General features: G+C 45.6%; 1 protein-coding gene across 2 annotated transcripts in view; it reads right to left on the bottom strand.

Annotated features, from left to right (window-relative positions):
• Positions 1–139,452: 139,452 nt before the first annotated feature.
• The window catches only part of PARN (poly(A)-specific ribonuclease), a 338,956-nt gene continuing 334,229 nt past the window's right edge, over positions 139,453–144,179 (bottom strand). For both annotated transcript variants that reach the window (XM_063934320.1, XM_063934319.1), the window contains 2 exons: positions 142,679–142,857; positions 139,453–141,309 (listed from right to left, as the gene is read on the bottom strand). In XM_063934320.1, the coding sequence (XP_063790390.1) occupies positions 141,257–141,309; positions 142,679–142,857 (232 nt within the window). In that variant the 3' untranslated portion in view covers positions 139,453–141,256. The remainder of the gene's footprint in view (positions 141,310–142,678; positions 142,858–144,179) is intronic.

Here is a 144,179-nt window from a genome sequence, read left to right as displayed (position 1 = left end):
AGGTGATGGCGGAAATGATGGTGCTCCTTCGGAAGCAAGGGGTTACAATTATCCCATACTTGGACGATCTCCTCATAAAGGCGAGGTCCAGGGAGCGGTTGCTAATCAGCGTAGCACTCTCTCAGGAAGTGTTGCTACAGCACGGCTGGATTCTGAATATTCCAAAGTCGCAGCTGATTCCTACGACGCGTCTGCCCTTCCTGTGCATGATTCTGGACACAAACCAGAAAAAGGTGTTTCTCCCGGAGGAGAAGGCTCAGGAGCTCGTGACTCTGGTCAGAGGCCTCCTAAAACCAAAACAGGTATCGGTGCATCACTGCACGCGAGTCCTGGGAAAGATGGTGGCGTCATACGAAGCCATTCCCTTCGGCAGGTTCCATGCGAGGATCTTTCAGTGGGATCTGTTGGACAAGTGGTCCGGATTGCATCTTCAGATGCATCGGCTGATCACCCTGTCCCCCAGGGCCAGGGTGTCTCTTCTGTGGTGGCTGCAAAGTGCTCACCTCCTCGAGGGCCGCAGGTTCGGCATACAGGACTGGGTCCTGGTGACCACGGATGCAAGTCTCAGAGGATGGGGGGCAGTCACTCAAGGAAGAAACTTCCAGGGGCAGTGGTCAAGTCAGGAGACTTGTCTGCACATCAATATCCTGGAACTAAGGGCCATATACAACGCCCTGAGTCAAGCGGAGCCTCTGTTTCGAAATCAACCAGTGCTGATTCAGTCAGACAACATCACTGCAGTGGCCCATGTAAACTGCCAGGGCGGCACAAGAAGCAGGGTGGCAATGGCAGAAGCCACCAGGATTCTTCGTTGGGCGGAGAATCACGTACTAGCACTGTCAGCAGTGTTCATTCCGGGAGTGGACAACTGGGAAGCAGACTTCCTCAGCAGGCACGACCTCCACCCGGGAGAGTGGGGACTTCATCAAGAAGTCTTCACGCAGATTGCAAATCGATGGGAACTGCCACAGGTGGACATGATGGCGTCCCGTCTCAACAAAAAGCTAAAAAGGTATTGCGCCAGGTCAAGGGACCCTCAGGCGATAGCTGTGGACGCACTAGTAACACCGTGGGTGTTCCAGTCGGTCTATGTGTTTCCTCCTCTTCCTCTCATACCAAAGGTGCTGAAAATTGTAAGAAAAAGAGGAGTGAGAACAATACTCATTGTTCCGGATTGGCCAAGAAGGACTTGGTACCCGGAATTGCAAGAAATGCTCACAGAGGACCCATGGCCTCTGCCTCTCAGACAGGACCTGTTATTACAACAAGGGCCCTGTCTGTTCCAAGACTTACCGCGGCTGCGTTTAACGGCATGGCGGTTGAACGCCGGATCCTAGCGGAAAAAGGCATTCCGGATGAAGTTATTCCTACGCTGATAAAGGCTAGGAAGGACGTGACAGCAAAGCATTATCACCGTATATGGCGAAAATATGTTGCTTGGTGTGAGGCCAGGAAGGCCCCTACAGAGGAATTCCAGCTGGGTCAATTCCTGCACTTCCTAGAGTCAGGAGTGACTATGGGCCTAAAATTAGGGTCCATAAAGGTCCAGATTTCGGCCCTATCTATTTTCTTCCAAAAAGAACTGGCTTCACTGCCTGAGGTTCAGACGTTTGTTAAGGGAGTGCTACATATTCAGCCCCCTTTTGTGCCACCAGTGGCACCTTGGGATCTTAACGTGGTGTTGAGTTTCCTGAAATCCCACTGGTGTGAGCCACTTAAGACCGTGGAGCTAAAGTATCTCACGTGGAAAGTGGTCATGCGGTTGGCCTTAGCTTCGGCTAGGCGTGTGTCAGAATTGGCGGCTTTGTCATGTAAAAGCCCCTATCTGGTTTTCCATATGGATAGGGCAGAATTGCGGACTCGTCCGCAATTTCTGCCAAAGGTGGTGTCATCCTTTCATTTGAACCAACCTATTGTGGTGCCTGCGGCTACTTGTGACTTGGAGGATTCCAAGTTGCTTGACGTAGTCCGGGCTTTGAAGATTTATGTGACCAGAACGACTGGAGTCAGGAAGACTGACTCGCTGTTTGTCCTGTATGCATCCAACAAGCTGGGTGCTCCTGCTTCAAAGCAAACTATTGCTCGCTGGATCTATGGCACGATTCAGCAGGCTCATTCTGCGGCTGGATTGCTGCATCCAAAATCAGTGAAAGCCCATTCCACAAGAAAGGTGGGCTCTTCTTGGGAGGCTGCCCGAGGGGTCTCGGCATTACAGCTTTGCCGAGCTGCTACTTGGTCGGGTTCAAACACATTTGCAAAGTTCTACAAGTTTGATACCCTGGCTGAAGAGGACCTTGAGTTTGCCCATTCGGTGCTGCAGAGTCATCCGCACTCTCCCGCCCGTTTGGGAGCTTTGGTATAATCCCCATGGTCCTTACGGAGTCCCCAGCATCCACTAGGACGTTAGAGAAAATAAGATTTTACTCACCGGTAAATCTATTTCTCGTAGTCCGTAGTGGATGCTGGGCGCCCGTCCCAAGTGCGGACTTTCTGCAATACGTGTATATAGTTATAGGGTTATGTTATGTGGCATCAGTTGAGTGATGCTTGTTTGTTGTTCATACTGTTAACTGGGTAAGTTTATCACGAGTTATACGGTGTGATTGGTGTGGCTGGTATGAGTCTTACCCTGGATTCCAAAATCCTTTCCTTGTAATGTCAGCTCTTCCGGACACAGTTTCCTTAACTGAGGTCTGGCGGAGGGGCATAGAGGGAGGAGCCAGTGCACACCAGGTAGTACTAAATCTTTCTTTAGAGTGCCCAGTCTCCTGCGGAGCCCGTCTATTCCCCATGGTCCTTACGGAGTCCCCAGCATCCACTACGGACTACGAGAAATAGATTCACCGGTGAGTAAAATCTTATTTTTTTTCCGCTAGGAATTTATCTAATCCATTTTTAAACTTATTAATTGAGTCCACAATTACTACCTTATCTGGCAGAGAATTCCAAATCCTTACTGCTCTTACTGTGAAGAATCCTTTTCTCTATTGAGTATAGAATTTTTTCTCTTCTAACCTCAGGGGATGTCCTCGTGTCCTATGTAGTGTGTTTTTGGTAAACAAATCGTTTGATAAATCCTTGTGTTGTCCCTTAATGTATTTATAAATATTAATGATGTCCCCTCTCAGTCGCCTCTTTTCCAGTGTGAACATATCAAGCCTTTTAAGTCTTTCCTCATAGTCCAGTGCCTCTAACCCCTTAACCAGTTTGGTGGCTCGCCTCTGAACCCTTTTGAGTTCCAAGATATCTTTTTTATAGAATAGTGCCCAAAACTGTACACAATATTCCAGGTGTGGCCGCACCAATGATTTATACAGAGGCAGGATTACACTCTCATCCCTTGTCTCCATACCCTGTTTTATGCATGATAACACCTTATTAGCCTTTGCTGCTGCATTTTGACATTGCGTACTGCTACCAAGTTTATTATCGATGAGCACTCCCAAATCTTTTTCAACTACCATTATTCCTACATTTTCCCCATTAAGTTTATAGGCTGCCTGATTGTTCTTAGTCCCAAAGTGCATAACTTTACATTTGTCTATATTGAACCTCATTCTCCATTCATCCACCCAGTCAAGTCTAGATAAGTCATTCTGTAGAGACTCAACATCCTTGTCTGAATTAATTATTCTACATAGTTTAGTATCATCTGCGAAAATTGACTCTGTGCTTTCCAGTCCCTCTCCTAGGTCATTAATGAATATATTAAACAGCAATGGCCTGAGTACTGAGCCCTGCGGTATTCCACTGAGTACTGAAGCCCAGTCAGAGTATATCCCATTAACTCCCACTCGCTGTTCCCTATTAAACAGCCAATTACTCACCCAAGTACAAATAATGTTTCCTACCCCAAGCTCTCTTAGTTTGAGAATTAGTCTCCTGTGTGGAATTTTGTCAAAGGCCTTAGCGAAGTCTAAAAAGATCACATCCACTGCTTGACCCTGATCAATATTATCGCTCACTTTTTCGTAGAAGCTTATTAAGTTAGACATGACCTGTCCTTCACAAATCCATGCTGATTCCTAGTTATAACCTTGGAGGTATCCAAGTACTCTAGTATGCTATCCCTTAATATACCTTCTAGTTTATTCCCCACTATAGATGTCAAGCTAACCGGTCTATAGTTCCCGGGGAGCGTTTTAATACCCTTTTTAAATATTGGGACTACCTCTGCTATACGCCAGTCCTTTGGTATCATTCCTTATCTAATGGACTCGCTGAAGATCAAATATAGAGGTTTCGATATCTCTACGTTGAGTTCCATAAGAACCCTGGGGTGGAGTCCATCCGGCCCAGGGGATTTATTTATCTTAATTTTACTTAGTCTCTCCTGGACTACTCCCTCGTTTAACCAAGTTCCAAGCAATGGGTCGTAATTATTTTTTATGTTATGCTCTGCTCTCGTCAACCTGTCCTCTTTTGTGAATACTGATGAAAAGAATTTATTAAATAAATCTGCTTTTTCCCTATCATCATTATTCAAGACATCCAACTTGCCCTTTAAGGGCCCAATATTCTCCCTTTTCAACCTTTTACCGTTTATATACTTAGAGAACTTTTTTGGGTTTGTTTTACTCTCCTTTGCAATTTTTTTTGTTTTCTATTTTAGCTGCTCTGATCGCTTTTTTGCATTTTTTGTTACATTCTTTGTAGAACTGGAATGATTTGACCTTTCCGTCAGACTTAAATGCTTTGAAAGCATGCCTCTTTTTATCCATTTGTTCCTTGACCTTCTTATTAAGCCACATCGGTTTGAATTTCCTACTTTTGTTTTTGTTGACTTTGGGAATATATAAATTAGTGTACTTATTGAGTGCAGTTGTAAAAACGTCCCACATTTCAGCAGTATTCTTACCATGAAATACAATTTCCCAATTGATCTCCTTCATTTCTTGTTTCAGCAATGTGAAATTTGCTTTCCTAAAGTTAAAAATCTTGGTTAAACCCTTAGTAATGATCTTTTAGCATGTTTAAGAACCTGTTTCCCCTAGCTGTATTTACTGTTTCGGTGTTCCAGTTTATGTCCGGGTAATTAAAGTCCCCAACAATAATGACGTCCCCCATACCTGCAGCTTTTTCGATTTGCTGCAAGAGTTGCAATTCGTCAGCCACACTAATATCTGGCAGTTTATAGCATGTCTCTATTAAAAGTTAGAGATGAGCGGGTTCGGTTTCTCTGAATCTGAACCCGCCCGAACTTAATGGTTTTTTTCACGGGTCCGAGCAGACTCGGATCCTCCCGCCTTGCTCGGTTAACCCGAGCGCGCCCGAACGTCATCATGACGCTGTCGGATTCTCGCGAGACTCGGATTCTATATAAGGAGCCGCGCGTCGCCGCCATTTTCACACGTGCATTGAGATTGATAGGGAGAGGACGTGGCTGGCGTCCTCTCCATTTAGATTAGAAGAGAGAGAGAGAGATTGACCTGATTTACTGGAGCTTAGGAGTACTGTAGAAGTGTAGAGAGTGCAGAGTTTACTAGTGACTGACCACAGTGACCACCAGACAGTGCAGTTTTATTTAATATATCCGTTCTCTGCCTGAAAAAAACGATACACACAGTGACTCAGTCACATACCATATCTGTGTGCACTGCTCAGCCCAGTGTGCTGCATCATCTATGTATATATATCTGACTGTGCTCAGCTCACACAGCTTATAATTGTGGGGGAGACAGGGGAGCACTGCAGTGCCAGTTATAGGTTATAGCAGGAGCCAGGAGTACATATTATATTAAAATTAAACAGTGCACACTTTTGCTGCAGGAGTGCCACTGCCAGTGTGACTGACCAGTGACCTGACCACACTGACCACCAGTATAGTTAGTAGTATACTATATTGTGATTGCCTGAAAAAGTTAAACACTCGTCGTGTGACTTCACTTGTGTGGTGTTTTTTTTTTTATTCTATAAAAAACTCATTCTGCTGACAGACAGTGTCCAGCAGGTCCGTCATTATATAATATATACCTGTCCGGCTGCAGTAGTGATATATATATATTTTTTATATCATTATTTATCATCCAGTCGCAGCAGACACAGTACGGTAGTTCACGGCTGTAGCTACCTCTGTGTCGGCACTCGGCAGTCCATCCATAATTGTATACCACCTACCCGTGGTTTTTTTTTCTTTCTTCTTTATACATACATACTACTACATCTCTTTATCAACCAGTCTATATTAGCAGCAGACACAGTACAGTACGGTAGTCCACGGCTGTAGCTACCTCTGTGTCGGCACTCGGCAGTCCGTCCATAATTGTATACCACCTACCCGTGGTTTTTTTTTCTTTCTTCTTTATACATACATACTACTACATCTCTTTATCAACCAGTCTATATTAGCAGCAGACACAGTACAGTACGGTAGTTCACGGCTGTAGCTACCTCTGTGTCGGCACTCGGCAGTCCGTCCATAATTGTATACCACCTACCCGTGTTTTTTTTTTCTTTCTTCTTTATACATACATACTACTACATCTCTTTATCAACCAGTCTATATTAGCAGCAGACACAGTACAGTACGGTAGTCCACGGCTGTAGCTACCTCTGTGTCGGCACTCGGCAGTCCATCCATAATTGTATACCACCTACCCGTGGTTTTTTTTTCTTTCTTCTTTATACATACATACTACTACATCTCTTTATCAACCAGTCTATATTAGCAGCAGACACAGTACAGTACGGTAGTTCACGGCTGTAGCTACCTCTGTGTCGGCACTCTGCAGTCCGTCCATAATTGTATACCACCTACCCGAGGTTTTTTTTTCTTTCTTCTTTATACATACATACTACTACATCTCTTTATCAACCAGTCTATATTAGCAGCAGACACAGTACAGTACGGTAGTTCACGGCTGTAGCTACCTCTGTGTCGGCACTCGGCAGTCCGTCCATAATTGTATACCACCTACCCGAGGTTTTTTTTTCTTTCTTCTTTATACATACATACTACTACATCTCTTTATCAACCAGTCTATATTAGCAGCAGACACAGTACAGTACGGTAGTCCACGGCTGTAGCTACCTCTGTGTCGGCACTCGGCAGTCCGTCCATAATTGTATACCACCTACCCGTGGTTTTTTTTTCTTTCTTCTTTATACATACATACTACTACATCTCTTTATCAACCAGTCTATATTAGCAGCAGACACAGTACAGTACGGTAGTTCACGGCTGTAGCTACCTCTGTGTCGGCACTCGGCAGTCCGTCCATAATTGTATACCACCTACCCGAGGTTTTTTTTTCTTTCTTCTTTATACATACATACTACTACATCTCTTTATCAACCAGTCTATATTAGCAGCAGACACAGTACAGTACGGTAGTTCACGGCTGTAGCTACCTCTGTGTCGGCACTCGGCAGTCCGTCCATAATTGTATACCACCTACCCGAGGTTTTTTTTTCTTTCTTCTTTATACATACATACTACTACATCTCTTTATCAACCAGTCTATATTAGCAGCAGACACAGTACAGTACGGTAGTCCACGGCTGTAGCTACCTCTGTGTCGGCACTCGGCAGTCCGTCCATAATTGTATACTAGTATCCATCCATCTCCATTGTTTACCTGAGGTGCCTTTTAGTTGTGCCTATTAAAATATGGAGAACAAAAATGTTGAGGTTCCAAAATTAGGGAAAGATCAAGATCCACTTCCACCTCGTGCTGAAGCTGCTGCCACTAGTCATGGCCGAGACGATGAAATGCCAGCAACGTCGTCTGCCAAGGCCGATGCCCAATGTCATAGTACAGAGCATGTCAAATCCAAAACACCAAATATCAGTAAAAAAAGGACTCCAAAACCTAAAATAAAATTGTCGGAGGAGAAGCGTAAACTTGCCAATATGCCATTTACCACACGGAGTGGCAAGGAACGGCTGAGGCCCTGGCCTATGTTCATGGCTAGTGGTTCAGCTTCACATGAGGATGGAGGCACTCAGCCTCTCGCTAGAAAAATGAAAAGACTCAAGCTGGCAAAAGCAGTAGCACCGCAAAGAACTGTGCGTTCTTCGAAATCCCAAATCCACAAGGAGAGTCCAATTGTGTCGGTTGCGATGCCTGACCTTCCCAACACTGGACGTGAAGAGCATGCGCCTTCCACCATTTGCACGCCCCCTGCAAGTGCTGGAAGGAGCACCCGCAGTCCAGTTCCTGATAGTCAGATTGAAGATGTCAGTGTTGAAGTACACCAGGATGAGGAGGATATGGGTGTTGCTGGCGCTGGGGAGGAAATTGACCAGGAGGATTCTGATGGTGAGGTGGTTTGTTTAAGTCAGGCACCCGGGGAGACACCTGTTGTCCGTGGGAGGAATATGGCCGTTGACATGCCTGGTGAAAATACCAAAAAAATCAGCTCTTCGGTGTGGAAGTATTTCAACAGAAATGCCGACAACAGGTGTCAAGCCGTGTGTTCCCTTTGTCAAGCTGTAATAAGTAGGGGTAAGGACGTTAACCACCTCGGAACATCCTCCCTTATACGTCACCTGCAGCGCATTCATAATAAGTCAGTGACAAGTTCAAAAACTTTGGGTGACAGCGGAAGCAGTCCACTGACCAGTAAATCCCTTCCTCTTGTAACCAAGCTCACGCAAACCACCCCACCAACTCCCTCAGTGTCAATTTCCTCCTTCCCCAGGAATGCCAATAGTCCTGCAGGCCATGTCACTGGCAATTCTGATGATTCCTCTCCTGCCTGGGATTCCTCCGATGCATCCTTGCGTGTAACGCCTACTGCTGCTGGCGCTGCTGTTGTTGCTGCTGGGAGTCGATGGTCATCCCAGAGGGGAAGTCGTAAGACCACTTTTACTACTTCCACCAAGCAATTGACTGTCCAACAGTCCTTTGCGAGGAAGATGAAATATCACAGCAGTCATCCTACTGCAAAGCGGATAACTGAGGCCTTGGCATCCTGGGTGGTGAGAAACGTGGTTCCGGTATCCATCATTATTGCAGAGCCAACTAGAGACTTGTTGGAGGTACTGTGTCCCCGGTACCAAATACCATCTAGGTTCCATTTCTCTAGGCAGGCGATACCGAAAATGTACACAGACCTCAGAAAAAGAGTCACCAGTGTCCTAAAAAATGCAGCTGTACCCAATGTCCACTTAACCACGGACATGTGGACAAGTGGAGCAGGGCAGGGTCAGGACTATATGACTGTGACAGCCCACTGGGTAGATGTATGGACTCCCGCCGCAAGAACAGCAGCGGCGGCACCAGTAGCAGCATCTCGCAAACGCCAACTCTTTCCTAGGCAGGCTACGCTTTGTATCACCGCTTTCCAGAATACGCACACAGCTGAAAACCTCTTACGGCAACTGAGGAAGATCATCGCGGAATGGCTTACCCCAATTGGACTCTCCTGTGGATTTGTGGCATCGGACAACGCCAGCAATATTGTGTGTGCATTAAATATGGGCAAATTCCAGCACGTCCCATGTTTTGCACATACCTTGAATTTGGTGGTGCAGAATTATTTAAAAAACGACAGGGGCGTGCAAGAGATGCTGTCGGTGGCCAGAAGAATTGCGGGACACTTTCGGCGTACAGGCACCACGTACAGAAGACTGGAGCACCACCAAAAACTACTGAACCTGCCCTGCCATCATCTGAAGCAAGAAGTGGTAACGAGGTGGAATTCAACCCTCTATATGCTTCAGAGGTTGGAGGAGCAGCAAAAGGCCATTCAAGCCTATACAATTGAGCACGATATAGGAGGTGGCATGCACCTGTCTCAAGCGCAGTGGAGAATGATTTCAACGTTGTGCAAGGTTCTGCTGCCCTTTGAACTTGCCACACGTGAAGTCAGTTCAGACACTGCCAGCCTGAGTCAGGTCATTCCCCTCATCAGGCTTTTGCAGAAGAAGCTGGAGACATTGAAGGAGGAGCTAACACGGAGCGATTCCGCTAGGCATGTGGGACTTGTGGATGGAGCCCTTAATTCGCTTAACAAGGATTCACGGGTGGTCAATCTGTTGAAATCAGAGCACTACATTTTGGCCACCATGCTCGATCCTAGATTTAAAGCCTACCTTGGATCTCTCTTTCCGGCAGACACAAGTCTGCTGGGGTTGAAAGACCTGCTGGTGAGAAAATTGTCAAGTCAAGCGGAACGCGACCTGTCAACATCTCCTCCTTCACATTCTCCCGCAACTGGGGGTGCGAGGAAAAGGCTCAGAATTCCGAGCCCACCCGCTGGCGGTGATGCAGGGCAGTCTGGAGCGACTGCTGATGCTGACATCTGGTCCGGACTGAAGGACCTGACAACGATTACGGACATGTCGTCTACTGTCACTGCATATGATTCTCTCACCATTGAAAGAATGGTGGAGGATTATATGAGTGACCGCATCCAAGTAGGCACGTCACACAGTCCATACTTATACTGGCAGGAAAAAGAGGCAATTTGGAGGCCCTTGCACAAACTGGCTTTATTCTACCTAAGTTGCCCTCCCACAAGTGTGTACTCCGAAAGAGTGTTTAGTGCCGCCGCTCACCTTGTCAGCAATCGGCGTACGAGGTTACATCCAGAAAATGTGGAGAAGATGATGTTCATTAAAATGAATTATAATCAATTCCTCCGCGGAGACATTGACCAGCAGCAATTGCCTCCACAAAGTACACAGGGAGCTGAGATGGTGGATTCCAGTGGGGACGAATTGATAATCTGTGAGGAGGGGGATGTACACGGTGATATATCGGAGGATGATGATGAGGTGGACATCTTGCCTCTGTAGAGCCAGTTTGTGCAAGGAGAGATTAATTGCTTCTTTTTTGGGGGGGGTCCAAACCAACCCGTCATATCAGTCACAGTCGTGTGGCAGACCCTGTCACTGAAATGATGGGTTGGTTAAAGTGTGCATGTCCTGTTTTGTTTATACAACATAAGGGTGGGTGGGAGGGCCCAAGGACAATTCCATCTTGCACCTCTTTTTTCTTTTATTTTTCTTTGCGTCATGTGCTGTTTGGGGAGGGTTTTTTGGAAGGGACATCCTGCGTGACACTGCAGTGCCACTCCTAAATGGGCCCGGTGTTTGTGTCGGCCACTAGGGTCGCTTATCTTACTCACACAGTCAGCTACCTCATTGCGCCTCTTTTTTTCTTTGCGTCATGTGCTGTTTGGGGAGGGTTTTTTGGAAGGGCCATCCTGCGTGACACTGCAGTGCCACTCCTAGATGGGCCCGGTGTTTGTGTCGGCCACTAGGGTCGCTAATCTTACTCACACAGCTACCTCATTGCGCCTCTTTTTTTCTTTGCGTCATGTGCTGTTTGGGGAGGGTTTTTTGGAAGGGACATCCTGCGTGACACTGCAGTGCCACTCCTAAATGGGCCCGGTGTTTGTGTCGGCCACTACGGTCGCTAATCTTACTCACACAGCTACCTCATTGCGCCTCTTTTTTTCTTTGCGTCATGTGCTGTTTGGGGAGGGTTTTTTGGAAGGGACATCCTACGTGACACTGCAGTGCCACTCCTAGATGGGCCCGGTGTTTGTGTCGGCCACTAGGGTCGCTAATCTTACTCACACAGCTACCTCATTGCGCCTCTTTTTTTCTTTGCGTCATGTGCTGTTTGGGGAGGGTTTTTTGGAAGGGACATCCTGCGTGACACTGCAGTGCCACTCCTAAATGGGCCCGGTGTTTGTGTCGGCCACTAGGGTCGCTTATCTTACTCACACAGTCAGCTACCTCATTGCGCCTCTTTTTTTCTTTGCGTCATGTGCTGTTTGGGGAGTGTTTTTTGGAAGGGCCATCCTGCGTGACACTGCAGTGCCACTCCTAGATGGGCCCGGTGTTTGTGTCGGCCACTAGGGTCGCTAATCTTACTCACACAGCTACCTCATTGCGCCTCTTTTTTTCTTTGCGTCATGTGCTGTTTGGGGAGGGTTTTTTGGAAGGGACATCCTGCGTGACACTGCAGTGACACTCCTAAATGGGCCCGGTGTTTGTGTCGGCCACTAGGGTCGCTAATCTTACTCACACAGCTACCTCATTGCGCCTCTTTTTTTCTTTGCGTCATGTGCTGTTTGGGGAGGGTTTTTTGGAAGGGACATCCTGCGTGACACTGCAGTGCCACTCCTAGATGGGCCAGGTGTTTGTGTCGGCCACTAGGGTCGCTTAGCTTAGTCATCCAGCGACCTCGGTGCAAATTTTAGGACTAAAAATAATATTGTGAGGTGTGAGGTATTCAGAATAGACTGAAAATGAGTGGAAATTATGGTTTTTGAGGTTAATAATAATATGGGATCAAAATGACCCCCAAATTCTATGATTTAAGCTGTTTTTTAGGGTTTTTTGAAAAAAACACCCGAATCCAAAACACACCCGAATCCGACAAAAAAAATTCGGTGAGGTTTTGCCAAAACGCGGTCGAACCCAAAACACGGCCGCGGAACCGAACCCAAAACCAAAACACAAAACCCGAAAAATTTCAGGCGCTCATCACTATTAAAAGTTTTTTTGTATCTTTACTCCCACTCGAAATCTCAACCCATAATGACTACGTTATCTCCAGTCTCCTCGTAAATTACCTCCTTTAAATATGGTTTTAAGAATGATTTAACATAGAGACAAACACCCCCTTCCTTTTTATTAGTCCTATCTCTCCTGAAGAGAGTGTATTCCTTGATGTTTGCCGTCCAGTCGTGAGAATCGAACCACCATGTATGAAGTATGAAGTAAAGGAAAGTATAATGAACTCTCAGAGTCAGGCTAGATTGATAAAACATTTTTTTCTGGAATCTCCATATTTTGATTGACAAAGGATCAAAATTTAAAAGTGATACGTGGATTAGGCACTGAGATGTGAATTTTTTTCCAGATACACCTCAGAAAAAATGGGGCATCAAGAGTGGCATTTCCCAGCAATTTTTCGAAACTTTGACCCCCTCTTTCTCAACAACTGTGAGGCCTAGAGAAGAAATATTTGACATGGGTTAGTGGCTACATGGTAGTATCAAGTGTACAAGGTATCATGAAAATCTGAGTCAGTGGGTGTCATGCCTGGGTAAACTGACATGGAATGACCCCTCTGTCTCCCCTCTGGTAGTGTAGGCATGGGCATATTAATAAACATAGGCCAAACATAACAGGATATATTTATTTATTTCTTTTACACAATTTATAGATCCAAAATCTATGTTTAAATATTATAATACTATTTCTCTTATGTCCTAGAGGATGCTGGGGTTCACATTAGTGCCATGGGGTATAGACGAGTCCACTAGGAGCCACTGGCACTTTAAGAGTTTAACAGTGTGGGCTGGCTCCTCCCTCTATGCCCCTCCTACCAGACTCAGTTTAGAAAATGTGCCCGGAGGAGCAGGTCACAGCTAGGGGAGCTCCATAGGAGTTTTTCTAGTTTTATTTGTTTCATTACAGTTTAGGCACAGGGAGGCTGCTGGCAACAGCCTCCCTGCTTCATGGGACTTAGGGGGGGAATAATGTCCAACCCTGAGAGGTTAATGGCCACTATCTCCGTTGACAGGACACTGAGCTCCTGAGGGTGATGATCGTTAGCTTCCTGAGGCGACGGCTCACTCCCGCAGCATGCCGCCACCCCTTAACAGAGCCAGAAGATTCCAGTGGCATGTAAGTCACCGGCGCCCCTGACAAGAGGGGAGCCGGTGTGAATGGTGGCAACACGGTAGGAGCGCAGTACTAACTGCGCTTCGGAGAGCTCAGCGGTACACAGTGCGGTGCGGTGAGGTGGCCCCCTGACCCAGCACAGATACCCTACACTGGTCACTCAAGGCTACCAGGGACCTCGGTGACGCTGTTAGCAAAATCCTCAGGTCAGTATAATCTTTTAAAGTGTGGGAAGAGGCACCATTTCCAGGGGGCGGAGCTTCTCCTCAGAGCAGACCCAGCAGCGTTCAGCACCATTTTCTCCCTGCAGAGACAGATCCAGAGACACTGACAGGGAGTGCTGTCCCTCCACACGACTCCAGCTATCCTGTGTGGTACCAGGGGGTTGTAGAAGGGGAGGGGAGGCTGTACATTTCTGTGTAGTCTATTAAGGGTACACAGTCAGCGCCAGGTATTTGTTATATCTAAATAATTAAGCGCTGTGTGTGTGCTGGCTCCAAGCTCTGTGTTTCTCTGAAAATTCTTGGGGAAAAAACTGTGTCTGACATTTCCTGTGTGTGGGTGTATGCTCTCTCACATAGCCATGTCCAGGGACTCTGTGTCTTATGCTGCAGAGGATATTTCTTCCCCAGAGGAATCCATTCCATGTACCCAGGAATGTAATGTATTGTCTCAGATTCCTATTAAAGAGCCAGAATGGCTGACTTCTATTTAGGGAATGATCTCTCAGATCTCTACTAGGGTAGCTCATACTGAGACGGAAACTCAGGTTTTAAAGAATTCTATGGCTGTTTGGACAGGTTCTGTTCCTATACCTTCTCAATCCCCTAGCATATTCCCAAAGAAACGTGCACTTGCCCAGATTATGCAAGATGACACGGATGCCGACTCTGATACAGTAGACGGTGATGGGGATGTGCTGAGGGGGGCGGCATCCCTGGCTAAGGGGGTGCAGCTCATGATTGAGACCATTGGAGATGTGTTAAACATTACCGACACACCACCTGAGCAGGTTGAGGAGGCTTACTTCACAGACAATAAGAAAGCCTCGCTAACCTTTCCTGCGTCTAAAGAATTAAATGCTTTATTTGAAAAATCCTGGGAAACCCAGAGAAAAATTCCAGATCCCCAAGAGGGTTCTGGTTGCTTTTACCTTCCGTGAGGAGGATAGAAAAAGATGGGAAAACACACCCATAGTTGACGCATCTGTCTCCAGACTGTCAAAAAAGATGGTTTTACCTGTCCCTGGATCTACCGCATTAAAAGAACCGGCTGATCGTAAGATTGACACTACGCTCAAATCCATATACACTGCTTCAGGGGTGGTGTTAAGGCCTACTATTGCCTGTGCATGGATCTCAAAACCTATAGTAAAGTGGTCAGGCACGTTACTAGAAGATTTAGATACAATGGATAGACGTGACATTGAACTGTTTTTACGTAACATACAGGATTCTGCGGGGTTCATGGTGGAATCCATGAAGGACCTGGGTATGCTGAATGCACGGATATCTTCCATGTCTGTCTCAGCTCGCAGGGGACTTTGGCTACGCCAATGGTCGGCAGATGCGGAATACAGGAGAAGTGTGGAGAACCTACCCTACACAGGTCAGGCTCTATTTGGGGAAGCGTTGGATGCGTGGATTTCCACGGCAACCACGGGTAAGTCACCTTTTCTTCCCTCAGCTACACCTTCTGCGAAGAAACCCTTTTCTTCATCTGCATTGCAGTACTTTCGGACCGCTAAGACAAAAAAGTCCAAGCCTCCTACCACCTTCTTTAGAGGTGGGCGTGCAAAATCCAAAAGGCCTGCACCTGCAGACTCCCAGGACCAGAAGCCTGCTTCTGGTTCCTCAAAAGCCTCAGCATGACGGTGGACCGCACAGCCTGGAGGACAGACTGGTGGGTGCGAAGCTCAGACGTTTCAGCCACGTCTGGGTGTCGTCCGGCCTGGATCCCTGGGTACAGGATGTTGTGTCCAAGGGTATAGACTGGAATTTCAAGAACTCCCGCCTCACCGGTTCTTCAAATCAGGCTTGCCAGCTCTACTGACACCCTGGCTTTCCTACAGGAAGCCATCCAAAAATTGGAAAAGTCAGAGGTCATTGTTCCAGTTCCACCTCATATGCATCACATGGGTTACTATTCAAACCTTTTCGTGGTAAGTAAACCGGATGGTTCGGTCAGACCGATTTGAACTTGAAATCACTAAACCCTTATCTGAGGGAGTTCAAGTTCAAAATGGAGTCTCTGAGAGCGGTGATCTCAGGTCTGGAGGAGGAAGAATTTCTGGTATCCCTGGATATCAAGGATGCGTATTTCCACATTCTGATTTGGCCGCCGCACCAGGCTTATCTCAGGTTTGCACTGTTAGAAATTCACTATCAGTTTCAGGCATTGCCATTCAGACTCTCCACGGCACCGAGGGTGTTCACCAAGGTGATGGCAGAGATGATGGTTCTCCTCCGCAGATAGGGAGTGAACATAATTCCATATCTGGATGATCTGCTGATAAAGGCATCAACCAGGGAGACCTTGTTGCAGTCCATTGCTCTCACGACTCGTCTGCTCAGGGAACATGGTTGGATCCTGAACCTTCCGAAGTCACATTTGGAGCCAACAAGGAGATTGTCTTTCCTGGGGATGATCCTCGACACGGAAGTGCAGAGGGTGTTTCTATCAGAGGAAAAAGCGTTGGTGATTCAAACAATGGTCTGGGATGGCCTGAAGCCAGCTCGGGTATCGGTTCATCAGTGCATTCGACTTCTGGGGAAGATGGTTGCCTCCTACGAAGCTCTACAGTATGGAAGATTTCATGCTCAATCCTTCCAACTGGCTCTCCTAGACAAGTGATCGGAGTCTCATCTACATATGCACCTGAGGATACGTCTGTCGCTGAAAGCAAGTATTTCACTCCTCTGATGGCTGCAAATGTCTCACCTTCTGGAGGGCTGCAGGTTCGGGGTTCAGGACTGGATCCTTCTGACCACGGACGCAAGTCTCGGGGGGTTGGGGCGCAGTCACTCAAGGGGAAACCTTCCAAAGAAGGTGGTCAAGTCTGGAGTCCAGTCTTCCAATAAACATTCTGGAACTAAGAGGCATGTACAATGGTCTTCTCCAAGCAGCACATCTTCTGCGAGATCGTGCCATTCAAGTGCAGTTGGACAATGTAACGACGGTGGCCTACATCAACCGACAGGGCGGAACGAAGAGCAGAGCTGCAATGTCAAAGGTAACAAGAATCATCCTCTGGGCAGGAAAACACGCATTGGCGCTGTCAGCAATCTTCATTCCGGGAGTGGACAACTGGGAAGCGGACTTCCTCAGCAGACACTATCTCCATCCAGGAGAGTGGGGCCTCCATTCAAAGGTGTTCACGGAAGTGACGCATCTTTGGGGGGTTCCTCAGATAGACATGATGGCCTCCCGCCTCAACAAGAAGCTTCGGAGGTATTGTTCCTGGTCGAGAGACCCGCAAGCAGTGGCGGTGGACGCTCTGGTGTCTCTGTGGGTGTTCCAGTCGGTGTACGTGTTTCCCCCATCTTCCACTCATTCCAAGGATTCTAAAGCTCATACAGAGAACAAGATTTCAGGCAGTCCTCATTGCTCCAGACTGCCAGACTGGCCAGGAAGGGCTTGGTATGCAGATCATCTGGGGCTACTGCTGGAAGATCCGAGGCCTCTTCCTCTTCGAGAGGATCTGTTACAACAGGGGCCGTTCCCTTATCAAGACTTACAGCGGCTACGTTTGACGGCATGGAGGTTGAACACCAGATATTAGCTCGGAAAGGCATTCCAAACAAGGTTATTCCTACCCTGATACAGGCTAGGAAAGGAGTAACGTCTAAACATTACCATCGCATTTGGAAAATGTATGTATCTTGGTGTGAATCCAAGAAGTTTCCTACGGTGGAGTTTCAACTGGGATGGTTTCTCCTCTTCCTGCAAGTAGGTGTGGATATGGGCCTGAGGTTGGGATCCGTAAAGGTCCAGATTTCGGCCTTATCCATTTTCTTCCAGAAACAGCTGGCTTCCCTCCCTGAGGTTCAGACTTTTTTGAAAGGGGTTCTGCACATCCAGCCTCCCTTTGTGCCGCCTACGGCACCCTGGGATCTTAACATGGTGTTTCAGTTCCTCCAATCGAAATGGTTCGAAACTCTACAGGAGGTTGAGGTCAAGTTTCTCCCGTGGAAGGCTGTCCCTTTTTTGGCCTTAGCTTCTGCTCGACATGTGTCAGAGTTGGGGGCTTTGTCTTGTAAAAGCCCCTATTTGATCTTCCATGAAGATAGAGCTAAGCTCCAGACACGTCAGCAGTTCCTTCCAAAGGTTGTGTCGGCTTTTCATATCAACCAACCTATTGTGGTGCCAGTTGCTACTGACTCCTCAACGCCGTCAAAGTCCTTGGATGTTGTAAGTAGAGATGAGATGGGTTTGGTTCTCTGAGAACCGAACCCTACCGAACTTCACGTGTCCGAGCCAGGCTCGGTTGTTCCCGCCTGACTCGGAAAACCCGAACGAGGCAAAACGTCATCATCCCGCTGTCTGATTCTCGCGAGATTCGGATTTCATATAAAGAGACGCGCGTCGCTGCCATTTTCACTCGTGCATTGTAGAGGGTACAGAGAGGACGTGGCTATGTTCTCTCAGTGTCAAATCTCAGTATCAGTGCTCAGTATCAGTGCTTATTGCTGCTCAGTAATACTAGTACAGTGTCTCTCTTGTGCTGCATCTTGCTGCTGTAGGCTGCTCTGGTAGTAGTGTCCTGTGACTGCATCGGTCATCATCATTCCAGTCACAGTGGTATCTGGGGGGTGACAATTCCAGAGTGCTTTTGTGCTGCTCAGTAATACTAGTACAGTGTCTTGTGCTGCATCTTGCTGCTGTAGGGTGCTGTGGTAGTAGTATCCTGTGACTGTGTATCGTTCATCATCATTCCAGTCACAGTGGTATCTGGGGGGTGACAATTCCGGAGTGCTTTTGTGCTGCTCAGTAATACTAGTACAGTGTCTTGTGCTGCATCTTGCTGCTGTAGGGTGCTGTGGTAGTAATGTCCTGTGACTGTGTATCGTTCATCATCATTCCAGTCACAGTGCTATCTGGGGGGTGACAATTCCAGAGTGCTTTTGTGCTGCTCACTAATACTAGTACAGTGTTTTGTGCTGCATCGTGCTGCTCAGTGTCAGTTCTCCGTAGTATCATCAGTGCTCAGTATCATCAGTGCTCAGTATCATCAGTGCTTAGTATCACTGCTCATTGTTTTGTGGTGTTCAGTAATACTACATTAGTAATACTAGTACAGTGTCTTGTGCTAATCGTGCTGCTCAGTGTCAGTTCTCCATAGTATCATCAGTGCTCAGTATCACTGCTCATTGTCTTGTGGTGCTCAGTAATGCTACATTAGTAATACTAGTACAGTGTCTTGTGCTAATCGTGCTGCTCAGTGTTAGTTCTCCGTAGTATCATCAGTGCTCAGTATCAGCAGTGCTCAGTATCATCAGTGCTCATTATCACTGCTCATTGTCTTGTGGTGCTCAGTAATACTACATTAGTAATACTAGTAGTGTCTTGTGCTAATCGTGCTGCTCAGTGTCAGTTCTCCGTAGTATCATCAATGCTCAGTATCATCAGTGCTCAGTATCACTAGAGATGAGCGCCGGAAATTTTTCGGGTTTTGTGTTTTGGTTTTGGGTTCGGTTCCGCGGCCGTGTTTTGGGTTCGACCGCGTTTTGGCAAAACCTCACCGAATTTTTTTTGTCGGATTCGGGTGTGTTTTGGATTCGGGTGTTTTTTTCCAAAAAACCTAAAAAACAGCTTAAATCATAGAATTTGGCGGTCATTTTGATCCCAAAGTATTATTAACCTCAAAAACCATAATTTCCACTCATTTTCAGTCTATTCTGAATACCTCACACCTCACAATATTATTTTTAGTCCTAAAATTTGCACCGAGGTCGCTGTGTGAGTAAGATAAGCGACCCTAGTGGCCGACACAAACACCGGGCCCATCTAGGAGTGGCACTGCAGTGTCACGCAGGATGGCCCTTCCAAAAAACCCTCCCCAAACAGCACATGACGCAAAGAAAAAAAGAGGCGCAATGAGGTAGCTGTGTGAGTAAGATTAGCGACCCTAGTGGCCGACACAAACACCGGGCCCATCTAGGAGTGGCACTGCAGTGTCACGCAGGATGTCCCTTCCAAAAAACCCTCCCCAAACAGCACATGACGCAAAGAAAAAAAGAGGCGCAATGAGGTAGCTGTGTGAGTAAGATAAGCGACCCTAGTGGCCGACACAAACACCGGGCCCATCTAGGAGTGGCACTGCAGTGTCACGCAGGATGTCCCTTCCAAAAAACCCTCCCCAAACAGCACATGACGCAAAGAAAAAAAGAGGCGCAATGAGGTAGCTGACTGTGTGAGTAAGATAAGCGACCCTAGTGGCCGACACAAACACCGGGCCCATCTAGGAGTGGCACTGCAGTGTCACGCAGGATGTCCCTTCCAAAAAACCCTCCCCAAACAGCACATGACGCAAAGAAAAAAAGAGGCGCAATGAGGTAGCTGACTGTGTGACTAAGATAAGCGACCCTAGTGGCCGACACAAACACCGGGCCCATCTAGGAGTGGCACTGCAGTGTCACGCAGGATGTCCCTTCCAAAAAACCCTCCCCAAACAGCACATGACGCAAAGAAAAAGAAAAGAAAAAAGAGGTGCAAGATGGAATTGTCCTTGGGCCCTCCCACCCACCCTTATGTTGTATAAACAGGACATGCACACTTTAACCAACCCATCATTTCAGTGACAGGGTCTGCCACACGACTGTGACTGATATGACGGGTTGGTTTGGACCCCCACCAAAAAAGAAGCAATTAATCTCTCCTTGCACAAACTGGCTCTACAGAGGCAAGATGTCCACCTCATCATCTTCCTCCGATATATCACCGTGTACATCCCCCTCCTCACAGATTATCAATTCGTCCCCACTGGAATCCACCATCTCAGCTCCCTGTGTACTTTGTGGAGGCAATTGCTGCTGGTCAATGTCTCCGCGGAGGAATTGATTATAATTCATTTTAATGAACATCATCTTCTCCACATTTTCTGGATGTAACCTCGTACGCCGATTGCTGACAAGGTGAGCGGCGGCACTAAACACTCTTTCGGAGTACACACTTGTGGGAGGGCAACTTAGGTAGAATAAAGCCAGTTTGTGCAAGGGCCTCCAAATTGCCTCTTTTTCCTGCCAGTATAAGTACGGACTGTGTGACGTGCCTACTTGGATGCGGTCACTCATATAATCCTCCACCATTCTTTCAATGGTGAGAGAATCATATGCAGTGACAGTAGACGACATGTCCGTAATCGTTGTCAGGTCCTTCAGTCCGGACCAGATGTCAGCATCAGCAGTCGCTCCAGACTGCCCTGCATCACCGCCAGCGGGTGGGCTCGGAATTCTGAGCCTTTTCCTCGCACCCCCAGTTGCGGGAGAATGTGAAGGAGGAGATGTTGTTGACAGGTCGCATTCCGCTTGACTTGACAATTTACTCACCAGCAGGTGTTTGAACCCCAGCAGACTTGTGTCTGCCGGAAAGAGAGATCCAAGGTAGGCTTTAAATCTAGGATCGAGCACGGTGGCCAAAATGTAGTGCTCTGATTTCAACAGATTGACCACCCGTGAATCCTTGTTAAGCGAATTAAGGGCTCCATCCACAAGTCCCACATGCCTAGCGGAATCGCTCCGTGTTAGCTCCTCCTTCAATGTCTCCAGCTTCTTCTGCAAAAGCCTGATGAGGGGAATGACCTGACTCAGGCTGGCAGTGTCTGAACTGACTTCACGTGTGGCAAGTTCAAAGGGCATCAGAACCTTGCACAACGTTGAAATCATTCTCCACTGCGCTTGAGACAGGTGCATCCCACCTCCTATATCGTGCTCAATTGTATAGGCTTGAATGGCCTTTTGCTGCTCCTCCAACCTCTGAAGCATATACAGGGTTGAATTCCACCTCGTTACCACTTCTTGCTTCAGATGATGGCAGGGCAGGTTCAGTAGTTTTTGGTGGTGCTCCAGTTTTCTGTACTTGGTGCCTGTACGCCGAAAGTGTCCCGCAATTCTTCTGGCCACCAACAGCATCTCTTGCACGCCCCTGTCGTTTTTTAAAAAATTCTGCACCACCAAATTCAAGGTATGTGCAAAACATGGGACGTGCTGGAATTGGCCCAGATTTAATGCACACACAATATTGCTGGCGTTGTCCGATGCCACAAATCCACAGGAGAGTCCAATTGGGGTAAGCCATTCCGCGATGATCTTCCTCAGTTGCCGTAAGAGGTTTTCAGCTGTGTGCGTATTCTGGAAACCGGTGATACAAAGCGTAGCCTGCCTAGGAAAGAGTTGGCGTTTGCGAGATGCTGCTACTGGTGCCGCCGCTGCTGTTCTTGCGGCGGGAGTCCATACATCTACCCAGTGGGCTGTCACAGTCATATAGTCCTGACCCTGCCCTGCTCCACTTGTCCACATGTCCGTGGTTAAGTGGACATTGGGTATAGCTGCATTTTTTAGGACACTGGTGACTCTTTTTCTGAGGTCTGTGTACATTTTCGGTATCGCCTGCCTAGAGAAATGGAACCTAGATGGTATTTGGTACCGGGGACACAGTACCTCCAACAAGTCTCTAGTTGGCTCTGCAGTAATGATGGATACCGGAACCACGTTTCTCACCACCCAGGATGTCAAGGCCTCAGTTATCCGCTTTGCAGTAGGATGACTGCTGTGATATTTCATCTTCCTCGCAAAGGACTGTTGGACAGTCAATTGCTTGGTGGAAGTAGTAAAAGTGGTCTTACGACTTCCCCTCTGGGATGACCATCGACTCCCAGCAGCAACAACAGCAGCGCCAGCAGCAGTAGGCGTTACACGCAAGGATGCATCGGAGGAATCCCAGGCAGGAGAGGACTCGTCAGAATTGCCAGTGACATGGCCTGCAGGACTATTGGCATTCCTGGGGAAGGAGGAAATTGACACTGAGGGAGTTGGTGGGGTGGTTTGCGTGAGCTTGGTTACAAGAGGAAGGGATTTACTGGTCAGTGGACTGCTTCCGCTGTCGGCCCAAGTTTTTGAACTTGTCACTGACTTATTATGAATGCGCTGCAGGTGACGTATAAGGGAGGATGTTCCGAGGTGGTTAACGTCCTTACCCCTACTTATTACAGCTTGACAAAGGGAACACACGGCTTGACACCTGTTGTCCGCATTTCTGGTGAAATACTTCCACACCGAAGAGCTGATTTTTTTGGTATTTTCACCAGGCATGTCAACGGCCATATTCCTACCACGGACAACAGGTGTCTCCCCGGGTGCCTGACTTAAACAAACCACCTCACCATCAGAATCCTCCTGGTCAATTTCCTCCCCAGCGCCAGCAACACCCATATCCTCCTCATCCTGGTGTACTTCAACACTGACATCTTCAATCTGACTATCAGGAACTGGACTGCGGGTGCTCCTTCCATCACTTGCAGGGGGCGTGCAAATGGTGGAAGGCGCATGCTCTTCACGTCCAGTGTTGGGAAGGTCAGGCATCGCAACCGACACAATTGGAGTCGGACTCTCCTTGTGGATTTGGGATTTCGAAGAACGCACAGTTCTTTGCGGTGCTACTGCTTTTGCCAGCTTTAGTCTTTTCATTTTTCTAGCGAGAGGCTGAGTGCTTCCATCCTCATGTGAAGCTGAACCACTAGCCATGAACATAGGCCAGGGCCTCAGCCGTTCCTTGCCACTCCGTGTGGTAAATGGCATATTGGCAAGTTTACGCTTCTCCTCCGACAATTTTATTTTAGGTTTTGGAGTCCTTTTTTTACTGATATTTGGTGTTTTGGATTTGACATGCTCTGTACTATGACATTGGGCATCGGCCTTGGCAGACGACGTTGCTGGCATTTCATCGTCTCGGCCATGACTAGTGGCAGCAGCTTCAGCACGAGGTGGAAGTGGATCTTGATCTTTCCCTAATTTTGGAACCTCAACATTTTTGTTCTCCATATTTTAATAGGCACAACTAAAAGGCACCTCAGGTAAACAATGGAGATGGATGGATTGGATACTAGTATACAATTATGGACGGACTGCCGAGTGCCGACACAGAGGTAGCCACAGCCGTGAACTACCGCACTGTACTGTGTCTGCTGCTAATATAGACTGGTTGATAAAGAGATAGTATACTCGTAACTAGTATGTATGTATAAAGAATGAAAAAAAAACCACGGTTAGGTGGTATATACAATTATGGACGGGCTGCCGAGTGCCGACACAGAGGTAGCCACAGCCGTGAACTACCGCACTGTACTGTGTCTGCTGCTAATATATAGACTGGTTGATAAAGAGATAGTATACTCGTAACTAGTATGTATGTATAAAGAAAGAAAAAAAAACCACGGTTAGGTGGTATATACAATTATGGACGGGCTGCCGAGTGCCGACACAGAGGTAGCCACAGCCGTGAACTACCGCACTGTACTGTGTCTGCTGCTAATATAGACTGGTTGATAAAGAGATAGTATACTCGTAACTAGTATGTATGTATAAAGAAAGAAAAAAAAACCACGGTTAGGTGGTATATACAATTATGGACGGGCTGCCGAGTGCCGACACAGAGGTAGCCACAGCCGTGAACTACCGCACTGTACTGTGTCTGCTGCTAATATATAGACTGGTTGATAAAGAGATAGTATACTCGTAACTAGTATGTATGTATAAAGAAAGAAAAAAAAAAACACGGTTAGGTGGTATATACAATTATGGACGGGCTGCCGAGTGCCGACACAGAGGTAGCCACAGCCGTGAACTACCGCACTGTACTGTGTCTGCTGCTAATATAGACTGGTTGATAAAGAGATAGTATACTCGTAACTAGTATGTATGTATAAAGAAAGAAAAAAAAACCACGGTTAGGTGGTATATACAATTATGGACGGGCTGCCGAGTGCCGACACAGAGGTAGCCACAGCCGTGAACTACCGCACTGTACTGTGTCTGCTGCTAATATAGACTGGTTGATAAAGAGATAGTATACTCGTAACTAGTATGACTATAAAGAAAGAAAAAAAAACCACGGTTAGGTGGTATATACAATTATGGACGGGCTGCCGAGTGCCGACACAGAGGTAGCCACAGCCGTGAACTACCGCACTGTACTGTGTCTGCTGCTAATATAGACTGGTTGATAAAGAGATAGTATACTACTAATATTATATATACTGGTGGTCAGGTCACTGGTCACTAGTCACACTGGCAGTGGCACTCCTGCAGCAAAAGTGTGCACTGTTTAATTTTAATATAATATTATGTACTCCTGGCTCCTGCTATAACCTATAACTGGCACTGCAGTGCTCCCCAGTCTCCCCCACAATTATAAGCTGTGTGAGCTGAGCACAGTCAGATATATATATACATTGATGCAGCACACTGGGCTGAGCAGTGCACACAGATATGGTATGTGACTGAGTCACTGTGTGTATCGTTTTTTTCAGGCAGAGAACGGATATATTAAATAAAACAAACAACTGCACTGTCTGGTGGTCACTGTGGTCGTCAGTCACTAAACTCTGCACTCTCTTCTACAGTATCACAGCCTCAGGTCAATCTCTCTCTCTCTCTCTCAACCCTAATCTAAATGGAGAGGACGCCAGCCACGTCCTCTCCCTATCAATCTCAATGCACGTGTGAAAATGGCGGCGACGCGCGGCTCCTTATATAGAATCCGAGTCTCGCGAGAATCCGACAGTGTCATGATGACGTTCGGGCGCGCTCGGGTTAACCGAGCAGGGCGGGAGGATCCGAGTCTGCTCGGACCCGTGAAAAAAACATGAAGTTCGTGCGGGTTCGGATTCAGAGAAACCGAACCCGCTCATCTCTAAGTATCACTGCTCATTGTCTTGTGGTGCTCAGTAATACTACATTAGTAATACTAGTACAGTGTCTTGTGCTAATCGTGCTGCTCAGTGTCAGTTCTCCATAGTGTCATCAGTGCTCAGTATCACTGCTCATTGTCTTGTGGTGCTCAGTAATACTACATTACTAATACTAGTACAGTGTCTTGTGCTCCATCTTGCTGCTGTAGGGTGCTGTGGTAGTGTCCTGTCACTGTGCATAGGTCATCATCATTACAGTCACAGTGGTATCTGGTATCTAGCTAGTGGTATCTAATTCCAGACATTACTGCCGTCTAATTCCAGATATATTACTGGCATATAATTCCACACATTAAAAAATGGAGAACAAAAATTTGGAGGGTAAAATAGGGAAAGATTAAGATCCACTTCCACCTAGTGCTGAAGCTGCTGCCACTAGTCATGGCAGAGACAATGAAATGCCATCAACGTCGTCTGCCAAGGCCGATGCCCAATGTCATAGTAGAGAGCATGTAAAATCCAAAAAGCAAAAGTTCAGTAAAATGACCCAAAAATCTAAATTAAAATCGTCTGAGGAGAAGCGTAAACTTGTCACGGAATGGCAAGGAACCGCTAAGGCCCTCTCCTATGTTCCTCATGACTAGTGGTTCAGCTTAACATGACGATGGAAGCACTCATCCTCCCGCTAGAAAAATGAAAAGAGTTAAGCTGGCAAAAGCACAGCAAAGAACTGTGCATTCTTCTAAATCACAAATCCCCAAGGAGAGTCCAATTGTGTCGGTTGCGATGCCTGACCTTCCCAACACTGGACGCGAAGAGGTGGCTCCTTCCACCATTTGCACGCCCCCTGCAAGTGCTGGAAGGAGCACCCACAGTCCAGTTCCTGATATTCAAATTGAAGATGTCACTGTTGAAGTACACCAGGATGAGGATATGGGTGTTGCTGGCGCTGAGGAGGAAATTGACGAGGAGGATTCTGATGGTGAGGTGGTTTGTTTAAGTCAAGCAACCTGGGAGACACCTGTTGTCCGTGGGATGAACAAGGCCATTGACATGCCTGGTCAAAATACAAAAAAAATCACCTCTTCGGTGTGGAATTATTTCAACAGAAATGCAGACAACAGTTGTCAAGCCGTGTGTTGCCTTTGTCAAGCTGTAATAAGTAGGGGTAAGGACGTTAACCACCTAGGAACATCCTCTCTTATACATCACCTGAGCGCATTCATCAGAAGTCATTGACAAGTTCAAAAACTTTGGGTGACAGAGGAAGCAGTCCACTGACCACTAAATCCCTTCTTCCTCTTGTACCCAAGCTCCTGCAAACCACACCACCAACTCCCTCAATGTCATTTTCCTCCTTAGACAGGAATGCCAATAGTCCTGCAGGCCATGTCACTGGCAAGTCTGACGAGTCCTCTCCTAACTGGGATTCCTCCGATGGATCCTTGAGTGGAATGCCTACTGCTGCTGTTGCTGCTGGCGCTGCTGTTGTTGCTGCTGGGAGTCGATCGTCATCCCAGAAGTAAGCAAATGACTGTCCAACAGTCCTTTGCGAGGAAGATGAAATATCACAGCAGTCATCCTGTTGCAAAGTGGATAACCCAGGCCTTGACAACAATGTTGGTGTTAGGCGTGCGTCCGGTATCCCCAGTTAGTTCACAAGGACTTGGAGAATTGCTTGAGGTAGTGTGTCCACGGTACCAAATCCCTATATGACTGTGACAGCCCACTGGGTAGATGTATTGCCTCCCGCAGCAAGAACAGCAGCAGCGGCACCAGTAGCAGCATCTCGCAAATGCCAACTCTTCCTAGGCAGGCTACGCTTTGTATCACCATTTTCCATAAGAGGCACACAGCTGACAACCTCTTACGGAAACTGAGGAACATCATCGCAGATTGGCTTACCCCAATTGGACTCTCCTGGGGATTTGTGATATCGGACAACGCCACCAATATTGTGCGTGCATTACATGTGGGCAAATTCCAGCATGTCCCATGTTTTGCACATACAATTAATTTGGTGGTGCATAATTTTTTGAAAAATGACAGGGGCGTGCAGGAGGATGCTGTCGGTGGCCCGAAAAATTGCGGGCCACTTTCGGCATTCAGCCACCGTGTGCCGAAGACTGGAGCGCCAGCAAACGCTCCTGAACATGCCCTGCCATCAGCTGAAGCAAGAGGTGGTAACGAGGTGGAATTCCACCCTCTATATGCTTCAGGGATGGAGGAGCAGCAAAAGCCTATTCAAGCCTATACATCTGCCTACGATATAGGCAAAGGAGGGGGAATGCACCTGACTCAAGCGCAGTGGAGAATGATTTCCATGTTGTGCAAGGTTCTCCAACCCTTTGAACTTGCCACACGTGAAGTCAGTTCAGACACTGCCAGCCTAAGTCAGGTCATTCCCCTCATCAGGCTTTTGCAGAAGCAGCTGGAGAGATTGAAGGAGGAGCTAAAACGGAGTGATTCCGCTAGGCATGTGGGACTTGTGGATGGAGCCCTTCATTCGCTTAACCAGGATTCACGGGTGGTCAACCTGTTGAAATCAGAGCACTACATTTTGGCCACCGTGCTCGATCCTAGGTTTAAAGCCTACATTGTATCTCTCTTGCAGATGTTCAAAGACCTGCTGGCGAGACATTTGTCAAGTCAAGCGGAACGTGACCCGCCAACAGCTCCTCCTTCATTTTGTACCGCCACTGGAGCTGCCAGGAAAAGGATAAAATTTCCAAAACCACCCGCTGGAGGTGATGCAGGGCAGTCAGGAGCAAGTGCTGACATCTGGTCCGGACTGAAGGACCTGCCAACGATTACTGACATGTCATCTACTGTCACTGCATATGATTCTGTCACCATTGAAAGAATGGTGGAGGATTATATGAGTGACAGCATCCAAGTACGTATACTGGCAGGAAAAAGAGGCAATTTGGAGGCCCTTGCACAAACTGGCTTTATTTTACCTAAGTTGCCCCCCCTCCAGTGTGTACTATGAAAGAGTGATTAGTGCAGCCGGTCACCTTGTCAGCGATCGGCGTAGGAGGTTACTTCCAGAAATTGTGGAGAAGATGATGTTCATCAAAATTAATTATAAATTCCTCCATGGAGACATTTACCAGCAATTGTCTCCAGAAAGTACACAGGGACCTGAGATGGTGGATTCCAGTGGGGACGAATTAATACTCTGTGAGGAGGAGGATGTACACAGTGAAAGGGGTGAGGAATTGGAGGATGTGGATGAGGTGGACATCTTGCCTCTGCAGAGCCAGTTTGTGCAAGTAGAGATTGATTGCTTCTTTTTTGGTGGAGGCCTTAACCAACCAGTCATTTCAGCCACAGTCGTGTGGCAGACCCTGTCGCTGAAATTATTGGTTTGTTAAAGTGTGCATGTCCTGTTTATACAACATAAGGGTGGGTGGAAAGGCCCAAGGACAATTCCATCTTGCACCTCTTTTTTTATTTATCTTTGCATCATGTACTGTTTGGGGACTATTTTTTTAAGTGCCATCCTGTCTGACACTGCAGTGCCACTCCTAGATGGGCCAGGTGTTTGTGCCCCCCACTTGGGTCGCTTAGCTTAGTCATCCAGTGACCTCTGTGCAAATTTTAGGACTAAAAATAATATTGTGAGGTGTTCAGAATAGACTGGAAATGAGTGGAAATTATGGTTATTGAGGTTACTAATACTATTACTATAGGATCAAAATTACCCCCAAATTCTATGATTTAAGCTGTTTTTGAGGTTTTATTGAAAAAAACACCCGAATCCAAAACGCATCCGAATCCAACAAAAATTCGATAGGGTGATTTTTCCAAAACGCGTCCGAATCCAAAACACGACCGAGGAACCGAATCCAAAACCAAAACACGAAAAATGCCCGCTGCATATCTCTAGTTGTAAGGGCTCTGAAAATCTATGTGAGGAGGACTGCTCGTCACAGAAAAACGGACTCTCTGTTTGTCCTGTATTATCACAAGAAGCTTGGGTGTCCTGCTTCTAAGCAGACGATCTCTCGCTGGATCAGGTTCACTATCCAGCATGCTTAGTCTACGGCAGGATTGCCGTGTCCAAAATCTGTTAAGGCCCACTCTACTCGTAAGGTGGGTTCATCCTGGGCGGCTGCCTGGGGTGTCTCGGCTTTACAGCATTGCCGAGTGGCTATTTGGTCTGGGTCGAATATGTTTGCAAAATTCTACAGGTTCGATACTTTGGCCTCTGAGGACCTTAAGTTTGGTCAATCAGTTCTGCAGGAGCCTCCGCGCTCTCACTCCCGTTCTGGGAGCTTTGGTACATCCCCATGGTACTAATGTGGACCCAGCATCCTCTAGGACGTAAGAGAAAGTAGGATATTAATTACCAACCGGTAAATCCTTTTCTCGTAGTCCGTAGAGGATGCTGGGCGCCTGCCCAGCGCTTCGTTATCCTGCAGTGGTTACTTGATTCAGTACTGCTTTGTTCTTAGTTAAGTACTGTGTTGTTACTTAGTTAAGTAATGTTCTTCAGCTGTTGCTGAGTTTTGAAGCTAGTTTAGATTGGTTTGCCTTGTTTGTGTGAGCTGGTGTTAATCTCACCACTATCTGTGTAAAATCCTTCTCTCAAAGTGTCCGTCTCTTCAGGCACAGTTTCTAGACTGAGTCTGGTAGGAGGGGCATAGAGGGAGGAGCCATCCCACACTATTAAACTCTTAAAGTGCCAGTGGCTCCTAGTGGACCTGTCTATACCGCATGGTACTAATGTGGACCCCAGCATCCTCTACGGACTACGAGAAAAGGATTTACCGGTAGGTAATTAAAATCCTATTATTATTATTATTATTATTATTATTATTAAACATACATCACAAATTGTGAACAAACTGCTAAGAAACTTGTTTGTCTTTGTTATTACATTTGTGGCATGCGACAAGACATACTGTAACAATCCATTTTTCAGATGCAGAGATGGGCAGAGACAGTGGCGGAACTAGCGAGCGGTGGGCCCAGGTGCGACAAAATGCTTTGCCCCCCCCCCCCCCCCCCCCCATCCAAGTCCACCCCCTCACCCCTGGAGAGGATCTGGTGAGGGGGACCTGCTCAGGGCCAGAGAAATGGATGCCTAGCAACAGTGCCGTAACTAGACATTTTGGCACTGTGCGCAAGAAACGGCATCAGAGCCCCACCCCTGCATGCAAAACAGGGGCAGTGCGCGCCGTAGGCGCGCGCAAAAATACATAGTGGCGTGGCTTCGTGGGGAAGGGGTGTGGCCACAAAATAATACCAATTCATAAAACGGTGCACAGTAGTCTCCATTATTCAAATTACGCCGCACAGTAGCACCACTAAACCAGGTAGAGACCCTTTTACACCTTACGGTGGACAGATTCCTCTTTTTACACATTACGGCAGACAGCGTCCCCTTTTTACACATTACGGCAGACAGCGTCCCCGTTTTTACACATTACGGCAGACAACGTGCACTTTTTACACATAACGGCAGATAGCGTCCCCTTTTTACACATAACGGCAGACAGCGTGCCCTTGTTACACATAGCGGCAGACAGCGTACACTTTTTACACATAACGGCAGACAGCGTGCCCTTGTTAAACATAGCGGCAGACAGCGTACACTTTTTACACATAACGGCAGGCAGCGTCCCCCTTTTTACACATTACGGCAGACAGCGTCCCCTTTTTACACATTACGGCAGACAGCGTACACTTTTTACACATAACGACAGACAGCGTCCCCTTTTTACACATTACGGCAGACAGCGTGCCCTTGTTACACATTACGGCAGACAGCGTCCCCCTTTTTACACATTACGGCAGGCAGATTCCCCCTTTTTACACATTGCGGCAGGCAGATTCCCCCTTTTTACATATTGCGGCATGCAGTTTCCCCATTTTTACACATAGCGGCAGGCAGATTCCCCATTTTTACACATAGCGGCAGGCAGATTCCCCATGCAGGCAGATTCCCCATTTTTACAAATTGCGGCAGGCAGATTCCCCATTCAAACACATTGCGGCAGGCAGATTCCCCATTTTTACACATTGCGGCAGGCAGTCCCAAGAAAGAAAGAAAGAAAGAAAGAAAGAAAGAAAGAAAGAAAGAAAGAAGAATTATACTTACCCTCTCCGCTGGCTCAGGCTCCTCGGTGCAGCTTCTGCCGATTTCCAGGCAGTAGAGAAGGAGGAGGAGGGAGGTGGAGGAGGGAGCCGCAGCAGCGCTGTGTTATTTGTGGAGGCGCTGCTGCCCCTCTGCTTCACTATAGGCTGTTCTCGGAAGCAGCGCCTCAACCAGTAACAAAGCGCTGCTGCGGCTTCCTCCTCCACCTCCCTCCTCCTCCTTCCCCCGTACCGCTGCTCCTCTCCTCTCCGGGCTGCTATGCGCTGCGGGCAGCGGTTGCCCGCAGCGCACAGCGGCATGTAATGAGTCAGTTTGACTCATTACATGCTTTGGGCCCCTGGACAGAGGCGGGCCCCAGTGCAACGCACTGGTTGCACTGGCGGTAGTTCCGCCTCTGGGCAGAGATGCAGCTGCATTTTAATGCTAATGCTGCGTCTTTGAGATGCCCACTTGCAGTGTCTTAGGGCCTAATTCAGACCTGATCGTAGCAGCAAATTTATGTAGCAGATGGGCAAAACCATGGGCACTGCAGGGGGGACAGATATAACACGCGCAGAGAGAGAGAGATTTGGGTGGGGTGTGTTCAAACTGAAATAAGAACAGTGTCAAAATAAAGCAGCCAGTATTTACCCTGCACAGAAACAATATAACCCACCCAAATCTAACTCTCTCTGCACATGACACAGTATATCTGCACCCCCTCTCCCCCTGCAGTGCACATGGGCCCTCATTCCGAGTTGATCGCACCAAGCAACTTTTTGCAGCTGTTGCGATCAACTAATCTCCGCCTATGGGGGAGTGTATTTTAGCTTAGCAGGGCTGCGTTTGCTTGTGCAGCCCTTCTTAGCTAAAAAAGTTAAGAGTAAGGCTGGAGCTACTTACCCTATGCGACGGATCCAGCGACGAAGGTACCGGCTTTGACGTCAGACATCCGCCCTCCGTTCGCCAGGACACGCCTGCGATCGACGATCACTCCCCAAAAACGGCATCCAACAGTGAGTATCCGCTCCAGAACGCCTCTCCGCTGTCAATCTTCTTGCGGTCGCCGCTGCGACGCTTTCTTCGTAGTCAGCGTCGTTGCCTGGCAATGGGCGTGGCTGGGTAACAACACGCATGCGCATTACATCCCCCGTGCGTGCGCAGTAGTGACCCGGTCGCAGCTGTGCGAACGAAAGCACGCTGCGATCGGAACGGAATGAACCCCATGGTTTTGCCCATCTGCTAACAAATTTGCTGCTGCGATCAGGTGTGAATTAGGCCCTTAAGCCACAGCATTTCCGTTACAGAGTGTATCTAGACCAGAGCTGTAAATTGACATTTTGGAACCCTGTGCCATAAGGAGTATTACTTCCCCTAGTGATGTGCACCGGACATTTTTCGGGTTTTGTGTTTTGGTTTTGGATTCGGTTCCGCGGCCGTGTTTTGGATTCGGACGCGTTTTGGCAAAACCTCACCGAAAATTTTTTGTCGGATTCGGGTGTGTTTTGGATTCGGGTGTTTTTTTCAAAAAACCCTAAAAAACAGCTTAAATCATAGAATTTGGGGGTCATTTTGATCCCATAGTATTATTAACCTCAATAACCATAATTTCCACTCATTTCCAGTCTATTCTGAACACCTCACACCTCACAATATTATTTTTAGTCCTAAAATTTGCACCGAGGTCACTGGATGGATAAGCTAAGCGACACAAGTGGCCGACACAAACACCTGGCCCATCTAGGAGTGGCACTGCAGTGGCAGACAGGATGGCACTTCAAAAAAATTGTCCCCAAACAACACATGATGCAAAGAAAAATGAAAGAAAAAAGAGGTGCAAGATGGAATTGTCCTTGGGCCCTCCCACCCACCCTTATGTTGTATAAACAGGACATGCACACTTTAACGAACCCATCATTTCAGCGACAGGGTCTGCCACACGACTGTGACTGAAATAACTGGTTGGTTTGGGCCCCCACCAAAAAAAGAAGCAATCAATCTCTCCTTGCACAAACTGGCTCTACAGAGGCAAGATGTCCACCTCATCATCATCCTCCGATTCCTCACCCCTTTCACTGTGTACATCCCCCTCCTCACAGATTTTTAATTCGTCCCCACTGGAATCCACCATCTCAGATCCCTGTGTACTTTCTGGAGGCAATTGCTGCTGGTAAATGTCTCCACGGAGGAATTGATTATAATTCATTTTGATGAACATCATCTTCTCCACATTTTCTGGAAGTAACCTCGTACGACGATTGCTGACAAGGTGAACGGCTGCACTAAACACTCTTTCGGAGTACACACTGGAGGGAGGGCAACTTAGGTAGAATAAAGCCAGTTTGTGCAAGGGCCTCCAAATTGCCTCTTTTTCCTGCCAGTATACGTACGGACTGTCTGACGTGCCTACTTGGATGCGGTCACTCATATAATCCTCCACCATTCTTTCAATGGTGAGAGAATCATATGCAGTGACAGTAGACGACATGTCAGTAATCGTTGGCAGGTCCTTCAGTCCAGACCAGATGTCAGCACTCGCTCCAGACTGCCCTGCATCACCGCCAGCGGGTGGGCTCGGAATTCATAGCCTTTTCCTCGCACCCCCAGTTGCGGGAGAATGTGAAGGAGGAGATGTTGACGGGTCACGTTCCGCTTGACTTGACAATTTTCTCACCAGCAGGTCTTTGAACCTCTGCAGACTTGTGTCTGCCGGAAAGAGAGATACAACGTAGGTTTTAAATCTAGGATCGAGCACGGTGGCCAAAATGTAGTGCTCTGATTTCAACAGATTGACCACCCGTTAATCCTGGTTAAGCGAATTAAGGGCTCCATCCATAAGTCCCACATGCCTAGCGGAATCGCTCTGTTTTAGCTCCTCCTTCAATGTCTCCAGCTTCTTCTGCAAAAGCCTGATGAGGGGAATGACCTGACTCAGGCTGGCAGTGTCTGAACTGACTTCACGTGTGGCAAGTTCAAAGGGTTGCAGAACCTTGCACAACGTTGAAATCATTCTCCACTGCGCTTGAGTCAGGTGCATTCCCCCTCCTTTGCCTATATCATGGGCAGATGTATAGGCTTGAATGGCCTTTTGCTGCTCCTCCATCCTCTGAAGCATATAGAGGGTTGAATTCCACCTCGTTACCACCTCTTGCTTCAGATGATGGCAGGGCAGGTTCAGGAATGTTTGGTGGTGCTCCAGTCTTCGGCACGCGGTGGCTGAATGCCGAAAGTGGCCCGCAATTCTTCGGGCCACCGACAGCATCTCTTGCGCGCCCCTGTCGTTTTTTAAATAATTCTGCACCACCAAATTAATTGTATGTGCAAAACATGGGATGTGCTGGAATTTGCCCAGATGTAATGCACGCACAATATTGGTGGCGTTGTCCGATGTCACAAATCCCCAGGAGAGTCCAATTGGGGTAAGCCATTCTGCGATGATGTTCCTCAGTTTCCGTAAGAGGTTGTCAGCTGTGTGCCTCTTCTGGAAAGCGGTGATACAAAGCGTAGCCTGCCTAGGAACAAGTTGGCATTTGCGAGATGCTGCTACTGGTGCCGCCGCTGCTGTTCTTGCTGCGGGAGGCAATACATCTACCCAGTGGGCTGTCACAGTCATATAGTCCTGAGTCTGCCCTGCTCCACTTGTCCACATGTCCGTGGTTAAGTGGACATTGGGTACAACTGCATTTTTTAGGACACTGGTGACTCTTTTTCTGAGGTCTGTGTACATTTTCGGTATCGCCTGCCTAGAGAAATGGAACCTAGATGGTATTTGGTACCGGGGACACAGTACCTCAATCAAGTCTCTAGTTGCCTCTGAATTAACGGTGGATACCGGAACCACGTTTCTCATCGCCCAGGCTGCTAAGGCCTGAGTTATCCGCTTTGCAGCAGGATGACTGCTGTGATATTTCATCTTCCTCGCAAAGGACTGTTGAACAGTCAATTGCTTACTGGAAGTAGTACAAGTGGTCTTCCGACTTCCCCTCTGGGATGATGATCGACTCCCAGCAGCAACAACAGCAGCGCCAGCAGCGGTAGGCGTTATACTCAAGGATGCATCGGAGGAATCCCAGGCAGGAGAGGACTCGTCATCCTTGCCAGTGACATGGCCTGCAGGACTATTGGCTTTCCTGTGTAAGGAGGAATTTGACACTGAGGGAGTTGGTGGTGTGGTTTGCAGGAGCTTGGTAACAAGAGGAAGGGATTTAGTGGTCAGTGGACTCCTTCCGCTGTCACCCAAAGTTTTTGAACTTGTCACTGACTTCTAATGAATGCGGTCCAGGTGACGTATAAGGGAGGATGTTCCTAGGTGATTAACATCCTTACCCCTACTTATTACAGCTTGATAAAGGCAACACACGGCTTGACACCTGTTGTCCGCATTTGTGTTAAAATAATTCCACACCGAAGAGGTGATTTTTTTTGTAATTTAACCAGGCATGTCAATGGCCATATTCGTCCCACGGACAACAGGTGTCTCCCCGGGTGCCTGACTTAAACAAACCACCTCACCATCAGAATCCTCCTTGTCAATTTCCTCCTCAGCGCCAGCAACACCCATATCCTCATCCTGGTGTACTTCAACAGTGACATCTTCAATTTGACTATCAGGAACTGGACTGCGGGTGCTCCTTCCAGCACTTGCAGGGAGCGTGCAAATGGTGGAAGGCGCAAGCTCTTCCCGTCCAGTGTTGGGAAGGTCAGGCATCGCAACCGACACAATTGGACTCTCCTTGGGGATTTGTGATTTAGAAGAACGCACAGTTCTTTGCTGTGCTTTTGCCAGCTTAAGTCTTTTCATTTTTCTAGCGAGAGGATGAGTGCTTCCATCCTCATGTGAATCTGAACCACTAGCCATGAACATAGGCCTGGGCCTCAGCCGTTCCTTGCCACTCCGTGTCGTATATGGCATATTGGCAAGTTTACGCTTCTCCTCAGACGCTTTTAATTTTGATTTTTGGGTCATTTTACTGAACTTTTGTTTTTTGGATTTTACATGCTCTCTACTATGACATTGGGCATCGGCCTTGGCAGACGACGTTGATGGCATTTCATTGTCTCGGCCATGACTAGTGGCAGCAGCTTCAGCACGAGGTGGAAGTGGATCTTGATATTTCCCTATTTTACCCTCCACATTTTTGTTCTCCATTTTTTAATGTGTGGAATTATATGCCAGTATCAATAGCAATGGCCTACTACTATATATACTGCGCACAACTGAAATGCACCACAGGTATAGAATGTAGATGGATAGTGTACTTGACGACACAGAGGTAGGTACAGCAGTGGCCTTCCGTACCGTACTACTATATATACTGGTGGTCACTGTGTAAGCAAACTGCAAAACTAAAATGCACCACAGGTATAGAATGTAGATGGATAGTATACTTAATGACGACACAGAGGTAGGTACAGCAGTGGCCTTCCGTACCGTACTGCTATATATACTGGTGGTCACTGTGTCAGCAAACTGCACAACTGAAATGCACCACAGGTATAGAATGTAGATGGATAGTATACTTGACGACACAGAGGTAGGTACAGCAGTGGCCTTCCGTACCGTACTGCTATATATACTGGTGGTCACTGTGTCAGCAAACTGCAAAACTAAAATGCACCACAGGTATAGAATGTAGATGGATAGTATACTTGACGACACAGAGGTAGGTACAGCAGTGGCCTTCCGTACCGTACTGCTATATATACTGGTGGTCACTGTGTCAGCAAACTGCACAACTGAAATGCACCACAGGTATAGAATGTAGATGGAAAGTATACTTGACGACACAGAGGTAGGTACAGCAGTGGCCTTCCGTACCGTACTGATATATATACTGGTGGTCACTGTGTCAGCAAACTGCAAAACTAAAATGCACCACAGGTATAGAATGTAGATGGATAGTATACTTGACGACACAGAGGTAGGTACAGCAGTGGCCTTCCATACCGTACTGCTATATATACTGGTGGTCACTGTCAGCAAACTGCACAACTAAAATGTACCACAGGTATAGAATGTAGATGGATAGTATACTTGACGACACAGAGGTAGGTACAGCAGTGGCCTTCCGTACCGTACCGTACTGCTATATATACTGGTGGTCACTGTGTCAGCAAACTGCAAAACTAAAATGCACCACAGGTATAGAATGTAGATGGATAGTATACTTGACGACACAGAGGTAGGTACAGCAGTGGCCTTCCGTACCGTACTGCTATATATACTGGTGGTCACTGTGTCAGCAAACTGCACAACTGAAATGCACCACAGGTATAGAATCTAGATGGATAGTATACTTGACGACACAGAGGTAGGTACAGCAGTGGCCTACTGTACCGTAATGCTATATATTATATACTGGTGGTCAGCAAACTGTGCAAAACTGAAATGCACCACAGGTATGGATAGATAGTATACTTGACGACACAGAGGTAGGTACAGCAGTGGCCTACTGTACCGTAATGCTATATATTATATACTGGTGGTCAGTAAACTGTGCAAAACTGAAATCCACCACAGGTATGGATGGATAGTATACTTGACGACACAGAGGTAGGTACAGCAGTGGCCTTCTGTACTGTACTCCTATATATTATATACTGGTGGTCAGCAAAATTATGCACTGTACTACTATATACTACACAATGCAGCACAGATATGGAGTGTTTTTCAGGCAGACAACGTATACTGGTGGTCACTGGTCAGCAAAACTCTGCACTGTACTCCTCCTATATAATATTATACTGGTGGTCCCAAGTCCCCACAATAAAGCAGTGTGAGCACAGATATATGCAGCACACTGAGCACATATATGGAGTGTTTTTCAGGCAGACAACGTATACTGGTGGTCACTGTCAGCAAAACTCTGCACTGTACTCCTCCTATATAATACAGCTGCTCCCCAGTCCCCACAATTAAGCAGTGTGAGCACAGATATATGCAGCACACTGAGCACAGATAAGGAGCGTTTTTTTCAGGCAGAGAACGGATAAAACTGGTGGTCACTGATCAGCAAAACTCTGCACTGTACTCCTCCTATATTAATATAAAGCTGCTCCCCAGTCCCCACAATGATATAAGCAAGCACAAATATTTGCATCAACTCAACAATGAATAAACGGAGAGGACGCCAGCCACGTCCTCTCCCTAACATTTCCAATGCACAAGTGAAAATGGCGGCGACGCGCGGCTGCTTATATAGAATCCGAATCTCGCGAGAATCCGACAGCGGGATGATGACGTTCGGGCGCGCTCAGGTTAACCGAGCCATACGGGAGAATCCGAGTCTGCCTCGGACCCGTGTAAAATGGGTGAAGTTCGGGGGGGTTCGATTTCCGAGGAACCGAACCCGCTCATCACTACTTCCCCCTATACACATTACGCCACATAACAATAGTGAATTGGTAGGGCGAGAGAGAGAGAGATGTAGGAGGTGGGCACAGGGCACAGTATAAGGAGAGACAGTAGTAAAGGAAACAGCAGGGAAAGTGGTAGCAATAGTGAAGAGTACAGCAGGGGATGAAGGGGGCAGTAGTGATGGGAACAGCATATGATATCCCGGCGGTCAGGAGACCGACACCAGAATCCCGACAGCTGGCACTCGCCACGCATCTAGCCCGGTGGCGACCAAACACTAATCTATTCCCCCTCGTGTGGTGGCGTGGACCACCACCAAAGTGGGGATTCCAGGCGACGGTCGGGATTTCAACCACCAGCATTTCACCGAGTGTCCAACATCGGTATCCTGATCGCCGGGATCCCGATAGCCGGCATATTGACCACATACCCTTCTAGTCTTAAATGTTGCACTGTTTGTGTACTTTTCAAGAATTAATCAAAGCTGCACTACCACATGTAAAAATAATTTATTAATGTGCCCCTTCCCAGGGCCGTCTTTTCATGTGGGCTCAATGTGCAGTTGCCCAAGGGCTCCAAGAATATAATGTCCTAGGCTGAAATCTGTGGGTCCCCTTTTTTCCGGGGTACCAGATTTTTGAAAATTGTACCTGGGAAACCGGAGATATCCGACTTCAAAGCAGTGTTCCCCATCCGTGCCTATTAATTGCTCTTCCCAGCCACTGTCAGTGCGCAAGATCTTGCTTCCTATTTCAAGGACAAGATTGACAAGATCCGAAATGAAATGGTATGCTCTTCCACAGCAAGTGACCTGCTCAATTCCCTTCCTGAACCCTCTAACACCTTCTCTTCCTTTGATCCTACAAATGAAGATGAAGTATCTGCACTCTTTTCATCTGCCTACTCTAATACCTCTCCCCTTGACTCTATACCCTCACAAATTAGTAAAGCTCTGTCTACTGTGCTCATCCCAACCTTAACGAAAATCTGTAATCTCTCCCTGTCTACTGGTATCTTTCCTTCTCTATACAAGCATGCAGTGATTACTCCCATTCTGAAAAAACAAAACTCTGACCCGAACTCTCTCTCTAACTACCGTCCCATCTCTCAGCTCCCATGCCCCTCCAAGCTACTGGAGAGACTTGCCTACACTCGCCTCACACACTTTCTTAACTCACACAGCCTACTGGACCCACTTCAGTCAGGATTTCGTGCCCAACACTCCACAGAGACAGCACTGACTAAGGTAGTGAATGATTTGGTCACTGCTAAATCTAAAGGACATTTCTCTCTACTTATTCTCCTTGATCTCTCTGCTGCTTTTGACACTGTTGACCACTCTCTTCTCATACAAACACTACAATCCCTAGGTATTCAGGACACAGCCCTTTCTTGGTTCTCATCCTACCTATCTAATCGCTCCTTCAGTGTTCGTTTCTCTGATTCCACCTCTCCTTCGCTACCTCTCTCAGTTGGAGTACCGCAAGGCTCAGTCCTAGGTCCTCTGCTTTTCTCTATCTATACCACATCTCTTGGCAAACTAATCAACTCTTTCGGATTTCAGTACCATCTGTATGCGGATGATACTCAAATCTACCTATCCTCCCCTGATTTGTCACCATCTGTATTGGGCCGTGTCACTGCATGCCTTTCTGCCATTTCATCTTGGATGACATCTCGCCACCACAAACTTAATATTTCCAAAACAGAATTAATTATATTTCCACCGGCCAATAGTAGTTTCCAACCTGATATCTCTATCACTGTTGAGAACTCGGCAATCACCCCTACCCCACAAGCTCGCTGCCTAGGTGTCATTCTTGACTCTGAACTGTCCTTTGTTACCTACATTCAATCTGTCTCAAGATCATGTTACATACATCTAAGAAACATATCCAAAATACGCCCTTATCTTACACAAGACACAGCAAAAACTCTAATCCATGCTCTCATTATCTCCCGCATTGATTATTGTAATAGTCTCCTGACCGGTCTTCCCAAACATAGGCTCTCACCACTACAATCCATTTTGAATGCAGCTGCGAGACTAATCTTCCTTGCCAGACGTTCATCGTCTGCAGATCCGCTCTGTCAGTCCCTCCATTGGTTACCGGTATTCTACCGTATTAAATATAAAATACTTTTACTCACATACAAGGCTATTAACCAAACTGCACCAACATACATCTCTTCACTCATCTCAAAATATCTCCCTACCCGACCTCTCCGCTCTGCACAAGATCTACGTCTCTCATCCACACACATTACTTGTTCACACTCAAAATTACAGGACTTTATCCGGGCTTCACCCACTCTGTGGAATGCCCTTCCACGCACAGTAAGACTCGCCTCTAGTCTCCAAACCTTTAAATGTTCCCTGAAAACTCACCTCTTCAGACAAGCCTATCAAATTCCAGACCCACCCACATAACCTTCAGTGCTTCCCTATCTAATTACATCCTCTGTAGAATATTCATAACATCACATATCTTGTCTTTCTTTAGTCTCACACCCTCCTGACACTTGGATAACTTTGTGGGGTATCATCATACAACCCATTAAGAACCTAGCAATCTGGTGGACCATTATGCAATAGGTAGCATCTATCCTTGTGTATCTATGCCTATTTCCCTATAGATTGCAAGCTTGCGAGCAGGGCCTTCCTACCTCTGTCTGTCTGTTTTTACCCAGTTTTGTTCTATTACTGTTGTTCTAATTGTAAAGCGCAACGGAATATGCTGCGCTATATAAGAAACTGTAAATAAATAAATAAATAAATAAATATCTTGGGTTCTGTCTGACTTAGAGGGGTATCTTAGGGTATAGTCCAAAAGCTGATACTCCCCTTTCGGTGGACACTGGCCACTTGTCTCTTCTATGCCCAGACCCAGAGATATCAGGCTTCCAGCAGCTGGTCCCTGCTCCAGCTCCACACGCCTGGTATGCAGTTACTGTATATATTTTTGTCGATGGATTGTACCTCCTGAAAGGTGGGACTCTAGTTTTTTTATCCCATTGAAAGCTAAGAATCTATTTCCAGGAACTGGAGATATCTGCAGTCAAGCAAGCTGCCCTCCCACCGGAAAATGATGAAAATTAAGCCGGTGGAACGCAAATGCATAATTTCAGCTTCGGGCCTTGCGGAACTGTAACTGACACAAACCCCTAATTGGAACTGAAATAATACTGGGGGAAACATATTCCAGGAGCGCAAACAGGAAATTGGCCAATTGAGGAGGAATTAAGTGAAATGTCAAATGGTATATAAACCCCATATTTGAAGTGCATGCTATCCATGCTTGAAAAAGGTTGCTTCAACCGAAACGCATTGCATGGACTGCATGCAAGAACGGACTGACACTAGAGGGGACAGCTCTCATTAAACCTGAGAAAGCGATCTGCGGTGGTGCCAAGCTTCTCAGCCTGGGACCTGCTTTGCCTACTAGCTATCCCACCGCAGCATCTTCAATTGGTGAGAGACTGATGTTATTTGATGAACCCCAATAACAGTGTCCTTTTGTCATGGTACTGTGTTGCCTAAAAAATATCAATGTATCCATTGCTGCTATAAGTGTTATTTGTGAATTTCTTGTTTTTTTTAAAAAAAGATTATTATTTTTTTATTCTATTGTGTGTATACATGATATAAGTTTTTTAACCTTGAATAACGAATATATTAAATTTTTTGAGACATCCAAGAGGGTATTCAGCGCCAGCCTAATATATCAAAATTTGTATATGGCAAATCCCCCGAAAAGTAACTGGGTCCAGTTGAGCGCTCTACAGCCCTGACTGAAAACTAGGGGATTGAGGTGTGAGCAGGAGGACCAATAATAAGCCACAAACAAGATATTGTGATTGGTCCTCATGTTCCGGTTCCCCCTCTGGCACCATTTTGAAAGTTGGCTAGCTTAGTTGATTTGCTGGTTCTGTACTACAGAACTATAGGGCACGGCAGCTTAGTAAAATATTTCCCAGTACTGGTTTCATGTCATCAGTCATGGAACATTTTCTCGAAGGCCAATTAAGACTGTTTTTTCACTTTTTAATCTATATCAAATTGAGATTACTTTTACTAATTGAGGCAAAGTTATACATCCATTACATTCCAGACATGATGAACAGTGTAAAAGGATGAGCTGAGCTTAGACTTTTTCCCTAGTATGCAATCGCTATGAGAATGTATGTAAGCAGCGTCAGGTGTCTGTTCTTCGCACATTCAATAATTTTTTGCTTATCCACTTGTACAAAGAGTTTCAAGAGAACATTCATGAAGTGCTAGTGAAATACATTAGTTCTGTCATTACTTAATTACCATGTTGATATTAAAGGCCTTTTCAGTGTGTTAAGTGAGAGCTAGCAGCAGATATGAGGGAGTGTGCTGGAACCTGTACACAGAGCAGTGAGGATACTGGCACATCAGCAAGGGATTAAACGCTGAGCTGGTGCTTCAAGAATTTTCAGTTAGGTTAAAAGATAACAAGGGATGACATAGTTTAATAATTGTTTGGCCCTCGGATCTGCACTGTTAAGAGAAATTAGTGGATGTACACCAATCTTGTTGCAGCACCTTCTGAATTAAAAATATAAAATTTTTCATTACTTAATATCTGGGGTAAAACACTAACAGTATAAATTAATCTAGTGTTCTAGAACTGTTCAATTTGGTCATTGTATTGTTTGGGTGAGCTGCTAGTTCTCTTCTGTTAGTGCAGTAGATACTAATCATCTTCCAGCTACATTTACTAACAAACATGCCACAATACCAGTATTGTGGGGGTTAGGTTTAAACCAGTGACGTGCGGTGAAGTCAATGGCTGGGGAGGCACTGGCTTCTCCAGTACATCCCCAGTAGCACAAGAACACAAACCTCAGCTCACTTTTTAGGATCAGCAGATAACAATACACGTAATGCTTCCTATAGCGGCAGTTACAAGTAATGTGTCCCATAGTGCCAGTTACATGTAATGCGTCCCATAGTGCCAGTTACAAGTAATGCGTCCCATAGTGCCAGTTACAAGTAATGCGTCCCATAGTGCCAGTTACAAGTAATGCGTCCCATAGTGCCAGTTACAAGTAATGCGTCCCATAGTGCCAGTTACAAGTAATGTGTCCCATAGTGCCAGTTACAAGTAATGCGTCCCATAGTGCCAGTTACATGTAATGCGTCCCATAGTGCCAGTTACAAGGAATGCGTCCCATAGTGCCAGTTACAAGTAATGTGTCCCATAGTGCCAGTTACATGTAATGCGACCGATAGTGCCAGTTACATGTAATGCCCCCTGTAGTGCCATTTACATGTAATGCATCCCATAGTGCCAGTTACATGTAATGCACCCCATAGTGCCAGTTACAAGTAATGCTTCCCATAGTGCCACTTACATGTAATGCACCCCATAGTGCCAGTTACAAGTAATGCTTCCCATAGTGCCAGTTACATGTAATGCATCCCATAGTGTCAGTTACAATTAATGCTTCCCATAGTGCCAGTTACAAGTAATGCTTCCCATAGTGCCAGTTACATGTAATGCGTCCCATAGTGTCAGTTACAATTAATGCTTCCCATAGTGCCAGTTACAAGTAATGCTTCCCATAGTGCCAGTTACATGTAATGCATCCCATATTGCCAGTTACAAGTAATGAGTCCCATAGTGCCAGTTACATGTAATGCGTTCCATAGTACTAGTTACAAGTAATGCGTCCCATAGTGCCAGTTACATGTAATGCGTCCTATAGTGCCAGTTACAACTAATACTTCCCATAGTGCCAGTTACACGTAATGCTTCCCATAGTGCCAGTTACAAGTAATGCGTCCCATAGTGCCAGTTACAAGTAATGCTTCCCATAGTGCCAGTTACACGTAATGCATCCCATAGTGCCAGTTACAAGTAATGCTTCCCATAGTGCCAGTTACATGTAATGCATCCCATAGTGCCAGTTACAAGTAATGCTTCCCATAGTGCCAGTTACAAGTAATGCTTCCCATAGTGCCAGTTACAAGTAATGCGTCCCATAGTGCCAGTTACAAGTAATGCTTCCCATAGTGCCAGTTACATGTAATGCGTCCCATAGTGCCAGTTACAAGTAATGTGTCCCATAGTGCCAGTTACAAGTAATGCATCCCATAGTGCCAGTTACAAGTAATGCGTCCCATAGTGCCAGTTACAAGTAATGCGTCCCATAGTGCCAGTTACAAGTAATGTGTCCCATAGTGCCAGTTACATGTAATGCGACCGATAGTGCCAGTTACATGTAATGCCCCCTGTAGTGCCATTTACATGTAATGCATCCCATAGTGCCAGTTACATGTAATGCACCCCATAGTGCCAGTTACAAGTAATGCTTCCATAGTGCCAGTTACATGTAATGCACCCCATAGTGCCAGTTACAAGTAATGCTTCCCATAGTGCCAGTTACATGTAATGCATCCCATAGTGTCAGTTACAATTAATGCTTCCCATAGTGCCAGTTACAAGTAATGCTTCCCATAGTGCCAGTTACATGTAATGCGTCCCATAGTGTCAGTTACAATTAATGCTTCCCATAGTGCCAGTTACAAGTAATGCTTCCCATAGTGCCAGTTACATGTAATGCATCCCATATTGCCAGTTACAAGTAATGAGTCCCATAGTGCCAGTTACATGTAATGCGTTCCATAGTACCAGTTACAAGTAATGCGTCCCATAGTGCCAGTTACATGTAATGCGTCCTGTAGTGCCAGTTACAACTAATACTTCCCATAGTGCCAGTTACACGTAATGCTTCCCATAGTGCCAGTTACAAGTAATGCGTCCCATAGTGCCAGTTACAAGTAATGCTTCCCATAGTGCCAGTTACACGTAATGCATCCCATAGTGCCAGTTACAAGTAATGCTTCCCATAGTGCCAGTTACATGTAATGCATCCCATAGTGCCAGTTACAAGTAATGCTTCCCATAGTGCCAGTTACAAGTAATGCTTCCCATAGTGCCAGTTACAAGTAATGCGTCCCATAGTGCCAGTTACAAGTAATGCTTCCCATAGTGCCAGTTACATGTAATGCATCCCATAGTGCCAGTTACAAGTAATGTGTCCCATAGTGCCAGTTACAAGTAATGCATCCCATAGTGCCAGTTACAAGTAATGCGTCCCATAGTGCCAGTTACAAGTAATGCGTCCCATAGTGCCAGTTACAAGTAATGTGTCCCATAGTGCCAGTTACATGTAATGCGACCGATAGTGCCAGTTACATGTAATGCCCCCTGTAGTGCCATTTACATGTAATGCATCCCATAGTGCCAGTTACATGTAATGCACCCCATAGTGCCAGTTACAAGTAATGCTTCCATAGTGCCAGTTACATGTAATGCACCCCATAGTGCCAGTTACATGTAAGGCACCCCATAGTGCCAGTTACAAGTAATGCTTCCCATAGTGCCACTTACATGTAATGCACCCCATAGTGCCAGTTACAAGTAATGCTTCTCATAGTGCCAGTTACATGTAATGCATCCCATATTGCCAGTTACAAGTAATGAGTCCCATAGTGCCAGTTACATGTAATGCGTCCCATAGTGCCAGTTACATGTAATGCGTCCTATAGTGCCAGTTACAACTAATACTTCCCATAGTGCCAGTTACACGTAATGCTTCCCATAGTGCCAGTTACAAGTAATGCGTCCCATAGTGCCAGTTACAAGTAATGCTTCCCATAGTGCCAGTTACACAAAATGCATCCCATAGTGCCAGTTACAAGTAATGCTTCCCATAGTGCCAGTTACATGTAATGCATCCCATAGTGCCAGTTACAAGTAATGCTTCCCATAGTGCCAGTTACAAGTAATGCTTCCCATAGTGCCAGTTACAAGTAACGTGTCCCATAGTGCCAGTTACAACTAATGCGTCCCATAGTGCCAGTTACATGTAATGCGTCCCATAGTGCCAGTTACAAGTAATGAGTGCCATAGTGCCAGTTACATGTAATGCGTTCCATAGTACCAGTTACAAGTAATGCTTCCCATAGTGCCAGTTACATGTAATGCGTCCTATAGTGCCAGTTACAACTAATGCTTTCCATAGTGCCAGTTACACGTAATGCTTCCCATAGTGCCAGTTACAAGTAATGTGTCCCATAGTGCCAGTTACATGTAAGGCACCCCATAGTGCCAGTTACAAGTAATGCTTCCCATAGTGCCACTTACATGTAATGCACCCCATAGTGCCAGTTACAAGTAATGCTTCCCATAGTGCCAGTTACATGTAATGCATCCCATATTGCCAGTTACAAGTAATGAGTCCCATAGTGCCAGTTACATGTAATGCGTCCCATAGTGCCAGTTACATGTAATGCGTCCTATAGTGCCAGTTACAACTAATACTTCCCATAGTGCCAGTTACACGTAATGCTTCCCATAGTGCCAGTTACAAGTAATGCGTCCCATAGTGCCAGTTACAAGTAATGCTTCCCATAGTGCCAGTTACACGTAATGCATCCCATAGTGCCAGTTACAAGTAATGCTTCCCATAGTGCCAGTTACATGTAATGCATCCCATAGTGCCAGTTACAAGTAATGCTTCCCATAGTGTCAGTTACAAGTAATGCTTCCCATAGTGCCAGTTACAAGTAATGCGTCCCATAGTGCCAGTTACAAGTAATGCGTCCCATAGTGCCAGTTACATGTAATGCGTCCCATAGTGCCAGTTACAAGTAATGTGTCCCATAGTGCCAGTTACAAGTAATGCATTCCATAGTGCCAGTTACATGTAATGCATCCCATAGTGCCAGTTACAAGTAATGCGTCCCATAGTGCCAGTTACAAGTAATGTGTCCCATAGTGCCAGTTACATGTAATGCGACCGATAGTGCCAGTTACATGTAATGCCCCCTGTAGTGCCATTTACATGTAATGCATCCCATAGTGCCAGTTACATGTAATGCACCCCATAGTGCCAGTTACAAGTAATGCTTCCCATAGTGCCAGTTACATGTAATGCATCCCATAGTGTCAGTTACAATTAATGCTTCCCATAGTGCCAGTTACAAGTAATGCTTCCCATAGTGCCAGTTACATGTAATGCGTCCCATAGTGTCAGTTACAATTAATGCTTCCCATAGTGCCAGTTACAAGTAATGCTTCCCATAGTGCCAGTTACATGTAATGCATCCCATATTGCCAGTTACAAGTAATGAGTCCCATAGTGCCAGTTACATGTAATGCGTTCCATAGTACCAGTTACAAGTAATGCGTCCCATAGTGCCAGTTACATGTAATGCGTCCTGTAGTGCCAGTTACAACTAATACTTCCCATAGTGCCAGTTACACGTAATGCTTCCCATAGTGCCAGTTACAAGTAATGCGTCCCATAGTGCCAGTTACAAGTAATGCTTCCCATAGTGCCAGTTACACGTAATGCATCCCATAGTGCCAGTTACAAGTAATGCTTCCCATAGTGCCAGTTACATGTAATGCATCCCATAGTGCCAGTTACAAGTAATGCTTCCCATAGTGCCAGTTACAAGTAATGCTTCCCATAGTGCCAGTTACAAGTAATGCGTCCCATAGTGCCAGTTACAAGTAATGCTTCCCATAGTGCCAGTTACATGTAATGCATCCCATAGTGCCAGTTACAAGTAATGTGTCCCATAGTGCCAGTTACAAGTAATGCATCCCATAGTGCCAGTTACAAGTAATGCGTCCCATGGTGCCAGTTACAAGTAATGCGTCCCATAGTGCCAGTTACAAGTAATGTGTCCCATAGTGCCAGTTACATGTAATGCGACCGATAGTGCCAGTTACATGTAATGCCCCCTGTAGTGCCATTTACATGTAATGCATCCCATAGTGCCAGTTACATGTAATGCACCCCATAGTGCCAGTTACAAGTAATGCTTCCATAGTGCCAGTTACATGTAATGCACCCCATAGTGCCAGTTACATGTAAGGCACCCCATAGTGCCAGTTACAAGTAATGCTTCCCATAGTGCCACTTACATGTAATGCACCCCATAGTGCCAGTTACAAGTAATGCTTCTCATAGTGCCAGTTACATGTAATGCATCCCATATTGCCAGTTACAAGTAATGAGTCCCATAGTGCCAGTTACATGTAATGCGTCCCATAGTGCCAGTTACATGTAATGCGTCCCATAGTGCCAGTTACATGTAATGCGTCCCATAGTGCCAGCTACATGTAATACTTCCCATAGTGCCAGTTACATGTAATGCGTCCCATAGTGCCAGTTACATGTAATGAGTCCCATAGTGCCAGTTACAAGTAACGCCCCCTGTCTCGGATGTGGGGGTGAGCTACCCCCCTGCCCACACTACTTCAAGTCAGTCTCCTCCTTCCCCCTGCCCCTCTCATAAGGGGGCAGATGTATTAACCTGGAGAAGGCATAAGGAAGTGATAAACCAGTGATATGTGCAAGGTGATAAAGGCACCAGCCAATCAGATCCTAACTGTTAATTTACATATTGGAGCTGATTGGCTGGTGCCTTTATCACCTTGCACATATCACTGGTTTATCACTTCCTTGTGCCTTCTCCAGGTTAATACAGCTGCCCCACCGTGTGGCTGTTCACGCAAAACCCTCCCCTGCAGGTTCCATCAATGAAGTTTGTGCCCCACTATATCAGGCCATTCACCATCACAAGAGTCAACAATCCAGTAGTCTAACAACTGTCCTTGCCTTCCTACCTCCGCATACCCAATAACTTCCATGTGTCCTAGTTGAAACCTCTTATTCTGAATAGTTTCCAAACTTTGTTACGAATGGTTCCTAAAGTCCAAACCCAACAAGGGCCAGTATTTACTAAAAATCCGAGTTTGGACGATTTGTGTTTTTTTTTCTAAGTCCCAATCCGGGAATTTACTAAGCACCAATCTCGGCAGTGTCTGGTCTATTCGTAATGGTTTGAATGACAACGTCCCGAAATACGAATGAATAGACCATCGGTCAAACGCGGCTGTTATTTCATAGAATACGGCCATTCACTATTAATTCGTATTTGGGTGTTAGTTTCTGAGTGCTCAAGTGCGGGTCTGTTTTTTTTTCGAATCGTTAAAAAAAGCAGCAAAAAAATAGACCTGCTTTTTCCATTCGAGTTTGGATAACCATGCACGGATCAGTGAGATCTGTGCATGGTTATCTATGGGAAAGGGTCTGTTTAGTTTAAAATCAGAAAAAAAAATTGCGTGGGGTCCCCCCTCCTAATCATAACCAGCCTCGGGCTCTTTGAGCCGATCCTGGTTGAAAAAATATGGGGGGGGGGAATGACAGGGGTTCCCCCATATTTAATCAACCCGCACCGGTCTCTGCGCCTGGTCCTGGTTCCAAAAATACGGGGGACAAAAAGCGTAGGGGTCCCCCGTATTTCTGAAACCAGCACCGGGCTCCACTAGCTGGGGAGATAATGCCACAGCCTGGGGACACTTTGATATCGGTCCCTGCGGCCATGCCATTAAAACCCCAACTAGTCACCCCTGGCCGGGGTACCCTGGAGGAGTGGGGACCCCTTCAACCAAGGGGTCCCCCCCTCCAGCCACCCAAGGGCCAGGGGTGAAGCCCGAGGCTGTCCCCCCCCATCCAAGGGCGGCGGATGGGGGGCTGATAGCCTTTTTGAAAAAATGTGAATATTGTTTTTAGTAGCAGTACTACAAGTCCCAGCAAGCCTCCCCCGCAAGCTGGTACTTGGAGAACTACAAGTACCAGCATGCGGAGGAAAACCGGGCCCGCTGGCACCTGTAGTACTACTACTAAAAAAATACCCCAATAAAAACAGGAGACACACACCTTGAAAGTATAAGTTTATTACATACATGCACACCTCCAAACATACATACTTACCTATGTTCACACGAGGGTCGGTCCTCTTCTCCATGTAGAATCCATGGGGTACCTGTGGAAAAAATTATACTCACATAATCCAGTGTAGATCGGTCCTCTTCTGTTCTCTGTATAATCCACGTACTTGTCAAAAAAATAAAACGCAAACCCGACCATGCACTGAAAGGGGCCCCATGTTTTCACATGGGACCCCTTTCCCCGACTGCCAGGACCCCCCCCTGACTCCTGTCTAAGAGGGTTCCTTCAGCCAATCAGGGAGCGCCACGTCGTGGCACCCTCCTGATTGGCTGTGTGCTCCTGTAGTGTCTGTCAGGCAGCACACGGCAGTGATACAATGTAGCGCCTATGCGCTCCATTGTAACCAATGGTGGGAACTTTGTGGTCAGCGGTGAGGTTACTTTCGGTCAACCGCTGACCACAAAGTTCCCACCATTGGTTACAATGGAGCGCATAGGCGCTACATTGTATCACTGCCGTGTGCTGCCTGACAGACACTACAGGAGCACACAGCCAATCAGGAGGGTGCCACGACGTGGCGCTCCCTGATTAGCTGAAGGAACCCTCTTAGACAGGAGTCAGGGGGGGGTCCTGGCAGTCGGGGAAAGGGGTCCCATGTGAAAACATGGGGCCCCTTTCAGTGCGTGGTCGGGTTTGCATTTAATTTTTTTGACAAGTACGTGGATTATACAGAGTACAGAAGAGGACCGATCTACACTGGATTATGTGAGTATAATTTTTTCCACAGGTACCCCATGGATTCTACATGGAGAAGAGGACCGACCCTCATGTGAACATAGGTAAGTATGTATGTTTGGAGGTGTGCATGTATGTAATAAACTTATACTTTCAAGGTGTGTGTCTCCTGTTTTTATTGGGGTATTTTTTTAGTAGTAGTACTACAGGTGCCAGCGGGCCCGGTTTTCCACCGCATGCTGGTACATGTGGTTCTCCAAGTACCAGCTTGCGGGGGAGGCTTGCTGGGACTTGTAGTACTGCTACTAAAAACAATATTCACATTTTTTCAAAAAGGCTATCAGCCCCCCATCCGCCGCCCTTGGATGGGGGGGACAGCCCCGGGCTTCACCCCTGGCCCTTGGGTGGCTGGAGGGGGGGACCCCTTGATTAAAGGGGTCCCCACTCTTCCAGGATACCCCGGCCAAGGGTGACTAGTTGGGGTTTTAATGGCACGGCCGCAGGGACCGGTATCAAAGTGTCCCCCGGCTGTGGCATTATCTCCCCAGCTAGTGGAGCCCGGTGCTGGTTTCAGAAATACGGGGGACCCCTACGCTTTTTGTCCCCCGTATTTTTGGAACCAGGGCCAGGCGCAGAGCCCGGTGCTGGTTGATTAAATATGGGGGAACCCCTGTCATTTTTTCCCCCATATTTTTTCAACCAGGATCGGCTCAAAGAGCCCGAGGCTGGTTATGATTAGGAGGGGGGACCCCACGCAATTCTTTCCAGGATTTTAAAGACTTTAATGAACTTTTTAAGGTACACAATGAAGCCCTGCACGGATCTCACAGATCCGGCCGGGTTTCCTTGTGTTTTTTCAGGCAGTGTTTTACTCATCACTCCCGTAAAACACTGCCTGATATTACGAATCATATCGACATCGGAAAAAACGATTGTGCAAAACTCGGCAGCTTAGTGAATGACCGTATCAGGATTCAAAAAGTTGCAGTAAAATGCACCCGATACCATTCGAGTTCAAACACCCTTCAAAGCGGACAAAACACGAATATTAGTAAATAAACCCCAAGGAGTGGAGTTTGAGATTGAGAAAATTTAGAAAATTCTAGATTCCCGCTTACGATACATTCGCATTCAGTACCTGATCGATTGGAAAGGGTATGGTCTGGAAGAGAGATCCTGGGTCTTTTCAGAAGATGTTCATGCTCTTCTTCAGGTTTCCTCACAAAGCTAGAAAGCATCCAGAGGCCACTTCTAAAGGAAGGGATACTGTCACAAAGCAGAGGTGTCCAGGTCTCCCCAGCTATGCACAGTCCTGCATGTTAGGGATATCCAGATTTGCTTGAGATATCAGTTCAGCATACAAACTGCAGGATATGTCTGTGAAGACTGCAGATTGCTGCAAAGTTTACAGTTCTATTTGCATGTTCACAGTGTGCTCCATGCCAGAGTGCCCTCCAGAATCGGAGATGGGCGCAGACATGACAGTCTGGATTAGCCAAACACCAATCAGAAGGTAGTCTGTGTTCACATGATACTCCCAGCTAATCCCTGTTCAACCAGGGGTATTAAGGGAACTTCCTGGACTCTCCTGACTGGCTGCAAGTTTGCCTGTGACTCCACAGTTGCATACAGTTACCAGACACCCAGTGCAGTGTCCATCTCAAGCGCTTCCTGGCTCCTGTATCGCTGGTGCAATGCTAGTATCCGCTGCAAAATTAGATCCTGTATTGCTGTTGTTATCCCAGTGTCAACTGCAGCATCGAATCCTGTATTGCTGGTGCAATCCCAGTATCCGCTGCAATATCGGTTCTTGTATCGCTGGTGCCCTCCCTGTGTCAACTGCAGCATTGAATCCTGTATCGCTGGTGCAATCTCAGTATTCGCTGCAACATCGGTTCCTGTATCTCTGGTGCCACCCCAGTGTTAACCGCAGCATCGAACCCTGTATCGCTGGTGCCATTCCAGTATCTGCAGTAACGTTGATTCCAGTATCGCTGGATCCTGTGTCAGCTCACACTTCAGTTCCAGTATTGTTTTGGATATCCTATCGAGCCAATACTGCTATTCAGTTTATTGGGTGCATCGGTAACACTCTAACACAGAGCTGCTGAAAACACATTGAACCAAGGTAATATATGGATAAAAAGATAGTTTAGCATTCCAGAGGAAAATTAAGAGAGGACAAATATAGATTTATTGCGGGGAGCCATTACCTTGCACAAGTATATTTACACAATGTAACTACTTATCGTGTCACGTGGAGCTACAGCAAGCATGCTGCAGTGACTTAATTTCAGGAACTGGATCCTAATTGCTGGATCCTATGGGCAAAACAGATACAAAGTCCAAGTCCAGAGCCCTAGGTTCGGTGCACAGGTAATATAGCAGAGTTCTCACAGGTAGCCGAAGTCGTAGTCAAGAACGTATACAGGAATAACAGAGCCAGAAGGCTAGTCAAAGGCAAGCCAAGGTCAAAGTTCATTAAATCCAACAGTGCAAACCAGGAGCAGGAACAACTAGATTATTAGTATACAGTACAGTACCTTAATAATCAGACAATGTTTGTGCCTCACTTTCTGCCTTTGGCTGAGGAAAGAAAGTGGATGTATGGTAAAAATACACTATTGATGGTCAAGTATACTAAGCTGGTACAAAGGTTAACCACATGTGTTGTGGTTCAACTGGCAGCATACAAGTTTAGAATGCAACAGGTTCTACAGGAAGAATCAGTATATTGGGGGTAATTCCAAGTTGATCGCAGCAGGAATTTTTTTAGCAGTTGGGCAAAACCATGTACACTGCAGGGGGGGCAGATATAACATATGCAGAGAGAGTTAGATTTGGGTGGGGTGTGTTCAATCTGCAATCTAATTTGCAGTGTAAAAATTAAGCAGACAGTATTTACCCTGCACAGAAATAAAATAACCCACCCAAATCTAACTCTCTCTGCAAATGTTATATCTGCTAAAAAATTTCCTGCTGCGATCAACTTGGAATTTCCCCCATAGTTATTATAGCTGCGGGTGAGCGATCTCCAAATAATGGATTATTTAATGTGAAGGTTTTCATTCCATTCTAGGACTTCTATCAGACAAGAGAGGACCAAAATCAAAAACATAGTTTTGTTTTTTGTTTTTTTAAATCATAGTTCAAGGCCAACTACATCAATTCTCGGCCTGCATTTGCTAAAGAGATATTTGAGCTACAGTATGAAAAGTGAATAAATTCTGTGACTTCGGATTAAATATATTTTAGTGTCATCACGCCTTGTAATCACTGCATACTTTTTGTAAAAACACAGTTGTGCTACAAGTCCTGGTGGTAATGATGTTTTTCTAATTACATTACTGCTAATGTTTGGCTTGCAGCATCTGTTTGGCTATGATTTCATGAGCAAAGCATTAGGAATCTAGACCTAAGAATGACTACTATTTCAAAGCCAGACCAATTTAATTTGGAAATAAGAGATCAGTACACTGTACTGTAGTTTGGAGTGACCAAGATAGTGAAACCTGATATATTAAAACCCGATTTACCATACCTTATTCATATTTCAAATTTTCAACAAGATTCGTGTATTTATGACCATTACACAACTATTTAAAACCTTAACTACGTATTTTATGGTTGATCCTCACACCTTCTATGGAGGTGTCTGCAATTTGATGAGTTAATTGCCAATGAACCAAAGCTATAGAGGGGCATTAACACACAGCAGGATAGTAAGTGACTATAAATAGACTTATGCTGGGTACACACTAGGCCAGTATTCTCAAACTGGGTGCTGTGGCACCCTGGGGTGCCTCGGGCACTTGCAGGGGTGCCTTGTATTGGAGGTCCAGGTCCAATTCAATTATTTATGGTCAATGTAAAAACCAGAGCTTCCAATCATAAAATATGTGGACAAACAGAAGCAAATCTTGTCCCTCACTACATACCTGAACCTAAGGATGATATATTATCACAACTTATTTAATTTCAGATTTTGTTTCCTGAATTTCTCTATTACAAACTTTTTGCCTAGGGGTGCCGTGAAAAAAATTCTGATGCTCTAGGGTGCAGGGATTCTAAAAGTTTGGGAGCCACTGCACTCGGTGATATATCAGTCATCTGAGCAAACGGATATATCGCTAGCGGGTCGTCAGGTGTAGTCAAATTATATGACTGTGAATGACGTTGCTCATAGACATATTGCAATTTTATAAAGTCTGCAACTTCATATTATATTTAATATTCACACTTTCACACATTTATTTTCTATTGTTTCTGTATGCATGTTTACTATAGCATGCCTAATTATATATCTATCTATAGCATCTCATTTTCTATATCAGGACAAACTATAATGCCAACTAGCTTCTAAGGCACGTAACTCCACATATCCAGAGCTCCACAACATCAAAGTGGCCTATTCATTATTTGCAGCAGAGCGGCAGTGCAAATTTAGTATACAACTCACTGCAGCGGTGGATACTAAAATACCGAAGCCAAGAAACATCGTTCCAGTGCTGGGTTCAGCTGATCTGAAAATGTGTGATCTCTAGCACTGCTGCACCAAGTAGCAACAAAACTTTACACTGCTGGCTCTGACCAGTGCACAAGGGTATGGAGATACCCAGTGGGTTGCAGGGGGATGCCAATGATACTTTCACAACTCAGACCTCTTTCCCATAAGAAGGAGTAGGGTCTGGATACTGAAGGCAGCCATTCTGGCAGTCAAGTTCCAAAAACGTTGCTATTTACGGAGCTTAATGAATTTATGTGGTGTAACTGTGATAGCTCCTGCTTTACTTTTATCATAAATGGCCCCAGTACTTCATTTCTACCAAAGTAGGTGATTTTGCAGAAATTAAGGGATAATGAATAGCCCCCTAAGGAGTCTATTTGTTTAGCCTTGGGGATAGATAAAGTGGAGAGAGATAAAGTATCAGCCAATCGGCTCCGTTTGGAGAAATGGCATAAAACTGTTGCAGGCTGTGTTTGACAAATGATAGTCTCTTTCTCTCGCCTTGGGGTCTAATCATAAAGCAGTGAAAAGAGTGGAGAAGTGAGCGCCAGTGGAGAAGTTGGGAGGCGTGGCTAGCGATTACGGTAGGGGAGTCCCTATTTCCAAATTCCTGATGTTGGGAGGTATGGTTAAATGCTTTAAGTAGTATTACAAGTACTGGCCTGATTCAGATATGGTTGGAGGTGCTATTAGTGATGCTTACATGGAAGCAGCAGTGATAGCACTAATATGGTAATGCAGCAGGAGGCGTCGTGCCTCGTGCATGAATTACTGATCCGAGCTGCGTCTAAGGACGCAGTAATGGATCATCTGTGACAGCATCTGCAGCCAGCCGCATTAGCTACCAAGAGTCCAGGAACTCTCCATCCTTGGACGGAAATCCTGGCCTCTTCCCTCACCCACAATGGTGGCGACACACCTCCATTTGGAGAAACAGAGGCTGTCATCAGCTCCTCCCCGCCCCCAAATGGCATCAGTCATTCACTGAAAGTCTGATGCCATAGTGCGTCCATAGTTGCAGGACCCGCTTGCACACTCCCAGAACGGGTTTTATGTACGCTGGCGCAGAGTACCTATAATCAGTACTTTGCTGCATGAACAGCCAGCTAACCAGATCGGAATAACCCCCTATGACAGGATAAGGGCTCTGGCATTCTCATTTTTACATAGTCACTTTGGACATAGTGACAGACGAAAAATGACTACATACCATTAATAATCACCATTGATTGGTCCCTATATGACTAGTTGTATTCACAAAGTATCTTTGTTTCATATCCATGAACAAGCAAAAATACTGTATACTCTTCCTGATTATACAAGGATACAAAGCAGAGAAGAAATCCAGAAATATGAATCCATGTATTTAGTGAGGGTGGTCAGAACAAGTCAGTAATGTTTATCTTGTCGTGCACATATGTATTTACATCAATGTACCTATGTTGTGTCTGGCACAGTATCAGTAAACATGAGCAATCCTCCAATGTTCTTATTGCAGAAAGAAAACTATTTGTCACACGCACCCCAAAAGCAATTTATTCAGACTACACATGATACATATTCTACATGCTATCATCTTCATCTTAATTTACATTTCTTGGTGTCTGTTTTAGGGGCTTTGCTGCAATCTGAAGGGACATAGACTAGCCCACATAGTTCAACTTCATCCACTTGTACACTGCTGTGCAATGGTGCAATGGTACAACACACAACGTTATAGACACACCACTAATAACCAAGGAAATATCAGCTCATTACAGCTTGTGCTGTATCTGCATAACAAGTCAAATATGTTGCTAAAAGTCATCTAGACAAGACTGATAAAGTAGACAAAAATCAGAGTAAATGATGGAAATCAGTAATCTGTACTGTGACACTCTAACGCAGAAGGACCAAAATGGATCACAGATATCATTTTGTGAATCACTTTGATGGAATTTATTATCCATCAGACTTTCATTACATCTTGCATCCAGAAAAGAGTAGGGAGGTATGCAGGGAATAATAATGCCAAGGAATACAATCCATTCATATACATAAATAATGTGTTTGTTTTGCAGATCTATAATATGTTTAACTGAACTATACATCTGTAGAATAGAATTGTACTAAAGTATTACAAATAAAATATTAAACTTGAGCAGCTGAGATAGCTAAAGCATTACTTGTGACAATGAGTAATAGCACTGTTGCCATACAAACACAATTAAGGCCCAGGCACATACTGTATGCTCCTGCGGAAAGCTGGATGTTTGGATACCAGTGAAAAGTGTAGAGCCCGAGAACCTGAGCCTATGCCACACAAAGATATCCTGGACTCCTGCTATATATCCCTGGCACTAATTGGACACTTGCTCCACCTTTTTGGACTCAAAGCAAAGACACTTGCTCCATCTTTTGGGCTCAAAGCAGCTTAAGCACCTTTGTTTGGACTCCCTTTCTAGCCACAATTGGATAACTCCTAAGGCTGAGAGACTGATAAGGGACAGCCGTCTACCTGCATCTGGTAATGTTTATTATCTTTGTGCTATCTGCATTCTCATTGGAGGAGGTCCTATCCAAGTGATTATTTGCATATAGTAGCTACAGTATGTGGGTGGACCGGCTTAGAATTATTCTTTCTTTTTTTGATGGCATTAGTCATTTATAGCATTTTCTTAATCATATACATATTTTTCTTTTATAAGAATCTTTTAATGTTTAGTGGTGAATAAATAAAAAATGTTAACATACCGGCCATTTTTTTATTTATTAAAACAGCCAGTGCTGGTTCTTTTAGATTTCTAAGGCCCATGCACACTGGACGATTTTGAGCTCAAAGTAGCTCACTTTTGTCATTTTGAGCTACTTTCAGCTCAAACTCGTCCAGTGTGTATAAACGAGCAGTGAGCACTGATGTGCGTTCCCGCATCTTTGCTAGCCGCTGCCGTCCAACGGGCTGTTTGTGCAGCCAAGTGAAGCACTTTGCACAGTATCCTACTGTGGAAAGTGCTTCGCCGCCCCTGTGAACATCGCTGGCACAGGAAAAATAGCTCAGTGTGTAAGCACTGAGCTATTTACCTGCTAGTAATGTTCACGATCATCGCCCAGTGTGTATGTACCTTTAGAGACTAAAGGGGGGTACTGACGGGAGAGATGTGTACTGAGCAATCTTAACACAGACCGCTCAGCACACATCTCTCCCCCCGCTCAGCACAGTGCGATGTGCTGAGCGAGGGGGGGGCGACGACGGGGGGGCCACTCACTTCACACAGCACTGAAGTGAGCGGCCCGCTAGATTGAGCCTGCATGCAGGCTCAATCTAGCACCGGCGATAGCGATGCGCGGGGCCGCGCATCGTTATCGCTGAGGGGCATACACACGGCAGATTCGTGTTTAAAATCAAAGCAATCTAGTCAGATTGCTTAGAATTTAAACACGGATCTCTCCGTGTGTACCCCCCTTTAGGCCCAAACACATGGGGAGATGTGTGCTGAGCGATCTAGCACAGACCGCTCAGCAGACATCTCTCCCCCTGCTTAGCACTCAGTGCGATGTGTGCTGAGCGAGGCGGGGGGGAATGCATGCCAAATCTAGAGCCGACAATAGCGACGCGCAGGACCGTGCATCGCTGTTGTCGGCAACCTACACACGGAGAGATCCGTGCTTACTTTCTAAGTAATCTAGTCAGATTGCTTAGAATTTAAGCACGGATCTTTCCGTGTGTACCCCCCTTTACAGCAGTACAGGAACTACTGACTATACATACAGTATTTACAAACCCAATCTTATCCAGGAGTAAACATGCTACATATCTACATAGAATAAAATAACATGCTACATAAAATACATGAACAATACTGTGTAGGTCACATGAAGAGTATTGTGATGCAGGACAGACTTCCCAAATGTCTTTGCAAAAGGGAAAATTGCTGGCTAAGTGGGGCAGTAACCCAAAATCACCACCAGAATCAGGAGAGATGGTAGACTATCTCATACCTGTTATTGCTATTTTCACTACCTGCTGGTGCTGATTAACCGCCTCCAACTGCGCATGTTACAGAATATATCCCTAAGCTGCAATTGTGATGTTGATGACTTTGTTGCATTGTAACTACTGCATTGTATCTATGTTTTTGTACTGGTGGCTGTAATCTTTTTTTTATTATTGATATTTAGTTTTGTTTTTTTTAATAAATGTTTTCATTTTTATTTTATTGGTTATTGTATACATTTTCTGCACTCTATATACTCTCATAGCACAGCTTTTTCTTTTCCTTTATGCACCTGCTGATACTTCTCTGGAACACAAATGCTGGGGCCCTGTTTGAAAAAAGAATAGGTACAGTACATGAAATAAGAGAAGTCTAGCAATCTGTTAATCCTCTAATAGGCCCTACACACATGCCGATTTGTGTGAAAGATATGAACGATCTCGTTCATAAATGAACGAGAACTCGTTCATATCTTTCAGTGTGGAGGCTCCAGCGATGAACGATGCGCGGCCCCGTGCTCCTTCATCGCTGGTCCCCCGTCGGCTGTGTATGCAGGCCAATATGGATGATCTCGTCCATATTTGCCTGCACTCCAATGGAGCCGCATGATGGAGGGAGTGAAGAAACTTCACTCCCCCCGTCACTGCCCCCCCCCCCACCCCTGCCGCCGGATCCCTCGTTGGCCGTATCCGCCGTCGGGCAGCTCGGCGGCGGATCGGCCAGTGTGTACTATAGGGCCCATAAGCCACCTAACATTAAATCAACAACACCCATAGAAAATCTCTATACCTGTATTCAGCCATAACATAACATAAAATTACAAACATAAATATTTCCCCCAAAGCAGCCCTGACATTTAAACATTCGTATTCACATATAATAAATAACTGTTCTCTACAAAGTCTGCTGCATGTTCAACTAACAGCTGCAAAGCTCGCCAACATTACCTTACATTATATTAATAGGCACTTACATTACCCCTTGTTAAATTAAATAGCTCTCACCATCATATAAACTGACCCCTCACCACCTCATCAATAAATCAATATTACTGTAATACTGTTAAAGAGCTAACCAATCTCCTCCGAACCATTAAATTAATGGCCCACACACTACCAGCCACAGACAGTATTTCTTCACGCCATCTTCTATATCATATCTATGTATCCTCTTCTCATTATGGGGTATATGCAATTCCGGGCGAATTGCGGCTTTTTTTCGCCCGTTTTTAAATTCGACACAATTCGACTGTGGAATTCCGGCCGGCGGGTGCCAGAATTCGACATATTCAATAAAAAACGGATTCGACAGTCCCGCTGTCGAAAAACGGACCAATTGACGGATAAGTGCGTTCTGGATTTGACTTTTCCAATGGCGCAAAAATGGTTAAAAAACACAGAAAAAAATTGCGTGGGGTCCGCCCTCCTAAGCATAACCAGCCTCGGGCTCTTTGAGTCGGTCCTGCTTGTAAAAATATAGGGGAAAAATGGACAGGGGATCCCCCGTATTTTTAGAACCAGCACCGGGCTCTGCGTCTGGTCCTGGTGCAAAAAAATAGGATTTTGGTACTTACCAGGTAAATCCTTTTCTTTGACTCCATAGGGGGCACTGGAGTACTCTTGGGATATGGACGGTTCCGCAGGAAACAAGGCACTGAATAAATTAAAATTTGGAACTACTCCTCCCCTCCATATCCCAGAGTACCTCAGTGTTTTTTTACTGAGCCGAACAGGAGCTATAGAGAGGTTGACAATGGAGAATTACATATAACAAAACGGACAACAATAAAGTTGACACATAGCGTTACTGACAACTAACAGTTGACACCATAACTGATAGAACTTGATAATTTGAACCAGTCGGTGAGAGTGTGTTACCATAATATTCTCTGAACTTACCACAAACCAGATTTATCTGACGTCCTAGTGGATGCTGGGAACTCCGTAAGGACCATGGGGAATAGACGGGCTCCGCAGGAGACTGGGCACTCTTAAAAGAAAGATTAGGTACTATATCTGGTGTGCACTGGCTCCTCCCTCTATGCCCCTCCTCCAGACCTCAGTTAGAATCTGTGCCCGGCCAGAGCTGGATGCACCTAGTGGGCTCTCCTGAGCTCGCTAGAAAAGAAAGTATTTGTTAGGTTTTTTATTTTCAGTGAGATCTGCTGGCAACAGACTCACTGCTACGAGGGACTGAGGGGAGAGAAGCAAACATACCTGCTTGCAGCTAGCTTGTGCTTCTAAGGCTACTGGACACCATTAGCTCCAGAGGGATCGAACACTGGGCCCGACCTCGATCGTCCGTTCCCGGAGCCGCGCCGCCGTCCCCCTTGCAGAGCCAGAAGACGGAAGATAAAGATGAAAAACGGCGGCTGAAGACTCCTGTCTTCATTAAGGTAGCACACAGCACTGCAGCTGTGCGCCATTGCTCCCATAGCACACCACACGCTCCGGTCACTGTTGGGTGCAGGGCGCTGGGGGGGGGCGCCCTGGGCAGCAATTAGTTTACCTTTTTGGCACAAATAGCACATAATACAGTGTATAACACTGTATATGTGCAAAACCCCCCGCCATTAACATTATAAAAAGCGGGAGAAGCCCGCCGCTGAGGGGGCGGGGCTATCTTCCTCAGTACAGCCAGCGCCATTTTCTCTTCACAGCTCCGCTGGAAGGACGCTCCCCAGGCTCTCCCCTGCAGTATCCAGTACAACAAGGGTAAAAAAAAAGAGAGGGGGGGGGTACATAAATTTAGGCGCAATTTGTGTTAATAAGCAGCTATTGGGAAAAATCACTCAGTATAGTGAAAATCCCTGTGTTATATAGCGCTGTGGTGTGTGCTGGCATACTCTCTCTCTCTGTCTCCCCAAAGGACTTTGTGGGGTCCTGTCCTTAGTCAGAGCATTCCCTGGGTGTGTGCGGTGTGTCGGTACGGCTGTGTCGACATGTTTGATGAGGAGGGCTACGTGGAGGCGGAGCAGGAGCCGATAAGTGTGATGTCGCCCCCTACGGGGCCGACACCGGAGTGGATGGATATGTGAAAGGTATTAACCAACAGTGTCAACTCTTTACACAAAAGATTCGATGATGTAACAGCCTTGGGACAGCCGGCATCTCAGCCCGCGCCTGTCCATAGCATCAATGCCTTCGTCTTGGAGGACCTGCTGACACACTCCAGCCACATGAGGTCTAGCATTGTCTTGCATTAGGAGGAACCCAGGGCCAACCGCACCAGCATATGGTCTCACAAGGCGGCTATTCACAAGCTGTACCTTCAGCAGGTGATAATCAAGGTTCCCCTCCTTCAACAGGGACGGGGTTACTATTCCACAATGTTTGTGGTACCGAGACCAGACGGGTCGGTGAGACCCATTCTAAATTTAAAATCCTTGAACACTTATGTAAGGAAGTTCAAGTTCAAAATGGAATCGCTCAGGGCGGTTATTGCTAGCCTGGAAGAGGGGGATTTTATGGTGTCGCTGGACATCAAGGACGCTTATCTGCATGTCCCCATTTACCCACCTCACCAGGAGTACCTCAGGTTTGTAGTACAGGACTGTCATTACCAATTCCAGACGTTGCCGTTTGGTCTGTCCACGGCACCGAGGGTATTTACCAAGGTAATGGCCGAAATGATGATACTCCTTCGGAAGAAGGGAGTTATAATTATCCCGTACTTGGACGATCTCCTTATAAAGGCGAGGTCCAAGGAGCAGTTGTTAGTCAACGTAGCACTATCTCGGGAAGTGCTGCAACAGCACGGCTGGATTCTGAATATCCCAAAGTCGCAGCTGATTCCTGCGACGCGTCTGCTGTTCTTGGGCATGATTCTGGACACAGAACAGAAGAAGGTGTTTCTCCCGGTGGAGAAGGCCCAGGAATTGTCATCTCTGGTCAGGGACCTCCTGAAACCAAAACAGGTGTCGGTGCATCACTGCACGCGAGTCCTGGGAACGATGGTAGCTTCTTAAGAAGCAATTCCCTTCGGCAGGTTCCATGCAAGGATCTTTCAGTGGTCCGGATCGCATCTTCAGATGCATCGGCTGATCACCCTGTCCCCGAGGGCCAGGGTGTCTCTGCTGTGGTGGCTGCAGAGTGCTCATCTTCAATAGGGCCGCAGATTCGGCATACAGGACTGGGTCCTGGTGACCACGGATGCAAGCCTCCGAGGTTGGGGGGCAGTCACTCAGGGAAGGAACTTCCAAGGACAGTGGTCAAGTCGGGAGACTTCCCTTCACATAAATATTCTGGAACTAAGGGCCATTTACAACGCCCTGAGTCAAGCAGAACCCCTGCTTCAAAACCAACCGGTGCTGATTCAGTCAGACAACATCACGGCGGTCGCCCATGTAAACCGACAGGGCGGCACAAGAAGCAGGATGGCGATGGCAGAAGCCACAAGGATTCTTCGATGGGCGGAGAATCACGTGCTAGCACTGTCAGCAGTGTTAATTCCGGGAGTGGACAACTGGGAAGCAGACTTCCTCAGCAGGCACGACCTCCACATGGGAGCGTGGGGACTTCATCCAGAAGTCTTCACGCTGATTGCAAAATCGTTGGGAACGGCCACAGGTGGACATGATGGCGTCCCGCCTCAACAAAAAGCTAAAACGGTTGAACGCCGGATCCTAACGGAAAAGGGCATTCCAGATGAAGTGATTCCTACGCTGATAAAGGCTAGGAAAGACGTGACAGCACAACATTATCACCGTATATGGCGAAAATATGTTGCTTGGTGTGAGGCCAGGAAGGCCCTACAGAGGAATTCCAGCTGGGTCGATTCCTGCACTTCCTACAGTCAGGAGTGACTATGGGCCTAAAATTAGGATCCATAAAGGTCCAGATTTCGGCCCTATCTATTTTCTTTCAAAAAGAACTGGCTTCACTGCCTGAAGTTCAGACGTTTGTTAAGGGAGTGCTGCATCTTCAGCACCCTTTTGTGCCTCCAGTGGCACCTTGGGATCTTAACGTTGTGTTGGATTTCCTGAAATCCCACTGGTTTGAGCCACTTAAGACCGTGGAGCTAAAATATCTCACGTGGAAAGTGGTCATGCTATTGGCCTTAGCTTCGGCTAGGCGTGTGTCAGAATTGGCGGCTTTGTCGTGTAAAAGCCCTTATCTGATCTTCCATATGGACAGGGCAGAATTGAGGACTCGTCCCCAATTTCTCCCTAAGGTGGTATCAGCGTTTCATTTGAACCAACCTATTGTGGTGCCTGCGGCTACTAGGGACTTGGAGGACTCCAAGTTACTAGATGTAGTCAGGGCTTTGAAAATCTATGTAGCCAGGACGGCTGGAGTCAGGAAAACTGACTCGCTGTTTATCCTGCATGCGCCCAACAAGCTGGGTGCTCCTGCTTCAAAGCAAACTATTGCGCGCTGGATCTGTAACACGATTCAGCAAGCTCATTCTGCGGTAGGATTGCTGCATCCTAAATCAGTAAAAGCCCATTCCACAAGGAAGGGGGCTCTCCTTGGGCGGCTGCCCGAGGGGTCTCGGCTTTACAGCTTTGCCGAGCAGCTACTTGGTCGGGTTCAAACACATTTGCTAAGTTCTACAAGTTTGATACCCTGGCTGAGGAGGACCTTGCCTTTGCTCATTCGGTGCTGCAGTCATCCGCACTCTCCCGCCCGTTTGGGAGCTTTGGTATAATCCCCATGGTCCTTACGGAGTTCCCAGCATCCACTAGGACGTCAGAGAAAATAAGAATTTACTCACCGGTAATTCTATTTCTCGTAGTCCGTAGTGGATGCTGGGCGCCCGTCCCAATTGCGGACTCTCTGCAATACATGTATATAGTTATTGCTTAACTAAAGGGTTATTGTTATGAGCCATCTGTTACTGAGGCTCAGTTGTTGTTCATACTGTTAACTGGGTATGGTTATCACGAGTTGTACAGTGTGATTGGTATGAGTCTTACCCTGGATTCCAAATCCTTTCCTAGTAATGTCAGCTCTTCCGGGCACAGTTTCCCTAACTGAGGTCTGGAGGAGGGGCATAGAGGGAGGAGCCAGTGCACACCAGATATAGTACCTAATCTTTCTTTTAAGAGTGCCCAGTCTCCTGCGGAGCCTGTCTATTCCCCATGGTCCTTACGGAGTTCCCAGCATCCACTACGGACTACGAGAAATAGAATTACCGGTGAGTAAATTCTTATTAAAACTGCTCTGGGTGGGAGTCCAGTGCCCCCTATGGATTCAAAGAAAAGGATTTACCTGGTAAGTACCAAAATCCTATTTTCTTTTTCATCCACTGGGGGTCACTGGAGTACTCTTGGGACGTTCCAAAGTTTCCCCTGTGGGCGGGAGAGCTGTCTGGCACCTGTAACACTAGGCGGACAAAGCTAGATGCTGATGCCGCAAAAGTATCAAACTTATAAAAGCGCACAAACGTGTGCACTGAAGACCATGTAGCCGCACAGCAAAGCTGTGTCGTAGAAGCTCCACGACCAGCTGCCCATGACATTCCCACAGAACGTGTGGAATGAGCTGTTACTGATGTAGGTGGCTGTAACCTAGCATGAAGGTAAGCCTGACGTATGGTCAGTTTTATCCATCTGGATAAGGTCTGCTTAGAAGCTGGCCAACCCATCTTGGCAGCATCGTAGAGAACAAACAACGTATCCGTCTTACGAACTGTAGACGTTCGGGATACATAAACGCGTAGTGCGCGTACCACCTCCAAGGTTCCAGAATCTCCTGTTAACACAGGAACTACTATTGGTTGATTGATGTGAAAAGAGGACACTACTTTTGGTAGGAAAGCGGGATTTGTCCGAAGTTCCGCTCTGTCATCATGAAACACTAAATACGGTGGCTTGCATGACAAGGCACCCAAATCTGAAACACGCCTTGCCGAAGCTAAGGCTAGGAGAAAAATTGTTTTCCAAGTGAGAAACTTAATATCCACTTGTTGTAAGGGTTCGAAATATAAAGACTGTAAGAAATCTAAAACCAGATTCAAGTCCCATGGCGCAGTAGGTGGAGTGAATGGAGGCTGTACTCTGAAGACACCTTGCAGAAAAGTGTGTACCCACGGCAATAGAGCCAATCTTCTTTGGAAGTAAATTGACAACGCAGATATCTGCACTTTTAGTGTGGATAAACGCAGACCTCCATCTAACCCCATCTGTAGAAATAACAAAAGACGGGATAACTTGAAAGATGAAGTTGGAAACTTCCTAGCTTCACACCAACCTATATAGGCACGCCAAATTCTGTAATAATGAGCTGCCGTAACCAGCTTCCTAGCTCGTAACATGGTTGGTATAACCGATTCTGAAATGCCCTCTCTTCTTAAGAGGGCTGTCTCAACAGCCACCCCGTCAAACGCAGCCGCGCTAAATCGGGGTAAAGGAATGGACCCTGTTGTAACAGGTCCGGATGTAGTGGGAGCGGCCAAGGATCATCTGCGAGTAGTCCCCGGAGATCCGAGAACCAAGCTCTCCGAGGCCAATGAGGTGCTACTAGAATGACTGTGACAGACTCTCTTTTGATCCGTTTTAGCAACAGAGGGAGCAGCGGAAACGATGGAAATAGATACACGAGGCTGTACGGCCACGTGATTGTGAGAGCATCCACCGCCACTGCCTCTGGATCTCTCGTTCTGGACACGTACTGGGGCGTTTGGTGATTGTGGCGAGATGCCATCAGGTCTACTTGAGGGTAACCCCACCTCTGGACCAGCATGTGAAACACCTCTGGATTTAATGCCCATTCTCCTGGATGAAAATCCCGACGGCTGAGATAATCCGCCTCCCAGTTGTCCACTCCCGGAATGACTACTGCCGACAATATCACTTGGTGATACTCGGCCCAATTGAGGATTCAAGCTACTTCCCGCATTGCCATGCGGCTTTTCGTTCCTCCTTGTTTGTTGATGTATGCGACCGCCGTCGCATTGTCTGACTGCACCTGAACAGTCTGAGCCCGAAGCATGTGCACTGCTTGTCGTAGCGCATTGTAAATTTCCCGGAGTTCCAGGACATTTATAGACAGCAATCTTTCGTGATCCGCCCAGAGACCCTGGAGCTGATAATTTTTAACTACAGCTCCCCAACCTCTGAGACTCGCGTCCGCCGTAAGAATTATCCAATTCCAGGCGCCGAACCGTTTCCCTGCGGTTAGATTCTGTAATTTGAGCCACCAGAGTAGAGACACTCTGGCCCGTGGAGACAACCTCACCCTGCGGTGAATCTGCAGATGCGAGCCCGACCACTGTGCGAGCACATCCAGTTGAAAAGGACGTGAGTGAAGTCTTCCAAACTGAAGCGCTTCGAAAGCCGCCACCATTCTGCCTAAGAGGCGAATGGACAAATGAACCGAGACTGTGCGTGGCTTGAGCACTAATTGTACCAGATGACGAATGACCTGTACTTTCTGTTCTGGTAGGTAAATTCTTTGATTTATCGTATCGAGAATCATACCTAGGAATTGAAGTCGTTGAGATGGAATTAGATGTGATTTCTTGAAGTTGACAATCCAACCGTGGTGAACCAGTACATTGTATGTTAGCAACGCCTGTTGGAGGAGGATTTGTTGAGACGGAGCTTTGATGAGCAAATCGTCCAAGGACGGAACTATTATCACTCCCAGGGATCTGAGATGAGCTATCATCACAGACATCACTTTGGTGAATACCCGAGGCGCTGACGAGAGGCCAAACGGTAAAGCCTGAAACTGGTAATGGTTCTGCCGTATTGCAAACCGCAAGAACCTCTGATGAGGTGGCCAAATCGGAATGTGTAAGTACGCATCCTTGAGATCCAGTGCAATCATGAATTCCTGTGGCTCTAGACCTGCAATTACTGACCGCAGAGATTCCATCTTGAATCTGTAGTAAGTGACGTACTGATTGAGACCCTTTAAGTTCAATATTGGCCTGACGGAGCCCTCCGGCTTTGGTACCACAAACAGACTGGAATAATAACCCTGACCCTGTTGGTGTACAGGGACCGGAATCAAAACTGCTGCATCCAGCAGAGACTGAATCGCAATCTGCAGAACCGCCTTCTTGGTGTCCGACACAGGCAGTCCTGTCTTGAAAAACCGCATTGGCGGGAGACAGTCGAACTCTATTTTGTAACCTTTTAAGACCAAATTGCGGATCCACCCATCTGTGGACGTCTGAAGCCACGCCAACTGGAACGTCTGAAGGCGTGCTCCCACAATTGGAGATCCGAGATGGGCTGGGAGCCCGTCATACCACTGGCTTGCTGGTGACCTTAGCTTCCTGAAGAGTGGTGTTGATTTGTTGGAAACCACGTCCCCGACCTCGTCTACCAGGTGTGGCCGTTCCTCTGCCACGCCCGCGAAAGGACTGAGGTCTAAAGGATTTGAACGCAGGTCCAGAATACCTCCTTCTAGGTACTGTTGGAGGCAATGGTAAGAAAACAGTCTTTCCTCCCGTGGCCTCAGAAATCCATTTGTCCAATTCAGGACCAAACTTATTAAGAGATTCCGAAACAGGAAAACACATTGGAGTTCTCTGTCATTTAGTAAAGACGACCTCATCATTTGTCAGAGGCTCCTCAGTTTCTGTAAATTTCAGAGACTGACGTACGTGCCCAGGCCGTCAAAATCTTCACCATCTGACTGCTGGTCTACTTCGCCCTCCTCACCCTCATCTTGCGGTGAATCGTCAGAAAGCAACATAGCAGAAACCGGTAAATTATAAGACAAATGAAACTTATCCCTTCTACCCAAAGAGGATTTGGATTTTAGGTAAGGCTGAGACCCCTCCGGTAGTTCTAGTGGTCTCACTCTAGACTCCGATCTTGCCGCCTCCCGATCTTGCCGAGTGGCGGCCAATTCTGATTGCAATCCAGTCAGGACATCTGCTAGCATAGCCAAAGGAGGGTCCGGGGTTGACATTGGCTTTGAAACCGGAGCGGAAATTGTATCTGTAGCCGAATTCACAAAACATACTGTACATGTGGTAGATCCATCCGGTAACACACTGTTACAGACATTGCAGTGAAACTGCTTTTTAGTTTTTGCTGGTGTCTTACTCATTATGACAATACAAAATACAAAGACAGACAACTTGCGCGACTCAGTAAATAGCCCTAAGGTGTCTCTATAAATATATATCTGACCAAGTGCAGTGGGCGCCAGCAATATGAAATCTGATCCCAAAATCCCCCTACAACCCTGCGCCTTCAATGGAGTAGAGATGTAGTATAGGAAATTCTGGAAATACAACAGGAAAAAACAGGAAGCATGGTTAAATATGTCCCTCACGCTTACAGCATAACACAAAGTGCAGACTTATAACTTATCCAAGCAGATTTAAATAAAAACATACTTATGTTGTGTTCAAACCTTTAGTGTAAGACCTACACTCCCATCTGCACATATAAGTGAATCCTGTTAACAAAGTGCTTAATAGCCTATTCTAATAACATATGCAGCGCTGCTGCTGCTAAAACACACTTGACCCTTCTTGCTGTGTGCTTCCCCCCCCTCCCCCCCTCCCCCCCTCCGTGCTCCGTGTACCGCTCTCTATTACACGGAGCTGGGGCTTGCATATGCTGAAGAGAAAGCCGGGAAGCGGCAGCGGGAGCCGGGGAGCGTGCTGCATAGAGCCGTGGAGCGGCCTATGCATGATGAACAGGCACCACAATAGGTTGATTCATATGGAACGAAGAAACCACTTTAGGCAAAAATTGCGGACGTGTCCTCAATTCAGCTCGATCCACATGAAAAATCAAGTAGGGGCTCTTGTGTGACAAAGCCGCCAACTCTGACACTCGCCTTGCTGATGTTAAGGCCAACAACATGACCACCTTCCAGGTAAGAAATTTCAACTCAACCTTGTTAAGCGGTTCAAACCAGTGTGATTTTAGGAACTGCAACACCACGTTCAGGTCCCATGGTGCCACTGGAGGCACAAAAGGGGGCTGGATGTGCAGCACTCCCTTTACAAACGTCTGGACTTCTGGAAGAGAAGCCAATTCCTTCTGCAAGAAAATCGAGAGGGCCGAAATCTGTACCTTAACAGAGCCTAATTTCAGGCCCATATCCACTCCTGTCTGTAGGAAGTGGAGAAGACGACCCAGATGAAAATCTTCCGTAGGTGCATTCTTGGTCTCACACCAAGACACTTACTTTCGCCAGATACGGTGATAATGTTTTATCGTCACCTCCTTCCTAGCCTTTATTAACGTAGGGATGACCTCTTCCGGAATCCCCTTTTTTGCTAGGATTCGGCGTTCAACCGCCATGCCGTCAAACGTAACCGCGGTAAGTCTTGAAATACACAGGGCCCCTGCTGCCACAGGTCTTCCCTCAGAGGAAGAGGCCAGGGGTCTCCTGTGAGCATCTCTTGTAGATCCGAGTACCAAGCCCTTCGAGGCCAGTCTGGGACAACGAGTATCGTCTGTACTCTTCTTCGTCTTATGATCCTCAACACTTTCGTGATGAGAGGAAGAGGAGGAAACACATAGACCGATTTTCACACCCACGGTGTTACCAGAGCGTCCACTGCTATTGCCTGAGGGTCCCGAGACCTGGCGCAGTACCTCTGAAGCTTTTTGTTGAGACGTGACGCCATCATGTCTATTTGAGGAGTTCCCCAAAGACGTGTTACGTCTGCAAAGACTTCTTGATGTAGTCCCCACTCTCCTGGATGGAGATCGTGTCTGCTGAGGAAGTCTGCTTCCCAGTTGTCCACTCCCGGAATGAAGACAGCTGACAGAGCGCTTACATGATTTTCCGCCCAGCGAAGGATCCTTGTGGCTTCCGCCATCGCGACTCTGCTTTTTGTCCCGCCTTGGCGGTTCACATGAGCCACTGCTGTGACATTGTCTGATTGAATCAGAACCGGTAGGTTTCGAAGAAAATTCTCCGCTTGCCGAAGGCCGTTGTAAATGGCCCTGAGTTCCAACACATTGATGTGTAGACAGGACTCCTGGTCTGACCACAGACCCTGAAAATGTTTTCACTGTGTGACCGCTCCCCATCCTCGGAGGCTCGCGTTCGTGGTAACCATGATCCAATCCTGAATTCCGAACCTGCGACCCTCCAGGAGGTGAGCACTTTGCAACCACCACAGGAGGGACACTCTGGTCCCTGGGGACAGAGTTATTTTCCGATGTAAGTGCAGATGGGACCCGGACCACTTGTCCAGAAGGTCCCATTGAAAAGTCCTTGCATGGAACCTGCCGAAGGGAATGGCCTCGTAGGCCGCCACCATTTTCCCCAGAACTCGAGTGCATTGGTGAACTGACACCCTTTTCGGTTTTAGCAGTTCTCTGACCATGTTCTGGATGTCTTGGACTTTCTCTATTGGGAGGAAGACCTTAATTTGTTCCGTATCCAGTATCATACCTAGGAACGGCAGTCGAGTTGTCGGAATCAACTGTGACTTTGGTAGATTTAGAATCCAACCGTGTTGCTGGAGCACTCTCAGAGAGAGCGCCACACTGCTCAGCAATTTCTCTCTTGATCTTGCTTTTATCAGGAGATCGTCCAAGTATGGGATAATTGTGACACCACGCTTGCGCAGGACCACCATAATTTCCGCCATTATCTTGGTGAAAATCCTCGGGGCCGTGGAAAGTCCAAACGGCAACGTCTGAAATTGGTAATGACAATACTGTACAGCGAATCTGAGGTATTCCTGATGGGGGGCATATATGGGGACATGAAGGTACGCATCCTTTATGTCCAGAGACACCATAAACTCCCCCTCCTCCATGTTGGCTATTATCGCTCTGAGTGATTCCATTTTGAATTTGAATCTTTTTATGTACAGGTTTAGGGATTTCAGATTCAAAATCGGTCTGACCGAACCGTCCGGTTTCGGGACCACAAATAGGGTTAAGTAGTAACCTCTTCCCTGCTGGTGCAGGGGAACCTTGATTATCACTTGCTGTCACAGCGTTTGAATTGCAGCTAACACTACATCCCTATCCGATGTGGAAGCTGGTAGGGCCGATTTGAAAAATCGGCGCGGGGGCACCTCCTCGAATTCCAGTTTGTAACCCTGGGAAACTATTTCCAGCACCCAGGGATTCAGGTCCGAACTGACCCAGGCCTGACTGAAAAGTCGAAGACGTGCCCCCACCGGTGCGGACTCCCTCAGGGGAGCCCCAGCGTCATGCTGTGGGTTTTGAAGCAGCCGGGGAGGACTTTTGGTCCTGGGCACCTGCCGCAGCAGGTGCTCTCTTGCCTCTGCCCTTACCTATGGCGAGGAAAGAGGATCCCCGACCTCTTTTAGACTTGTGCGACCGAAAGGACTGCATCTGATTGGGTGTGACTTTCTTTTGCTGTTGGGGAATATATGGTAAAAAATTTGATTTACCTGCTGTAGCTGTGGAAACCAGGTCCGTCAGCCCATCCCCAAACACTACATCCCCCTTATAGGGTAGTACTTCCATATGTTTCTTGGAATCCGCATCACCCGTCCATTGGCGAGTCCATAAGGATCTTCTCGCTGAGATAGCCATGGCATTGGCCCTAGAAGCTAGCAATCCAATGTCCCTTTGAGCATCCCTCATAAATAAGACTGCGTCTTTTATATGGGCTAGAGTTAGGAATATAGTGTCCTTATCCATAGTATCAAATTGATCTGTCAGCTCATCTGCCCAAGCTGCAATTGCGCTACACACCCATGCCGACGCAATCGTCGGTCTTAGCACAGCACCCGTATGAGAATAAATACCCTTTAAGGTAGTTTCTTGCCTGCGATCTAGAACTATAAAAATACAGAGAAGTGCGCTAACAACAGCCGCCTGTACTGGGAAGGTCAATTCCCTGGATATTGGGGTAAATATGAAAAAGAAATGTACTGGCGCTGGCTGAAATTCAATAGGAGATGAACGACTCAATACATGAAATTAAAAAAAATAACATTTAATAAACATTTATCAAGGAGAGGTTATCCTACCCCTCAGAGGTAAAACACAAACAATTTGATGAGTAAAATGTGCGCTTTGTAGGATCCCACAATATTAACCCTTGAAAATAAAGAGTCCACAATTCCTGGCTAGGACGCTGTTCCACATTTGCCCACAAGTTCAATTAGGTAAGATGTAATATTACCAGGCTGGATTCCAGATATATTCCCTTAGGTCTTTCTTGCAGTTAGGACCAAATAGCAGTAGGGATGAGTCCAGATCAAGGAGTGAGCTTGTGTCGGAATTTTTATCCTAGTGGATTCCAATGGGTCCAAATTTTGCCAGGAAGTGGATAAGGGTGCTGATGTTTGTAGTCCTACGTCGGTCTTAGCACAGCACCCGTATGAGAATAAATACCCTTTAAGGTAGTTTCTTGCCTGCGATCTGCTGGGTCTTTAAGGGCCGCTGTGTCAGGAGACGGTAGCGCCACTTTCTTGGATAAGCGCGTCAGGGCCTTGTCCACAGTGGGGGGTAATTCCCAAATCTCCCTGTCCTGCTTAGGGAAAGGGTATGCCATAAAAATTCTTTTGGGGATCTGCGGTCTCTTATCCGGAGTCTCCCAAGCTTTTCCAAAGAACTCATTTAATTCATGAGATGTGGGAAAATTAATAATCTGTTTCTTTTCCTTAAACATGTGTACCATTGTGTCGGGGACCGAGGGTTCATCCACAATATGCAAGACATCCCTTATTGCCACAATCATACCCTGAATAGTTTTAGTCACCCTAGGGTGCAATTTTACGTCGTCATAGTCGACACTGGAATCAGAATCCGTGTCGGTAGTAGTGTCTTGTGTTAAGGGACGCTTTTGAGACCCCGACGGGCCCTGTGAGTTGGTCCAATCTGAGGATTGACCGCCTGATGTCCCCCCTAAACCAGCCTTATCAAGCCTCTTATGTAAAGATGCCACACTTGCATGCAATAGTATGCCACATGTCCATCCAATCAGGAGTCGGCACAACCGACGGGGACACACCACTCATTTGCTCCACCTCCTCCTTGGAGAAGCCTTCCGCCTCAGACATGTCGACACACACGTACCGACCCCCCACACACACAGGGATTTACCTATAAGGGGACAAAACCCCAACCAGGCCCTTAGGAGAGACAGAGAGATAGAGTATGCCAGCACACACCCAGCGCTTAAAAACACTGGAATATACAACCAGATAGCGCTTTTATATGTTTATAATCGTAATCTCCACTCACTGCGTCGCCAAAGTGCCCCCCTCCTCCTTTTTCCAACCTGTGAAGCTCAGCAGGGGAGAGAACAGGGAGCCAGCATTTTCTCATGCAGCCTCTGTGGAGAAAATGGCGCTGGTTAGTGCTGAGGATCAAGCCCCGCCCACCCGACGGCAGGCTTCGGTCCCTTCATCATATATTAAAAAAATGGCGGGGGTCCGCGGATTTACTGTCCCCCAGCCTAATCCACCTTATTTATGGCCAAAACGAGGTTTATTGCTGCCCAGGGCGCCCCCCCCCCCCCCCCCCCCTGCGCCCTGCACCCTTCAGTGCCTGCATTGTGTGTGTGACAGGGAGCAATGGCGCGCAGCTTACCGCTGCGGGCTTACCTCATGAAGATCTGATGTCTTCTGCCGCCTGAAGTCTTTTCCTCAATACTCACCCGGCTTCTATCTTCGGCATCTGTGAGGAGGACGGTGGCGGCGCGGCTCCGGGACGAACCCCAGGTGAGACCTGTGTTCCGACTCCCTCTGGAGCTAATGGTGTCCAGTAGCCTAGAAGCAGTGCCCAACTTCACAAGCCAGCTCTGCTTCTCTCTCCTCAGTCCCACGATGCAGGGAGCCTGTTGCCAATGCCAACAGGACTCCCTGAAAATAAAAAACCTAACAAAATCCTTTTTCCACAGAAAACTCTGGAGAGCTCTCTGCAGTGTACCCATTCTCCTCTGGGCACAAGATCTAACTGAGGTCTGGAGGAGGGGCATAGAGGGAGGAGCCAGTGCACACCCATAGTCAAAGTTCTTTTTAGGTGCCCTATCTCCTGCGGAGCCCGTCTATACCCCATGGTCCTTACGGAGTCCCCAGCATCCTCTAGGACGTAAGAGAAATCATTGATTAAATGCTTTAATGTAAACGCTGTTCTGAACATTCATATCTATATTAGGGGATAGTTAATGATTTTGGAATATGAGACTGTAATGAAATAAGCAGTTTCTGAATAGTATTATTATACCAAACAATTTGCTTATGATACTGTATAAATGGGGTCATTCCGAGTTGATCGCACGTAGCGACTTTTTTCTACCCGTGCAATCAACTATACGCCACCTATGGGGGAGTGTATTTCTGCATAGCAGGGCTGCGAACGCTTGTGCAGCCCTGCTATGCAAAAAAAAGTTTCCTGTAAAAGAAGACCAGGGTAAGAATCGATCCAGCGATGCAGGTCCCGGAATTGACGTCAGATACCCACCTTCCAAACGCCTGGACACGCCTGCGTTGGACTCACCACTCCCCGAAAATGGTGAGTTGCCACCCGGATCCGCCTTCCTCTTGTCAATCTTCTTGCGGTCGCTGCTGCAACCGCTTTCTGCACTAGCACGGCCGCCGCCAGGCAACAACGCGCCTGCGCAATGCAGCCGCCACGCATGCGCAGTTCTGACCCGAATGCACAGCTGCAAAGAAGCGCAGCGTGTGATCGGGTCGGAATGACCCCCTAAACTGGGTGACATCATGTAGCTGCGGAACCCTTGTGGCGCCATATAAATAAAGGATAATAATAATAATAGCAATCTGGGTTACCTCATTTACAATACTTACCGAATGTACTCTGTGTGTGACTGTGCTTCTATAAGATCCAATCAGGAAGCATTAAGGAGCATGTCAGCTATCTGATCATCAAGACACCTCCACAAACAAAAAGTGTAAACGTCACACAAGACATACCTGCCAATAGTCCCAACCATCCCAATTTCAGCAGGACAGTTCTAGTTTTTGGGTAATGTCCTGCTGTCACGCCAGCGGGCAGTTGGGAGGTTAGGGGGTCACTCTGTCACAGCAGAGCAGCGGTAATAGATGACGGTTGCACACACATGCATGCATTCAGAGTTGATTGCAGATTGTGCAATCTTAGCAAAATCCACAACCTCTAAAATCTCATGCTGGGGGTTGCCCAGCACAGGGCAAGGCTGCCCAGCATGTGTGGCACCACCCCGGATGCAATCGCAATTCAATTGCGATTGCATTGCAAAAACCTCATATAGAGGCCGCCCGCTGCCTATGCAGCATGGCTGCGTATGCAGGGGCACCGTCGCCATGTTTCTACTCCCAGGAAATGCAGGCGACGTCAAGGTCCTGCCCCAAAACCGATAATGATATGACTGCATTTACTGCTCCCCCCCCCCCCCCAATGCCGCATCGCCACCCCTGGACGCCCATCGTCTGTCAATCACTATGTGATTCCAGGATGCAATCACATAGTGAAGGGTCGCACACGCGCACTACAGCCGCTGCGCATGCGCAGATGGCAGAATAGCAGCCGTTTGTCTGAGCGCATCAGCTGCGTCACCTCTGAATAAGGCCCTGTAACCACACTGTGCTGAGAGAGTCTGGGGGCTTACCAGTGCCTTCCAGTGATCTGGGCAAGTGCCCAGTGCAATGAAAAACAGGGACGTGGTGCAAAGTCACGCCATCAAAACATCATACACCAGGGGGGTGTAACCTCACAACCACACCCTCTCTCTTATGCGCACACCTTGGATGTGTGTGACAAGTCCCGATATGGGCTTTTAGAATGTTGGGAGGTATGCACAGGAGTCAACCCTTCTACCTCTAGGATTACACGTTTCACCAACTAAACGTCTTGTATAATTATCCATAAACACTATGCAGTTAGGCTGATTTATGGATGAAATGAATCATTACAGGGAGAGACATCAGGACTGTCTTTATTACATGTGGCATTTTTGTGTGTTTGAAGATTTTTTTTTCTTATGTTGCTAGAAGTGGGTATGAAAATCCACTTTCCAGCAAAAGAAAAAGAAAACTCCCACATCATCCAAAACAGGCAAGTTGTAACATGAAAACAAAGCCTCACATATTACAAATTACACAGATAAAAACGTATTGGTAAACCTTTCAAAAGTGTAAATAATAGAATGGAAAACGCAAAACTAAAAACCCTGGTTTATGATTCCAGCAGAGGATTATCTCTTTCCCTCCCACTAGCGGTAAACATCAGAACATGTCGACCACATTCAACTTGATCTAGAACTCATATTTTCATAGAAAAGAAATGTTTCCCTGGAGTTTATACAGCACATGTGATTTGTCACAGAACATATTTCTGTTAATGTATTAAGTAATACAGTGTTACCACTGCTGAAAATCTTTGAAGATGTAAATTCACCTACTGGGAGCTTAGATATTTCAAAATTAGGGAATTAAAAGGGATGTTGAAAGTCTATAACACATTAAAGAAAAGAAATATTCTGAAAGCCGTTTTGCTCCTGGCTCTTGCCTTACTAAAATACACTTCTCTCTCAGGACATTATGAAACACGTTCTCAGTGCAGAAATAACTGGCTGAAAGATGGGAACAAGCTGAGAAATGTTTTCAAAGAAATCTCTATGAATTATTGAGTGTTGGAAAGTAGGACATAAAGCACTAATACCGAATGTACTATAGAGGTGGGTTTTGTGGTCATCTGCAGTGTACATATCTACCCAAGACGTAGGCCCTCATCACTGCCATCATTCACATCATTCTTTTGAAAATTTTCACATTGGAATTTATAGATGGGTAAATGAAACAAATCATTAGTGAATGAGTGTGTTGATCACTGTAATTATGTTCGCTGATGATAAAATATACAGCAGTATGATGGATGCTATATCATTAGCAAAGAATGGAACAGTGAGCGAATATGAGCAAAACAGAGCGATATAAAATTATTATTATTATTATTATTAATATTATTATTATTATTAGTATAGCACTATGCTCTAGATGATTACATATCACCCAACAATCCTGATGTCAGTGGGACAGTCCCTCATTTTGGACACTGTCCTGCTGTCAGACAGGGGGAAGCATTTGATCACCTCTGCTCTGCTGTGCAATACTGAAAAGATGCTGTGCACATGAGCACAATACCAGGAGGTCCAGGAGGAGAGTACCCTACAGATGGGAACATCATGCTGCATACTCTATAGATAGGAAAATGTTGCTGCATACCCTGCAGATGGGAAAATAATGCTGCATATCCCACAGATGGGAACATCATGCTGCATACCTTACAGATGGGAACATCCTGCTGCACACCTTATAGATGGGAACATCCTGCTGCACACCTTACAGATGGGAGCATCATGCTGCATACCCTACAGATAGGAACATCATGCTGCATACCCTACAGATGGGAACATCCTGCTGCACACCTTACAGATGGGAACATCATGCTGCATACCCTACAGATGGGAACATCCTGCTGCACACCTTACAGATGGGAACATCCTGCTGCACACCCTACAGATGGGAACACCATACTGCATATCCCACAGATGGGAACATCATGCTGCATACCTTACAGATGGGAACATCCTGCTGCAAATCTTACAGATGGGGACATCCTGCTGCACACCTTACAGATGGGAGCATCATGCTGCATACTCTACAGATGGGAACATCCTGCTGCACACCTTACAGATGGGAACATCCTGCTGCATACCCTACAGATGGGAACACCATACTGCATACCCTACAGATTGGAACACAATGCTGCATACCTTACAGTTGGGAGCATCATGCTGCATACCCTACAGATGGGAACATCCTGCTGCATACCCTACAGATTGGAACACCATGCTGCATACCTTACAGATGGGAGCATCATGCTGCATACTCTACAGATGGGAACATCCTGCTGCATACCCGACAGATGGGAACATCCTGCTGCATACGCTACAGATGGGAACACCATACTGCATACCCTACAGATTGGAACACCATGCTGCATACCCTACAGATGGGAACATCATGCTGCATACCCTACAGATGGGAACATCCTGCTGCATACCCTACAAATGGGAACATCATCCTGCAAACCCTATAGATGGAAACATCATGCTGCATACCCTACAGATGGGAACATCCTGCTGCATACCCTACAAATGGGAACATCCTGCTGCATACCCTACAGATGGGAACATCCTGCTGCATACCCTACAGATGGGAACATCCTGCTGCATACCCTACAGATGGGAACATCCTGCTGCATACCCTACAGGTGGGAACATCCTGCTGCATACCCTATAGATGGGAACATCCTGCTGCATACCCTACAGATAGGAACACCATACTGCATAACCTACAGATTGGAACACCATGCTGCATACCCTACAGATGGGAACATCATGCTGCATACCCTACAGATGGGAACATCCTGCTGCATACCCTACAAATGGGAACATCATCCTGCATACCCTACAGATGGAAACATCATGCTGCATAACCTACAGATGGGAACACCCTGCTGCATACCCTACAAATGGGAACATCCTGCTAAATACCCTACAAATGGGAACATCCTGCTAAATACCCTACAGATGGGAATATCCTGCTGCATACCCTACAGGTGGGAACATCCTGCTGCATACCCTACAGATAGGAACACCATACTGCATACCCTACAGATTGGAACACCATGCTGCATACCTTACAGATGGGAGCATCATGCTGCATACCCTACAGATGGGAACATCCTGCTGCATACCCAACAGATGGAAACATCCTGCTGCATACCCTACAGATGGGAACATCATACTGCATACCCTACAGATTGGAACACCGTGCTGCATACCCTACAGATGGGAACATTGTGCTGCATACCCTACAGATGGGAACATCCTGCTGCATACCCTACAAATGGGAACATCCTGCTGCATACCCTACAAATGGGAACATCCTGCTAAATACCCTACAGATGGGTACATCCTGCTGCATACCCTACAGATGGGAACATCATGCTGTATACCCTACAGATTGGAACACCATGCTGCATTACCCAAAAGTCAGACTGTAGTGCTTGCAGATACCGGCATTATTGGGGCAATAATTATCACTAGGGGCTCATTTATAGTTAGGAGCAAATACAGGTAGATGGTGCAATATTGCACTTTGACAAAACCACATTGTGCTGCAGAGAACATGTAAGATGTGTGCACAGAGCTGGAAATGGGAGGGAGTTGCATTGTTTGTCAATTCCAAATCTCAATGCAAAAATAAAGTTCCTTAGTATTTATGTGATACGTAGAAGAGCAGGAAGTAGATGGCTTCTTGAATCACATCATTCCCCCAAATGCAAATGAGACCCCATTAGCTGGATTTAACTGTAAATGGGCGATGTAGGAGGAATGTAAATACTGAGGCTATCCCAAGGGCAGGTGATAGGGCTGATTCTGAGTTGCACACCTTGGCTGTAGCTGCATGCATACAGTATGTGTGAACATGTATATGAAGATCTGATGCCACTTTCCCGGGGCTTTCTGCAGTACCTACTGGAACCAGGAACCCGTGTGCACCATACACTCTGCACCTGTTATTCTGTAGATACATTATTCAATTACAGCTACTCTATATTAGGAGTAAACCTCTGAATACGTGGCACATTAATACACAATGGAGGATTTACCTCTGCCCAGGGCTCTATGTATCAGAAGATTAATACGGTTTTAAAACACCTGTAGACAGAGCACCATGCACATGTCCTGTACTTATTTTATATTGCTAAAATGTCCAATAGACCAATACTAGAGCAAGCAGCATTCATGAAGTGTTCAGAGATTCAAAACCTCTAAATTGGGACCATTAGCTCACTGTCACCTTACCAAATCAAATTGACTATATAATCGTTTCCATTGCTGTTAATTAGTCACATCAGTTTAACTCATTTATTAAAATAATCTGATCCTTGGGCTGCTGCTTAAATTACAAATCAAAGCCAAGCCACATGGTAAAATCGTGATAAATTTTGGCAGCCTTCGCATCATTTCCCAGAGAGTACAGCTAATTTTAAGTACACTGTCACCAGGAGTAAAGAAAGGCATTGGATCACTGATTCTCATAAAAGCATCTCTCTTAAATTGCTTAAAAATAGCAAGTACAGGTTGAGTATCCCATATCCAAATATTCCGAAATACGGAATATTCCGAAATACGGACTTTTTTGAGTGACAGTGAGATAGTGAAATCTTTGTTTTTTGATGGGTCAATGTACACAAACTTTGTTTAATACACAAAGTTATAATAATATTGTATTAAATGACCTTCAGGCTGTGTATATAAGGTGTATATGAAACATAAAATTAATTGTGTGAATGTACACACACTTTGTTTAATGCACAAAGTTATAAAAAATATTGGCTAAAATTACCTTCAGGCTGTATATGTAAATATAAATATATGTAAATATGTATATATATATATATATATATATGCATATGTATATATGTATATATAAGTATATGTAAATATATGTATATATAAGGTGTATATGTAACATAAATGCATTCTGTGCTTAGATTTAGGTCCCATCACCATATCTCATTATGGTATGCAATTATTCCAAAATATGGAAATATCTGATATCCAAAATACCTCTGGTCCCAAGCATTTTGGATAAGGGATACTCAACCTGTATAACATAATTTTATAAGTTGCATCAAATTTTTTTAATTTTTTTTTCAAATTTGCCAATTTTGAATCATAGATTTAGAATTTATTTCTGTATTTGCTTCAGGTAAGAGAAGAGTGGCTTCCTCGACAGTAACAGCCTCCTCTCTATTATATATATTTGAAACGTGTTTGGAAAGCCTTTTTATACTTACATAACACTCCTTAAACATTGCACTCCTAAAACTACAGTGGGAGAACGCTTGCCGATTCAGGATGTATTCCTGTGACCGGCAGTCAGGAGACCACACCCGCCGATTCTGTGTCCTGACACTGTTATGCAGCACAGAATGTGGCTGGCAGTATGGGGAAACTAGCGCATGTCAGTTTTAGTTACATTTCCATTTTTGCATGTTTCAAGAATAGATGCAGATTTACAACCGGTTACTCCTGATACTGCAATTACAAAATACACAACATTCTATTTTGTCCTTGGGAAGAGGCTTATATTAATGTTGTGGTGGTATATAAATATTTCTTATCATATTTAAGGATTAAGCATACTTTTTTTGCTAGTTGCAATGGGCCTAATTCTGAGTTGATCGCAGCAGTATATTTGTTAGCAGTTGGGCAAAACCATGTGCACTGCAGGGGGCGCAGATATAACATGTGCAGAGAGAGTTAGATTTGGGTGGGGTGTATTTAAACTGAAATCTAAATTGCAGTGTAAAAATAAAGCAGCCAGTATTTACCCTGCACAGAAACAAAATAACCCACCCAAATCTAACTCTCTGCAAATGTTATATCTGCCACACCTGCAGTGCACATGGTTTTGCCCACCTGCTAACAAATTTGCTGCTACGATCAGGTCTGAATTACCCCCAATGACATTTGTCTTAAAGCATTATATGTGCATTATATAAGCAAATAAACAGAATACTGAACTTGATTATCGATAAAATTAAAATCCGGAAAATAATCCAGCAGCAATGCTTATGTGCAGATAATGGTGATGTTGCATAGAACCTGAAAACAACTTCATTAGGGTATCTAACACTGAATTAATGTGAGACATCGTTTTAAATATTTAATGTCAAAAATGAATATGTGCAAAAGTTCCATACCTCCCAACTGTCCCGATTTTCGCGGGACAGTCCCGTTTTTTGGGGACTGTCCCGCTGTCCCACCCGCGGGCCGCAGTGTCCCGCGGTGGGGGGGTCAGTTGGGAGGCTCTGTCAATCGCTGCTCTGCTTAGCAGAGCAGCGGTGAATAGACGCTGTGCGCGTGCGCACAGCGTCTATTCAGTGGAGTCAGAGGGAGAGGGAGCATGCCAGCGGCTCACAGAGCGCTGGGCATGCCCCCTCAGTGATGAAAACGGGGGCGTGGTTCGCGATCGCGGGTCCTCCCGCGAAGCCACGCCCCCTTTTCATAGGTCACGCCCCTTTTTCGAGAACGCGCGACTCCACAGAACAGTAAAGTTGGGAGGTATGGCAAAACCAGTAAAAGGTTTCATCATAGAAAGAAATACAAATACATCTAATGTTACTGACAATGGGTGAGAGCAGGGAAATGAGATAAGTAGTTCTGTATGTACCTCTTACCTGATGATGATAACAGTGACAGAGCTTGTTGTGTGTCAGAATTAGCTGGCCAGCAAGGAGGAGCAAATTGTGTAGTGTAATGTACGTAATAGTGCAAACTGTAATACAATAAGTCTCAACTGACTTTACACACCTGGACTTTGTAATTCAATCCCACACTTCAATGCACAAAAGCAGTTATTTATATAGCACACACATATTCCGCAGCACTTTATGGAGAATATTTGGCCATTCACATCTTTCCCTGCCCCAGTGGAGCTTATAAACTATTCCCTGCCACATATGTACTAGAGATGTGCGGCGGGCACTTTTCGTGTTTTGGTTTTGGTTCTGGTTCCATCCTCGTGTATTGGATCTGGATTGGTTTTGCCAAAACCACCCTTTCGAGTTTTGGTTTTGGATCTGGATGATTTTTTAAAAAAACATAAAAACTGCTACAATCACAGAATTTGGGTGTAATTTTGATCCTTATGTATTATTAACCTCAATAACATTCATTTCCACTCATTTCCAGTCTATTCTGAACACCTCACACCTCACAATATTGTTTTTAGGCCAAAAGGTTGCACCGAGGTCGCTGGATGACTTAGCTAAGCGACACAAGTGGGCGGCACAAACACCTGGCCCATCTAGGAGTGGCACTGCAGTGGCAGACAGGATGGCACTTAAAAAAACTAGGCCCCAAACAGCACATGATGCAAAGAAGAAAAATAGGTGCAATGAGGGAGCAGTATGACTAAGCTAAGCGGCACAAGTGTGCGGCACAAACACCTGCCCCATCTAGGAGTGGCACTGCAGTGGCAGACAGGATGGCAGATTTAAAAAATAGGCCCTAAACAGCACATATTGCAAAGAAGAAAAAGAGGTGCAATGAGGTAGCTGGATGGCTAAGCTAAACGACACAAGTGGGCGGCACAAACACCTGGCCTATCTAGGAGTGGCACTGCAGTGGCAGACAGGATGGCACTTAAAAAAACTAGGCCCCAAACAGCACATCATGCAAAGAATAAAAAGAGGTGCAATGAGGTAGCTGTATGACTAAGCTAAGTGACACAAGTGTGCGGCACAAACAACATGGTGGGACATGCTGGAATTTGCCCAGATGTAATACACACACAATATTGGTGGCACAGGAGAGCGTACCCTAAATCACACACACACATACACACACACGGCAAAGCCTGTAAAATTAATTTGGATAATAATAACCATTTTATTTGTAGCCAGTGGCGTCATGAGGCGGGTGCGGGGGGTGCGGCCCGCACCCGGGTGTCACCCTTCAATGGGGTGACACCAAATTAAGCTGCACACTCACACCTGCTGCATCCCCTGCTTCATGACACTGTCACACAGCACGGACCCGGCGGAGTCTTCCAGGCGGGGTGTGTGACTTTCAGTCAGCGGGGCGGGGGAGGCATTGGGGGAGCAATTGTAACTGTGCCGCTGCGGAGTCTTCTTGTTGCAGGCGGGGGTGTAGGATTTTGAGTCGACGGGGGTACGATCGTAACTGTAGTGCTCTGTTTGCCGTCTGGCACCAAGCACAACAGTTACGATCGCGCCCCCATCAACTCAAAATCCTACATCCCCGCCTGCAACAAGAAGACTCCACTACAGCACAATTATGATTGCATACCTTCCTCCCGGCTGGGAGACTCCGCCGCGGCCGGGTCCATACACACGATCACGTCTTCATCATGCAAGTCCCGTGACGTCATCACGCCGCCGCTCGCCCGCTTGCACTGCTGGGAGGGAGAAGTGGGAGGAGGTTAGTGCTGCTCATCTCAGTGCTGCATTTACTACAGGGAGCCTAGGGTCCTAGGGACTGCCTTGAAGTTGGTTGCGCACCTCAGGCTCATTCTCAACCTCCTGCTGTCACTCCTTGGCTGGCTGCAATTCGTTTGTGGAAACTTCAATAATAAGTTAGTATTTACAGTAAAAAAAAATATTATATAGTCAATTAATTAATTTTTTTCCCTGAAGTAAACATGGATTTTATTGAAATTAGTACCATTTGTTTGTACAAACAAATGGTTAATTTCAATATAATCCAGTATTATTATTTTTTTTAAAGTGTGTGTATGTATATATATATATATATATATATAATATTACACATTATTATTTTTTACACATGCGACAGGTAGATCACGTTATACACACTGCGCCAGATAGAGCACATTATATACAATGCACCAGGTAGAGCACGTTATACACATTGCGCCAGGTAGAGCACATTATACACAATGCGCCAGGTAGAGCACGTTATACACAATGCGCCAGGTAGAGCACGTTATACACATTGCGCCAGGTAGAGCACATTATACACAATGCGCCAGGTAGAGCACGTTATACACAATGCGCCAGGTAGAGCACGTTATACACAATGCGCCAGGTAGAGCACGTTATACACAATGCGCCAGGTAGAGCACGTTATACACATTGCGCCAGATAGAGCACATTATACACAATGCGCCAGATAGAGCACGTTATACACATTGCGCCAGGTAGAGCACATTATACACATTGAGCCAGGTAGAGCACGTTATACACAATGCGCCAGGTAGAGCACGTTATACACAATGCGCCAGGTAGAGCACGTTATACACAATGCGCCAGATAGAGCACATTATACACAATGCGCCAGATAGAGCACGTTATACACATTGCGCCAGGTAGAGCACATTATACACATTGAGCCAGGTAGAGCACGTTATACACAATGCGCCAGGTAGAGCACGTTATACACAATGCGCCAGGTAGAGCACGTTATACACAATGCGCCAGGTAGAGCACGTTATACACATTGCACCAGGTAGAGCACGTTATATACAATGCACCAGGTAGAGCACGTTATACACATTGCACCAGGTAGAGCACGTTATACACAATGCGCCAGGTAGAGCACGTTATACACAATGCGCCAGGTAGAGCACATTATACACATTGAGCCAGGTAGAGCACGTTATACACAATGCGCCAGGTAGAGCACGTTATACACAATGCGCCAGGTAGAGCACGTTATACACAATGCGCCAGGTAGAGCACGTTATACACAATGCGCCAGGTAGAGCACGTTATACACAATGCGCCAGGTAGAGCACGTTATACACAATGCGCCAGGTAGAGCACGTTATACACAATGCGCCAGGTAGAGCACGTTATAAATGTTGCGCCAGGTAGAGCACGTTATACACATTGCGCCAGGTAGAGCACATTATACACATTGCGCCAGGTAGAGCACGTTATAAATGTTGCGCCAGGTAGAGCACGTTATACACATTGCGCCAGGTAGAGCACGTTATAAATGTTGCGCCAGGTAGAGCACGTTATACACATTGCGCCAGGTAGAGCACGTTATAAATGTTGCGCCAGTTAGAGCACGGAATATATACACGGGAATTATGATTTACAAGTAAAACTAGTACAAAAACATTACTAAGCGTTCTGTGTGGTGTGATACAGAAGGAGGTCCATGGGGGTGACACCATGAGTTACCATACCGGGTGACACCAACCCTAGTGACGCCTCTGTTTGTAGCTATAAATATAATATGCAGCACAGGCGAGCGTACCCCTACACCACACAGGACAAACCCTGTAAAAATTATTTTGATAATAATATAAGTAATGTATATAAGCCTTTTATTTGGAGTAAATAATATACAGCTCAGGACACTACCACTTGTCTCATGCAGGACAACACAGCAACACTGTAAGGGACTTATGATACAGCAGCACTGGACATATGTCAGAAGAGGACACCACCACTGTGACTGGTCACTGGACTGACTGATGCACAGGACACTACCACTGGTCTGATGTAGGACAACACAGCAACACTGTAAGGGACTTATTATACAGCAGCACTGGACATATGGCAGCAGAGGACACCACCACTGTGACTGGTCATTGGACTGACTGATGCACAGGACACTACCACTGGTCTGATGCAGGACAACACAGCGACACTGTAAGGGACTTATAATACAGCAGCACTGGACATATGGCAGCAGAGGACACCACCACTGTGACTGGTTACTGGACTGACTGATGCACCGGACACTACCACTGGTCTGATGCAGACCAACACAGCAACACTGTTAGGGACTTATTATACAGCAGCACTGGACATATGGCAGCAGAGGACACCACCACTGTGACTGGTCACTGGACTGACTGATGCACAGGACACTACCACTGGTCTGATGCAGGACAACACAGCGACACTGTAAGGGACTTATAATACAGCAGCACTGGACATATGGCAGCAGAGGACACCACCACTGTGACTGGTTACTGGACTGACTGATGCACCGGACACTACCACTGGTCTGATGCAGACCAACACAGCAACACTGTTAGGGACTTATTATACAGCAGCACTGGACATACGGCAGCAGAGGACACCACCACTGTGACTGGTCACTGGACTGACTGATGCACAGGACACTACCACTGGTCTGATGCAGGACAACACAGCGACACTGTTAGGGACTTATTATACAGCAGAACTGGACATATGGCAGCAGAGGACACCACCACTGTGACTGGTCACTGGACTGACTGATGCACAGGACACTACCACTGGTCTGATGCAGGACAACACAGCGACACTGTAAGGAACTTATTATACAGCAGCACGGGACATATGGCAGCAGAGGACACCACCATTGTGACTGGTCACTGGACTGACTGATGCACAGGACACTACCACTGGTCTGATGCAGGACAACACAGCGACACTGTAAGGGACTTATTATACAGCAGCACTGGACATATGGCAGCAGAGGACACCACCACTGTGACTTTGTCACTGGACTGACTGATGCACAGGACACTACCACTGGTCTGATGCAGGACAACACAGCAACACTGTAAGGGACTTATTATATGGCAGCAGAGGACAACACCACTGTGACTAGACTGATGCAGTACAAGACACTACCACTGTATTGATGCAGAACACTGATGGACACTGAGGACGGAGACACGTCCTCTCGCTACACTCTCCAATGCCGGAGTGAAAATGGCGGGGACGCTCGACTCCTTATATGGAATCCAAACCCCGTGAGAATCTGACAGCGGGATGATGACGTTTTGCCTCGTTCTGGTTTCCGAGTCAGGCGGGAAAACCCGAGCCAGATTCGGATCCGGGCTCGGGTAGCGAAGTTCGGTAGGGTTCGGTTCTCTGAGAACCGAACCCGCTCATCTCTAATATATACACACACTCACATTCACACTAGGGTTAATTTTTGTTTGGAGCCAATTAACCTACCAGTATATGTTTGGATTGTGGGAGGAAACCGGAGTACCCGAAGGAAACCCACACAAGTATGGGGAGAATGGATAAGGATATACAGGGTTATGGTGGGTAAATCATGCTCTATGGTAATAAAATTAAACAAAAAATAATAATAAAAAAAAAAAATAGGAGGAAGTGACACACGCCCAAACATTCACCACAGTTAAAATTAGCCTTAAAAATATCAGTGTAGGAGATCACTAACAGGTTGAACTCGATGGACAAATTTTCTTTTTCAACCTCAGCAACTATGTTACTATGTAATATACATACTCCACACAGTTAGGGCCATGGTGGGAATTGAATCCATGACCTCAGTGCTGTGAGGCAGTAATGCTAACCATCTCATGTGCACTGCTTTCTTCCGGTCATCCCACAGGTTATGAATGGGATTGAGGTCAGGTCTGAGAAGGCATTTCCAAGTCTTTGATCTTTCTATTCTGCAGCCACTCCTTGGTTGAAATGGATGTTGGATACTTATCATGTTGGAAAGCATTGTTTTTCTTTGACTTTCTGACAGCAGGTTCTATCACAAAATATTTGTAAACATGTGTAGTCTTTGCACCAAACATATAACCTAGGCCTACATAGTTTGTGGTGATATTGGCTTCAGGTGTAGCGCATTTTCCTATACTGCGCTATGTATAAGTTAACCATCTTGCTAATGGTTTTGAGACTTCAATGACGTCACTAAGGGGGTCCAGACTGCATTCAGGTGTTTTTCTCAGAGCTACTGTGACATTACGTGCAGCACTCGGCTCCTGACACATTGTAGGAGCCGGTAGTGCAGCCAGACAAGTCTCTGAGGGCGTGCGCGTGGAGCAATGTAAACAGGGTCAATCAGTAGGGCAGTTGGCGACTGCAGAGCAGTCCAAAATTCAAATAGGGGAGCCACACCAACTGCCACCTCAATGTTGCCAACCATCGCCAGCAAAGACACACTGACAGTTGGTGTAACTCCCCTATTTCAATTTTGGACAACGCTGCAGCCCCACTTTTAGAGCCGCAACTGCCGCAAGGCCATGCCCCTTTTCAGGTGTATTCGTGGGGCTTTCCAGCACAATGGATGTCACTGAGCCCAGCGTACTTAAACTTCAGTAAGCAGTAAAGACAGTTTTTCTTAAGATACGTATAGCTTTTGCCTCAGATATGCCACCAGGGGGTCCACCAGTGGGCTTGCAAACAACTGTAATGGCCACTGCATGGTGCTTGGTGGGAAATTACCCATAGCAACCAATAGCTTCTGTCTACATTTTCTAGGATACAAAAGAGAAATGATACCTAGAATCTGATTGGTTGCTATAGGTAGCACCACAACTTTTCATTTTTAGAACCTTTAGTAAATCTACCCCATAGACAGGGTTTCCAAATTCCTCTACTAATTCCTTTGCAATGTCACAGGGGGTCATGTAGATGAGCTAAATAATGATCTCTCAATTCTCATACAGAAAAACTGATTCATCTTATCCCCCATGCCTGATTAAAAACATTTCTGTAGGTGGGTCTGGCTTTGAATTCATGTTTGGGAATTGAAGCAAACCACATGAAAAATAATGTATAGCAGCATGAAATAGCACATTCAGTCATAAAGCCAAGAAATAATGACTTTAGTCAATATGACTAAGGGAAATTAAGAACCGTCTGACAGGCCTTCATTCTGATAAAAGATTCCTTTATGATGTCATCTGAGAGGATACCACAAACTTGTATTGCTGCTGAGGTGATAAGGTCAGCCCTTCCTGCTTTGCTGCATGATATCATTGACTTTAAATAATCACCCCACTCTGTAATGGAAAAAAAAAGGCACAGTTTGCAGCTTTCTACATGCACTACAAAATAACAGTATACTGTAGTTGACCCAACATAGCCCCACAGAATCAAATATTGAGGGAAATGTCCAGACAAGCTCTATACTTTATGAATGAGTTTCTGTATTTGAACAGGATTCCTTTAGTAAGCTTATGACCCTTTTGCCTTACATGGGATGGGGAAGCAGTCAATCTGCCAATTGTTGGGAACCCGGCTGATAGGAGACCGGTGCCGGAATCCCGACATCCGGTGAAATCCCGACCGCTGGCCGAAATCCCCACTCGGGTGGTGGTCCACACCCGAGGGGGAATATAACCCTGAAGCTGTGCCTGAAGCGTGGCGAGCGCAGCGAGCCCATGAGGGGACAAGCTACGCTCGTCGACGGTATTCCGGGATATTTATTTATTTCAAGTTATTTATATAGCGCATGCATATTCTGCAGCGCTTTACAGAGAATATTTGTCCATTCACATCAGTCCCTGCCCCAGTGGAATTTACAGTCTATATTCCCTACCACATGTACACGCACGCACATTCATGCTAGGGTTAATTTTGTTGGAATCCAATTAACCTACCAATATATTTTTGTATTGTGGGCGGAAACCGGAGTACCCAGAGGAAATCCGCGCAAGCACGGGGAGAATATACAAACTCCACACAGTTAGGGCCATCGTGGGAATTGAATCACAGACCTCAGTGATCTGAGGCAGTAATGCTAACCATTACACCATCCATACTGATCCCCACGGGATGTCATATACTGCGCCTAAACATGGCTGATATTATCATGGCAGTATGTGATCATGTAACTGAATGAGTGTAGAATAGTATAGTTGGGATAACAGGGCAGTGTAAACTGTACAGGAAATACCAGAAGGGTGATGTGTATCTGTAGCGGTTTTGGCTGTACAGCCTGAGCCTAGAATCTGTGGAAGCCAGAGGGGAATATGTACTATGCCTTGCAGAATGATAAAGTGGAGAGAGCTAAAGTACCAACCCATCAGCTTCTGACATTTTTGAAACAGCCTGTGATATGACAGTTAGGGGCTGATGGGCTTGTACTTTATCTCTATTCAAGGCTTAGTATATTTCACCCTCTGTTATAACTGCAGTGGCAGGGTTGTAAGTTCATCCCATTCCCCGCACACAAGAACACAAGAAAGACTAACCAGTTAAAAATAATGGTTCCTCCAAAAACAACTGCATTGTCATGTCAAATATAATGAAAAATTGTTAATTTCTAAAAGTCTGTGTTTTATGTGGCTGTTAATAATCCTATATAATAAAAGGCCAACGCTGCTCCTCACCTCTATGGGGGATTCAAGTGTTTTGTGCGCTAACGGTCACTAAATAGCGCCCAACGGAGCAATTCAAGTTTTGCTCTGTTTGGGTACGCACAGCCGTCGATGCTGACATTAGTGTAACTAGTACTGGTAACTAGTACATAATAATACAGGTTAGTAACAGTAACAGCTGCATGGTAATTTAAGATAAACACACACACACACACACACACACACACATACATTACGGAAACCACTTCTGTGGCCCAGAATGAGTTACAGGAAGCCTCTCATGAATCACTGTTGCTCCAGTGCTGAATTCACCCATTTAGATGAAAAGGAGCCAACAACTACTAATCCAAGAAAGCACTGTTTCCAAGAATGATTAGTGTTGCCTTAATAACTGATAGCCTCTTCACACTGGTTAAGGGGAATGTACATGTGGCACCATGAACCTCAGCCTTGATTCAAGCGAGTCAGCCATTAATGTTAATATGACTCAATACAACTAGACATCACGCAATGCTGTCTGGTGGTTTGTTTCTGTAATCACAACAGTAATTAATACTGATAGTATGTAGCACAATAGCACTTTCAAATAAAACTATAGTTTAGCTGAATTAATTCATTTAAACTAAAGATTGTTTGTATGTGACATACAAGCTTTATATATAAATCCCGACGGGGCACTGGAGCAAAATACCCCTAATCCTAACTCTTATATACATATAACCGTTGAATAATGTACTCAGCCAAGTAATGACCTGGAAAATATCCTTTCACCAGAGAAGACACCCCAAACACGGCACAAAGGCATTTTATTAATAGAATATCTGAAATATATTCATGACATTCAAATAAAATATAAATATAGAAATTGATCTTACATCATAAAAAAGGTGTTACATAGAGCCATCACTATAAAGGAACAGATGTATTAGGTTTCCACCAACCACTCTAGGGTGTGACCTCAGTGTTGGAGGTCCCAATGTAGACAATATGGGTCAGACCACCTAGTACCCTACGCGTTTCATCCTTTGCAAAAGACTTCTTCAGGGGTAAGGAAAATAAAAATTTATAAAAAATGGCAGGTAAAAGAGGCGTTCACTAATAAACTCCACTGGCCTATAAAGTCCTTTAGTGGATCAGTAGGACCACAAATTGCAACTTGGGCAGCACCGCACATGCTGGGCGGCCTTGACCTGTGCTTGGTGGCCCTCAGCATGTGGATATCTTGATGAAGATTTTGCTGGGGAAGCAAGATCTGCGTCCATCTCTGAATAACCCTCTGTGTATATCTCCTTCATTTTCTTGGGGCAACTGAGAAACAAGAAGACTCTTATTATAACTGGAACACAAGAAAATCAGCACCATTTAATTGCTATTGCAATCGCCCCAGGAAAAGGGTGTGAGAGTGTCCAAAGTGTTCACCCGCTAGAAAAAGGTTGAGTTTAAAATGTATTGTTTCAAAGGTACTTTATTGATTTGTAAAACAATACACACTATGGGCCGGATGTAATGACGCCCGAGTTCTGTGGCCATGCGGGATGCTAGGAGAACTCTGACTTTTCTTTAAAATGGTTAATCACTTACAAGGCAAAACCATGCCTTGTAAGTGATTGCCCCTGCATCCTGCACGGCCGCAGAACTCAGGCGGTATTACATCTGGCCCTACAGCTTTTTCCCGTGAGCCTTGAGCTTAGATCCAAGCTCCCCACAACTAATTCTCATTATACACAGTGTGCATGTAGTCGCCAATGCCAGCTCCCCCGCCATTTCCCATCATGCACGATGTCGTGGGTACACTCATTGCGTAGTGTGTACCCAGCTTTAAACTTCTGATGGCGAGTTTCCTCCTCATTTTCTTCAATGCTCTGATTCTTTTAATACAGTGTACACAAGGGGCCTGATTCAGAAGTGGTTAGAGGTTTGGCACATTGTCCAAAGTATGATGTTCAATACTTTGCGCGTGCGCCAATGCAGTACGGATCCTGTGTCGTTGGACGCACTATGGATACAGGCTGTCAGTGATTGACAGTCTGCTGCTGTTTGGGGGTGTGAAAGGGGACGGTGACGGCCACTATTTCCCAAGTGTCGAGGCCAGGATCTTCGTTGGAAGATGGAGGTTTCCTGGCCTCTTTGTATGAGCAGCTGCGGCCGGCATGTGCGGCCTTATGGGTCACACAGCCGGCCGATGGTGTTGCAGGTTATCCGATGCTGTGTCCTAGGATGTAGAACGATTCACTAATGCCAGCAGGAGGTGTTTATTTATAACAGACGTATCCTGCTGCATTACCATATTGGTGTATGTCTGCTGCTTCCAAGTAAGCAGCAGCGATAGCACCTCCAACCACATGTGAATCAGGCGCTATATTTTACCATCTTTATTTTAATACACTTTTGAGAAATCTGGTTAAGTTAGGAGAGGATAATCATAGGCCTATAATTGGCAGGAAAACCAATGAGGCAGTATTAGATTTCAGGAGATCTAGGGAAACGGGATCCAATCAGGATCCTGGAAGTTGGAATGGCATCCCGACAAGGATCACAAACCCACTGCCAGGAAACCAACAGCCGGGATCCCGAACAAGTGTATATCGGGCCACCGGAGAGGTAAGCTGCGGGGCATGACAGGTTAGGCTTAAGCTGCAGAAAGGGGGGAGGGGGGGGGGGGGTTAGGCTGCTTTAGGGAAGAAGGTGTTAAGCACTAGGAGGGTGGTTAGCCATAGCTGCAGGTATGGAGGGTTAGGGGAGCATTGGGAAAGATAAGTATACTTACCTTTCCCCTGTCAGAATTCCCACCATTAGGATGGGATACGGTCGATAGGGCAACACAACTTAGGTCAACAGTCATTAGGTCAACCACTAAAGGTCGACATGCATTAAGTCGACAGGGACACTAGGCCGACATTTACTAGGTGGACATGAGGTTTTTTTAATTTTTTTTGCATTATTGTACTTTCATGCACGTGGACTACAATTGGGAATGGTAACCTGTGCCGAGCGCAGCGGTAGCGGAGCGAGGCACCTTGCCCGAAGCATGGCGAGTGAAGCGAGCCATGCGAGGGGACACTGTGCACTAATTGGGGTTCCCCATCACTTTACAAAGAAAACGACACCAATTAAAGTCCAAAAACTCATGTCGACCTTTTGACCTGTCGACCTAATGCATGTCGACCTTTAGTGGCCGACCCATACCCATCGGGATGCCACAGTCTGTATCCCTAATGCCGGCATTCCGACCCAATGCACGAAAACTATCCCACAACAATTATATCTGAATGGCACAGAGGTGGAAATGGTTAATGGTATTACATTTAGTAGTCAATCTTACTGATGAGTTATGGTTTACACCCTTTATTTGTAATCAGTAAAAACAGGATTTTAATACCTACCGGCAAATCCTTTTCTCCTAGTCCGTAGAGGATGCTGGGGTCCACATCAAGACCATGGGGTATAGACGGTTCCGCAGGAGCCATGAGCACTCTTAAGACTTTTCAGTGGGTGCGAACTGGCTCCTCCCTCTAAGCCCCTCCTCCAGAACTCAGTTATAGGAACTGGGCCCAGGGAGACGGACATTTTGAGGAAAGGATTTACTTTAAACTAGTGGTGAGATACATACCGACTCACACCCTAACCATGCCGCACACATGGCATTCAATGTAACACACGCCAACAGGCATGAACCAATTGCAGCAACATGCTGAACTAAAATAACACAACTTGTGTAACTATAATAACTAAACTGCAGGTAAAGTACGCACTGGGACGGGCGCCCAGCATCCTCTACGGACTAGGAGAAAATGATTTACCGGTAGGTATTAAAATCCTTTTTTCTCATACGTCAGAGGATGCTGGGGTCCACATAAAGACCATGGGGTTTATACCAAAGCTCCTGTAAGGACGAGAGAGTGCGGATGACCCTGCAGCACCGATTGACCGAACTTGAGGTCTTCATTGGCCAAGGTGTCAAACTTGTAGAACTTAGCAAACGTGTTTGACCCTAACCAAGTAGATGCTCGGCAAAGTTGTAATGGCGAGACTTGTCGGGCAGCCGCCCAGGATGAGCCCACCTTCCTAGTGGAGTGGGCCTTCACCGACGTCGGTAACGGCAATCCAGCCGTAGTATGAGCTTGCTGAATCGTCCCTCCGATCCTACGCGCAATAGTCTGCTTGGAAGCAGGACACCCAATCTTGTTGGGAGCATACAGGACAAACAGAGCCTCTGTTTTCCGTATTCGGAAAAGACTTTGACTCGGTGAATTTGTCAGTAACTACTGGCACCACAATAGGTTGGTTTATGTGGAAAGACGAAACCACCTTTGGAAGAAAATGCTGGCGAGTTCTCTACTCTGCCCTATCTTAATGGAAGATGAGAAAAGGGCTCTTGTGAGACAAGCCCCCAATTCAGACACCCGCCGTGCGGACGCCAATGCCAAAAGCATCATCACATTCCAAGTGAGAAACTTCAACTCTATCTCTTGTAGAGGCTCAAACCAAACCGATTGCAGGAACTGCAACACCACATTAAGGTCCCATGGTGCCACTGGAGGCACAAATGGAGGCTGGATGTGCAGAACCCCTTTCACAAAGGTCTGAACCTCTGGAAGAGAGGCCAATTGTTTTTGGAAGAACACTGACAAGGCTGAAATCTGGACCTTGATTGATCCCAATCGGAGGCCCGCTTCCACACCAGCCTGCAGAAAATGGAGAAAACGTCCTAAGTGAAACGCCTCCGTAGGAGCCTTCTTGGATTCACACCAAGATACATATTTTCTCCAAATACGGTGGTAATGTTTCGACGTTACTCCTTTCCTGGCCTGAATAAGAGTGGGAATGACTTCCTTGGGAATACCCTTTCGGCTAGGATCCGGCGCTCAACAGCCATGCCGTCAAACGTAGCTGCGGTAAGTCTTGATACACGCACGGCCCCTTCTGCAGTAGGTCCTCGCGAAGAGGAAGAGGCCGAGGATCTTCTATGAGTAACTCATGAAGATCTGGGTACCAAGCCCTCCTTGGCCAGTCTAGGGCAATGAAGATTGCTCGAACCCTTGTCCTTCTTATGATCCTGAGAACCTTTGAGATCAGTGGAAGTGGAGGGAATACATACACTGACCGGAATAGACACTGGGTCACCCAGTGCATCCACTGCTATTGCCTGAGGGTCTCTCGACCTGGAACAATATTTCTGAAGCTTCTTGTTTAGGCAAGATGCCATCATATCTACTTGAGGAACTCCCCAAAGACTTGTCACCTCTGCGAAGACTTCTTGGTGGAGGCCCCACTCTCCTGGATGGAGATCGTGTCTGCTGAGGAAGTCTGCTTCCCAGTTGTCCACTCCCGGAATGAAAATTGCCGACAGAGCCTTTAGATGTTTTTCTGCCCAGAAGAGGATCTTCGTCACCTCTGCCATTGCCGCTCTGCTTGTCGTTCCACCTTGCCTGTTTAAGTACGCTACTGCTGTTACGTTGTCCGACTGGAAGTGCACGGGACGATCTTGAAGATGCAGGTAAGCGTCCTTTATGTCTACCGACACCATGTAGTCCCCCTCCTCCAGACTGGAAATCACTGCCTGGAGTGATTCCATCTTGAACTTGAACAGTTTCAAGTAGAGATTTAGATTTTTTAGGTTTAGGATCAGTCTGACCGAGCCATCCGGCATCGGAACTACAAAGAGGCTTGTATATAACCCCTCCCCTTGTTGTGACAACAGTACCAGGACTATGACCTGGTCCTGACATAATTTTTGGATTGCTGCTGTTACTGCTTCTCTTTCTGGGAGAGAAGCTGGCATGGTCGATTTGAAAAATCGGCATGGGTGAAGGTCTTGAAACTCCAGCTTGTATCCTTGGGATACTATTTGCAACACCCAGGGATCCAGGCCAGACAGAATCCAACCTTGGCTGAACTGTTTCAGACGTGCCCCCACCCGAGCGGCCTCCCGCAAGGGAGCCCCAGCGTCATGCTGAAGATTTGGCAGAAGTAGGGGTAGACTTCTGCTCTTGGGAGCCTGAAGCCGCTGAGGACTTCTTTCCCTTTCCCCTTCCTGCAAAGAAGGGGGAACCTCTCGCTTTTTTGTATTAACTGGGTCGAAAGGACTGCATGTGTGGGTGATAGGTCTTTTTTGCCAGTGCAGGTGCAGAGGGCAAAAATGTCGACTTACCTGCGGTAGCCGCCGAGACTAACGCATCCAGACCATCGCCAAATAAGGCCTCACCTTTATACGGGAGAGCCTCCATGTTTCTTTTGGAATCTGCATCCGCGTTCCACTGGCGAATCCACAGCGCCCGCCTAGCCGATACTGCCGTGGTAGCGACTTGTGAACTCAAGAGTCCAATATCTTTCATCGCTTCTAGCATATAGGCAACAGCATCTTTGATATTCCCTAACTTAAGGAGTATCTCATCTTTGTCAATCGTGTCAATTTCTGATGACACGCTTTCTGACCATTTTTCAATAGCGTGACTCACCCACGCGCAGGCAATAGTGGGCCTGAGCAGTGTACCATTAGCAACATAAATGGATTTCAATGTAATTTCCATCTTACGGTCTGCCGGCTCTTTTAGTGAAGCCGTGCCAGGTGCAGGGAGAATTACCTTCTTTGTCAACCTGGACAGTGCACTGTCTAACACAGGGGGTGATTCCTATTTTTCCCTGTCCTCAGTTGGGAAAGGGTAAGCTATCTGAATCCTCTTAGGGATACGAAATTTCTTATCAGGATTCACCCACATCCCTTCAAAGAGTGTGTTTAGCTCGTGGGATGGCGGGAACATGACTTTGTATTTCTTTTCCTTATAGAAATATGCCTTCTCCTGAGGTACAGGAGTGGCTTCCGTGACTTCCAGAACATCCCTTATTGCAACAATCATATATTGTATATTTTTAGCCAATATATGATCTATTCCCCTGGAGTCACTATCGTCGACACAGGAATCAGAGTCCGTGTCGGTATCAGTATTCATAACATTTGTAAAAATAAGAATTTACTTACCGATAATTCTATTTCTCGTAGTCCGTAGTGGATGCTGGGGACTCCGTCAGGACCATGGGGTTTAGCGGCTCCGCAGGAGACAGGGCACAATAATAAAAGCTTTAGGATCAGGTGGTGTGCACTGGCTCCTCCCCCTATGACCCCCCTCCAAGCCTCAGTTAGGATACTGTGCCCGGACGAGCGTGCATAATAAGGAAGGATATTGAATCCCGGGTAAGACTCATACCAGCCACACCAATCACACCGTACAACCTGTGATCTGAACCCAGTTAACAGTATGATAACAACGAAGGAGCCTCTGAAAAGATGGCTCACACAAGAATAACCCGATTTTTGTAACAATAACTATGTACAAGTATTGCAGACAATCCGCACTTGGGATGGGCGCCCAGCATCCACTACGGACTACGAGAAATAGAATTATCGGTAAGTAAATTCTTATTTTCTCTAACGTCCTAAGTGGATGCTGGGGACTCCGTCAGGACCATGGGGATTATACCAAAGCTCCCAAACGGGCGGGAGAGTGCGGATGACTCTGCAGCACCGAATGAGAGAACTCCAGGTCCTCCTCAGTCAGGGTGTGCCCCTGACCAAGTAGCAGCTCGGCAAAGTTGTAAAGCCGAGACCCCTCGGGCAGCCGCCCAAGATGAGCCCACTTCCTTGTGGAATGGGCTTTTACTGATTTTGGCTGTGGCAAGCCTGCCACAGAATGTGCAAGCTGAATTGTACTACAAATCCAGCGAGCAATCGTCTGCTTAGAAGCAGGAACACCCATCTTGTTGGGTGCATACAGGCTAAACAGCGAGTCAGATTTTCTGACTCCAGTCGTCCTGGAAACATATATTTTCAGGGCCCTGACAACGTCAAGTAACTTGGAGTCCTCCAAGTCCCTAGTAGCCGCAGGTACCACAATAGGTTGGTTCATGTGAAAAACAGAAAACACCTTAAGGAGAAATTGAGGACGAGTCCTCAATTCTGCCCTGTCAGAATGAAAAATTAAGTAAGGGCTTTTATATGATAAAGCCGCCCATTCTGACACACGCCTGGCTGAAGCCAGGGCTAATAGAATCTTCACCTTCCATGTGAAATATTTTAATTCCACAGTGGTGAGTGGATCAAACCAATGTGACTTTAGGAAACTCAAAACAACATTGAGATCCCAAGGTGCCACTGGGGGCACAAAAGGAGGCTGTATATGCAGTACCCCTTTTACAAACGTCTGAACTTCAGGCACTGAAACCAGTTCTTTCTGGAAGAAATTTGACAGGGTCGAAAGTTGAACCTTAATGGACCCTAATTTTAGGCCCATAGACAGTCCTGTTTTCAGGAAATGTAGGAAACGACCCAGTTGGAATTCCTCTGTAGGGACCTTCTTGGCCTCACACCACGCAACATATTTTCGCCAAATGCGGTGAAAATGTTTTGCGGTTACATCCTTCCTGGCTTCGACCAGGGTAGGGATGACTTCATCTGGAATGCCCTTTCAGGATCCGGCGTTCAACTGCCATGCCGTCAAACGCAGCCGCGGTAAGTCTTGGAACAGACAAGGCCCCTGCTGGAGCAGGTCCTTTCTTAAAGGTAGAGGCCACGGTTCTTCCGTGAGCATCTCTTGAAGTTCCGGGTACCAAGTCCTTCTTGACCCATCCGGAACCACGAGTATCGTTCTTACTCATCTCCTTCTTATGATTCTCAGTACTTTTGGTATGAGATGCATAGGAGGGAACACATACCCTGACTGGTACACCCACAGTGTTACCAGAGCGTCCACCGCTATTGCCTGAGGGTCCCTTGACCTGGCGCAATATTTGTCTAGTTTTTTGTTCAGGCGGGACGCCATCATGTCCACCTTTGGTTTTTCCCAACGGTTTACAATCACGTGGAAGACTTCCCGCTGAAGTCCCCACTCTCCCGGGTGGAGGTTATGCCTGCTGAGGAAGTTTGCTTCCCAGTTTTCCACTCCCGGAATTAACACTGCTGAGAGTGTTATCACATGATTTTTCGCCCAGCGAAGAATCCTTGCAGTTTCTGCCATTTCCCTCCTGCTTCATGTGCCGCCCTGTCTGTTTACGTGGGTGACTGCCGTGATGTTGTCCCACTGGATCAATACCGGCTGACCTTGAAGCAGAGGTCTTGCTAAGCTTAGAGCCTTGTAAATTGCCCTTAGCTCCAGTATATTTATGTGGAGAGAAGTCTCCAGACTTGATCACACTCCCTGGAAATTTTTTCCTTGTGTGACTGCTCCCCAGCCACTCAGGCTGGCATCCGTGGTCACCAGGACCCAGTCCTGAATGTCGAATCTGCGGCCCTTTCATAGATGAGCACTCTGCAGCCACCGCAGAAGAAAACACCCTTGTCCTTGGAGACAGGGTTATCCGCTGATGCATCTGAAGATGCGATCCGGACCATTTTCCCAGCAGATTCCACTGAAAGGTTCTTGCGTGAAATCTACCGAATGGGATCGCTTTGTAAGAAACCACCATTTTTCACAGGACCCTTGTGCAATGATGCACTGATACTTTTCCTGGTTTTAGGAGGTTCCTGACTAGCTCGGATAACTCCCTGGTCTTCTTCTCCGGGAGAAAACATCCTTTTCTGGACTGTGTCCAGAATCATTCCTAGGAACATTAGACGTGTCGTCGGAAAAAGCTGCGATTTTGGAATATTTAGAATCCACTCGTGCTGTCGTAGAACTACTTGAGATAGTGCTACTCCGACCGCCAACTGCTCTCTGGACCTTGCCCTTATCAGGAAAGCGTCCATATTTCTTTTAGGAAGAATCATCATTTCGGCCATTACCATGGTAAAGACCCGGGGTGCCGTGGACAATCCAAACGGCAGCGTCTGAACTGATAGTGACAGTTCTGTACCACGAACCTGAGATACCCTTGGTGAGAAGGGCAAAATTTGGACATGTAGGTAAGCGTCCCTGATATCCAGTGACACCATATCGTCCTGGTTCGCTATCACTGCTCTGAGTGACTCCATCTTGATTTGAACCCTTGTATGTAATTGTTCAAATCTTTTAGATCTCACCGAGCCGTTTGGCTTCAGTACCACAATATAGTGTGGAATAATACCCCTTCCCTTGTTGTAGGAGGGGTACTTTGATTATCACCTGCTGGGAATACAGCCTGTGAATTTTTTTCCAATACTGCCTCCCTGTCGGAGGGAGACGTTGGTAAAGCAGACTTCAGGAACTTGTGAGGGGAAGACGTCTCGAATTTCCAATGTACACCTGGGATACTACGTGTAGGATCCAGGAGTCCACTTGCGAGTGAGCCCACTGCGTGCTGAAACTCTTGAGATGACCCCCCACCGCACCTGAGTCCGCTTGTATGGCCCCAGCGTCATGCTGCGGACTTGGCAGAAGCTGTGGAGGACTTCTGTTCCTGGGAATGGGCTGCCTGCTGCAGTCTTCTTCCCTTTCCTCTAACCCTGGGCAGATATGACTGGCCTTTTGCCCGCCTGCCTTTATGGGTACGAAAGGACTGAGACTGAAAAGACTGTGTCCTTTTCTGCTGAGATGTGACTTGGGGTAACAAAAGTGGATTTTCCAGCTGTTGCCATGGCCACCAGGTCCGATGGACCGCCCCTTTATACGGCAATACTTCCATGTGCCGTCTGGAATCTGCATCACCTGACCACTGTCGTGTCTATAAACATCGTCTGGCAGATATGGACATTGAAGGGTTAAACATGCTATATGAATTGTTATGTGTTTGAATAGACACGTACGCACTCTCTACAAGATGCCCTTGTCTGTTCATATAATATAAGGCTTGTGTGTGTCTTATCTTCAAGGACAATTACATACCAGATCAAAACTGTTACTTCTGTGTGTTACTAATTATCCTGCATGTAATGTCGTATGCTACTTCTATTTATCCAATCATATGCTTGCACATATTGTATACACCCATGTACGTTGTCTTTATAAACCTTTGTTAACCATATAATAAAGCAGAGTGAATCTTAACTACTTGGTGTCGTGTGTTACGTATAGAGTTAAGCTTCGCTCTCACGGGTACCTAAGGGGTTATTAAATCGAGGTGGTTCAAAAATATAATCCTTTCAGCTGGGGGCTAGGTCCGGGATCTAGGCGATCGTCCCCTGCCCGGTAAGATAGAGAATTTTATTGTCTGTCTTTTCCGTTCAGGGATTGCGATTACTACTAGATCTGAACTCATTCCGTGTTCCGGGAACACGTGACCAAAAATACAATCCAAGTCCGGGACTTGGCAGAAAAGAAACTTGTTTTCTTAAAGGCGCCGGGCGCCACATAAAGGTATCAGGGATACCAATCTTTAAAGGCAAAGGTATCGAGGATACCAATAGCAGGACCAGGGGTCCATATAATCTTTAAAGGCACAGGTATCAGGGATACCAAAAGATGGACGAGAAGTCCAAATAACAACGCCTCCTCGATTTGATCACCTAAATGTTTGTATGTTTGTCTTATAAGTACTTATATTGTAATTTTTTTCTATTAAGGACACTCAGTGAACGGTTGGTAAGTGCACGGGCGCTGAGTCTCAGAGGACATTGTTGTTTACAGTGATTTTAAGTACATTTGAAAGTTGATTTGTAACAAATAACATTGTCCACGATTGCAGAGATATTAATTGTACGGGTAGTAAGTGTACGTACATTTGGTATCACAAGTTGTGCTGTTATTCCTTATCTTCTCTGTTCTGTCTCTGGTAGTTTGTGTAGGGAATGTGTAATCCCACATGTTACCAATGATTTATGATCAGATCAGCTGAATGCATACATAGACTATTGTTTCCCTTCCCTGTTATTTGTGAATTCTTTTAGAAATATATTGCGTGGGTGATAAGTGTACACGCATTATATGACAGTGTGTTCGGAACAGTCTATGTTTTTATGATAGGATTGTTGTTGCTTCACTTTAAAATACGTTAGTTACTTGTTGATAATATGAGATCAGACCAGAGTAAAGAGATTGAATACCCCCCTCCCCTCCCCTCCCGGGGGAGACCTGCAAGGAATGTGCTGCTTGTCCCTCCCAGCAGCAGCAGTAATTTGCAAACAGAAACCTAGTGAGAATGTGATTGAATTCTGGAAGTGATTTAAAAGTGTTGGTCAGAGGAGGCAGGTCTCACCCTAGTTAATACCGACGACTTACTCATTTCTACATTTATAAACAACTTGTTGCCAACAGTGTAATTAACTGTAAAACAGAGTGTTTCCAGTTCGACCTCTGATAATTTTAAAGATTTTGAAAAACATTTATATGAAGAGAAAGCAGCAGGTTGTTTTGAAATGAGGAAATCTGTCAGTACAGGAACCCTCACCCCCAGCGGGACATCCCACAGAATAGGGGGCCCCCTGCACCTCCGAGCAGACGACATACATCCTGCTTTAATTGCGGCAAGGATGGACATTGGGCTAGGGACTGTCCTTACCCCCTTAGCAAACTTAAACAACCACTGCTGCCTGAACCTGCCCACACTAACAATACTCCCAGAGACGCCCCAAGGTTCCAAATTGACTGACAGGGACAGCCCCGCTGACGGGGCCCGGAGGAGAGTGTCCCGACTTTCATGCAGCTCACTGGTTACTGGAAGGACAGTGGAGCCACCACCAGTGTCCTGTGTAGGGACCAGTACCATGAATCCTTAAAAAAGTCCGCTCCTTCAATGGGAATTAATGGGATACCCACAAAAGCCTATATTACCGACGCCATCAGTATAGAAACTTTGAAGGGCGTTTATATGGGAAGACACAACTTTACTGTAATACCTGAATGCCCAATAAACTTACTGGGAAGAGATCTTCTCAGCTGTCTTGAAATCACAATTAGTCCCTCTGCCTCAAGTAGCGGCATGGATGTTGTATCACCTCATTTACCTGTGTGGGTAAACCTTAACACACCACCTGAGTTAGAGACTGTAAACCCCCAGGTATGGTCAGAGGGGCCCTATGACACTGGCCTAATATCATGTACCCCCTACAAGGCCACACTGAAACCTGATGTACACCCCTTTACCAGAAACAATATCCATTGTCTAAAAGAAAAAATAGAAGGTCTTAGACCTATGGTACAGCAATTTTTAGAGCAAGGCATTCTTAGACATGTAGTATCCCCATACTGCACACCAGTTAACCCTGTAGCAAAAGTAGATGGGACTATAAGGTTTGTGCAAGATCTTAAAGCAATTAATCAGCTAATTGTTCCCATTGCATCAATTGTACCTGATGTAAACTCACTCCTCTCAGCCATCCCTGTAGATGCTGCATTTTTTTCAGTGATCAATTTAAAAAATGCATTTTTCAGCATACCAGTGGACCCCCAAACACAGTTACTTTTTGCTTTTTCTTTTGAGGGCAAGCAGTTAACATGGTGCAGATTACCACAGGTATGTTTATTCACCTGTTGTGTATAGCATTGTACTCCAAGCCACATTGGTTCCCTGGCACCCCCCCCCTATGGTTCTGTCCTGCTACAGTATGCAGATGATCTGCTTCTCTGTAGTCAAACTGTTAAACTGGCTCTGTGAATGTGGACACAAGGTGTCTAAAAGCAAAAATGCAATGGTGTAAAAAAGCATGTTGATTATCTGGGTTTTGTACTCACAGAGGGAGAAAGGAAAATCAGTCCACAACGCATTCAGTCTGTATTGGGCCTGGTCACCCCAACTCCTCAGAAGGAAATGTTATCCTTTCTGGGCATGATTAATTATTGCAGACAGTGGATATCTGATTGTTCCTACTATGACAATATCTTGAGACAAGCCACTCTCAATAACAAACCTAAACAGATTCAATGGTCACAAGAAATGTTAACTGCATATGAAAGTCTAAAATGTATGTTGGTAAAAAGTCCGGCACAGAGCCTCCCAAACTGTACTGCCGTTTCATTTATATGCAAGGGACAACTGTAAAACCATGGCGGGGGTACTAACTCACATGGAGGCAAACTGCGCCCTGTGGCATTCCTGTGTCGGTCCAAGGTATGCCTGCCTGCCTCAGAGCACTGGCAGCTTGTGCAATGGTGGCTGAGATGGCAACTACACTCACCTTAGGTCACACAACAATTCTACACACAACACATGATGTCGTAGCAATACTTAACGGCTTGCATACACAGCATATGTCGGCCCAACGCCTAAAGGGTATGAAGTCCTATTGCAAAGCAGCCCATCCCTCATCATCAAATATGCAAACACGTCATCAGGCCCAGCACCCATTCTTAAATGCACTCCTAGGACAAAAGGGTCCCCAAGATGACATACCTGACGACCATGACTGCTCAGCATCAATAGAATCAGAGACCTCCCCGAGATTAGACATGTCCCCTGTGCCAATACCCGGTTCGGACAATGTCTTTGTTGATGGCTCCTGTAGCAGACCAAATGACTCCACATACCAAGCAGGTTATGCCGTTGTGCGCCTGACCAATGACATTCTTGAAGCAAAGCCCATACCTTACCAATCGGCACAGGCTGCAGAGCTCATAGCCCTTATCAGAGCCTGCCACATGTACCAAAACAAACCCGTTACAATTTATACAGACTCCAAATATGCCCATGGCGTTGTCCACGACCATGAAGTTATTTGGGCAAGAAGAGGCTTTGTAGGAGCCGATGGAAAAGGCATTTCCCATGCACAACTTATCACAAACCTCCTCCATGCCATCACACTGCCCTCTGACATTGCAATTTTGCACTGTAGGGCCCATACTGGTGGCAAGGACGACATATCAGAAGGAAATGCCCTTGCTGACAGAACTGCCAAAGAAGCAGCTCTACAACCCATTGCCCAGTCCCATATGACTGTCATGACCCCCCCTGCCATTAATGATCAATATCTTATCACGGAACTACAGGCCACAGCCTCCAACAAGGATTTGGATGATTGGGTATATCCTGTATTGCAGAAAAATCCCAAATCAGGATTAATCTGCAAAGAGGGGAACATACCCCAAACAAGTGCCCCTTTGTTCATTGCTCACTACCATGGGGTAGGACAAACTTAGGAAGGCCACAGGAGGTACCTTCCACAAATGGAAACAGGTCCTTCCCATTATCTTAGCAGAAATCAGAATGACCCCACAAAAGACCCTAGGTTACGCACCCTTTTGAAATACTTATGGGTAGGCCCTTCCCTACACCTTGGGCTAAGAAACCATTAATAGTACAGGAAGGTGATTTAGAACTTATAAAGGAAGAATATGTGAGGTCCCTCATCAGCAAATTAGATGAAATTGAACACAAGGTTGTTTGTAAAAATCCTTTTAATCCACAGGAACCGACACATCCTTTTCAAGTCGGAGACAAAGTCGTTGTAAAAGTGCTCCCGAGGAATAAAGGTCCAGGAGATTTCACCTATGGTCCAGAGACGGAAGTCGTGGCAGTGACCAGGACGGCTGTCCTTACTGAAGACGGGCCCACGTGGATACATGCATCCCGAGTAAAGAAGATACCCAGCCCAAACCGCGAAGCAAGTCCAGGAGAGGTACTAACGGGGGCAGACAGCCCTGACCTCCAACGAAGAGAGGTACTAACGGGGGCAGACAGCCCTGACCTCCAACCAAGATGACCTCACACATGGAGAAGATGATTGTGAACCACGGACCCCGCTGGGCATGTGTTATCCTAACCCTCATCACAGTCCTAACATTTCCCTGTAGAACTGAGGTTAACATCTCACAAAAGGAAGGGGTGACCACCTTATGGTATAACTCCTCCAACACACACGTAGCCACCTATGTCTTAGATTACTTTATGTTCTCCAAGCTTGCTGAAGCAAAACACTCTATACACAAAAAAAGAAAATCAGGAATATCTGAGACAGTTTATATTTGTGTTACTGATTCATGGTGGGGATACAACTGTGATTCCTGGGAATCTGTGGGGTGGAACACAGGAAATGACTGGGGGTACAGACCATCAGACGCTTTAAATAGATGGAGCCAACCTGATGGAATACCTCTACTCTCTAGAATGTCTATCTTTAAGATGGACGAGGGCCTAAGTGCATATAGGTTCAGATTAAACATAGAACGCCCCAGCAGAGCAGATAATGGTACCTATATAGTTGGAATATGGTGGGGAACAGGGTACTATAGCGAAAGGCAAAGCTTTCATTTATGGGACATGTTTAAAAATCCAGCGTATCAGTCTAAGGCTATCCCCCAAGGCAAACCCCTAAGGCCTCATATAGCTACCTTCAAGGATATGATAGCCATTAACAATCCCACCCTTGAAGACACCCTAGCTATTGAAACTGGTTTCTCTGACATCAATTTCTGGTTAGAATGGATGAAATATAGCGCCAATAAACATAATAAAAGTAACTGCTATGTTTGTGGCAGATCTAGGCCTCACCTAGGCACCGTGCCCCTTAATATACCCCTAGAACAAGAAAGTTGTTTTTTCAGCCTTTACAACGGCACCAAAACCAATGACAGCCAATGTGAAATGTGGAAAAAGGAATACCCCATACTCTCAAAAAACCCCAACCTTGGTAACACAATAACCATATACCCAGGTAACTACACCTGCTACAACTCCACTAGCCACTCTGGCAAGGATTTTAAAAATTTCCTCCTGGATACTGCTCAGAAACACGTAACACCATCCTAGTTAATCAAACCAAGTCCCTAGGGGACATTTATTATATCTGTGGAGATTTAAAACTCAGAACTAGATTAAATATCCCATGAAAAGGTCAATGTGCCTTAGCCAAAATAATTATGCCATTACACATACTCCCAACTAATGAAGGTTCCCCTACCTCAAACACTGCTCCCACACATAGAAGAAAAAGGGAAACTCCAGTAGGTAGCTTCGATCCACATGTTTATATTGACACAATTGGGGTCCCAAGAGGGATGCCAGACGAATTCAAAGCTAGAGATGAAGTAGCTGCAGGATTTGAATCCTTAATCCCTATAATAACTGTCAATAAAAATGTTGCATGGATCAATTATATCTACTATAATCAGCAGAGATTTGTAAATGACACAAAAGATGCTCTTAAGGGTCTTTCTGAGCAACTAGAAGCCACGTCCCAGATGACATACCAAAATAGAATGGCCCTTGATATGATGCTTGCAGAAAAAGGTGGTACCTGTGTTTATATTAATAAAATAGAGGGCTGTTGCACCTACATTCCTGATAACACAGGCCCTAATGGTAAAGTCACCTTAGCCATCAGCAAACTAGAAACTTTGTCCATAGAACTCAAAAAGAACTCAGGTATAGATAACCCATGGAGCCAATACTTTGGTTGGTTTGAAAATTGGAAACAGGGTCTTGTTCAACTAGGAATCTACATATTGATTGTGATAGCAATTTTTTGTGTTGTTTTCTTTTGCATTATACCCTGCTGCAGAAAACTCGCCACAAAAGGTATTGAAAACTCGCTTATGTATAAAGCCGTCCTTACAATCCCTCCTAACTCCCCTGCAGCTTATAAGCAATACCTAACTGAATATAGAAATAAAAAGCTCTGTGTAAAGAATCATGTTATATAAATATATGATTCTAAGAGGGGATTGAAGGGTTAAACATGCTATATGAATTGTTATGTGTTTGAATAGACACGTACGCACTCTCTACAAGATGCCCTTGTCTGTTCATATAATATAAGGCTTGTGTGTGTCTTATCTTCAAGGACAATTACATACCAGATCAAAACTGTTACTTCTGTGTGTTACTAATTATCCTGCATGTAATGTCGTATGCTACTTCTATTTATCCAATCATATGCTTGCACATATTGTATACACCCATGTACGTTGTCTTTATAAACCTTTGTTAACCATATAATAAAGCAGAGTGAATCTTAACTACTTGGTGTCGTGTGTTACGTATAGAGTTAAGCTTCGCTCTCACGGGTACCTAAGGGGTTATTAAATCGAGGTGGTTCAAAAATATAATCCTTTCAGACATCACATCTACTCTTGATGCCAGAATGCAAATATCCCTCTGCGCATCTCGCATATATAGAAATGCATCCTTAAAATGCTCTATAGTCAATAAAATATTGTTCCTGTCAAGGGTATCAATATTTTCAGTCAGGAAATCCGACCAAGCCCCCCCAGCGCTGCACATCCAGGCTGAGGCGATTGCTGGTCGTAGTATAACACCAGTATGTGTGTATATACTTTTTAGGATATTTTTCAGCTTCCTATCAGCTGGCTCTTTGAGGGCGGCCGTATCTGGAGACGGTAACGCCACTTGTTTTTATAAGCGTGTGAGCGCCTTATCCACCCTAAGGTGTGTTTCCCAACTCGCCCTCACTTCTGGCGGGAAAGGGTATACCTCCAATAATTTTCTATCGGAGGAAACCCACGTATCATCACACACTTTAATTTATCTGATTCAGGAAAAACTACAAGTAGATTATTCCCACCCTACATAATACCCTTATTTGTGGTACTTGTAGTATCAGAAATATGTAACACCTCCTTCATTGCCCTTAACATGTAATGTGTGGCCCTAAAGGAAAATACGTTTGTTTCTTCACCGTCGACACTGAAGTCAGTGTCCGTGTCTGTGTCGACCAACTGAGGTAAATGGGCGTTTTTACAAGCCCCTGACGGTGTCTGAGACGCCTGGACAGGTACTAATTTGTTTGCCGGCCGTCTCATGTCGTCAACTGACCTTGCATCGTGTTGACATTATCACGTAATTCCTAAATAAGCCATCCATTCCGGTGTCGACTCCCTAGAGAGTGACATCACCAATACAGGCAATTTGCTCCGCCTCCTCACCAACATCGTCCTCCTACATGTCGACACACACGTACCGACACACAGCACACACACAGGGAATGCTCTGATAGAGGACAGGACCCCACTAGCCCTTTGGGGAGACAGAGGGAGAGTTTGCCAGCACACACCAAAAACGCTATAATTATACAGGGACAACCCCTTATACAAGTGTTTTCCCTTATAGCATTTTCACATATGTAATCATATCGCCAAATAAGTGCCCCCCCTCTCTGTTTTAACCCTGTTTCTGTAGTGCAGTGCAGGGGAGAGCCTGGGAGCCTTCCTCACAGCAGAGCTGAGCAGGAAAATGGCGCCGTGTGCTGAGGAGAATAGGCCCCGCCCCCTAAAACGGCGGGCTCTTCTCCCGGAGTTTGTGAGATCTGGCAGGGGTTAAATACATCCATATAGCCTCAAGGGCTATATGTGATGTATTTTAGCCATAAAAAAGGTATAATACATTGCTGCCCAGGGCGCCCCCCCCAGCGCCCTGCACCCTCAGTGACCGCTGGTATGAAGTGTGCTGACAACAATGGCGCACAGCTGCAGTGCTGTGCGCTACCTTATGAAGACTGAAAGTCTTCTGCCGCCTGTTTCTGGATCTCTGGACCTCTTCAACTTCGGCATCTGCAAGGGGGGTCGGCGGCACGGCTCCGGGACGAACCCCAGGGTGAGACCTGTGTTCCGACTCCCTCTGGAGCTAATGGTGTCCAGTAGCCTAAGAAGCAAATCCATCCTGCACGCAGGTGAGTTTACTTCTTTCCCCTAAGTCCCTCGTAGCAGTGAGCCTGTTGCCAGCAGGACTCACTGAAAATAAAAAACCTAACTTAAACTTTTATTCTAAGCAGCTCAGGAGAGCCAGCTAGGTTGCACCCTTCTCGGCCGGGCACAAAAATCTAACTGAGGCTTGGAGGGGGGTCATAGGGGGAGGAGCCAGTGCACACCACCTGATCCTAAAGCTTTTATTATTGTGCCCTGTCTCCTGCGGAGCCGCTAAACCCCATGGTCCTGACGGAGTCCCCAGCATCCACTTAGGACGTTAGAGAATGGTCTTTTATGTGCGGATGGAGGAACAGAATCCTGAAAAATCACATCTTCCACAGATTTTCTCCAGCATGCAGCATTAGATTCAGCCTTATCTAATCACCTATTGATATGATACATACTATCACGTATTTCTTTCACCCATGCAGGCTCTTGGTGTGCCGGCATCGCCACCACATTACAACTCTGTGTCCCTAAAATGCCTTCCTCCGGTGGGGAACTCCCTGCCTCAGACATGTCACACACATGTACCACACACACTCACAGACACCCTGGGATTTAATGGGGACAAACCCACAGTAAAATCTGTGAGAGGGACACAGTGTAGGAGCAGCCAGCTCACAACCCCAGCGCCTGTATTTAATGTCTGTGAACACAGAATGCCCACTGACATGCAGCGCTCTTTACACAGTAAAACACATTTGTAAAACACCCAAATCGCTTTGTGCCCCCCTTTACACCCTGAATACTTGTAGTCAGAAGTGGAGGAGGATCAGCGATGTCTCTGCAGCCTGAGGAGAGAGAAAATGGTTCTGAGCAGTGTGCTGGCTGCCTGAGGAAGAAGCTCCGCCCTTTTTACCTCAGAGACTGTTTGTAATATTTATACTGGCGGGGGTAGGGCTGTGCCTGGGCATCTTATGCCCCCTATTAGCCAGTTTATAGAGGTATTTTGCTGCCCAGGTCGCCCCCGCGCCCTGCAGTGCCTGTGTGTGTGGGCAGCAATGGCGCGCTGCGCTCCCGCTAGCCGCGCTGTACCTCAGCCGTCACTTTACTTGATAGAAGATCTGTCTTCTTTTACTCACCTGTCTTCTGGCTCTACTGGGGGGGTGACTGCGTGCTGTGGGAGTGAGCATCTAGACACGGCTAGCGTTCAGTACCCTTCAGGAGCTAATGGTGTCCTGTCAGCCAGAAGCAGAGCCATGAAACTCTTCAGGAAGTTGGTTCCTACTTCTGCCCCCTCAGTCCCACGAAGCAGGGAGACTGTTGCCAGCAGTTCTCCCTGAAAATAAAAAACCTAACATAAGTCTTTTCAGAGAAACTCAGTAGAGCTCTCAGAGTGCATCCAATCTGCCTGGGCACATTTCTAAAACTGAGGTCTGGAGGAGGGCCATAGAGGGAGGAGCCAGTTCGCACCCACTGAAAAGTCTTAAGAGTGCACATGGCTCCTGCGGAACAGTGTATACCCCATGGTCTTGATGTGGACCCCCAGCATCCTCTAGGACGTATGAGAAATCATTGCTGATCTAAAGGGCCCTACACACTGGGCGATGTTAGTGATATTACTGACCATCAATATTATTGATAGTCGATGTTTCGCCAATGATTTAAAGCCTACAGAGGTTAATGTGGACGATACTGATGGTCAATTTGGACGATATGAGAGTACAGACATCTATATCGTCCAAATTGACTGGCGTGTTTAAACAATGATCGTTTAATGATGAACGATTGTGGGCACACGCATCGTTCATCGTTAAAGCATTCACACTGAAAGATATGAACGATTTATCATCGTTCATATCTTTCAAATATATCGACCAGTGTGTAGGTCCCTTTAGGGCAGGGATGGGGAACCTTTGGTCCTCCAGCTGTTGTTGAACTACACATACCAGCATGCCCTGCTACAGTTTTGCTATTTGGCCATGCTAAAACTGTTGCAGGGCATGCTGGGATGTGTAGTTCAACAACAGCTGGAGGGCCGCAGGTTCCCCACCCCTGCTTTAGGGCCTGATTCAGGCATCAGGATATTGGTACCAGTGCTGTCTTACATTTAAAGTTTTTTCAAGGGCAATAAAGAAAATAGGGAGCGACTTGGAGGACTAAGGGCCTGATTCAGGTTTGTTAGCAAAGCAAAAAAAGCACTCAACTGGGCAGAACCATGCTGCACTGCAGGTGGGGCAGATGTAACGTGCAAAGAGCTTTATATTTGGGTGGATCATATTGTTTCTGTGCACAAATGTTAGACAGCTTTATTTTACACTGCAATTTAGATTTCAGTTTGAACACCCACCACCCAAATCTAACTCTCTCTACAAATGTTACATCTGCCCCACCTGCAGTGCAGCATGGTTCTGCCCAGTTGAGTGCTTTTTTGCTTTGCTTACAAACATGAATCAGGCCCTTAGTCCTCCTAGTCGCTCCCTATTTTCTTTATTGCCCTTGAAAAAACTTTAAATGCAAGACAGCACTGGTACCAATATCCTGATGCCCACATTGTCTGACAGAGCATGCAGGTAGTTCCTTCAGGAAAAAAGGACCCCCTATTTAGCCCTTGTTTATTATTTTGAAAATACTAGTGGTGGATACAACGTAGCGGAAACTCCATGCTTTAAAGTAAATAAATGAATACTTAATTTGAAAGATACCGTATACTGTATGCTAGAGGATGGTCTGAGCCTACAATGCCATTCCAATCACTTGCAGGAACTGTGATTATGATAAAACCCATGGTCAACAAGAGGATGGGACAAGCGTGTTTGTGTCCACCCACTTTGGCAGAAGGGCAAAACTTAATGTAGTTTCTATAGCAGCGAACAAAGCACCCATGTTCATCAGTTGTCCTGCTCCAGCAGGTAGCTGACCCTCTAGTAGAGTAGCAATGAATAATTTGAGAGCACTGTCTGGAACCTGACACACAGTTGAGGGGGCGAGCCTTCAGGTGGTGGGGCCAACCGGGGGTTTATCCTGTACCCCTGTAGGCCATTCTGACACTTCCTGGAAATAAGCAAAAACACTGCAAACAATTCTCATTTGCACAATTCAACAGTCTGAAGAATTAAGGGGTAGATGTAGCAAACCTTGGAGACAGATAAAAGCCAATCAGCATCTCTAACTGCCATTTTACAAACTGTGTTTGAAAAAAAGACAGATAAAGTACCAACCAATCAGCCTTTAACTCTCGCAAGCACTCGGTGCAAGGGGTGCGGTGTCCAGGGGACCTCACACACTGCACCTATTTAATTATACTCATTGCTCTGTCGACCTGGCGCTGGCTGCAGAACTTCAAATATCACTTGGAAAATGGCCACTGTGGCTATTTTCCGGTGATCAGCGCATGTTCCTCGAGATCTGCTCACCGCCAGGGAGGATGGGGCCCAGTTGGAGCCTGCACATGGGCCCTTTCCTCACTTAAAGCGCCTCAGTCTCTTAATTTTATCACTCTCCCAGGTTTGATACATCGTCCCCTAACTCTAAAACTATATGCTGTGTACAAGCTACCAGGAATCTTTGAGACTTATTAATGAGCATTGAATGCTGCGAGAATGTTGCCATGCTTTACCCATTAGTTTAGAAGCTTTGATTTTTTAAGATCCATGTGTATGAAACCATAGTATACTAAATAGCCTTGTAAAATCTTAATCTGAAAGTGCTAAATCACACAAAAGCCTTAATATCAAAGCAAACAACAGAACAAAAAGAAATATGTTGCCATGGGAATTATAACTATATATTTTTATGGCACACGTGTTCCCCAGCACTGTAGTAAGCAATGTGTAAGGGCTTTACGACAGACCACAAAAAAAAAAAAATCATCAGTTTGGAGGTCCTGTCTGCAAGAGCTCATAATCAAATAGGAAAAGTTGACTGAAAAATAAGGAGCGGTAAATCTGCGCTACAGCATTATATGCTAGGGTAATAAGAGGTCAGATGGTGAATGTAGATGTTACAAGATCAGTTGAAGATAGTATTTTAGGGGCTGCTTAATAAATGCCTTTGATGAGATCACAGTAGAACAATAGAAACGTATGTGTTGCATAAACTGGTGGATCACACAAATTGGACCATGTGTGATAGTCATCATATTCTACATGTGTGGCCAAACTGCATTGTCAAAGTCGAAAAATATTGTAATACATGCCCCATGTACTAACCCCATGCACATGCCCGCTGCTCGTGCACTCAGTCCGCCGTGCGTGCACATATCCGCAATTTGCGTAAGATCGCTCCGGCGATCATGCGCATGATATAGGTATTTACAGCGGAGTTTGTGAGCGTGTAGGGTGTTATTAGAACATCACATATTTAACCCAAATAGTGCATTTTGTAGATATAGTTCCCCTAGACCATGTTAGCGAGTATTGATAGTTTAAACAGTTCCTGGACAGAGAGATTTGCCTTTGCATGATAGAAAGGGTCAGGTAAAGGTTGGAAGGTGATGTCTAGTATCCAGCTGTAGGGTATTTTGAGGGTAACATTCCGGTGTTAGTTAGAGAAAGATCGTTTGCTCCTGCGTATAGTTATGTGCAAAAGTAGATTATGAACATTAACTGTATTTACTGTAAATTACATATGCGGTGGGAATCCAGAGGATACCACCCACAAGAGCAGTTGGGGAAAGACATCGCCTACCTTTTCATATATCCCTGTGTCCAATGAACAATGAGATTACAGTGACCATTGTATTGTGTATGCATGTTGTGTATAAAAGGACCATTGTTGCCTGGCCGGTCAGAAGACTCTAAACGCTATCTGTATGACCAGCGGAGGACCGGATTCGGGTTGCGCTTGCAAATATTCTCACGTACGTACATTCTCTGTAGCCATTATTCTGTTTAGATTTACTTGTTAGCCTGTAGTGTATAAATTGTATTGTTTTACCTTTTTGGAATCAATCCACGGTGGCCTTAGAACCCTGTGGTTTCAACTACAAAACAGTGTTGTGTTTTCACTTTCCTGCATGGGCTTTAAAGTAGTTTAACCTGTTTAAGGTGTATAAGCATTGTTAAGGTGTACGCACTGCGGATACTTTGTATCGCCAGCGCTACTTAAGGTTTAAAGGTATAACATCATTGCAGTACTTTGCTGCCAAAGGTTAAAAGTATAAGCATATCATTACATTGTATCATTAACAAGGTTTAAAGGTTATCAATTGTGTGTGCGCTCGCTGTGTGTACTCCGTACACTCAGCGCAGCGTGCGTACGACGTGCAGGACTCTGTACGCAAATAGCGTGCAAAGTGTGTAGCACGTGCACGTAGTCTAGCGGCCATAGCGGCTCAACGGTAATAGTGTACAAAGGGGTATAGCTTTGCGGTCTAAGGTAATACCGACATTATCAATTGAGGGCTCGTCCGGTTCCTTCTAGCAGAGTTTTCGCAGACTTTATCTATCAGCAAAGGGCGGAGTATCCCCTGTAAACCTTCTCTTGGTCAGGGGATATAATAAGTGCTGATTAGATAAGCGTCTGCCCTGCATGGTTTGAAGGGATGCTGGAGGGATCCGTAAGGTAAGAACGCAAAAGCTATTTTTCTTTTTAAAAATCTGTAAATTTCTGGTTTGGCGCCAATTGCACACGCAACACACGCATACACCTGTATTTTGTACTTTGCATATCTGCTCACACCGTTGCCATAATCACTGATTACTAGATTTATTTTGACCTGAACTGGGAAATTTGTTGCTATTTAGTTAACATATAGAGTTAATATTTAAGGGAGTAAGTGTAAAACGCACACACAGCCTGGCCTAGTTGTAAAGGTTTATACAGTAGAAACTGTGTGTGTGTTAAGTAAGTGATTATAGTTAAATATTGCTTAGATTTATAGAAGTGGGATTTGTAGTACTGCGGATGTACGACCTTTGTACACGTGTCTTGGACAGCATTCGGGACTGCGTACGCAACGTAAAGGCGTACACACGTGGCATGTTTACGCAACGTGCGTACAGGTACGCCCACTAAATACAAATCACACAATAGCATTGTTTCAGTTTAGGCGATATGGTAGCCACGCGATAATAACACAAATTTGTTCAGTTTCCAATATTTAGTTTAAAAGAAGCTTCTCTTACTGTGTCACCTCTGGGACTAGGCTGTTTTATCTGAATGAAAGTTAATTTTCTGTACAGAAAAATCAAAGTGTATATGAGCGAACGAGCGTGAGTGTGCAAATAAAGGTTTTGTGAACCCAGAATTCGGGATCCCGTAGGAGACCACATCAGGTGAGTGGACACTTGGTGGCGTGGGAGTGGCTTTCTCACGTTAACATTGATTAAGGTATAAAGGAGCAATTAGTATAACAGCAGACCAAGAGGTCATCGAAGTCAGAAATTCGCTAACTAAGTCAAGCGAAGCTCTGAATACCGTGGCCTGAAAAAGGTCAGCGGTGAGAGCGCAGCCCCGGGGGTTAGCGTAGTACCCATATAGGCCTGTTCTGAAAAGCTCCGGCTGAGGTTTCTCAGCCTGAAAAACGATTCCATTGGTCGTATAGCGGATAAGTAACAGTTACTTATACGCCGTGCGATTGTACCGCGCGTTAGTTTGTGCTATAGTTAGTTCAACTTGATACCCTTTACGCCATTTGCGTAAAATCGCGGGATCATAGACGCTAATTGTAGTACACGCAACGTGATTTGTGTAACAGTTTTTTTTATTTTAAGGGAGTTTCGCTGGTCACTCAGGAAATCTCCAACGACTGATATTTACTGGGAAGGGTAAGTCACTCCCACACACTCTCAGTAAATAGAGGTTACATAGGGCCCTAGGTTGGGTACGACCAGTGCTGCAGACAGTGCTCAGGTGTATTGGCCAACGTGGGCGTGAGTGGGTGAGAGCGCTCTGAGAACTTTCACCGTCGCCTTACCTCTGAGTATCTTGGTTTTTGTAGGAATTAGCTGAGAAGGCAATACCTGCAAAGAATGGGGGCCAGTTGCTCAAGTAAGGGACGATCAACCAGGGTTCAGGTTGATATTCCGCGGCCCAAAGGGTCGGCGAGGTACATAATGTGTGAGAAATATGGATCACACGCAGAGGTCTTATGCAATGAATGGGAACGTATGACTGCGGAAGATAGGGAACCGTTCCCTAGGGTAGGCAGTTTTAGTCCTGAGGTGTTGCAAAATTTAAGGAGAAGGATATGTCTAATAAGATCCAGAAAACAAAGGATTAGACATTATGATTGTTTACATTTATGGCAACAGGAGGGTGATATGCAAAGGGGATTAACTCAGACAGCTGGTTCCAACCCTAGCAGGAAACTGATAGCAACTGCACCACCACCACCACCGTACATTACAGGAGAGAAAGTGGCTACAGAGAATGGCATACTAATATATGATAAGTGTGAACTTAATAAATGTATTAATACTAACCCGTGCAAGTTGTATCCCATCTTAAACTTCCCTCAGGACTGCGACCAAGAAGATGAGCCCACCACGATATCGGCACTCTCTCTAGCAGCCACCATACAAGACACACAAGTGGGCACGGCCCAACCAGTAAGAGCAGTAGCAAAGGCCCCTAGCGGAGGGACAGGTGAGGTCGTGTCCACAGGTAAGTACGGTACAGTACATTATGCAGAGACAATTGCACCTCACATTGTAGAAGCAACCCAGAATGATGTAATTGAACTGAATCCTGTCAGGGTGATCGCAGTCCCCAATGGGAAGACTGATGCTCTGGGAATTACTCCAGTCAGGAACATTGCTATGCATTGCCCCTGGTCCCGGACAGAATTGAGGACAATTATGTCTGAATTTCCCGATCCCAGGAAAGATCTAGCCGCATGTCAGAGGTTTATTAGAGAACTAGGTAACGCCACCGAACCCAATAACAAAGATTGGCGGACAGTGCTACGGGCATGCTTGCCCTCTAATATTGACCCTGTGAAATTCATTGCTGACTGTAAATTAGATGTAGAGGTACCTCTCACTGATGAATACAATCAGGAGAACGTAAAACAGATCAATCTGCAATTAGGAGTATATTTCCCAACTGTTGTCAAGTGGAATAAAATCTTCTCCATTAGACAAAAAGAAGGTGAAACTGCTTCTGAATATTTCCATCGAGCACTGCAGGAAATGGCTAGATACACTGGGGTCGCGGATATTAAGAAAAATGTGCATCATAGAGAGGTAGCGGTGTCCGTATTAATGGATGGCTTGAAAGAAACATTGAGAACAAGGGTACAAACCACTCAACCAAATTGGAGAGGTATCTCAGTGGCTGCATTAAGAGAGTCCGCTATTGAGCATGATCGGAACATCATTAGGCACAGGGAGTCACAGGGGGATAAGCTGATGACAGTAAGTATAAAAGCCCTGACAACGAAGCCACATCAGCCTAAACCCCAGACCCCTGATGGTAAGTCGTATGTGGTAAAATGTTTTAAATGTCAGAGAGAAGGACATTACGCACGGAACTGTAATTTTAAAGACCCACATAAGGTATATCGACCCCCTAGACCAGAACATGACTCACAGTATGACACACGTAATTGGGATCAGGGACCGCATAGGAGGAATTACGAGCCACATGCAGGGGAAACAAGGAGGTACCCACCTAGGAAAGACTGGCAGACCTCTGGAAATTTTCAGCTACCCCCCTCACATATTGTAGCTGCCACCGCGCTGCGGGAGGGTCACAACATACAATAGGGGTTAGGCCACACCTGTAGTTTGCAGCCAGTGAAGTTGATTGCTAGCCTTGGAAATGAACCCGAGGTTACAGTTGATGTAGCTGGTAGATCACTACCTTTCCTTGTAGATACAGGGGCGGCCAAGTCAGTGTTAAATTCAACGGTAGGTATGAAGACCACGGGTAAAACAATTTCAGCAATGAGGGTAACAGGAGTAGTGCAGCACTATCCTTTAAGTAAACCAGCAGAGATTACGATAGGGCCTTTGCAGACCAAGCACTCCTTTTTGCTAGCTGCATCGGCTCCGACTAATCTACTTGGGAGAGATTTATTGTGCAAGATGAGGGGTGTCATATATTGTACTCCTGAGGGTGTCTTCTTAGATATACCCGAGAATTGTGTTCAGGAAGTGCAGGATATGTTATACACCCCACAAAGGTTAATGTCACACTCTGCTGTTATAGACAAGTGTCCATCCAAGGTAGAGGAAATGATCTCCCAGATACCGGAGTCCCTCTGGACCAAAGATGGACAAGACACTGGATTGATGGCAAATGTAGCTCCTGTAGTGGTGCAAGTAAAAGATGGTAGGATAGCTCCAAAAATCCCACAGTATCCTCTGAAGCCAGAGGTGGAATTAGGAGTGTACCCAGTCATAGAGCGCTTGCTACAACAGGGCATCCTAGTTAGGACGTCCAGCACTGCCAATAGTCCCATCTTCCCTGTGAAAAAGAGTGGGGGGAGGGGTTACAGGCTAGTGCAGGATCTAAGGGGGATAAACAAGATAGTTGAGAGCCAATTCCCCGTAGTGCCAAATCCAGCTGTCATCCTCATGCAAATTCCTCCTACTGCGAAGTTTTTCACTGTCATTGACCTATGTTCTGCTTTCTTTTCGGTCCCTCTGCACCCTGACAGCCAATACTTGTTTGCATTTACATACAGAGGAGTACAGTACACCTGGACTCGCTTACCCCAAGGTTTCATTGACAGCCCAAGTATTTTCTCCCAGGCTTTGCATGACTGTTTACAATCCTTTCAACCTGAGAGCGGATCAGTATTAATACAGTATGTAGATGACTTACTGCTGTGTTCTGATTCACTCGAATCGTCCTTGAGACACGAAACAGCTTCTGTTTCACCTTTCTAATACGGGACACAAGGTTTCAAAGGATAAGTTGCAGTTGTGCCAGACCAAAGTGAAATACTTGGGACATTGCTTAACACAAGGACTGAGACACCTCACCGCTGATAGAATACAGGCGATTCGCGACATGACTCTGCCACAAACCCAGCAACAGATCCGCACTTTCCTAGGAATGTGTGGGTTCTGCCGAAACTGGATCCCAGGGTTCTCCATACTAGCCTTACCTTTGCAAGAGATGGTCTCGTAAAACAAACCAGATCGGATTTCGCACACAGATGAGTCCGAACTGGCATTTGAGAGACTCAAACAGTGCCTATCACAGGCACCTGCATTAGGTATGCCAGATTATGGGAAACTCAATAATGAATTGTACGGTACGGAGAGTGCTGGGTGTGCGGCAGGTGTTTTAACCCAAAAACATGGTAATGCCAGCAGGCCGGTAGCTTACTACAGTGCACAATTGGACACCGTAGCACGGTCTCTCCCCACATGCTTGCGAAGTGTTGCAGCGATAGCATTGCTAGTGAGTAAAAGCGAAGATGTAGTGTTAGGACACAACCTGACCATCCATACACCTCATGCAGTGTCAGCCTTGCTGAATTCTGCCCAAACCAGACACGTCTCATCAGCACGGTTTACAAAGTGGGAATTAGCACTAATGGCCCCTGTAAACATCACTAAATCCTGCAACGTATCTCCCAGGTGTGCCTGGACAGGCACAAAGGGTGGGGGATGAGAGTGATGGTGAAGGAGGATTTAGTACAGACACTGACACACATGATTGTATGGAATATTTGAACCAAACTTTCACTGCAAGGCCCGACATTAGTGACAACCCACTGGAAGGCGTAGATTTTACTTTTTACACTGACGGTAGTTGCAACAGACAGACGGACTCGGGAGACTTGTGTACTGGATATGCAGTCGTAGATGACAAAGGTACCATAGAAGCGGAACCCCTGGGCCCACCTCACTCAGCACAAGTTGCTGAGCTGGTCGCCCTAACCAGAGCGTGTGAATTGGCTAAGGGTAAGTCAGCCAATATCTACACAGATTCTAGGTATGCCTTTGGAGTAGTGCATGATTTCGGGGCCCTATGGCGCCTCAGAAATTTCATGACGGCAGCTGGCACACCCGTGGCGCATGCGACCCACATCAAAAGACTTCTAGCAGCGATACAGGAACCTGACAGAGTGGCTGTTATCAAGTGCAAAGCCCACAAGTACAGCCAAGACCCAGTGTCACTTGGTAACAGCCGGGCAGACAAAGCTGCTAAATCAGCAGCCAGCACCCCCATACAGACAGATATCACACAACTGATGGTATTCAATACCGTCAACACACAAAAGTTAAGTGAAATGCAAAATTTGTGTTCTCCACAGGAAAAGGCAGTCTGGAGGTCAAAAGGGTATGGCCAGGAGTCCTCAGGACTCTGGACAGATGGACAGGGTAAGCCAGTAGCTCCCAGAGCATACCTTCCAAGTTTAGCTGAGGCGGCACATGGTCACCCTCTTTGCCCAGATGAGTCAATGTGCAAGCTGGTGAGAGCCTACTGGTGTGCGCCAGGATTCTCTTCTCATGCGGGTAAGAGAGCAATGACATGTCTTACCTGCTTGAGGAAGAATATTGGAAAGTCAATACCAACAGAACCATCCCATATCCCGCCAACAGACGGCCCTTTTCAGGTAATACAAATTAATTTCATACAGTTGCCACCCTGCAGAAATTTAAAGTATGTGTTGGTTTGTATTGATGTGTTTTCAAATTGGGTAGAAGCATTCCCCGCTGCCACAAATACTGCTACGTTCACTGCAAAGAAGATCGTGCAGAAATTTGTGTGCAGATATGGTATCCCTAGGATAATTGAAAGTGATAGGGGTACCCATTTTACAGGTGAAGTCTTTCAGGTTATGTGCAAACTAATGGGAATTAATAGTAAGCTGCATACTCCGTACCACCCACAGGCGAGTGCGAAAGTGAAAAGAGTAAACAGCACTATTAAGAACAAGCTGAGCAAAGTGATGGCTGAAACTGGATTGTTGTGGCCAGAAGCTTTGCCACTTGTGTTGTACAGCATCAGAACCACTCCCAGGTCCCCCCTTAACCTATCACCCTTTGAGATTCTTTTTGATCGGCAACCCCATGTAATGATTGACCCCCAGGATGATTTGAAATGCAATAATGAAGTGACTGTGAAATATTTGGTTAAGATGAGCAAGCAGTTGAGGCATCAAAACAGCAATCTAAAGCTGGTGATTCCTGACCTGCCAGACAGTAATTGTCATGACATTGAACCTGGGGATTATGTAATGATTCAAAATTTTCTACGCTCAGGTTGCCTTATTGACCAGCACGACAGCATTTAAGGTTGCCGAGAGAGAGACTTGGGTACACTCGTCCCACTTTAAGAAGGTCGCTGACCCAGAGAAAGCCCGTGACAAAGAACAGAGTGTGGAGGAAATCGTATCACTGGAGTGCTTGTTCCGGGAAGGTTGAGAGGCAGGACTGTTGTCACGGCACCTGAGCACAGAGAACTACAAGACCAGAGGCGGTTGTCGCACCAAATTTCTTTTTCCTTTTTATTATTTTCTCCATCTCCAATTACCCTCCTTTCCCCCCTTCCTTGCTCCTTTTTCTCTCCCCTTAGCAAGATGGACTTACCCCAAGAGACTGCATTCCGGGTTTTCCTGTTGACCCTGCTGTTGACCAGAGCAGTCTGTTTCGGTGAAAGTACCAGAGAGGTGGAGAAAGAATCTGGAATGGGTTCTGATGGCAAGGAAGGATTTGTAGAATTCCAAGAGCAACACATTCACTGAGCAAAGGCGAGTATCAGAAAACGATCTGGTAGTCAAGAAACTAGGAGGCACTGTGAAGGGTTATTGGCTGAGGAAAATTGTATTTGTAGAAACTGTGAAAACATAGTTGAGGACGGGTGCATCCAGAGATGTCAGTCCAGCCTTAATATCAACATGGACCGTCATCCATTGAGTGACTATCACTCATTAGTGGGTAAGGCTTTAAACCAAACAGAATGCTGGGTGTGCTCACAAGTACCTCAAGGTCAGAGCAAGTCTGGACTAGTACCGTATCCCTTAACACTAGATGAGGTACTTGAATTAAGGGGTGGGAGACCGGTGGACAAGAAATTTAATATTTCTAGGCCCCCTAGTTTGAAGCTCCACCAATATCATGTGGATAGATCCTTAGTATGTTTCAACATTTCCAATCCCCGAAAGCCGGGAAATTGGGAAGCGACATGGAATAACCAAACCATGGCATTTTCACACAGAGCCGACATAATGCCCGTAGACTCAGAACTTATACGTCAAATAGCCGACGATGGGAGGTATTTTCGGTACAGGTATACGCTAGGAAGTAGAACCATGCGGGTTGGAGAAGTATCTCCAGGGTACTGTGCGCATATCATACAGCCTGATACGTGTACTGAACAGATGAGAGAGTTAGGGATAGGATTTTTCACCTGGAAGGTTTGCAATATGGTAATGTCATATTCTGTCCCATATGTTCTCCCCGATGATGCATATTTCATATGCGGGAGGAAGGCGTATAAGTGGCTTGCCCCAAACTCAGAGGGATTGTGTTACATTGGAAGAGTGTTGCCAGAAGTAATGACCATAACCTATAATAAGATGAAAGACGTTCACCGCAATGCTCAAGCTCCTTACACTCACACTCATTATGAACACATTGTTAAGAGACACCTTATAGATAGGACAGAGCACACAGCCTCTGATTTGATCCACGAATCCACCGGGATTCAATTCCTACTCGCGTTAGATATCACCCGTACCGCCAGAGGAATCATACATTTTAGGTATATTCATGCGCTAGCGAACCTGATATATAATATCACCGAGATGTATGATGACACCTTCAGGTATACTGGGAGGGAATTGCAAGCTTACAAAACGGAACTGATACAGCACAGGATGGTTCTCAATTACATCACAGCGGTGACAGGCGGGTACTGTGTCACCCTAGCAACTCAGTATGGTGTGAAGTGCTGAACGTATATTACAAACAGCACTGATGACCCAACTGAGGTCATAGATCAAAAGATGGACGATATCTTGCAGTTGAAATGGGAGTTTCCGAAGGAGACACAACCTTACCCTTACTGCTGAGTAATGAACTGACCGGCTGGGTCTCATGGTTGAACCCACGCAATTGGTTCTCTGGTTTAGGAGAATGGGCTCAAAATGTTATCGTGAGTGTAGGAAAGTTTCTCCTTTGTATCCTGGGAGTCGTCATAATGATTGGTTTGATATTTAGATGTGTTCGATTTTTAACGCGGCGCAAACGCAGTACCAAAGTGATGAGTTTGAGGAGCGGGAGCATTGTTACAACAACTGATTTAATTTATAACCCATCAATTGAGACAATGTTGTGATAAGACGTGATTCCACGGTCCGTTTCTTTCACCCGTTTCTCCTTTGTTTTTCTCCCAAGCAAAAATACATCCATTCGGAAGGAACTTTGATGAACGATACATCCATTCGGAAAGGACTTTGATGGACACACTAAAGACTTTGAAGGACTTTTAATGGACACTCACAGCAAATATACATCCACACAGACAAGACTTCAATCAACACCCAAGGACGATTGCACACATTATTATGTGAATGTATTTGTGATGTTTCTTATCTTCATCTCTACAACCTTCAGGTAGTGACACACATAGTCGACAGGTGATACACATATTAGCACTCACATGTTTTTCCCCCTCCATGTATCATCAACTAAATGTGCACCCCATTTGTTGGAACAAGAAGCCGAAAAGAGCTCGGTAGTGTTTGTTGGCCCACTTACAGACCCTTAATACGGGATAAGAAGGATTTAATGTATACTTCGCAATACCTCGAAGCTCATCTAGAACATGTACGGCACGATGATACATGCCCCTCAGACATGAATTTCATACATACATGCTTTTACTATCCCACTAGGTCATACATTTCCTGCCTACTCCTCTCCTCCTACCACCCAATCATTTATAGGTATTGTATTGTATATTTTTCTGTTTAATGTCTAGATAGTGGCAGTTATTGTTGACTGTCAAAGTCCAAAAATATTGTAATACATGCCCCATGTACTAACCCCATGCACATGCCCGCTGCTCGTGCACTCAGTCCGCCGTGCGTGCACATATCCGCAATTTGCGTAAGATCGCTCCGGCGATCATGCGCATGATATGGGTATTTACGGCAGAATTTGTGAGCGTGTAGCATGTTATTAGAACATCACATATTTAACCCAAATAGTGCATTTTGTAGATATAGTTCCCCTAGACCATGTTAGCGAGTATTGATAGTTTAAACAGTTCCTGGACAGAGAGATTTGCCTTTGCATGAGATTACAGTGACCATTGTATTGTGTATGCATGTTGTGTATAAAAGGACCATTGTTGCCTGGCTGGTCAGAAGACTCTAAACGCTATCTGTATGACCAGCGGAGGACCGGATTCGGGTTGCGCTTGCGAATATTCTCACGTACGTACATTCTCTGTAGCCATTATTCTGTTTAGATTTACTTGTTAGCCTGTAGTGTATAAATTGTATTGTTTTACCTTTTTGGAATCAATCCACGGTGGCCTTAGAACCCTGCGGTTTCAACTACAAAACAGTGTTGTGTTTTCACTTTCCTGCATGGGCTTTAAAGTAGTTTAACCTGTTTAAGGTGTATAAGCATTGTTAAGGTGTACGCACTGCGGATACTTTGTATCGCCAGCGCTACTTAAGGTTTAAAGGTATAACATCGTTGCAGTACTTTGCTGCCAAAGGTTTAAAGTATAAGCATATCATTACATTGGATCATTAACAAGGTTATCAATTGTGTGTGCGCTCGCTGTGTGTACTCCGTACACTCAGCGCAGCGTGCGTACGCCAAGTGCGTACCACGTGCAGGACTCTGTACGCAAATAGCGTGCAAAGTGCGTAGCACGTGCACGTAGTCTAGCGGCCATAGCGGCTATACGGTAATAGTGTACAAAGGGGTATAGCTTTGCGGTCTAAGGTAATACCGACATTATCAGCATATAGATCATTTTATTCTGTGAATGGGTTCATCCACCACTAGCTGCTGGGTGGCAAGCACCACTGGCCATTGATCTGCGCCCCCCACATGTAACGGCCCACCCGTAAAAGGTGGCTTTAGGTTTTGAACAATGGTGAATTAATCACAATGTGAAAGTCGCTTTGCTGGAGAAAACAGGTATTTTTGCAGTCCGAAAATGCTTAATTTACCATTGTCCAATATTTTAGTGGTGTTATCACAACAGGGGAACCATATTTATTACCTTGATAGCCCTTATTATGGTAACATTATCCTCAGATAGTATTGCTAGAACAGAACAATTAGCAAATGCTTTATTCTTGGAATAAAGCATTTGTTTAATGCAATATTGTTTTAATTATTTTATTTGAAAAAGTACTTATTTATAACTTACTAAAGCTAATGTTCTTAAACTACTCTTTAAAAATCTCTCACTACCTGCCTAAAGTCAGTAAAAAAAATCATGACATTAGCCAAGTTGCAAAAGATTTGCTATCAATGGTTCAAGCGAAAGCAGTGTCACGCCGTTGACGAGACAGATTGGCGCCCGCATAACTTAAAAAGTACAAAAAGAATAAGGGCCAAATTTAGTTAGCCCGTGAAGATAACAGGGGCAAAACTGGATGGTAGTCTCGACCATTATTGCCTGAGGCTATTCAATTCCAGCCTCTTTTTCAACGGCCATTAAATGAATTGGCTAACACATAGAACCTGTAAAAAAGTCACAGATTCATGCATTAACAGGGTCGCAGCATCCATTAACCTACTAGTTATCAGGGATTTTTTTCACATTCAGACACGTAAAAAAAAAAAAAAGTAATGACTGCGGAAGATCAGTTAGCCCACGGTAAAATTACTGTGGCCAATTGAACCCCTATTAAACTTTAAATAAATTTAAAACCATTTATATAAGCTTTATTTTATATATCATTCGGTTAATATGCATGTGGGTATTTTTATATAATTAATTCTAGTCTGCAAGTGGAAGGGTATTTCTTAATCACAAAAACAAAATATAAGAGTTATTATAATATAAAAATAATATACACAAAATGGTACATAAGGCGGTATTCAATTGTTTTGCCCACCCGATCTCCTATCTAAAGTGATGGGAGATGGCAGGATGCAATTACATTAGTTTGTTTTTTTTGCATTTGTGAAATGCAAATTTTTTTGCGATTGGGCGCCTAAACGGGTCACTTTTGCGCATTTCAGCTCGCTACTCCCGGGGAGTGTGAGCTGAAATGTATATGCCGTCTAGTGGCTGCCAGCGCATGCAACAATTAAATCTCGCCCACAAACTTACCTAAATGAGTGTCATATATAATATTTTTTCACTCTCGTGTCTTTCTTCTCTCCTCAGTGTGCTGAGAAGGGAGGGTGCAGGTACTAATTAGCCACCACAGGGCCTATTGGATTGGCACAGGCCTGTTGCAGAGGGGAATGTCCCCATTTGCAGCACACAGCATGGCTTGGCGCAGTACATAGTCTTTTTTTGGATATTTTGGGAGGGATCAAGGCCATGTCACTTAAATTTGGTCACGCCCCCACCAGTCAAAAAGAAAAGTAAAAAATTCACAGTAACAGGAAATCATAAAAACAGTATTCGTGAGATAATGTGACTAATTGTCTCTGTTCCAGCTGCTAGCGGTGCACCATGAAGCCAATATTTTTTAATTATGTAGTACAAGAGAAGAGAGGATTTCTCTCTTTGGCACACTTCAAAACAAAAAAAAGTTTTTTGTCAATTGTAGTATTATTGTCAGAGATTAAACCGTAACCTTTATTAAATCATGTTAAAATGTAGTCTCCTGATGAAAAACATGAATAGGTTTGATAAATAATGGCGCTTGGGTAACAAAGATGGAGTAAACACTTGTGTTGCATTAAAACTTAAGGAGTTATCAATCTACCTACCTTGTATTGGGTGGTAAGTAGCGGGAGAATAATATCAATTTGGGTCCTGAATTGAAACCTGTTCAACATACCTCTGAGATTTGAACAAATGGCCGTTTTACCCAATAATTCTGTTACAACCTATTAGCAACCTGCTCAATCAGTTCTATGGTGCATTTGTGGATATAACGGATTACGTTGTTTTGAAGAGTGCGCCAAAAAAAGAAGTCCTCTTATTTCTCTTGTACTATACTTAATTATAATTAATAGGCACTGGCAGCACCGGGTTCGTGACACCTGGTGCAGCCAATAGACACCACGCATGTGACAAAGGTGCATGGCATTGTGGGAAGTCCCCTGCTGACATCACTCTAGGGGTGTGGCATAGCAGGAAGTCCTCCATTTACATCACTCCGGAAGAGAGCCCACCATCCCAGAGATGTTGGGCTATCACTGGAGACTGTACAGGGACACTGCTGTCTCCTCAGTGGCAGGAGCCAGGCGCTGCCCATTAATGTCACAGTGCAGCACCTAGCTCCTGGTCACTGTAGGGTAGCCGACCTTTTGAGGACACCCAGGTGCAGTCTGTCATTGTGATACTTCTCTTAATAGGTAATTCAGAAGATGCGCTAGCTGTTTATTGGGAAACAAATAGATCAGATATCAGGTGACAATACAAATTACAAGATTAGGGCAGCAATTGCTAGAACACTTTACCAAAGTACTTTCAGACAGTTTGGACACCCAAAGCACCTGCCTCACACAATAGGACTTATTTTTATTTATATATTTATTAATTATTTTAAACCACAAACACAACAAGTGAGTTATGGTGGGTACACACTGATCAAAAATATATGCAAATCAATGGATCTGCAAATATATCTATAGCCGAATCCAGCAGTGTATTGTGCATACACACTGCCAGATCAGTCATGACTAACGTCAGAAACTGAGCGGGCATTTACATGCGTCCATCCAGTTGAGCTGTCAATCACTGGCGGCATCTGCAGCATGTGTACGATGGACCACCTGTATACACAACGATGTACCAATAGATCTGCAGATATATTGGTCATGGTGTGTGCTGCAGGGCCGACGTGATTTGTCTGTGAACGACGGCGTGCACAGACATATCGTTGGTGCACACTGCCCGACGGGCCAGCAATATATTGGTTGTTCAAAAGAACAGATGCTATATCGGCCAGTGTGTACCCAGCTTGTGTCATACTCTCTCTGACCTGAAAGACAGCATTAGACTCATGTACTGGCTATTCAGTCTGACATGTTAAGTCCTGCTGCTCTTCAAATACAAACTTTTGAGAACAACAATTGTTACACTAAATGATTTTTTTTATCACTACCTGGTGACATAGTTGAACCTCCACAAAACATGACCTTGAGTGGTACTTGAAGACTGGAGTTGGGAACCACTGCACATAAGTAACTGTTGTCCAAATCTCTTATAATTCTGACCCATAGAACTCACTTGAGAGTGCTCTAAGTAGAACTCTTTCACATTAAACCCTGAACGTTTTTTTTTGTCATTTTGTAACACTTGTAAAATAATTTTTCGTTCTAATAAAAATACGAGGGAAGTTCAATAAGCAAGGTAACAAGACCTCTCGTGTAAAACGTTCTCCATTTCATTCTAATTTTTCGCCAGACCGGGTAGACCACTGCTTCCCCTCACGGCCATTAGATTGCTACTCCTAGTCCTACCGGCCTTACATCAGTTGTAACATGGCGGCGCTGGTGGAAACATGGTCAAATGTTGTAGTGCATTGATTTCTGTATCTACAGGGCACATCAGCAGTTGAAATGGATTACCAACCTGTTGAAGTGTACAGTCATAACATAAGGTCACGGAAACGGGATTGTGTTTCACAGGGAGACCCTGGCCATTGAACAACAGATTATTAAATCTACTGTAAACCATAGAAACCTTGGATTTACTAAGCATCAAGTTTAGAACCTACTACAAAGCAGACTGCAAACCCACCCAAATAATAGGCCCTTGCACAGATCACCGGTCTGTGCACACTTTGTTTTTGCTTAAGGATTAAAAAGGTTAAAAAGTCTGGTATTGGAAAATAATGAGAAAAACAGTATTTTAATAAATAAGGAATACCCCCACACAGCCCTCATTTACCCATTACACACAAAATGCCAGAATTCACGTCCTCATCAGTCCAGATAGGATACCCAAACCTTGGACAAAATCGTCGAAAAAGGGCCGCATTTTTGACGGCAAGCAATTGGATTCGCTGTTCCACATGTTTTCCGCCCCTGCCACATTTTCGCCTATCCGAAAATATTGCATAGGGCGAATCTTCATTTGCCCTAAAAATAGCGAAAAAGCTCAGTTTCTTCACCTAGGCGAATAAAAGGAGCCAATTGCATATGCCCCATAGTCTGTCCACAAACTGCACATCAGAGGCGTCTAAGACTTTAAATGTTTTAGGGATTAAAATAAGATTTTACTCACCGGTAAATCTATTTCTCGTAGTCCGTAGTGGATGCTGGGAACTCCGAAAGGACCATGGGGAATAGCGGCTCCGCAGGAGACTGGGCACAACTAAAGAAAGCTTTTAGGTCACCTGGTGTGCACTGGCTCCTCCCACTATGACCCTCCTCCAAGCCTCAGTTAGGACACTGTGCCCGGACGAGCTGACATAATAAGGAAGGATTTTGAATCCCGGGTAAGACTCATACCAGCCACACCAATCACACCGTATAACTCGTGATACTATACCCAGTTAACAGTATGAAATATAACTGAGCCTCTCAACAGATGGCTCAACAATAACCCTTTAGTTAGGCAATAACTATATACAAGTATTGCAGACAATCCGCACTTGGGATGGGCGCCCAGCATCCACTACGGACTACGAGAAATAGATTTACCGGTGAGTAAAATCTTATTTTCTCTGACGTCCTAGTGGATGCTGGGAACTCCGAAAGGACCATGGGGATTATACCAAAGCTCCCAAACGGGCGGGAGAGTGCGGATGACTCTGCAGCACCGAATGAGAGAACTCAAGGTCCTCCTCAGCCAGGGTATCAAATTTGTAGAATTTTGCAAACATGTTTGCCCCTGACCAAGAAGCAGCTCGGCAAAGTTGTAAAGCCGAGACCCCTCGGGCAGCCGCCCAAGATGAGCCCACCTTCCTTGTGGAATGGGCTTTTACTGATTTAGGATGCGGCAGTCCCGCCGCAGAATGCGCCAGCTGAATTGTGCTACAAATCCAGCGAGCAATAGTCTGCTTAGAAGCAGGAGCACCCATTTTGTTGGGTGCATACAGGATAAATAGCGAGTCAGTTTTCCTGACTCTAGCCGTCCTGGAAACATAAATTTTCAAGGCCCCGACTACGTCCAGTAACTTGGAATCCTCCAAGTCCCTAGTAGCCGCAGGCACCACAATAGGTTGGTTCAAGTGAAAAGCTGATACCACCTTAGGGAGAAACTGGGGACGAGTCCTCAATTCCGCCCTATCCATATGGAAAATCAGATAAGGGCTTTTACATGACAAAGCTGCCAATTCTGACACACGCCTGGCTGAAGCCAAGGCCAATAACATGACCACTTTCCACGTGAGATATTTTAGATCCACGGTTTTTAGTGGCTCAAACCAATGTGATTTTAAGAAACTCAACACCACGTTGAGATCCCAAGGTGCCACTGGAGGCACAAACGGGGGCTGAATATGCAGCACTCCTTTCACAAACGTCTGAACTTCAGGTAGTGAAGCTAGTTCTTTCTGGAAGAAAATCGACAGAGCCGAGATCTGTACCTTAATGGAGCCTAATTTCAGGCCCATAGTCACTCCTGCTTGTAGGAAATGCAGAAATCGACCTAGTTGAAATTCCTCTGTTGGGGCCTTTTTGGCCTCACACCAAGCAACATATTTCCGCCATATGCGGTGATAATGCTTTGCAGTTACATCTTTCCTGGCTTTAATCAACGTAGGAATGACTTCCTCCGGAATGCCCTTTTCCTTCAGGATCCGGCGTTCAACCGCCATGCCGTCAAACGCAGCCGCGGTAAGTCTTGGAACAGACAGGGCCCCTGCTGCAGCAGGTCCTGTCTGAGCGGCAGAGGCCATGGGTCCTCTGAGATCATCTCTTGAAGTTCCGGGTACCACGCTCGTCTTGGCCAATCCAGAACCACGAGTATTGTTCTTACTCCTCGTTTTCTTATTATTCTCAGTACCCTTGGTATGAGAGGAAGAGGAGGGAACACATAAACCGACTGGTACACCCACGGTGTCACCAGAGCGTCCACAGCTATCGCCTGAGGGTCCCTTGACCTGGCGCAATATCTCTCTAGTTTTTTGTTTAGGCGGGACGCCATCATGTCCACCTGTGGCCGTTCCCATCGATTTACAATCAGCGTGAAGACTTCTGGATGAAGTCCCCACTCTCCCGGGTGGAGGTCGTGCCTGCTGAGAAAGTCTGCTTCCCAGTTGTCCACTCCCGGAATGAACACTGCTGACAGTGCTAGTACGTGATTTTCCGCCCATCAGAGAATCCTTGTGGCTTCTGCCATTGCCATCCTGCTTCTTGTGCCGCCCTGTCGATTTACATGGGCGACTGCCGTGATGTTGTCTGACTGGATCAGTACCGGCTGGTGTAGAAGCAGGGATTTTGCCTGACTTAGGGCATTGTAAATGGCCCTTAGTTCCAGAATATTTATGTGTAGGGAAGTCTCCTGACTCGACCATAGTCCTTGGAAGTTTCTTCCCTGTGTGACTGCCCCCCAGCCTCGAAGGCTGGCATCCGTGGTCACCAGGACCCAGTCCTGTATGCCGAATCTGCGGCCCTCTAGAAGATGAGCACTCTGCAGCCACCACAGCAGAGACACCCTGGTTCTTGGAGACAGGGTTATTAGGCGATGCATCTGAAGATGCGATCCGGACCATTGGTCCAACAGGTCCCACTGAAAGATTCTGGCATGGAACCTGCCGAAAGGAATTGCTTCGTAAGAAGCCACCATCTTTCCCAGGACCCGCGTGCAGTGATGCACCGATACCTGTTTTGGTTTCAGGAGGTCTCTGACTAGAGATGACAGCTCCTTGGCTTTCTCCTCCGGGAGAAACACTTTTTTCTGGACTGTATCCAGAATCATACCCAGGAACAGTAGATGTGTCGTCGGAACCAGCTGTGATTTTGGAATATTCAGAATCCAACCGTGCTGGTGTAGCACCTCCTGAGATAGTGCTACTCCCACCAACAACTGCTCCTTGGACCTCGCCTTTATTAGGAGATCGTCCAAGTACGGGATAATTAAAACTCCCTTTTTTCGAAGGAGTATCATCATTTCCGCCATTACCTTGGTAAACACCCTCGGTGCCGTGGAGAGTCCAAACGGCAGCGTCTGGAATTGGTAATGGCAATCCTGTACCACAAATCTGAGGTACTCCTGGTGAGGATAGTAAATGGGGACATGCAGGTAAGCATCCTTGATGTCCAGGGATACCATGTAATCCCCCTCGTCCAGGCTTGCAATAACCGCCCTGAGCGATTCCATCTTGAACTTGAATTTTTTTATGTATGTGTTCAAGGATTTCAAATTTAAAATGGGTCTCACCGAACCGTCTGGTTTCGGTACCACAAACAGTGTGGAATAGTAACCCCGTCCTTGTTGAAGTAGGGGCACCTTGATTATCACCTGCTGGGAATACAGCTTGTGAATTGCCGCTAGCACAGCCTCCCTGTCTGAAGGAGTAATCGGCAAGGCAGATTTTAGGAACCGGTGGGGTGGAGACGCCTCGAATTCCAGTTTGTACCCTTGAGATACTATTTGCAGGATCCAGGGATCCACCTGTGAGCGAGCCCACTGATCGCTGAAATTTTTGAGGCGGCCCCCCACCGTACCTGGCTCCGCCTGTGGAGCCCCACCGTCATGCGGCAGACTTGGAAGAAGCGGGGGAGGACTTTTGCTCCTGGGAACCTGCTGTTTGTTGCAGCCTTTTTCCCCTACCTCTGCCTCTGGACAGAAAGGACCCGCCTTTTCCACGCCTGTTTTTCTGAGTCCGAAAGGACTGTACCTGATAAAACGGCGCCTTTTTAGGCTGTGAGGGAACATGGGGTAAAAATGCTGACTTCCCAGCAGTTGCTGTGGAAACTAGGTCCGAGAGACCATCCCCAAATAACTCCTCACCCTTATAAGGCAAAACTTCCATGTGCCTTTTTGAATCTGCATCCCCTGTCCACTGGCGAGTCCATAAGCCTCTCCTAGCAGAAATGGACAATGCACTTATTTTAGATGCCAGCCGGCAGATCTCCCTCTGTGCATCTCTCATGTATAAGACTGAGTCTTTTATATGCTCTATGGTTAGCAGAATAGTGTCCCTGTCTAGGGTGTCAATATTTTCTGACAGGGAATCTGACCACGCAGCGGCAGCACTGCACATCCATGCTGACGCAATAGCTGGTCTAAGTATAATGCCTGAGTGTGTATATACAGACTTCAGGATCGCCTCCTGCTTTCTATCAGCAGGTTCCTTGAGGGCGGCCGTATCCGGAGACGGTAGTGCCACCTTTTTAGATAAACGTGTGAGCGCTTTATCCACCCTAGGGCGTGTCTCCCAACGTGACCTATCCTCTGGCGGGAAAGGGAACGCCATTAGTAACTTCTTAGAGATTACCAATCTTTTATCCGGGAAAGCCCACGCTTCTTCACACACTTCATTTAATTCTTCTGATGGGGGAAAAACTACAGGTAGTTTTTTCTCCCCAAACATAATACCCTTTTTAGTGGTACCTGGGTTTATATCAGAAATTTGTAACACCTCTTTCATTGCTTCAATCATGCAACGAATGGCCTTAGTGGACATTAGACTAGACTCATCGTCGTCGACACTGGTGTCAGTATCCGTGTCGACATCCGCGTCTGCCATCTGAGGTAACGGGCGTTTTAGAGCCCCCGATGGCCTTTGAGACGCCTGGACAGGCACGAGCTGAGAAGCCGGCTGTCCCGCATTTGGCATGTCGTCAAATTTTTTGTGTAAGGAGTCGACACGTGCACGCAATTCCTTCCATAAGTCCATCCACTCAGGTGTCTGCCCCGCAGGGGGTGACATCCCTTCTATAGGCATCTGCTCCGCCTCCACATCATTATCCTCATCAAACATGTCGACACAGCCGTACCGACACACCGCACACACACAGGGAATGCTCTAACAGAGGACAGGACCCACAAAAGCCATTTGGGGAGACAGAGTAAGAGTATGCCAGCACACACCAGAGCGCTATATAATGCAGGGACTAACTGAATTATGTCCCCTATAGCTGCTGTTATATATACTGCGCCTAAATTTAGTGCCCCCCTCTCTTTTTTACCCTTTTCTGTAGTGTAGACTGCAGGGGAGAGCCAGGGAGCTTCCTTCCAGCGGAGCTGTGAGGGAGAAATGGCAGCAGTGTGCTGAGGGAGATAGCTCCGCCCCTTTTTCGCTGACTTTTCTCCCGCTTTTTTATGGATTCTGGCAGGGGTAATTATCACATATATAGCCTCTGGGGCTATATATTGTGGTATTTTTGCCAGCCAAGGTGTTTTTATTGCTGCTCAGGGCGCCCCCCCCCTAGCGCCCTGCACCCTCAGTGACCGGAGTGTGAAGTGTGTATGAGGAGCAATGGCGCACAGCTCCAGTGCTGTGCGCTACCTTGGTGAAGACTGATGTCTTCTGCCGCCGATTTTCCGGACCTCTTCTTGCTTCTGGCTCTGTAAGGGGGACGGCGGTGCGGCTCCGGGACCGAACACCAAGGCCAGTTCCATGCGGTCGATCCCTCTGGAGCTAATGGTGTCCAGTAGCCTAAGAAGCCCAAGCTAGCTGCAAGCAGGTAGGTTCGCTTCTTCTCCCCTTAGTCCCTCGCTGCAGTGAGCCTGTTGCCAGCAGGTCTCACTGTAAAATAAAAAACCTAATTATATACTTTCTTTTTAGAAGCTCAGGAGAGCCCCTAGTGTGCATCCAACCTCGGCCGGGCACAAAATCTAACTGAGGCTTGGAGGAGGGTCATAGTGGGAGGAGCCAGTGCACACCAGGTGACCTAAAAGCTTTCTTTAGTTGTGCCCAGTCTCCTGCGGAGCCGCTATTCCCCATGGTCCTTTCGGAGTTCCCAGCATCCACTAGGACGTCAGAGAAATAAATTTTAAATACAGTACCTGGCTACAGGGTGATAGATTGTGTCTAACTGAAGCTGCTTGATTATAAAAATGATACTTTACTGAGTGTATCATGAGTTTAATGAATTTGAAAAGTTGGTTAATTTCTAATTTTAGTTTTGTATGAGTGATACATTTCATATATAATAAATAATTAATTGTGAAGATAATTTGTGTGTGAGCAAAAATCCTTCAACAGATTGTAATAGATTATATCTTAAGGGGATTAATAAAAACCTGATTTAAAACATTGTGCAAAATATATACACATGCAGAATTCTTGAAAATGTAGTGCACATTTGTGAAATATTCAAACACGTATTATTTAAGATTAAAGCCAATTCGTTTATTAAATACAGTGTTTTTGTCAATATTAACCAATGCTTTTGAAAATATTAATTCCTTGCTCTATTATTTTAGTCTTATTTTTTCAAATATTTTGTGGAACTGGCCTAAGCTTTCTGCTTCCTAACCGTTTTGAAAACGTAATATATTTCAACACTGGTCCTTGATATTCCTTGTTCTTCCCATGGTTTCCTCCTCCTATTAGGGTATGGGTGTTCATAAACACCAGAATAAGGTAATACAATATATTGTGTTTTCTGCCACTTGTCAGTAAACTGCAGACTGAGAGCACTCTTTTCCACCCTACTTTTATCTACACCAGGTTGCCACACCACTCCCCCCAGATCTTTCCCTTTATTATTATAAAAATGGATCAACAGTATTGTGATGATGTTATAATGCCTACACACTGTATTTAAAGGTGTTTATAACACCTACACACTGATATTACAAATTTGGTTTTGTGTGATTTGGTTCTATATTGATCATTCACTAAGTTGTATGAAAGAACCTTAAAAAAAAAATTGTGTGTAGCAATAGGGGAGTTTGCTAAACTTAATTAAAATAACGGAAAACCTATCCTTATAAGAAATCTCCAACTGTCTATGATTGGGGGGGGAAAAAAAAAAAACTGTTAAGGATTTTAACACTTTATAATCTGCTTTCAAAACATAGCTACCCAACTGGGATCCCACAGGCAAGGGATAAATACAACACATGCTACTTAAGGGGGGTAAACACGGAGAGATCCGTGCTTAAATTGTATGCAATCTGACTAGATTGCTTAGACGTTTTAAGCACAGATCTCTCAGTGTGTATGTTGCTCCACAGCAATAGAGATGCACGGCTCCACGCGTCGCTGACGCCGGTATTAGATTGGCTTGCATGCGGGCACAATCTGTCACATTGCTCATTTCACTGCTGGGTGAATGAGCGCTACCCCCAGCCCACCAACCCCTCCTCGCTCAGCACACAGGGGAGAGAGATGTGTGATGAGCGTTCGTGCTAGATCGCTCAGCACACATCTCTGGGGAAATCTCCCCGTGTGTACTGGGCTTCAGACTTGTTTGAACTCCCTTTCATTTCTTGTATTTTTAATATTTTTGAAACAAAGCTGTCACATACAAATACCTACTACTAATAAATCACAGGCACTCCAAATACATGAATATCCATAAATCAACAGGCATTCTACTGTCTGTATTTCTAGGCTGATTCAGGAAAAAATGAATAAGCAGCACAGAATTACTACGAAAAAAATTTCTTTAATTTTAGTTTATGGAAATACACCAGGAGTCTTTTCTATTTCCATGATACAAAAAGTATTTTTTGTTTTATTTATTTTTAAATAAATCTACCATTGTAGATCTATTTGGCTGGTGCCAGTTGTAACTTCATTTTTTGTATACATATATATATTCATTTTTTTTTTTTAGACACGTTGATAGACAACTTGACAAAAAAAATCTATAAAAAAGAAAAAGAAAAAGGTGTATAAAGTTAGATATTTTCTTCATAAGCCCTGTAGCTCACATGCACTCCAAAAAAAATTAAGTGACCCGAAAGATTGAATACTAAAAATCAGAACACTTAAAATAAACACCAAAATTTATATTCGGTTTAGTGGAAAATGTTTTACAAGGCATGTTAACAAGTGATGAGGCCACAACTGTTGACTTTAAGTGAGGCTTACCACATGGCACAGGTATTTACTGCCTACTTACAGTAATCATGAGTGATTTTATTAAATACATAGATTAATAGTTGGAAAAGGGGGATCCATGTGTAAAACCAATGTGATATCCAGTGACCAAAAAAACCTCATTTGAGTTTCAAGTAGAAAAAAAAAAAAAAATTACTAAACTGTAAACAAATACTTAAGTAAGACCAAAATAAAACACAAAACAGTTACAGCTAAAATATTTTCCAGGGCATTAATAATGTATAGACTGTATATGGACTATATAGGTCTGTATTATCGAGCTCTAAAATGCCATATAAAAACATCCCTTTAGGGATTTTGTTTTTCTTTGACATAAAGGCCAAAACCTAGCATCTATAACCTGAGCGAGCTAAGACATTTGACTATGCATTTGACTATGCAGGTCATTCATACAACTGGGCTTGTGAAGTTACTGTGTTATGTGACCTACTGTATGCTGCCATAGTTATTAAAATAATCAATTCCTATCCATTTCAATGTATATACCCACTTCTTCCATGTTATGGATTAGAGATGCTTGGTTTTCATATACAGTAGCACAGTAATATTTAAAGCACCAATTTGCATAGGTCAAATCCTATGACAAAAGGACTACAGATTACATGGAAAATGCATTTCACATCTTTAGGTTTAAGTAGATATTAAAAAATTTTTTTTATTTGCTTTATGGTTTCTAATTAGAAAAAAAAAACAATTTACAGATGAAACGTACTCTAAATGGTTATTAATAAGGTTGTTGGCTAGAATAAAGAGTAAGATTTACACAGATGTTGAAAGAAATTTACACGACACAACAAAGTCCTATTGACTGACATAATTCCGCATTTGGAGCAAGAGGAAGAACATTGTTCTTCGATGCTTGATATAAATAATAAATTTCTGATTTATTATTGTGAGATTTGTCCAATACAGTTTTAAATATTAAGATTCTAGAATATTGTTCTTCTTGCAGCAAACAGTGAGAGCATCGACATAAAATAAATTTCTAATAGATTATATTCCATACATCTCAGTGGTGAGATTTTGCAATAAATAATTGAAACCACTTTCAGGCAGATTACACCAACATTAAACTCCACTTTTATATTTAGATGTTCAATACATATATAAAAAAACAAAACAAACAGGACTATGATGATAAACTACATTTTGCACAGTCCCTTTTGCTCTAGGCCAGCATAGTTGTGCTTCTCTTAATGAAGATGTTGCAATAATCACCAGGATTTAATGTAAAGCAAAATCTGAATAGGAACAGGTTCATATCAAATGGAGAATGAGAAATAAAATATATGGCTTCCAAATCTTCAATCACTGGTGTGATCACTGCTACCAAGTGTCTGGAACTTCAAAGAGGGGAGAGGAATCGCTTTTACTGCATTCTAGAATTATAAGAAAACACGATTTCAGATTTTATTTTTTTAAATGCAACACCAGTAATACGTAGGCTCCAAGTAAAGGTCTTTGTATCTATAAGTATCAACATGTATGGAGAAATACAACAGCAATGCGCAAATACAAGACAATGATTTCTTTAAAAAGACACAGTCGATAAATTACCTCAGACTTTTCCTCAAGGGAGGAGGATTTTTTTTTTCTTCACACTTTGTCTAAATTGTTTTACAAGTAAAAATTAATTCTGTACTGTATTTGTGGAGAATCTTTAAAATTGCCTAATCCTAATCTTATCCAGAAATATAACAGTTACTGGACTAGTTTGTGTTAAATATTTTCTTGACCTTTTTGTGCTTAATAAAATACGGTCCGGCATACAGATAATGTGAAATGAAGCTAGGATCTTCATTTGTGCAATAAGCTACCCCATGAGATTAAAAACCACCAAACACAGAAATGTCTCCACACATCTAGCTTCAATATACCACGCAGCGTAGGTCCCCGTGCAACTTTGCTAGCTTCTGGCTTTTTCAAAAACATTTTTTTTGTTATGAAAATGCATCTTTGTTGTACCGCAATGCGACTAGGATGCACAATGATACGGATGATTGATTTGATATGTGACACTTGGACATTCTGTGTACCGAAGTCCGCGAAAATGCATCTTTAACGCAATGTAAAGCAATAGGACGCACAAGCTCCAGGTGATTAAAATGATATGCAGCATGCTTATATTCTGTTTAATAGCCGCTCTATCTGCATTTGAAATGCCACATTACAGTGTATTAGGAGACATCTGTATCAGCGCATATACCAGCACTGATAACGCGTCACCCCATAACGACTTGTCTTGCATCTACCGGTCACGCTGTATACGGAGCACAATGGAACTCTTATTGGAAAAAAGCTGTGGCTGCTTCTGTATATTGTACCACTTCGTACACCGAATCAGAGACTCAAATCACACACAGATACTGTATACAAGTGTTGCATATCTAATTGATCAAGACAGTCCCCTGGTGTGTCCTAGCTGCATCATAATGCAGCAGGTGCGTTTTTTGTAAAAAATAAATAAAAATTCAACAGATGCAGAGTCTCACAGGACCAGGTACGCAGAGAGGTGCTGTTTGATACGACTACAGCAATGATGGACGAGGACACATCTGTACAAGGATGTTTCAAAATGTCCAATTAAAGATCTGTAACACTGCTTGCAGGTTTTATATTCTGTATGACGAATCGAATATTACTATATTTTGTAAAATAAAAATCAAATAAGGTTGCGGATATTCTTAAAAGTACACTTTCACAGTTATGAGGCAAAAACCTCAAACGTGCTAGTGCTTGCAGTCATACCTGCTGGATCAGTGTCTGTTTTCTGACGCTTATGACTTTTTGTTTTCTTTTTTGGATCAGAAGCTCCTGGAGGTGATGGGTCTTCTGCTGTCTGACCTTGGGCTTCTTCAATATCATCAGACATAGTTTCTTCTTGTATGGGGCTCATACTTCTCTTCACAACATAGCTTTGTGCAAAACTGGAAGGAGTCAACAAAAGGATTAATTAGAAAGGTTTAACATACTGCATTTACCAAAGCTTCCAAAAGGATAGGTTGTTTCGGCATAGTGTGGAGCAAGAAGTGTATAGTTATAGCAAATTATAAAAAAAAAAAAAAAGCAGATAGGAATGCAGCAATGTGTATACTAAGCAAGCTCTGAAATCCCGGCTTTGGAAGTGCTGTAGATAACTCAAATATTCATCACATGACTCTGGCTTTGTCCTCACCTGTGCCTCCCCAACTGTTGTAGCCATACGAGAGCTGGAGAAGTAGGGCACACAATCTACATTCACCTCCACAGCAACAGTTTGCTCAACTACTAGTTTGAATAAACCAATGTTGAGTATCCTTGTAACCAGACAGATGGGGCGATTGTTCGGCAACTTAGCAAACAAGCAGCCTTCTGGATGCATAAACTTGGAACTCTTCGGTTGGATTACTTATACCCCTTTCACATCGCAAAAATAACCTAGTATCAACCTGGCATATTGCTGGGTCGATACGGGTCAGTCTGCAATGTGAAAGGGGCATTGGAGAATTCCCGGGTCGCCTGACCTGGTAAATTCAACCCGGGTAATAAGGGTTATTCCCGAGTTGAATACCGGGTCAGTGGCAGTATAAACGGGTTCCCAGGTCGATGCGACACGGGACCCGTTTACTACATAGGGAGAGGCAGTTAGATGGGCAAGTCTGGGTTTGGCAGACACCGGGAGAACGTTACCTGCCAACTGTGAAGTTTGGTGGAGGAGGGATAATGGTATGGGGCTGTGTTTCAGGGTTTGAGCTAGGCCCTTTATCTCCAGGCAATCTTAATGCTTCAGCATACCAAGACTTTTTGGACAATGCTATGCTACCAACTTTCTGACAGTATGGGGAAGGTCCTTTTCTATTCCAACATGACTGTGCCCCAGTGCACAAAGCAAGGACTATAAAAGACACGGTATGATAAGTTTGGTGTGGAAGAACCTGACTGGCCCACACAGAGCCCTCATCTCAACCCCATCAAGCAACTTTGGCATGAACTGAAACAGATTGCGAGCCAGGCCTACTAGTCCAACATCAGCGTCTGACCTCATAAATGCTCTACAGAATGAACGGCCACAAATTCCAGCAGAAATACTCCCAAATCTTGTGAAAAGCATTCCAAGAAGAGTGGAAGCTGTTATAGCTGCAAAAAGGGGGACCAGCTCCATATTAAAGTATATGTATTTGAAGACAAGGTCATTACAGTCCCCGTCTGTGTAATGGTCAGGAGTCCGAATACTTTTGTCCATATAGTGAATGTCAAACCTTCTAAAAAG

Source organism: Pseudophryne corroboree, chromosome 7 (assembly GCF_028390025.1).
Source record: "Pseudophryne corroboree isolate aPseCor3 chromosome 7, aPseCor3.hap2, whole genome shotgun sequence".
Lineage (NCBI taxonomy): Eukaryota > Metazoa > Chordata > Amphibia > Anura > Myobatrachidae > Pseudophryne > Pseudophryne corroboree.
This window is presented reverse-complemented; position numbering and strand designations above follow the sequence as displayed.